The 144,179-nt window shown below is 31.4% G+C and overlaps 1 protein-coding gene across 1 annotated transcript; it reads left to right on the top strand.

Annotated features, from left to right (window-relative positions):
* Nucleotides 1–137,254: 137,254 nt before the first annotated feature.
* Nucleotides 137,255–140,178, top strand: LOC113402737 (5-hydroxytryptamine receptor 1-like). The gene is made up of 2 exons (XM_064218846.1): nt 137,255–138,680; nt 138,851–140,178. The coding sequence occupies exons 1-2, from the start codon at nt 137,712–137,714 to the stop codon at nt 139,595–139,597; spliced, it is 1,716 nt and encodes a 571-aa protein (XP_064074916.1). The 5' UTR covers nt 137,255–137,711; the 3' UTR covers nt 139,598–140,178.
* The last annotated feature ends 4,001 nt before the right edge of the window (nt 140,179–144,179 follow it).

The following is a 144,179-nucleotide window of genomic DNA, read 5'->3' as shown; positions in this document are numbered from 1 at the left end:
TGTAATGTTGTATGCCTTACATCACTAATACGCTATAATGAGTGCATGATACCTACCCAGGCGGGCTTGCATAAATCCCATAAATCCCACCAAAACAAAAATATTCTGTAACGTAGTACATATTTAAATGAGATATTTAAATGAAAGATAACACTTGGTCACAGTTAATATAAAATGGACTCAGGTGGACCAGTTTTATTACATTATCCATGATCCAATATATATTCTTGATAAAGATTATATAATATTTTTATCCAATGATTTTGTGTCATATGTGTTTGTAAGATTTTTACTACATTTTTATATCTGGATTAATTGACTTGACTTTAGTTTAACTTTGATCCAGTGTGTATAAACGTATTGAAAAAATGATTTAATTGACTTTTATTACCGGTTTGACTGACGCCACCCGTCCTGGGGAATGCTTTTATTGGTGGTTGCACTTTGCGACACTTACTGACACTTACGGCCGTACGAAAATCACTCCTCAATTTTATGCGATTTGAATAATATAAATTTTGGTTGCTATGTGTTGTACTATACATACATAGTATACATAGTAACACACATAGAAATAACAAAAGTAACAAAAGACTATTGTAAAAATTATCTTGTAACAAAAAATTAATGTTTTTAATTTTATTTTTTTCTGCTTTTTCTTAAATTTATCGCATATCGCCTTTATGATAAATTGTGATTCGATAGATATTGAACACAGCATACACCCTTTACGTATTTCCATACGGAGTGTGTATAAATGGTGTTCTATAATAGTACTAGTAAAACTTACATTGTTATATTATTTAACTTTATACAGTTTTGCCACTTTATACTTTTTGTTAATAAAAGAGCGAATTAAAATTTTGAATTGACTTTTACATAGACTTTTAGCTGTAATTATTGAATTTATTATAGAAAAAAGTAATAAGTGAAATTTATTTACTAATCGTAAGTGTTACTACTAGGTAATTACTTTTGTTTTATTTCTGTATTCCGAACCGCTAGACTGTTAAGGGTAATCTTGTAAAATGAAAATTCAGAAGTGTTTGGTTAAGCAACTTACATACAGTAAATTTTACTGCAAAAATCTTTTATTTACTCGTAACTAAAGTATAGGTATATATATACCTATACTCTAGTCTAATCGCTACGATGCCGTTTCTATAGAGAAGCTTATTTACCGTACCGTTCCTTAAATGCGGCTTCCAGAACCGATGTCGGTACGGTCAGAGCGGGTTATAAATTGAGCGTGAGCCGTCTGGGAATAAACGTACATCACTAGATTGCTGATACGAACTGCCGACGATGTGGAAAATAGCTGAGTTCAGACATGACGCTACAACCAAAATTTACCCAAGTGTATGTGACGTTTGAGGAAGTGTTACAACGAAAACATTAATCGAATTTAAATCATACTTTACGTAAACTGGTTCTACATTTTCAATTAAAAAAATAAATTAGTAATATATATACAAATTGATATACATTCAGATTAGACAATTTCTGCGTGTCAAATCATATATTGGCGTTGGCTTGATGTCTGATGATGTTCTGGATACCAATGACAGTTTTGTAAAGCCATGCACTTGCGAGAAATGTAGGCTGCTTGAGATTTCTCCAGAAGCTATAACTTCAGTAGGTAACAATCCTGGTATCTCCTCTGGGACCGGATATCTAGGATATCTTTCAGAGTTTTTCACCTGCATTAAAACAAGTCGATATCCAGTCTACTAAACTATTTTATCACACATCTATACAACCTTTTTTTCTGTTTTTTGTATTCACTTGTTTGGGTCTTAATTTTATTTTAGTGATTGTTGGCCCAATTTCTAAAGTTACGCAGAAATATATGTATAAAATTTACCTAAAATTCATAACAAAATATCATATAATTCAAATTCAAATTAAATTCAAGAAATTTGAAATTATCTTAAGCAAATATGGCCATATGAGCAAAGCAATAAGGGGCATATTGTCTTATTCTTCTGTTTTCAAAAATAAACGAATAACGCTGCGGACATTTTTACACGTGTGAGTGTAAATACACTTAACACGTCGGTATTATTTTCAACCACATTTCCATTTTTCATCTAATGGACGATCTATCAAATTATACTCCCAAAAATGTTGCTATATCCAGGGATGGACGAAAAACAGCATGGCAACTGATAACATAAATGAAAGCGATTTATTTTGCGAAACAAAGCGTGAATACAATATTTACGAAATACATTTTTAGTTTGAAATATTTCAACGTACAACATTTTAAGCTTTTATAATGGAATTAATATAAAAAGATGTCAAAACTGAATGAGGAATTTGAAACGTAACAATTTGACGAACGAAACATTGTGGAACTTAATTCATTATAAAACATCGCTCCGGTTTGAACTCAAAGTGCTTCAGTACTTTCTCTAAATATAGTCAAAGAAGTTTTGGAGAGAAGCAGAACAAGACACTTGCTTGAGTGCGGTTTGAACGGAACATTATAATCTTCCTATTTGACCTTCATTTACGTATGGATCTATTTTTAGTTTCGTCGGATGAAATGAGTTAGCGCCGCTATTGTTATATTTTTTTGTCAAGATACGCTAGGGAAAAACATTATAATGACGTGTAATGTATACATATGTGACAGAACTATAACCTTTTTGCGGATTTGGACTTTGAACTTTACCACCATTTCACTCAATGAAGTTTCAATGCAAAAAAAAATATATTTCGAAAGTGTGATCACGCCAACGAGTAAGCTATAAGTTAAAATGTCACGATGCTATTATACGATATTAAGCATAAAGCGCTTAAATTGAAGCTTTAGTCCAAAGCCTCGATTCAGTTTCTACTCAAACACATTGCGAATTATTTTTATTATATAGATATTATTGTTTTGGAACAAGTAAAGACGTTTTTCACCTTTATAAATATCACTAATGCTTTAATGTTTCTACGGTTGCCATATGTACTTCAGCGTTTAAACGAAAAAATGTAAACAGTTTTAATATAATATTCAGCTCTTGATAGATGTCTTACAATCATAATAATCTATTACTATAAAAATACATTAAATTATGAGCTCTATTACAATAAAATAAAGTTGACTTTAGAGTATTTTTTTATTGACATATATATATATAAAGACGAATCGTTTTTAACCCACATTGTTATCGTTTTGTAATGTGTTCTAATTTTAATTTTATCTATAATTATCACGCTGTATTTAGTGGGTAGATGACCTGGCTAAGTAGCAGCGAACCTCAGGTCCAAGGTTAAGCTTATCGCAGCTACTATTCCGATTCCTCTCTTTCTGTTATCAAGAATTAGACAATCTAAAGAAAAAGGCAAAGCAATGTGTGTAGCTATTTGAATTCATCGTTAATTCCAAGTATCTTTTCTTTATTTACATTCATTTTAAACTTCTATACTCTTTTGTTGACTTTATTTAACATACTGTGATGGAAGAGTCCTTCTGATACGTGTACTTATGTGTTACTGTAAAAGCTTGAACTAAGGTAAATCTTAAGATTTTCCAGTAAAACCTAAGATATACCGACATGAGTTGGTAAATGTAAGTATTTATTATAAAGGGACGACTTTTTCGGACTTTAACCATTCCAACCTAACCTAACCTAACATGTAAATCCTAAGATTTACCAAGTGAACGATGGTAAAAGTTCGAATCCTAAAGTTTTATGGACATTTACCATTCATAATCGGTAAATTTTAGGTTTTACTGGTAACATATGTATTATGCGCACTAGAGAGTTCTAACCTTAAATATGCTATGAAAACTGCTATGTAAATGACATGATTTAACAAAAAACAAAGCTCAGTGTAACGTGTGAGTGTCTTTGTTTCGTATGAAGACAATCACATAAAGGCATATGTCCTTCCGAAACTCTTTCCGGACGTGTCAGCCCAACAGATTATGAGTGAAGCGGAATAAAGTCCCGCGTGGCTGTCAGTTGTAATTGTCTCCCTTGAGAATAGTCTCCCGGCATCAGTCAAGAGGACATCATCATTATTACAAAAATAATCTATGGTTATTCGTGTCTTAAATTGGAATTTATCTTTAAGAAATATGTATGCGAAAACATCAACAGGGTTGCCTATAAAAAAATATTCAGACAACTGTGACGGAAATGATGTATACGTTTTTTTCTCATTTTTATTCTTTGACTGTATTTTTATTATTTAGAATAATAATCTTGTAATCACTTATATTATTTTCTGATCTTTATTGTTATATGATTCTTTAGAATATAACTTATTTCAGTTACCGGGCGCTCGTCCTAACTTCGAACAGGTATAATTCAAATAAACTTATCCATTCCCTCCCTTGTTACCGATACGTATGACCGCCTCGGTGGTTTTGTGCCGTCTGGATAGGTACCAACCACTTATCAGATAATCTACCGCAATACTTAGTATTGTTTGAATGGTGAGTAATTCAGTGTAACTACAGGCACGAGGGACATAACATCTTAGCTCTAAAAGTTGGTTGGCGCATTGGCGATAAAAGAAATGTTTAATATTTCTTACAGCGCGTCTGCTTACCAATACATAAAAACAAATTTATAAAATAATGGTGTGAAAACCTCCTCTGTGAGAGTTCCAAGCTCACTCGATCAGTTTTCTTCATAAACATGTTATTAGGAGAGCCGTCATAGACCCAGCAACCCTCACACAAACATTATGACGTCATTAGAAAAAAAAACAATTGACATTAGATTGCGACATGACGCAGTTACCATTAGGACACTGGGAGTCTTGTTTTATGTATCCTTATTATAAAGGCGGTTTCCTCACCACCGCGCACGAGATGAAAATTATAAATACGAATCACGCTTAGGACTCAGGTAATCTTTTCTTTTTATCAATCAAAAATTATGGCTAATATCTTGGGATATGAGATATCGTTTTTCGGGAAATTAAAGAAGTAATAACATACGTTCTACTCATATTCAACGTCTATATAAACAGAGATATCGGTAACTCGTACATGAAAATATGTTTATAATATTTTAAATGAAATTTTCAATTTCAAAAATAAAAGGCTCTATATTTGCCGCCTTATATATTTAGAAATAAACGACGTACATTTATGATGCTTTTATCAGGATAATTTATAAACCTTTGGAAATGGTATATAAAATATTACCTTTAGATAGTAGATTTTTTTGTATACAACAATAATATTCAGTACAGTTGTGGTCTAGGTTTAAAGGGTGAGTGAGCCAGTGTAATTACAGGCACGGTGACGTAACTTAAACGGCGATGTAAGGAAACTTTAACATTTCTTGCTTATATATGGTGGTAACTACTAAGAAGCAGGTGCCATTTGTGAGTCCGCATACAGAGCTTTCCTCCTATTATATATTATAATAATAATTGATTGATAAAATAAATGAAAATTTCGGTTCCGTTGTCTATATTTTGTTTGTGTTATTTTAAAAACTTATATCTCTTTTTTAATAACATTTCATTCTAATCATTCGTCCAACTAATAGAACCATAACTGCGTAACATTAAGTAACGGGTCACAGATTAAGGACACTAGATAAAGTATAGGAATGTTTATCTATTGTTAGTACATACACAGTCATGCGTAATTTACATTCGAGAACATAAAAAATGTTTGATAAAAGTAAAAGATAATTTGCCACGTCATTTTTATTGATAGCATTTTTTTATTTGTCACTTACTGTTTACAAGAAACGTCTTATTGTACACAGAAGGTTTCATGATAATTGTCATAAATGTTTTGATAACAATCGGGATCAAAGGATTAGCATGCAAACTAAATCTTTGTAGAACACTCTCTCTCTCATTAAATAAAAAAAAAATAGATAAAACATTTATTTTGATCGCAATATTAGGCCAAACTTTACATATTGATCATGAGGCACTCATTCTCCAGAATAAATATTTGAAAATAGAATTTTGGAATTCAAATTTCTAAAAAAAAAACATTCTATTTATTTATTTTGTTTTCTATAAAAGTTTGAAAAAGGAATACGAATTATTTTAGACGCTGAAATTTAATTTCGAATGACTTTATTATTTTAATCTGTTACAAATATGTAGTCGTTTGTTAAAGCCTAAATGATTGTTTTGTATGAGATAACGGTTCACTAATATTTATATCGCATGTTTTGTGACCACTTGACTGCCCTTTAATTAAGGGCTTTGGAAATTGGTTAAGTTCCATGAATTATTTTGTTTGTTTGGAACGAATTATTAACCTAAAGTTCCTTTTGATTTTGTTTACGTTAGGGTTAGGTTTGAATTAGGTTACGTTTGATTAAATAAATCATAAGAATTTTATTGGATCTTTTTATGTTCCTCGATATCGACTTTGATTCTATAAGCCTTGAGTGGAGGAATAATAAAGGACAATTAGGGAATCTTCACTGTATATAGATTACGCTAAATCTTAGTCGATTGTAAATTGATTTAAATTAATCTTTTTTTTTAAAGAAATGTTTCATTAGCTTGTACACGTGGAACTACTCCCATGATTGTGGGTTTAAACCCAGGTATTTGATTTTTCATGTAATTAATTTGTGTTTATAATTATTCATCTCTTGCTTCAGCGCTGAAAAACATCGTTAGAATTAACTTTCTTGAGTCGGATGAAAATCATCATGTGTATCCACCAACCCGCATTGGAGCAGCGTGGTAGAATAATAATAACCTCAAAATCTTCCCTTAAAAATGACAGATAGCCTTAACCCAGCAGTGGACATTTACAAGAACCAACCAAACAAACCACACATTGAATCCTTTTTTTAAGTATATTATAATATTAATAGGATACTCGACTTTACTCCTTGGACGGTGGTCATTTAAATTAAAAATAAGTTTACATAGCTTCATCGCTAACCGCAAGCAATTGAGTAGCGCCTACCTAACCTACTCGATTCATATTTCATATAAAATTTTATGACACTTATTTACCACTGGTGCAAAAGAAACTGTAATAAAAAAATGAGACTCGCTTACAAAAACATACCTTAGTATCAGGTAATCACACTTATGTTTATTAAAATAAACCTAAAGCAATGTTTAAATATTTACAATACCTAATTATTTACTTTTGTAATCGATGTTCATATCTAAACAAATCTGCCTTGCCTTTGGCTAAAATAGTATGTAAATATCTTTTTAAACACCGTGAGATATTTTTTTAATATAATCAATAAGTTATACTATAGTCAATATTTATACGTACCTTTAATGTATAAAATTTTGTAATGGAAAGTTTAAGTTTTAGACAAAAATACTTTGAAGAAAGATTTTTTTAACAAAGTTAAGTATATTATAATGTTAGTCTTATAAAGAAAAAAAACCCTTAAATTTTATTATGGTCAAACTTAAATATGAAAATTAATTCAAATTTAATCCGAACATTTTGTAATAAATATGTATAAATATTTTTAAGACATTCTTTTTTATCTTATCTGTTTCGAGCGCCATGTTATGTAGAAAAAGTTAGTAACAATAATTAGTGCTATGATTCGTAACAAGTAAATAATTAGTGATAACAGTGATACAGTTCTGTTAAAATCAGGTACCTATTTTTCTATATATTTTATTCAAAAAATAAATTAGATTATTTTAGAAATAAAAAAAAACCTAAATTGAATATAAAAAGCAAAACTTCTCAACCTAAATTGCGATGTGTATTAATTTAATTGAGAATCAAATGGTGACAAAATAAAAAAATAATTCGATTTTTAAAATAGCGATTTGAAAACTGAAGCCGAGCTACAGGTGCGCGCTGAGCGCTGACCTAGCGGCTAGCTACCGAACGGCGAACCGGCAGACGGCAGTTGGTACGCGAATTCCAAGTTCGATGGACGTCCGTGTCACTCCTATTAAATCAATCGCTATGCAAACGAAAATACGAAGATTTATAATGAAATGGCCGTTATAAATATATTGTACATAGTGAAGTGTTGTGGTGGTTAAAAAATTGTGACTTAAAAAATATTTCGAATTGTTTTTGAACTTGAATTTAACTTTGTAGAAAAAATAATTTAAACTTAGTTCAAATTTAGGAGATAATTGTGTAAATTGGATATTAAACTGTTTTAAAGACATCTGGACAAGAAAGTTTCGAAATAGCCGTCGCTACAGCATCATAAAAAAAAATCGTAAGTGTGGTTCTCAATTATTTAATTAGTATTATAAAAGTTTTCATCGTTTCATTTGATAATCAAACTACTACTGTAAACAGTAGTTACAGTAGTAGTTTGTTATAGGTTTATGTGACTATTTTTGTTAACTATTATAATTATTAACATGTAAAAATAAATTTAAATACAGTTATTAAAAAATGACGTAATAAATACAACTTAATATTAAAATCGATTATTTAAATTTTTGCTAAATAATAGTGATAAGTACACAATATAAAAAAAGAAATCATCCATTTTTTGTCCTAATAAGCTATTTGATAGCAATTAAAAAAAAAATCATCATAGGTATGACTTTATATATTTATAGTAATGGGTACCGTACCCACACCGAATTAACAAAGAAATACGTATATTACCAGTACATACATACATACATACATACATAGATACTTATCTAATATACATAAAGTAATTTATACTGCAAATATTGAACATCATACGTTGAATAAATGCTAACAAGTTTGCTCTGTGACCAACAATATATATGTGTTCGCAATATTCATTTTTTCTCAAACAACAATTGTTGTTGCATGATATTGATGTCTATTGGTATCTGCATCAAACAATATGAATTGCCAAAAAAACCTCTCATCTGCTAGCTTCAAACTATTGTTCTGGGACGTTGCATTGTACCGTTAAAAAGTCGTTAATTTTCATTTATTCTAGGTTAACCAAAGGTTATGTTATAATTTTAAACACACCTGGAATATTGTTTGGAATACAGAACAGCTCATGCTCCTAAACGGTACTTAATAAGGAAGTATGATATTTGTATTAAAAAAAATCTATCAATTGTTTTTCCAGAACTAATATTCATGTAATCATTTTCTATTACTCGGAAACAAGATAAAAATACTACCAAATTTTTCATGATAGTATATCATTATAATACCTATTATGTAAGACTTAAGAACAGATCAATTTTTTTTTAAGTTCTCATAAGTAGGTGATTGCTGTACATCATTTTGTTTTGAACTTTTTAATTATTACGCTTGACATAAGTCGCTGAATATGTAACTACAGCAAATCGTATCTTATCTAAAGTAATCAGAAAGAGTTCTCTCGATAAAGTTTCCGGGGATTCCATACTCAAGAAATGTTTTTAATTTTATCAAAGCGATGAAAAACATGTAACATAGCAAAGAAATAATGTTAGTTATTATGTTATTGTTAAAGCAAATGCCAAAAACATTTCGTATTTAATTTATCGATGCTATCAAAACAATTGATCACTTGTCACTTTAATTGCAAAAATATTTCTTATCTGTACAAAGTTCGGCATATAAATACGTTTTCATTTTGATAATCTATGATAAGACGTTATAATGTTTTAATGTCGGATAACATTAATTTCAATTCATTCATACATAACTTGTATTGTTATCTCTTGTACCTAAAAAATTATCATCAAAAAATCATTCCTGCTACTGAATTGGATTATCTTGAATGCTTATTAAGTACATATATTGTTTAATATATCTACCTAATGTTATGAGTTTATATATATTCTTACTTGTAATGCTATATATTTCGTCATGAAAGTATTATGCATTGGGAAATAAACTATCTTAACATGCATTAAACTTCTAGAATATTGGTCATTTAAATTAAACACGATTAAAAAACTTACAAAAGCAGTTGACAATTTGATGCTTTGACGTTTCAGACGTAAAATATCTTTCGACAATAAAAACTTAATGACATTGGCGAAATAATCTGTGCCCTCTCGGCACAAATAAAAGCCAAAATAAAAAAAAAAACTTGTAAAAAGAGAATATATGTGTTAAAGATACGTAAAACTATTTTTTAATTTAAAATGCTTTGTTTCACATTTATTATATATGATAATTATAAAATTACCAAAGAAATAGCTTTTTTTAAATTACATTAAAAATTGTTAATTAGTATTTATTTAGTGTTTTTATATTTTCCATGATTATAACGCGCCCTATTATGTTCTGTACTACTCACTACGTAGGTTGAAAATAAGTTATTTTCTTTTTAAATATTAAATAATGATACAATTGTTTTTGTCGTAACGAATACATATTTTGATACAAAACGATTTTAACGGATAATGCCGGATCATAAATATAAGTTAAATATTATATTTCTTATTTATATACATATAATCGGTATCGTGTTTATATAAAGTATATCAACGTTAGTATTATAATAGAGTAAAAATGATAAAAAAAATACATTCTGACACATGGGAAAGATTTACTATTTTGTATTTGTTATTTTTAGTGAAAATAAACATACAAAAAAAAATTCAGTACAGTAAAAAAATCTCGAGAAAACATTTATTTTCATCCAATGTCGTCAGTTTTAATTAGTCATTGCCAACGCTTCCTTACTCACCAACCGTTAGAATAATATATTTAACCAGCGTGGAAAAATTTGATTGTTGAATTTAATATAATTTTATCTGATTATAATACTGACCTAAATTAAAATATTACATAAATATAATATTTAATAATACATATTCTATTTAATATCTTAAGAAGCTCGTAAATAATAATTTAAAAAAAACCGCTGAGTATCTTTCGTCGGTTCTTATCAGATGTTAATTTCCGAACTGGTGGTAGATTTTTGACTTTCAATAAGTAATTGTAACACTTCTATATTGAATAAAGATTTTTGACTCTGTCTTTGACGTCAATCAAACGCCTCCACTGTCCTGTCTAAATATGTAAAAATAGATTTTAGTATATAATCTGTTTGAGATTAGACTAAGACACCGTTTAACGGACCACAATGAAAGTTTGAATGTATCTTTTTCACTTTGTAACTCGCCACTAGATGGCGTTGCAAATATCAACTATATCTTTACTATTCAACCGATCGGTAAGACAATTGATTGTATATGCAAATAAATTTATGTATTATATTATTAACGAGACACTGCACGGCATACCTATATTAATTAGTTAAATATATAAATAGTTACTTAAAATATTTTTGAAACATGTAAAATTGTATCCAAGTTTTCGCCTAATTCTAAATAGAATTCTGAAATCTTCTAAAAGAGAATTAGGCGATTTTATATACGTTTATATTTTTTAAATATATATATAATATACACTATAATAGCTATAAATTGAAAAAATGTTTTAATTACTTTTAATATCCCGTTACTCATTTATAATTACAACTTCGAAACAAAAGATAATTATGTTTCAGATGAAATTATTACATATATTTTATTATAATAATCACAATTACCGCATTCATAATAAAACGATCCTGACCGCTGTTTATCATTTGTCTACGTGTGTGCACATTAAAGTGGTCTGAAGTAGTTAATACGTTTTTAACAATTTATTTATGTAAATATTTCTAGAATTTTAAAAACAGTTCATATGTGTTAAAAGTTAATTTATTCACGATTCTATTTTAATACCATTAACAAAAACATTTTATATTGGTTATTTATATTTTGTCAAATAATATATTTTAATTAAGTAGGCTTTACCAGGCATTTTGATCGTCATTTTACAGGATTCTTTTTAACTAGCTGTGGCTCGCGGCTTCGCTTCGCTTCGCGTTTTAGGGATTGGTCGTGATTGGAGTTCAAACTTGCTTCATACATTCGGTTCAGTAGTTTGGCTGTGAAAGAGCACCAGGGAGACAGACAGTTACATTCGCAAGTATAATATTAGTAGGTGTAGATGTAAAGCTACCGATTCGAAAAGTGTTTCTGCCGAGAGGAAACGATAAGGAAATATACACATATACAAATAATGGTCATAAATAATTTAAACATCATGACGGCTCTTGATGAAATAGATACGTCGGCGCTCTTACTGTTACAGGAGTTAATGTTACAGGAGTTTATAAATTTTAATTAATTCCAACTGTCAGTTATAAATAATATGGTAAACTGTAACTACTTTTACATTTATTTTATGAATCTCTCTCGGTGGTAGCCTCGGCTATCTGGTGGGGTATAATACTGCCAAATAATATTCTGTGTTTTTGTGTACTGGTTTTAAGAGTGATTGAAGAGTCATTACAGGTATAATCATAGATGTCACGGTCGTCAGCGTACGTGTAATGTCTGGTTTACACTTTTGCGGTCCTTGCTTTACGATCTAAAATATATATCATGAGTTAACCCAGATTTTATATAATTTTATAATATAAGTAACCGATATACCTAAACGTACGTATTGTATAGCTGGACTTGGATGGCTGTCTAATACCGCTTTAGGTATATTTCAAAGGTTAAGTATTAAAATACACGCCGCATAAGTGTAAAGATAATATATGTATTTGAATAAGTAATTTATTTAACGAAGTAAAAATATAGTTTGTATACTAGTTACCAACAATGAAGTTTATTTAAAATTCACTTTTTTTTGTTGAAGTGACGTAAATATTTTTATCTTGTATTAAGGTAGAAACATATTATTAATTATTAGTTAATTGTATATAAATATTATGATATATTTTATAATTGTATTAAACTCTAAGTAAATCGTTGAAAAAGTGCGGAGTTTCTTGCCGACTTTTCTCAGAATCATTCCGAACCGGTGGTAGCTTTATATTTAATTCAAACTTTGTATTCTATGACAATGGAGTTTCAAAAACCTTCCCTTTATTCGAAGCGAAGGCTCGTGTTAGTTGAACAGTAATGACTAATCTCTGTATCAAATCAATACGCATCCGTGATCTTTCCCGGTACTTAAATTTTGTGAACATATTATGCTATGATATCATGGATAAATATTTTTCATGATATTGTGGAAATGCAATGGACGATTTCTTTGAAAACTATCGTTAATATCCTCCAGCAGCTTCAACGATATACTATAACTAAAAATGTAATTTTGTAAATAAATGTTGGTAGGTATATTTTAATAATTGTAAGAGTATCTATATTGCTTTTCAGTGTGCATATATTAAATCTCAATTTGGTTACTGATATATGTGATTCCACCTTAAGACGTTGTTTTGTACGGACGTATTGATTCGCATGACCTTTTACGTACATAGTATCACTATTGTATAAAAGAACGAAGCAGGAATGAATTACTTTTGAATCGGTTTTTAAGTTAAACCAGGCTTCATATTGTAGTAGAAATTTATTTTCAATATTCTAAAAATATATATTTATTTTTTTGTTATTTTAGACAATTATTATTTTCTTCTCTTCAATGACAGGCCGATTTTATAGTATTATTTAGATGTCATAGTGCACAGGTATGTGCATAAACAAGTGAAATATTTATTCGCTCACTTTCATCACTCGATGGTAAACCAAACACTGCCCGAAATAATCCATGTGCGTGACCAAGATATTTCCGTGATCCAGGAGAGTAAAGACTAGTCAAATTCCAGATTCCGAGCTGATTTTGTACGGAAAAACGCAATAACTTTATTTGCTCTGACCTGGGGTTTGAACACCAGGACTACAGGATATGCAGCGCTGTTAACTGGCCACTAAACTAACGTGACAATTTCTATAGAATAGTCAAATCCTCACAGACGAGTTGTCCGTGTCTTTGGTATATATTATTTTATGTCGAGTTACGTTATTTGACAATACAGATTTTAATTGGACTCTATTATTACCTTGTTACATATTGTTACAGAAGAAATAATAGCAGCACTAAAGTTTTATATTTATATATAAAAAGATTAACGAGTTCTTGTTGTTTAATGATGTATGATTGTTTATATAAAATAATAAATAAATCTATCAGATATCTTCATCATCAAGGTAATTTGATGTCGTTATAACATTAAGTGTCTATTTGTAATTTAGTCGTTATTATTCGTTTATTTTTATTTTTTTAGTACTTATAAATCGATTACTTGTAAAATTTTATTGATAAGTAACTATTCACTTTTTTAAACTAATTTTTAAACGGTATCCGTATGGTCTGAGTTATCTGGATGCAGTTTTAACTTATAGTAGTTATTGATAAAGCAGTTGCAAACAAAATATAAACATAAGCTTTAAATTAAGGCCTTGGTGTTAATTATTATTATATAACAAAACTCAGTAAAAAATGCCTCAAAAATACAGACATCAAGTCTGTAGAGATTATTTAAAATGATAAATAAGTTCAAAACAACAATTTCCTGTAAGACGATAGTTAAATACAGCATTGAAGTTTGCCATGAACTTATATTTGAATTGATTTCTACGCGTAATTATATTTGACAAAAAAAACATATCATAACGATAAGGAACACACAGCCGCACTTGACCGGTGTTTTAATATGAAGGCTACATTCACTAGTATGCATACTAAGAGATCTTTATGAATTCTTAAGGAGTTATATTGTGAGATCTAACGAGAACTCGTTGACCACGCGCTATGAATAACCTCTGAATATTTTCTTCTTAAAAAAAAATAGTGAAATGGTGAAAGAAAATGATAATTTTAGATGTGGCAGATTTGGTGGAAGTATTTTGTTTAAAAATAAAATCTTTTACAGATGAATTTCAAATGTTATCAACATTATTGTTAGGTATTCACTAAGTAGTTCGGTTATAATTACAGTTTTTTTTTGAAAAAGAGGAAATCGGGAATGTTTTGGTTCCGAAGTCGGTCGGAAACGTGTTGAATTAAAGTATATTTATTTTATAATCGAATTATTATACAGAAAAATACTTAAACCATGCAAGATTTATTTTGCTGACCGTAGTTCATGAGTACACAAAATATCTTTTAATGTTATTTGTCATTTCTATAGGAAGCCAAATTAGTCTTACGTCGTAATATTATAGTATTGCCAAATGAACGTTTCATAACTTCGGCTGTTATAGTTTTGGTACCTTATATACTTATATCATTATAGGAAAATAGTCAATGCCGCAATTTATCTGTGGGATTTGATTTGCCAGTTCTAACAGTTTCAACTTTTTTCAATAATATTTTGATATAATAATATAATATTTTGATGGATGTTGGTTTAAAAATGGGTGATTGAACTTTGAATTCGTGATTTGTTAATGTATACAGTTATAAAGGTAAACACTTAGAGAACAAAGTAACGGATCTATGGCTGGGTAGAGGCAATCTTAATTATAATAAAAAATGAAGTTTATACATCGTTACACGCTTCTCTAATTTGCTTAAGAAGATGCATGTGGCAGAATTGCATCTGATATATGCAAATGTTTTATTTGACGTTAGGGCTCAGTCAGTTTGGGTAGACACCGCCTACTCATCATATTATGTTCGACTGCCGAACAGCAGTACTCAGTTTTGTTGTATTCCGGCTTGAAGAGTAAGTGAGCCAGTGTAACTACAGGCACAATTGGCAATATGAGGAATATTGCCGTTGATTTACGTGAAATGGATTCATTGTTCTCTTTTTCTCGGTAGATATTATAAATATATATATTTCGTCTTCTTCGTCTTTTAACAATACAAAGACATAATTTGAAATTCAATATATACTATATATAATATCTATTCACTCATAAGATTGGCGTAAATTATGTATGGAAGATGAGTAACGGTAAAAAGTCTTGATATTTCCTGAGTTTATCTTGTTAAATGAAAATGTTCAGTGGTATAATAGATGTATTTATATTTATGAATACTACCAGAGTGTGAAGGATTATAAACCTCAAACATTATGCTTGAAATAGAACCCTTGTCGTGGGCTTTCAAGATATGACAACTCAACCGCATTGTCTAGTTTATCAGTTATGTCTCCCTTTGACATGTCTTCAGCTTATTATTATTAATTAAGAAAAATAAACTCCGTGCTATTTCAACGACAACCTACAAAGGTTACACCTTTTTATATTTATGGTCATTTGTTTGGATTAGTGAGTCGTGATGGCTGTGGCTGATGGCATTGGTTAGGAGACGTGAATCTTAGCCTATGATTCTGAATTTAAATTGTAAAATTTTCATGTGCTTAATTTGTGTTAATAATTAATTTCGGCGAAGGAAAACATATAAAGCCTAAAGATGGGGCGAATTACACCCACTCGTATGTATCCATTCGTATCGGAGCGTGGTGGAGTAAGTTTCAAATTTTGACCTCCAAAAGAAGAGAAGGCCTTAGCGGCTGATCATTTTCAGAGTGATACTATTATACTTTTAAAGGGCTTAATGCAAGCCCTGGAGTGATCATTGTTATCTTTAAAATTGAAAGGTGAGCGAGTCAGTATCATTATGGGCTCAAGCGACATAACATTTTAGTTCCCAAGATGTTTTGTGTTAACGTCGTGAGAAATCGTTTATATTTATTACGTCTGTGGTTACAACTTACTATTAGCTAGTCCGTTTTTCAGTCTCTACCTATTTTAAATAAATTAAAGCTGGCTGATACGTACGTGTTGACTACCAATGTAACTCTGTTCGACAAATCTTGATATTTTTGGCGTTTATTTAAGCTGCGCAAAGATACCAAATTAATGCCACATTTTGGTTTGACAACAAGTTATAGTATAATATTAATAGTCAAAGTTGCAGTGTGTTTGGTTAACGATCGTAATAAATGATACAATGAAAAGCTTATAACAGTCAATTCAAGATGCGTTATACGTGGTGACGATTTTGACAGATAATACATATTACCTCGAAGAAGACATTCGTATCAGATGGCTCATCTTATTTCGTATTTGCAAAGAGAACTTTAACGACTTCAATTCGCGCACCCGGCTCAACTTGATACTAGTAGCTCTTACTGGTGTAGAACAAAGGATTTAATATTATTTATTTTATATTTTGAACTACGAGATTGGACAACATTGCTTTATGTAGACAGAATACAAGCTTATCTAATGAAAAATATTTCAATGGAAGATATTTTTGGACTTAAATACTTATGATTAAACCGAATATATTTTGTTTACGTATAGAATAAAAATAGATAATACGATATTTAACTTTATTTTTTAGGGTTCCTTGTCCAAATAGTAAACATTAACTAAATGTTAACAATACTAATAAGGTGTATGATTAAAAGATGATGTCGATACTAAAAAAGTATAGAGTTAGTATTCGTTGATCGGGATTATTAATAGTTAGTTGTTATGTTTAATAATCTATCTAATGGATTGTCGGAAAATATCAACTGAGTTCCTTGCTGTTTTTCTCGGTACATTCTGAACCAGTATAATGTATCATCAATTAAATTTAATTATGGAAAATGACTTACTTGAATAAAGTATAGTTAGCTTTTTGACCAATTCTACAACGTCCTTTAATGGCGTATATAATTTTCAAAGAAATCATTTTTCATGAAAAACAATAATAAAAATAAAACTTAAAACCTTAGGATTGGTGTCATATAATATGTGCTTGGAACCTGGACAAACGTGTCACGTGATGCGTCAGAGGTTTCATAAACACTCTCGCACGAAACCTTCATATCGTGAGGCCGAGTCGTACCTGGCCTGTTTTATTTTAAATTTTTCCATGAGTTGCTATGATAATACCATATTTAGCTTTATAACTAGATCATTATATTCTCTTTTGTTTCCGCATTCTTCTTTTAGGTAATTTATACAAATTGCGTACTTAAAAATATTTAAATTTTCGTGTTAACTTTTGGTTGTCTTGTGTTTTTTTTCCACATACACTTTATAACCAGTGAAAGCCAATAGCTAATAGCGATACAGCTATCACAGGTTCGATACTGATCCCCTTGGGTTATTATTATATTCGCACAGCACAAGTTCATCCACACGTTCCAACCACTGGATTACCTCGACTCTCTGTTTATAATTCATCTCGTGCTCGGCGGTGAAGGAAAACATCGTGAGGAAACCTGCATATGACTAATTTCAAAGAAATTCTGCCACATGCGTATCCACCGACGCGCATTGGAGCAGAGTGGTGGAATAAGCTCAAAACCTTCTCCTCAAAGGGAGAGAAGGCCTTAGCTCAGCAGTGGGAAATTTACAGCCTGTTACTGTTCTGTTGCATCATGCGATGAACTTGTAACAGCAACTTATGTCTTCCTGATTGAATTCTGCCAGGACAGCCATTATTGAAGGACGACACAGTATATATTATGGTGGACGCACACTATTACACTCATAATTAAATGGGACGACAAATATCAAACACTCAACTCACTCACTCACTCACTCACTCAAGCACGCTTATACTTTAAACTTCTATACTCCGGGCGACACGTGAGAATTTGCAATTTCGACAAAAGTTTCAATCAGGCATTTAAACGGCTCGATCCTTGAACCTAGGGAATCGGGATCTGCCGCCATATAAACTCGTCACTAGTCTAATAAGCCAGTCTGTTATCGGTTATTTAGAGGTTAACGCGAAATTTAGTAGTTATATTATTTTTACACACACATATATATATAAAAAACAAACATCTAACGAATATAATATATTCTGTGCAAACGTCACACGTGCCCAAATACATTGATTTATAACTAGTGTTTTTCTGAGCTTATTTATAATTCACTTAACGTTCAAATTCTAAACGAGGATCATTTCAATTTAAAATTCAAATTCAAATGATTGTTTAATTTGAATAGAACTAAACATCACACATATTATAATGGATAGTATATGTTAAAACTTTAATTTATTTGAGATAATTTAAAAATATTTTGGTACATCGTCACCAACATTATTAATCTTACAAAGAAGTTAAACTTTTTTAAAAACCAGACCAGCCCTAGCTTCGCACAGGTGCAATGTTTTAATAAAGAAATCGATATGATATCAATATAATGACCCTACCCTATAGCACTCAGCAACAAAGAGGCTTTCTACCAGTGATTTTTTTAATTAGTTCATTATTACCTGATATCACCGTCTACATACAAACAAACGATTTTACCTCTTTATAATATTATACATTATCTAAAAAGAGAGTATTGTATTTAGCTATTATATTTTTTGTTGAACCTCTCACCTCTGACTCTTGACAAATGAACACAGTTATATACAACACAGAAACAAAAGCATTAAGGATAACGACCTGAAATATATATATTTTTTTAATATTTTTTTTATTATTAACATGTCTCGGGTTGAAATCCAAGCATTGCTCTCATCATAGCTCCATTAAATTTTCATGTGTTTAATTTATATTTACAATACATATTGTGCTCGACGGTTAAGGAAAACATCCTGAGGAAATAGCTGTTGTAGGATGAAATCCTGTCACATGTGTATCCGACAGCCGGCATTCGAGTAGCGTAGTTGAATAACCTTCAAACCTTCTCAAAGGTCCTGGCCTTACTCCAACATGGCATCCCTACAAGCTGTAACTTTACTTTCACTAATTATCGTTATGGTATGAAGTACATAGTTACATACAGATGATCAAATGCATGCAAATTTCTATCAAGAAATTCCTGAATATTTCATTTTAATTTTCCTTTCGCTTCATTGCAGAATTTTATTTCAATTAATTAAGAGATATGCGAATAGTTTAGGATTAATTTAATATATTAAAAAATATGTTCTTACTAATGAAAAACCTTTTGATAGTTTTATGTGAAACTTTGATTTATTTGTAATGACTCGAGCTAAAACTATTTATAATATTAGAAAAAGATATACATGTTTTATAATTAACTATTTAAAAAATAAAGTTACGATTTATTTGCATAAAAGACCCTTTGTTTAGTACTAAAGATTAAACGGATTAAGGCGCGTTCGCGCTATGCTTATTGAGTTTCATTTACGCACACAGATGCATGACATCATTCTAATGATGAAACAAATAACAACAAAAAATGTTCTTGTGGTGATTTCGTCCGGAATAAAAATTTCCATTCGATGTTTTTAGACTTAATACACACCTACTTTGTTTTGATGTAAAACATCTGTTTTAACGGTTTGGAGTGTCTGACTCGTATGCCGTCACGGCTGACGGCATGACACTCTTTAATACCATAAAGCCTCCTCTCCGCTGTCGTAGTCTTTTATGTGTGCGTGACCCACATATACACATCGTTGCTGAATATTATTTAAAAATAAGAAAATATATTTTTGCTTCACTAACGCAACTTTCAAACATTATTCGAACGTTCAAAATTCGAATGTATATTTAAAATTTACGAACATTCGAAAATCGAATGCATATTTAAAAATAAAAGAAGACGATAATTTAAGCAGGGCCGATATTTTAGAACTAGGGGGAACTTGTTATAAAATACAATATGAAGTTAAAGATTTATAAGATACTGAATTCGTTTTTGCTGATGTGTTTGGAACTGATATTAATATCAATTTTGTGACTATCCCTCGTTTTTATGGTAAGTGCTTGGATCTTCGAGATGATCTTGGAACGCTGCCAGCGTGCGATTTATTGTTTCAATGCCGCCATTCGGTATAATCTACCCTTATATTTGGACTATACCAATGATGGTGTATTCTCGATATCTGATAAAGACTTTGTCTTATCAAAACGTACAAAAACATATAATACTTATCTGTAAAATACATCTTCACCTTGACTTACCTTAACATTGAAAATTTATCCTGTTTTGCTAACAATACAGTTTGTAATCTTATATCAAAAATCCTAATATAATTTGTTCCAGAAGATTCTAATAACCATTTTTAGATCGTCCTGTTACATTTAAAATTTAAAACTACCACCGGCTTATAATGTACATTCTACATAGAAGAACTGGTAAGCTACTTATTCTTTTGCAATATAATTAACGATTTATTTGTTCTGCATAAAATGCAACGAACGCTAAGCCCTCGTTTATATTGTGTATAATAAAAATATTTTTTGAACATGATTTTTTTACTTAATAATTTTATCATCATAAATAGATACTATGAAAATAAAGCAGTATAATAACAGGCAAATGGATAGATGGACGGTTATTTGAAAGACGAACAAAGAACTAATTCCGTGTATTGTGGTAAATAATTTTGTTTCTTTTGAGTCTGAATAAATACACATCGCTTGTAAATGCGAGGTCATCGGAGTTCAGATATTTCTAAAAGACTTCGAGATCTTCGTGTCATTTTTATGGCAAACCATCGGGGATGTTTCTGACTCGTTAGTAAAATGATATAGACGAATATTTTTCGTATTTTGACGCTGGTTGGTTGAGAATCTCTACTACGTTCGATTTTTCTAAATATTATTTGGTAATGATACAGACATTGAATTTTTTGCATTGTAAACGTGTGTATGTATTTCAAATAGTAATCATAATTTCTAGTCATGTACACGATGGGATATCTCATCGGAAACATTAAAACAACTTGAAATAAGCGGTATCAACAGACTTGAACTCATAAGCAGAACCCTAAACATCGATTTTAATATTTCCTACATCGAAAATGGTGAACTTCCGCACAAAATTTCTTCACTTATTTTCCACCATCTTTGGTGGAATTTCAAAAACACTTATATATATATTTTTCTTATAAACATAAGCCTAAATACCGATTCTATATTTCTAACTTACAAAAATGTCGTTCATCCTAAATTTCATCCACTTAAATTATCTATTTTCAAAAAACTTTTGACGACTGCTTTTAGAACTTCAACACAAACCTAAATAGCGAGTTCCATATTTATAATCTTGGAAATAACGATTTTAAATACAAACTTTCATCCCCATTTAACCCATAAGAGATTAATTTTGTAAAAGTCTTCTCTGAGTGCTCGCCTACATCCCATAAGGAATTTCTGTGCGAAATTTAATTCTGATAGACCTACCTAGTTTAGACTATGAAGTACATCAGTCAGCCTTTTTGTTTTAAGTATACAGACAGAATTAAAGACAGTGACATTTTTCTTTATACTTTTCTTTTAACTTTTTAAATAAAAAAAAAAATCGAATGATAGCAATAAATAAATGTACGTAATGATACAGTTTTGTCATTATATTTAAAATAAACAGTTGAAACAACAAAATTGAACAGTTTTCTATATTATCTCGAGCAGGTTGCCTTGTTTTCGCTTAGAGAATCGAAATTTCGATTAAACAGAAGTGCTAACCAGCATTCTCACCACATTAGACGGAAATTATTTCTAAGATCAGCTATTCCGTAAGACAAACTCGAAACTCACCGCAGAAATGTCAGAAAGTGATATTCGACGTTGATTAGAATAATTATAACATTTAAGGGTACGGATGAAAATAGCCAATCACCGTATTTTCAACATGATATAAAACGTTAGTTATTACAGAATAGTACTGTTTGTACAGCAGTCATTATTTTAAATTATGATGAGTATATATTTGATTATTCCTTTTGTAATGTGGTATTAACATCTATTGTCATCGTGTTAGCGTTTATTTACGTGATCAGAGCCCGCATCGCTTTGTATATACATTTATATATATATAAAGCGATATATATATATACACATCCCGCTTCAAATGTAACTTCCTTTTACTTCAAATTATTGTGACGTCCATCACTTCTAGTTGCTTTAAGCGAGTTGTTTTAACGAATGCGATATGGTGAGGTGATATGCTTTTGGGAATTTAGGAGCACAACTTATTTTTTTAAAAAAATCATCTATTTTGATATACAAATATATGAATATCACCATGCACATCGCTTTCACTTTACACTCCCCGCCAGGTTCCTACTCATCAGACTTCCCGTGTATACTAATTAAATCACACTTACTTTTCACACCATTCTACTTCCTTTGAAATGCGACGTTGCCGGTCTTACTGAGAATAGGTAAAATAAAACATACTACATCGTATTATACTATATGTACGTACTTGTGTTCGCACAGGTGTATAACCTAGTATTATTCTTTAAATTGAGCCAACTATGAGACAGCTCCCAAAAATAAAAATGAAGCAGATTAACGAGATCAACAGTTATTTATTCAACATAATTATAGCATAATATTTGACACAAAACAGGTCATTAACTTTCTTAACAAAATCCATTTATGTGGAGGAATATCGAGACCCACACCAGTGGGTTTAAGCAAAAATAACATATCATAAATATGGATAGTTAGAACAAATTATATTTTCATAATATTATGATAAAAATGAAGTGTGTTTTTGCTTATTTGAGCTAGTAAGTTAATATTAATTGATATTAAACACCCGTACTTTCATAGAATATAGGGACTTATGATCTCTTACAATATGAATGGTTTATGTTCATTCGACGTCCTTAAATTAGTTTTATTAAACGGCAATCAAATCAAACCATTTTTATATTAGTGAGATTCATCTCAATTAATGTTATATATACGGACGTCCAATGTTGACCAATATGAATTTTATTTTGCTCAACTGACTACCGTATATAATGTTTATTTATTATTTTCTAATACAAAAATTAACCCTATTTAGAATAATAATTGTAAATATTAGTAATTTTTAGCGTAATGTTTCATTCATAGTTATTTTGTACTTAGTACTTGAAAAATTTATAAAATACGGACGCACAATTTTGTACAATGTGAATGGGAAATGTTAATTTGCCGTCCGTATATGTAGGTTTGTTCAATACTTATTTAATATGAAAATTAGAAATTGTTAACATGAGGATATACTTGGAAGTTTCAGTTTTTTCTTTGGATAACATCCCTTACGAGCGGATTGTTCCTATCACCTTTAGAAATCTATACGGACGCCAAATTTTATGCAATATAAATCGTTAATGTCAATTAAACGTCTATGCAGTTTTATAAAAATATTAATCATAGTTATTTAAGTGAGTAGTTTAATCCTTAAACTTCTACTTAAATAATATTTTTGGGAAGAATAACCAATCAACTACACATAAATAGTACGCTTTATAATGGATAATATGTACCAGAGATTTCGAGTAGCCTAAAATCTTTATAAAAAAATATATGTACGGACACCTGATTTTGTAGAAAATGATTCTACAATATTAGGCGTCCATATACTTACAGTACCTACGCGACACGGTTCGTGTAGGTATCACAAGAACAAAAGATCGCAGTTACCTATATATGTACATTAGTAGTACTTAAAATAGTCATAACAAACTCACCTGGGTTAGAACCTGCAATCATCGGTTAAGATGCACGTGTTAGATTTTTTATAGAGACTTAATACATTATGTCAGGATATTTTAAGATAATTTCTATTTCTTTATTATTTTATTATATTTTAAGGTTATAAGACAATAAAAGATTATATATGAAACACAAATATTTATTTAGCCATTATCAAAATATACTTTATTCAAGTAGGCTTTTACAAGCACTTTTGAATCGTCATTTAACAAACTATTTAAAGTAAAGTTACCACCGGTTCGGAATGTAGATTCTACCGAGAAGAATCGGCAAGAAACTCAGTAGTAACTCTTTTTCCATATCCAAAAATACAATCATGTAAGTTAAATACAATTATACTAACTTTGTATATATAATACTAACTTTGTATTTTGATAATTGCAAAGACACAATTCATATATTCATCAATAATTTAACAAGCAATAATATTTATATTATATCGTACCTTAAATGTTAGCAGCAACTTGCTGGTCTAGGATCAAAGTGAAAAGTAAAAGTAAAGTGTTCTGTACCGAGCTTCCATCACTTATATAAGCCTCACTATAAATCACGTGACTCACAATATTGAACAGAAAAGTCAAAGTACCCTCTTATTTAATATCAATGTTATCGACACAATTCAAAAAAAACTTAAATTAAATTATTATTATTACAGAATTGATTAAAACATACAATACATAGTGTAAGCCTTGTTTGTAATTGTCTAATTATTTATTTATTTCTTACTTAATCCGACACACGCGTTCTAGTCTCTGGGCCATCTCGGCCAATCTTTATTATTTAATATCTAATATTTATCTTTCCAAATGTTTATTGAAAGATAATACAATAATTACATAAAGGTAATAGGCGCAACGGACATAATAACTTAATCCCCAAGGTGGTGTATTAGAGATGTAAGGAATGATTAAAATTTCTTAATACGGGGCTTAATGTCTATGGGCGGTGATGACCACATACCATCAGGTGGGCCATTTGCCCGTCCACCTATTTGATAAAAATAAATAATAAAAAAATATACGTAATTAATGATTACGTGAATTACAATGTAATAGTGAACTCAGTTTGTATCTCACTTATAATATAACTCGAAGGTCAAGGTTTATAAATACATATATTAAAAAAAAAAGTGATTCATCATTATCCGAAGTTGAGTTTCTTTAGCATTTTTAGTTTACATTTATTACAATATAAAAATATGACCTATAATTATGTTAATTGTGACCTTTATTATTTGAATAATATAGAAATAATTATGTACTTAATTTGAATTCAAGTACGAAAGAATATTTTAGTGTTATCAAATTTTTATAAAACATCAATCGATCTTTTAACATTTTGTATACAGAATTGTAATTAAAGGGAAGTATCATTATGTATGGAAATATGTACATCCCTTTTCAAATTAACTTAGATGGAGAAGAAAAACATCTAAAAGAAGCTAAAGCAGTGATACTACTAGTATAATCTTGTCTGCCTCGTTGTAGTGACTAGCTTATATAGTCGCAGATCGAATCGCATGAGGCCCCGGGTTCAAACCCCGTGTCAAGAGCCGTTGGTTCTTTAGCTGATTCTTTCGAGTTTCGTTGCATTTGACGTTCCATTTTATATGAGAGAAAGGGAGTAAAGAGACCCCGTCAGTTTGTGCACGTAATTGCACTTTTACCCATACGAGTTCGGGACGGATAGCTAGTACAATTTAATAATGACAGATTGAAAGTTCACACCCGAGTTGCATCACGGAATCTTGATATGCTTAAATTATGTTTATAATTCATCTTGTGCTAGTCGGATGAAAAAAAACGTGTACGTATGTTACTTTAGTATAATTTTTTTACTTAAAGGGTATGATTAGTTTTGTATTATAAACAAAACGAATATTCAAATGTAATTGACGAGTTTAGAGTGTTTTTTATTGTGTATTCTTGTCATTGAAATAACCCTTTTTATTTTAAATTCATAAAAAGGATTTAATCAACGTCATCGCATATATGGCGATAAATAATGGAATTCGGGATTCACGCGCTATTTAATAATGAGTTCCTAATTTATGTCATTTAATTCGAAATCAGAACTCTGCCAGTTGCTATGTCAGCGCTGACAGATTTTTTGATTATTCAAATTGCGTACCGAATTAAAATAAACCTTGTTTGGTTATGTCTATAGTGCTTGTATTTTGTTCGAGTAATATTTAACTTGATAATATACCCAATATATTATTTCGTAATTAAGAAAGAGTGTGCATTGTTATCGCTTATTAAATAGGAATAATTTTACTGTAAAAGAGAACAGATTTAATCCTTGCCACTGACTCTATAGCATTACTTACTAGAATTAAAAAAAAAAAATTTAGCCCTGATGATTTTGCCTAACGGATTTCGGGAACGGCGGCAAGAGAGTATAGCCCACTACGCAGGACATATCATGTGACGCGAGTGTGTAAACACAGATGCACTCCTTTCCCTCGTTTTCATAATTCGATCGGCATATCCGACACGATTAGAAAGAGCCAAGCTCAGAATCAACGGCTTTCCTTGCTTTAATATACGGTAATGTACACATTTCCAACTTCCAGAATCCAGGTTGTTACTGAGATTGTTTCCATAGAAAAATCCAATATCTTTTTATAAGTTAGACTTGGGGTTTGAATCCCAGATCTCGGAATCTATGGCTTTATATCTAGCCACCAGAGCCACGATTTAGCCCTACAGAACATAAAACTTCATAAAATGACTTAATCCTTAATAGATCAACCGTAGAAGCAGCAGTACTATTCTGTATGAACATTCTTAGCAACTATCTCGTGATATATCTATAATCGATTATCGGCGATACACTTTTTATGTGCGAGTAGCCTTTAAATAATAATAATTGTATCCAATGTCGCATATAACTTTTTTGACATCATAACTTTGACAGTTTACAATGTTGATCTTTCAAATACCATATTTTTAAACGTATAAGAAGTATTAGATCACAGTTATAATTTTGTTATTTTAAATTCCTTGTTGTGTTTTAAAGTCTATAATCATAGCTAGCTCTAAGTCTTTTATTACCGTAGCACTATCTTGTTTCACGACCGCCTAAACAGAGGAAGTGTCAATTGATCTCTTAAGATGCGAGTGAATTGTAATGAGACGTCGACTACGTAAATGTTCACATCAATTCAAACGAACCCATTCGTTTCTATCATTAGTGTCTTCACGTCGCATGATATATGACTAACATCATATATCGCTAGTAATTTTCTTTAATTTTGCTAATTATGTTTGTTAACATAATAGATCATATATATTCCATTCTAACCATAAGAGGAGAAAAGCCAAATAAACAACATTTGACAGCAAATTGACGCGATATAATTGGTCGAGAGCTTGATTAGTCTATGATATTCACTTTGGTTTTGCGAAAAAATTGAGTTTTGAACATCGACGAAACTGTTATTGAAATTTTGGAAGTATAATTAAAGTGGATATAAGTATATAAAGATATATTAATGATAAACTCTTGGTAGTGCACAATATAGCTGAGTTATTAGGAAATCGCGTTAAGGACGTAAATTTAAGGATTATTTGTCTTTATCCCTACTACGATTGGAATAGGCTCTATATGTATATTGCTGGAGGAAGCCCTTTTATCTTTAGAAAAGGACTTGAAACTCCAGCACGCTCTTGGAGTGCGGTTTGACTACACAATGGCAGAATATAATGGAGGTTTTCCAACGATGTTTTCCTTCATCACCGAGCACGAGGTCAAATATAAACATATATGCCACATGAAAACCCCGTACTGCCTGCTCGGTGGAATACTTTGTTAAGATTAATATGTTCTATATTCTAGACCTTCTCCTCAAATTAATAGATCAATTTGATGGATACACTTCTCTTAACGTTTTTATCTTTTAGAAGAGTTTTACTGACTACTGGCAGTAAGCCAAATGCCAAACACCTTGTTACTACCGATCAATAACGTTGAAAAATATAAATAAATAATATTTTATTTATGAAAGGATTTTAGTCATATATTTATTTCAATAAAAAACGTTGTTATTATGGTATGTTAAATGCTTAAAACTTCAACTGGTCGGCGGTGAAGGAAAACATCGTTGGAAAATCTGAACGTTTCGGATAAAATTTTGCCACGTATGGTTCAAACAAATAGTCCACACTGTAGCGGCGTTGTGGATTCGTTTTGCGTTTAAAATAAAATAAAATCGAATATACTTTATTCGAGTAGGCATACAAGAACTTTTAAATTATTATTTTACAAGGTTAAATTAAATACAAGGATACTAGGAAAAAATCAGTACTCTTTTTCATCATTGACTAACCTCAAGCTCTAATCTATTATTGTATGTACTTGTACGGATAATTGTGGGACATTTGTGTGTAAATTTACCTATTTTATAAATCAAAATGATAAAATAATATTGATGATCTTTAAAGAAAACAACAAGAGAAAACATCTGATGCCGATGATGAAGACAAGATAAAAATCGAACATTTATCATATCAATCAATTGATCTTTCAAGGAAAAACCGATTTCGATTCGATAATCATGAATCGATAAAACTTACATTTACGTCATGAGGCTTAGTACATAAGAGTCGTGTCAATGAAACGATAGGCTACTGAAATCTCAATCTAACCATAAATAAGATAATTGTTATCTTCGAGTATAACTATTAGTTGTTATGTAAAATACAAGCGAGTAAAGTTACTTGGTGTTAAGGCTCTGTGCGAGACCGTCTGGGTAGGTATCTCGCTTATAAGATATCCTACCGTTAAACAGCAATACTTAGTTGTGTTGAGGTTTCAAGGTTGATTGAGCCAGTTTAAAGACAAAAGGCAACGTGTTAGTTCCCTTCGGTTGGTGGCTGGTGTTTAAGGTGTTTAATTAATTACAACAAAAAAAAAAACTATTCCAGTACAAGTACCTCCTCAGATTACTTATTTATCAACGACAGTTTTAGACGGGTAACTTGTTATAGCTAACAAAGCAAAGTATTTGTATTTATTTATTGTTCAATAATATTCGAAATATGACATGATTTTTAATCGAATATTTTGCCAACTAAAAGTGCTTATTGCTGTTATTCAAAATTTATAATTAGATATTGCGAACCACGTTCAACATTGTTGACTACATGACTTCTGGATAATACCATTCATTACTTGACAATAATATACGATATATTCTATGAGTCTATGTTCGAGTAGACAAAGGTATTGACGTAACGAAATTATCTTTTTGAATAAGGGAACATGGTTAAAAACATAACATGGTAAATAACAAATTTTACGAAACAAAAACAATTTGAAAAGTAAAACGAAAGTTATTATTAATTAAATAAATCAGATGATTTAAGTAAGTGAATAATGATAACTCTAACGATAAATCTTGTTTTTTAAGATATACGTTGTATATGATATAGTTTTTTTTTATCATCACTTCGACAGAAGTTGAGTTTTATCAGTTTAAGTCACGAATTGATTGAAACTAGAATAAAATATACTAAATAGTTAATATACATAGCGAAGTGTATAAGGCTCTTATTTATTTACGTGTGTCACGAGTCCGCACTCATCGTATCAATTTGTTGCCGATTTACTTGCACGAATGAACGTGTGCAAATAAATTCCTCGCATTATCCGTTTGCGCCATTATACTCGTATAAGTGTCAAATCTTAGAGCAAATGCGAGTGGAACTGGCTTATGCGTATTTTCGAATGCTTTAACTTTTCTTGATACATTAAATTTGAAATTTTAGTCGAATTGTTGGTGCCATTAGCTTCGTATATATACAATACGTTTTACAACCTTTGATAATAAACGATATTATGATACTTTTGATTAAATTAAGTTTCCAACACAAATACATTAGTTTCAGTTTTTTTTTTTCCATAATATGATGCCAAGGTTACACGGTGGCTTGTTCGTAATATCCACCTAACCTAACTCTATGTATTGCCGTGTTCCAGTTTTGTGGTTGAGTGAGTAAATTTATTGTGACAGACAACATACAACAAGGTTACACAATTTCCTCTCTAACTTCTTACTATAAAAACAGGATGTCAATTATAAACACCTTATTACAGTATTTTTTCTAAATAAAAATGTAAATTTTATGTTAAAAACTTAAATATAATAAATAGTACATGCCACTTCTATTGTCGTCTCTGGTCTATGTCAATTCAAATAAATAAACCTCCGTTAACAAAACCGAGAACACTAAGAGCTTCGTTTCAAATGAAGTACAATACAACCTTCTCGTTGTATTGAAATTTCAAATATAATAGGGCTGAGATCCGGCTTGAGTGATTTTGCTTGATTCATATGGCATCATTCACTAATATTTCAAGTAAGTAAATGTTGTTTGTTTGTGTTAGTGTGGATGTAAGCAAAAAACATCCATACATATCTAACATCTTGATCTATAGTTTTACTTGTGATGTATAATGTCTTAGTATTCGTTTTTTTTTCGCTAATGTTGGATTACGCCTGTTGTTCAGTTGAGAAGAAGACTAGTCGGCTCATAAGGGTTTGAATTTGCCATATTACAATATTAAACGTAAAGCTACAATCACTTGGTGGTTGGGTTTTGTGCAAGCCCGTCTGGGTAGGTATCACCCACTTACCATAAATTCTACCGCCAAGCAATACTTAGTATTTTTTGTGTCCGATTTAAAGAGTGAGTCAGCCAGTGTAACTACATAACATCTTAGTTCCCAAGGTTGGTGGCGCATTGGCGATGCGAGGAATGGTTAATAGGTCTTACAGCGCTTATGTCAATGGGGAATGTATGTCAGTAATTGCATTTATCCAGCAATATTAATTATACAATTAAAATTATTAATTATCTTGCATGAAAATCAGTTACGAAACTCAATGGTTTTTATCATCTATATACTAAGCTATGAAACTGTTTTAAAATATTTTATTGTTATTTGTTTAGAAAAGTTGAACGAGACTCAAATGTTTTTGAACAATAAACTTTAAATACATACTACAGATTTTAAGAATTCTATTAGAACAAACATTGAGCCATCTTTGAATAAACATAATAAAAACAATAAAGGCGAATATATATTTATTTCGCTTGAAGATTTGTAAAGACCAAGGCTGAACTAATTTTCACAAAATTAAAGAAACGTTTTGCTTACGAGTCGTAGAATTGTATATGAAGCCTAATTCAGAAGTTACCGTTGATACTACTGGTTGGCTACTTAAAGATCTGAAATATACAAATGTAGGATAATAGGGTAAATATTAAATACAAGTATTTTAGTAAGAAACGTAAGTAAAATGAAGGTAGATATTAAAGTTGAGAAATGCCTTCGATTCTAACTTTGTTACTCAAACCCGGTGGCAGCCGTTGTTTTTCCCATTAAACAAAATGACGGTAATTACATTTTTGTAGTTTAGTATTATTAGTATTGAGTCGAGTAATCGATTAGTATGAAGGTCTCGATCTTATGATGGTTCCAACCGCCCTCCATTTCAATTTCTTCTGACGTCATCAGTTTATAACAATGTCCAATGAAGGATCTAACGAGACTACGTTTGTTATTATCACACATACATAATTATTGTATTGTCTAACTGACTTAAAATTAAAAATATCCATCAATCAATATGTAAAGTACATATCATATTAATAATATGTTCTTAGGAAATTCATTTCAATATTTGATTCTAATAAAACCTAGCCAAATAAAAAAGTAACCACAACGATTTACAACATCTTGATACAGACTAACCTTCTTTTGAAGTTGGTTAATAACATAAATACTGGATAAAACAACGCTCTACCGTGATTTTTCCACATTCCAAACGTAATAATTAACACACTTAAAGGACAATTGACAGATGTAAAATGATTGTGTCAATGACCTTGTCTTTTCTACTGACTTGTTATGGCAGTGCAGTTCACGATGTTATTTGCATTTGAAGTACTCGCATTATCTTGTACTGCTTCCTCGATGCGTTTTACATGGAAATTGACTATAAATATGTTATTAAGTATTGTATCAGATGCTAGAAGTTTCATGATCTTGTAACTCTTCATTTTGTTAAGAATATCTAAGTAGTTTAGGTAAGTTTATCTTCGTGTTTTTAATCTTATTAATATTACGTTCTCCAAGCGCGTCTGAATTACTAAAAAATGTTCTACTTATAGTTAATGTTAATTATGAAAGTTGTGGTTCTTCTAAGAGTATAAAGCGCTAATTTCAGTTTTAATTTGATAATATGTAACATAATTGTGATTATTTAATAAGTATATCCTCATGACCAATTTTAAGTCAAGGCAGCTGACTCAAAGAGTAGCTATCTTCGCAAAACTCACACTCGTTAAACTATAATATATCTTGCACAAACACAGTTGCTATACCTTCCCTATCTATACAAGCGTCTTCGTATGCCACTGTCAAAAATAATAATATTCTAAGATACAATTACAAAAAATGTGACTATGAGGCGCTGAATACTGCCCTAGAAGCTATAGATTGGACAATCATATGGGATGGATGCTCGAATGTTAATGAAATGGTTGAAGTATTTTACTCTAAATGAATGTCAATTATACATGAATTCACTCCAGTTAGATTGCCCATGAATGAGAACTTCCCTGTTTGGTACACTTTATCTTTTATTAAAGCTCTCCGAGAAAAAGCGAAATACCATAAACGATACAAAACTTACAAAAATGAAATTGATAAACTTACATAATATTACAAGAACGATGTGACTTTTTGATAAAGGAGTGTTATACTAGTTATATAAATAACACATCTAATACTTTTCGTCAAAATCCGAGGTATTTTTGGAGCGCTTTTAAAAGTAAAATGAGTAACTGTACTTCAATTCCAAATGAAATGACACTAGGAATTGAAAAAGCAGTGGGTGGACAAGCCATAGCTAACCTTTTTTCCAAGCATTTTCAAAGTACATATAATTTAAGTCATGCATGTTCAGAATTGCCAACACTAGATTTTAGTAATCCATATGGCAACGTTACGTCGCTAAGTAAATTGTTCGTAGCAGAAATCGACGTTTTGAGATGTCTTCAGTCCTTAAATACGAATAAATCATCCGGTCCCGATGAATTACCTCCATTATTTTTAAAAAAATGTGCAAAAAATTTGTATAAGCCCTTAACAACTATTAATAATAAGTCGCTGGAGACGGGTATATTCCCATTCATATAGAAGAAAGCTCATATAATACCAATCCACAAAGGGGGTGATGTGGGTGATGTAACTGCTTATCGTCCTATTTCTTTACTTTCAAATTGTGGTAAGATATTTGAGTCCATTGTGCATTGGGAAATATTAGGCCACACGCGTAAATGTATAGATTGTAATCAGCACGGATTTTTGGCTGGTAGGTCAACAGTATCAAATTTAGTGTCTCATGTATCTGTAATTACCGATGCCTTAGATAAGAAAGATGAGGTTCATTCGATATACACAGATTTCTGGAAAGCGTTTGATATTGTGAACCACATGATATTATTGAAAAAAATTTAACATATAGGAATTCATGGTTCTTTATTGAGATGGATTGAGTCTTATCTAGAAAACCGTTCACAATTAGTTAATATTCGTGGTTTCAAGTCAGCAGAAAATGAGGTAGCTACAGGAGTACCTCAAGGATCACAATTAGGACCTTTACTTTTTTTAATTTTTGTAAATGATTTATGCTTTAATATAAAATCTAATTTTAATTTTTTTGCTGATGACTTAATAATTTATCGTGTAATAAAAAGTGATTTAGATAAGCTAATATTGCAAGCGGATATAAAGTCTATTTGTGATTGGTGCCACATAAATCAAATGCACATCAACCCTACAAAATATTTTTACATAAAATTTTCTAGCAATATTATTTCTGAGTCGGTGAGATATTATATTAATGGCAGTTCAACTATACAAGAAGTAAAGAGCAATGTCTTTATATACAAAGTTCACAGCTTTTTTATCATTAGACAAGACAACCTCCTTTGTCCCTGCGACTTAAATCTGTAATATCTTCGAAAGTATTCATTTCAATTACACATTATACAGGGCCATATTGATCTATATTAAATGCACAATGAATTTTTTAACTTCACCAATAACTTCATATTATTATTATTGAACAATTATAAATACCTAAGAAGTAAATTTGTATTTCCAATAAAATAAATGTGTTGCATGTTTGCATTTCAGTTTAATAAACTCATTTAAATACCTATTCATAGACTACTAATATGTATAATTATAGCAAATCATTTTATTAATAGTATTTGATATATATTGTTATTAATAAAATTAATACACTATTCTTAGTTGATACATTGATTTTATTTTAATATCCTGGAAATACTTTTCATTTCCATATAAATAAATCTTAATTTAACAAAAGTAGGCGAAAGGGGAAATGTGCCACATGATGGTAAGTGGTCACTGCCAAACAGATATTTCTTCACTTTATCGATGTACCACCAACCTTGGGAATGGGATATTATGTCCCTTGTGCCTGTAGTTATACTGGCTTATTAACCTTTCAATCCGGAACATAATAATACAAAATATTGCTATTTGGTTTAAAATGTTTGATGCATGGATGGTATTTAGTATTAGCTTTTATTCTGATAAATTAAATATCTATTGTTATATGTAACTTGTTTACACAGTATTTTGCTAGACTAGGTCATACCTAAGTACTTAGGTTTTTCTAACATTATGTAAATTATTTGTATAAATATAATTGTATTTAATTAATAAATGTAATTGGTTCATTAAAAATAATAGCTACTAATATTCTTGTTCCTTTCGCTACAGTCAGTTTCGGATTGTAATCCGAACCACTGCTGAATTTTAGATTTAATTCATCTTGTAAGATTTCTTTAATAAAGTATATTTTAAGATAATCTAAAACCGACGATAAAGGTTTTTTGTAAGTACCAAGTTACAATTATAATAAAGTAGTATTATGTTAAATTTATCTTTATATATAATACAATGTAATCTCATTTATATCGTATAGGAAAATAAATGAGCCAAGATAGTTCAGTAGAAATAATCTCCAGGCCTCCTCAAACGGCCAGGATTCCATATCCCAACAGTAAAATGGATTGTGACTTTGTTATGAAAATTAAATGTCATGCTTTCTTGAAAGGATATGAGCAAGTTGCCGGTACAAAAGCTGAGCAAAACATCGGAAATTTCTCGGACTTTCATTAAACCCAAACGACCTTAATAGGAAGCTGACAGTAATATTTTATTCGTTACAGCATCGCAGGTATAAAATTATTAACAACAGCGTACTTTACTTATATTATTCCGTGAAAATTGTAAACAGGCATGATTTTCCACTTATACCCTGGAAATTGTTTTAAAATTTCATTTTTACGCATAAGTAATTATGCTTTTCAGTACTCAAAGCAAGGGTTAGTATACCGACGTTGCAGAATATACGAATCGGTTTGCGCTATCTCTAAACTGAGATTTATGTTACAGTACTATGACAGCAATTTTAATTAAGTTCAAATGGCGTATCACGGTTAACGGATATTGTTCAATTATTATTATTATTTACGATGTAGGTAGACAGGTGGACGGGCAAATGGCTCACCTCATGGTAAGTGGTCACCACCGCTCATAGACATTAGCGCTACAAGAAATATTTACCATTGCTTACATCGCTAATGTGCCACCAACTTGGGAGCTAAGAGGTTATGTCCATTGTGCCTGTAGTTAAACTGACTCACTCACCCTTCAAACCGGAACACAACAATACGAAGTATTGTTGCTTGGCGATAGAAAATATGATACTACCCAGAAGGGCTAGCTCAAAACCAAAACATATAAAAATATATATTGGTGGTAGGTTGCGTAAGAGAGAACAGAGAGAGATATAAGTTTTATATAACGTTATCCTACTCATACCTATTTCAATTTTTAAATGTAGAGAATTTTGGACTAAAAAAGGTCGACTTTAAAGCCTACTAAATATTTTAATATTGCCACGAAATACAGCACAGACCACAAATCAATGTGAAGAGAATTATGTATATAATTATCTTGACCTTTTTACGCTTTAGGCTATTTTAAATTGTTTATAATTTAAAAAAGAACAAAGACTTCGTTTCTTATCAAGTAATTCATTGTAAACTAAGCCTCTGAATAGTTTGAAATTCTGTGAAAATTCCACTACAGCAGTACGGTTGATTGCAATCGAATGGGGGTATTGTTTCAAGATTTCCGTCAGGCCTTGCCCTGGACACATAGCTTAATTGGAAAATCATCTATAATTGCTGGTTTACATTATATTGCTCGGGGAAATTTATCGTCGCAACAAATTGGTACGATTGAATACCTTTTGGTATGTTTTAGTTGCATGAAACTATTAGTCACGACACTTTTCTCGGCGGTTTGTGCATGATTTTAATTTTGGTCGGTAGCTTTTCGGTCGCTATTCTTGGCTATACACGCAAGCGTAAGCAAGCCCCCTATTAGGTGGATTGACTACCTAGTAGGGGTCGCGGGAAGCCCTGACCGGCTTTTGTGTAAATCTTTGGGGGAGGTCTTTGTCTAGCAGTGAAGGTCTTCCGGCTGAAATGATGATAATCATGATGAGCTATTCTTTAATTCTACAAATTGACCGCAGAACTAGATCCTAGCAGCAAATTACAAAGTAGTAAACAGTATATAAAAAATATTTACAATTTAATATATAAAGCTTTAAAAAAATTTAACTTCTATTTATATATATAAAATTTATGTAAAATCATATAAATAAAATAGTTTTTAGCAAACTTATGGGTATATTCAAGCAAAAACAGTATTTATCCGCTTGAAAATAAATACGATATTATAAAGGCGTTTCCTTACCATACCATGCCACCTTTCTCCTCTTTATGTATGTGATATGTATTAATGTTTTCAAAAGCCTAAGGCTAATGATTGTATTGTTAATATAATCCGTTAACATGGCTTTTGTATGCCGAATATGCCGAAATTACGTATGAAATTGATGTTGTTAATAATGTGTACTATATATGTATATATATATATATATATATATATATATATATATATATATATGTACGTGTCTACTTTCTTAATTTTCTATAAGTGATAATTTTCTTTAGCATTAAGTCTTGTAACCATCTGCAAAGAAATGAAATACACTGTAGAGTCTGCAAAGGATACTCCGATATAATTTATCAAATCAAACTTGTCAGATTCATTTATCAGATGTACGCTATTTGAGCACAGTTTAAACTTTGTTCATTTCGATATAATTTATTTTGAGATAACATATACCTTCTCTTATTTTGCAATGGACCAGCTCTTAACATTAATGCAAATAACTGACTAACAGTAACAGTGCAAGAATCTAATACGTTTTTTAAAGTTATGTTTATCTATAATTGCATATATATCTTTTGTATTAAAAAATTATCTTGATTTACTTTCTTTTTGGAAATGTTAATATTATTTTTATACCTACATATCTGACGTAGATATGTTTATTAATGGTTATTTTGTCTAGTATATATCTTGACTATGAATTAAAATCTCAAATCAAAATTAATTTCATACACGTAATAGATTTTATGAACTTGATTTGCGTTGAATTAGATTGTGAATATTTCGATAGAAATTTACATTAAACTTATATAAGAGTCGCTAAGTGCATTTAAGGACAATGGAAGATCACATAATCTTTACATATGTGCAATCCTATGCGATCCTTTTTTACTCGTTACTGGGCTAGTCATCAGGCTAAAATCGAGTGGTACCATCCCCGTCATGATGAGATATCGCCTATGCATTCAAATGTAACGCCCCGATACATTATTGTGGCTCGCGTAAAACCATTTTACATATTAGCAAGTGCTAGCTAGGCACTTGCTATTAGCAAATGTAACGCGGAGATAAGATATGAGATCTACAGCCATTTAATTTCCTCCCTACCGTGAATCAGTGAGCTCATCTCTAATTTGCACTACAAATCATTTTTAACAACTGGCGTGTGAGCTACGAGCTCGTTTATTTAGGATATAGGTAATGTAAGTAGACGGAGTAAGTGGTCACCACCGCCTATTGACAATGGCGCTGTAAGAAATATTAAGCATTTCTTACCCACGCGCCACCAACTTTGGCAACCAAGATTTTATGTCTCTTTTGCCTGTAGTTACACTGCGTCACTCACCCTTCTAACCGGAACACAACCATACTAAGTGCAGCTATTTGGCGGTAGCATATCTGATGACCAAGCTCTACCACCAAGTAACACGTATGAAACCTTTTGAAGTAATATAACAAATGCCTATATGTGACTTCGGGATTGCAAATTTAATATTGATAGACAGATAATTTATATATATTGTATGTATGTGAAGTGAATACTTTATTGGAGATATTTGGTTACAAATCGAAGTCGTAGAGTTCTCTTATAGGATTATTTTTATGGGACGGTTGAGATTTTGGTCCCGAGAGAAAGTCCTTACTTATAAAGTATGAGCTTGTATGAGCTGATACGTTTTGAACGTACACTGGAATCAATTTTAAACCCTTCGAGCATAAAGATGATAGAAGATCTCGGAGTTAGTATAATTATATATTTATTTTAGTGTATAATTATTACGTTATGTACGGGATAGTAAAAACTATATTTTTTTGCTGGAATTGTCGTTTGTAAAATGTTGATTCAAAAGTGCTTGTATGAGCTATTTGAATAAAATATATATTCGAACCCCAGGTCGAGCGAGTCCCGTGTCTCGAAAAGCAAGTTAAGCCGTTGGTCCTTTGCTTGAACTATTTACGGCCGGGTCGGATTAGTTGTCCGGAATAGAGAATGTACCGATAATATTTTCTGCGTAGTTGGTTGGTCACCTTGAGATTGGTCTCCGTCGCCAAAATTGATTATTTGAGGACGGTATCCTCATCATCATATCTGTCTTCGTCTTCATCGATTCATATATATTCTATTCCAACCATAACAGGAAAAAGTCAAATAAACAAAATTTTATAGACAATTGACGCGATATCATTGGTTGATTAATCTATGATATTCACTATGGATTTGTGAAAAATGTCGTTTTGAACGTCGACGAAACTGTTATCGCAACTTTGGAAGTAAAATTAAAGTGGAAATAAGTGGTTAAGTGCAATAGTGTTGAATTATAAATAAATAAATATTAATCATAAACTCTTAGTAGTGCACAACATAGCTGAGTTATTAGCAAATGGGATGAAATACGTAAATCTAATGTTTGTTTATTTTTTTTCGTACTCCCACTGGAATATACCTAAGCTTGCAAAAACCAAGGAAAACCAAATGTGGTCGCGCGGTCTACATGATATGTATACTCCAGGGGTTTTATGGTTTTGCTGTGACACAATATGCGCGGTCGCGGTCGCTCTTCACAGAGTGCGTCTTTTAAATATTCATCTTAAAATCACGAAGGTAAACCGAATTTTGAGAATTTGTCGAATTTATGAGAGTGACTACAATATTATGTAGTCCACTTTAGTATAATTATACTATTTATATTAACATACTACATAACATTAACAGCCTGTAAATTTCCCACTGCTGGGATAAGGCCTCCTCTCCCCTTGAGGAGAAGGTTTGGAGCATATTCCACCACGCAGCTCTAATGCGGATTGGTGGAATACACATCTGGCAGAATTTCGTTGAAATTAGACGCATGCAGATTTGCTCAAGTTGTTTTCCTTCACCGCCTAGCACCAGATAAATTATAAACACAAATTACGCACATGAGAATTCGGTGGTGCTTGCCTGGGTTTGAACCCGCAATCATCGGTTAAGATGCACGTGTCTAACCACTGGGCCATCTCGGCTCATTATACTATTTCTTTTGTTTTATTTCGCTCTGTTCATTGCGAATTTAACTATAATACAATATATACACGAATTCATAAAATATAGGTATGTACATCTGCATTGTGTTAAATAAAATTTCATCAGATTCTATTTTAATATTAAAATTTTATTATAAATGCATTTTCGATTAATTATTATGCGGATTTGTAGTAACAGGTATGGATCCCGCAAGCGACATTAAATAAGCTGCTGACTAAAGGTTTATGTTTATTTGGAACCGTGTATAACTGATGTACAACTTTTATGTATATTTGGTAGTGTTATCGTACACGCCCTCGACAATGACATCTGTATTAGTTATACCGAGCAATTGCATCTGGCAATGCCAACTGTGGGTCTCAAGTCAATGACCCTTGTGTCTGACGTACTTCGAAGGAACAACTTATCTAGCGTTAATATTAGTCTTATATAAACAATATCTTAATTAAAGAAATAATAAAATGAGCATGAACATTATGTAATTAATTTTATTTATGATTTTATATACATTTTTATTACAATATCATTATTTTAACATTCTACATAGCTAAGATTCTGATGATATCAGTTTTAAAAAACAACAAAAGAAATATCGTAAACTAAACAATTTATTTGAATTTACATACGAAATATTCAATTAAAATATTTTTTTTTGCTACGGTTTTTAATAACAGTAGCAATTAATTCTATAAACATTTTATAATGCTCATAATATCTTAATTATGTTCATCAATTATAAAGAAATCTGTAGACTGATAAGAAGTTCAGTGACATTGAAAGATTATACGCTTCCTTATCATCACTCACCTGCGATACAATGTAATGCTAGTTTAATTTTTTTTATTTTTATTTTTTACACATATTTTATACACAAATTACGCTTCATTTTTGTATAATTATAGTAATTAAGTACCGCAAAAAACAAACAAAATCGTAGCTTTATTAAGACACATATTTCTTTTTAAAATATAACGCCTTTAAATTGTGTTCATAAATATATTTAAATATTTGTCATAATATTATTACGTTTCATAAAAGCTTGATATAATATTTGTTATTTCAATAAGTATAAGTAAAAACAAAATTATTAATAAAAGGTCTTATAACCCAGTCGCAACAGTCGCAAAAGGTCAGCCAGAGACCCTCTAAAGTACACACATAAAAAAACTTGTAAATCTTTATATATATATGGACTGACATATGAAAATATTTAGTCTGTTATAAATTTGTCAATAGCCTTTTGATGTCTTATATTTTGTTTCTTTATGTATCATCAGTGAAAACTTAGCTGAGGTGTGTATTATTGTATATTATTATGTCATAAGTGTCATTGTTGGTTTCCCTAATATGAGATTAAATAAAATTATAAATATAGATATGTTTCCTGAACTAAAACTTGATCAGCTGTAAGAAGCTACTCTCTTGGAAACTAAGCTTAATTTAAAATATCAATAAGATTTTAGTAAGTGAACCGTGTCTAAAAATTTTTAAGAATTCACCAGAAAACTATTTTCAATTTCGTTTAATCATATAATATGTAACTATAATGTTACGCTTATTATTTTAAACATATTTCAAACGTTATTTTTATTTCATAACACAGATTTTTATGATATATTATTTATTTATATTGAGTACATAAGTTATAAGCAAATCAAAGTTAAAAATATTTACTGTACGAATCATGATGGAATGTTGGCGAGAATGCTAGCAGCATTTTCCCATTAAATCGCAATTCCAATTCTCAAGTTGAAAAACGAACCCAGACACAAGGAATGTTATAAGAAGGTTTAATAAATTATACCTACGAGTAAAACAAATACTGTATTGCATATCCAATGTCGTAATCAGTCCCAAAATCGCAGACACAGGCAACCCTAATTAATAATTCGCACAAATTCCTGCAGCAGAATAGCGCAAAAGAGTCACTTAAAAATATATTTCCAATTGATACTTGACACTTGACATCATTCCTGAGAGAATAAATTATCTTTTGAGTGACTGGTTCTTTCTTAAGAGAAATATTTTCATAATAATTCAACTCGTTCAATGATAGAGTTCTGTGAAAGCCTATTTCATCGGGTACCATCAGATTATTTGTTAACAACAATATGGTATTTTCGGTTTAAGGGTGAGTTCTTGTAATATTCGATACAATTAAATCATGATAGATAACACTTTTAGAAGTGGTAATGGCCTATGGGCTTAAATAAGCGCTCAACATCAGCCAATTTGCTTGTCTGTCTGTCTACTTTACTAATGTACTTAAATGGATTACAAACATGTATTCAGTTCGTGCATTGATGTTATCAATTGTAATAAAATATCAAAGTAATTAATTATATAAACAGTAATTACTTCTAATCATAAGTAATAATAATTAATTGTTCATGTTCTGAGATACATAATTATAATCTATTAAAAACTATCGTTTAATTTTAATATTTATCTGTCACCATATTAAAATTAACAGCATTTACGTTCTAACCTCGAAACAAATGAAAGCTAATCTTATTTTAAACATTTAAAATCATAACACACCATAACATCCTGCTATAATATAAAAAAATCTTAAAAAAATACAAATTAATATATTCATTTTTTTTTAAAACATAATATCCAATGATATTGAACACGATGAATAAATAAAAAATAAATTATATAATATTACACCAGCTGCAAAATATCCGTATCAAGTTCGACTTTGGAATCGAATTAAAAATTTGGCTGCACGTCGCAATATGACAGACCGTCCTACAGACCGACGACCGACCGACGCGTTTTTACGCTCGCTAGATGTAAAGCATTAAAATTAAAGTATTGAAATAATTCATAATAAAAAAAAAACATTAATTAAAAAAATATATGTTTTTATTATTATTACATGTTGTAAATTTAAACTGATAAATACGTATAAGGAGACTGAGATTAGCAGTTTATTTTTATAACAAGAGGACATAACTAGTGCTATTTTAAATTTATCATTATCATTATAACAATACATATTATAGAATACGCGCCACGCACGTATAACGATGTGAGAGATTACCATGATGTTTGTCGTCAAGGTATACGAGTCGGTATTACCTTTAATAAATCGTGCCAATGATTTTTCACATATAAAATAAAATGTAAATAAATATTATAAAATACACTCTAATAAAAACTCGGATAGAGTTGTTTGATGAGAAAAGAGCATTCAAATATATTCCATATACGTATTTCACATTTCTTTCTCACCTATTTTGTTTCTGTTACAAATAGTAATTGTATGTGAATTATTTATATGAGAACTATCATGTGAACCGAAGTTAAATATTCAGTATTCAATCGATTTGGGGGTGAATTGTCTATGGATTCTCCTTCAAGATTTGCTAACTTGATTATAGGGAGTAGCTTGTCAACGTCTTAGTGCTTGGCAAAAGCCTACTTTTTATTGGTAGAAATAATTAAGAATTATCTACGTGATAGTGATTTTGATAAATTATTATTAAATATATTTATAAGCATCAAGTTTTATATCAATTGATTTCACGCTCACTAAGTCATGAACTCTTGAATTACGATTGTGAATCTGATCGGTCAAATGCTTGGAAATAATTATTGCAATTTATATTGCGTTAACGTTCAACGTATTAACGTTACGTTTCATTAACGTAGTATTTTTTTTTCTTTTTATTATAATTATTAACTTTAATGAGCCAGAATAACTTCTCGCTCGTATTTTAAAAGATTACCGGTTCAAACTGTTATATAATTCTATCGAAAGGAAATCTACGTATGTAGGAATTAGTCTAATACATGAGTGTCCACCAAACTGAATTGCAGCTATTCCTTGGACTGCCGGTCTCCATCAGTGGAATATTTATTTTCAGCCTTTTTAACTTCTTACACATACAAACACACACACTCACACACGTATATTGTAAATGAAAAACGAACACTCGAAAGGTTTTCTGACTTGTCTGGATTCCAAAACATGATTTATATTTTTGGCCTAGTAATAACGTTGAGAGGTAGAAGTTTGGCGTGAAAACTGATATTTCGCTTAAATCCTTGATAAATTAATAAACAAAATTCAGCGTTAGTCTAGTTTGGGCTAGGCTGGCTGGACCTGGTTTTTCTATAGTTTGTAGGACATTTTTTTCTTCTAATTAGAAAATGTGTCTTATGTAACGCATTTTAGGGATTAATGCCATTAACGTGATTAGCTAAGTATTGAAATATATTAGACTGTTCTGCGTTTTTCATCGTTCATAAATTTTAGTAAACAATACTGTCGAATTTTGAAAATTATTATTATATCTTTATTTACATAAGAATTATTAACATTGTGTCCACAAATATTTAAGGACTCATTGTTAAATATACAAATATGAAGTAAAAATAGTTACTGTATAAATCATGACCGCGTGGCATTAGTGGTCCAATAAAATAAATCAGTATTAAATAACTCATTTATCGAGGAAGGTTATACACCAATGGGAGTCCCGTTATGCACGTTTTTGAATGTATTTCCGTGATAATCTCTTAATCTACTGGTAGATTTATATACGAGTAAAGTACAGTTACATAATATGTGAATATTTTCATGGATTTGTCTGTAAAACCCCCTAATACCCTGTGTATCGTCCGCTGTTATATAAAAATAACGCATAAAGAACCGCAACTTTGATGGCCAGTGTTTAAACACACAAAAACTTATGTTGATTATTACGGGTTAAGTCAAACCACATTGCTGATTTTTCATGTGCTCAATTTGTGTTTATACATTCAACACCTTATTGAGTCAGATAAAGATCTGACACATGTGAATGAAACAAAATCCAACCCGCATCAAGAGGATAGGCGGCCTTAGCCCAGTTCTAGCCCAGAATATAAAGTGACTGTTAATTTTACTTTAAGCCTATCTAAGCCAGTACGGGATTGTACACTAAAAGATTGCGTCCAGATTATCGCTATAATTACAGCTTAGTGAAAATTAATTTTCTTGACACACCATTTCATCTTCAATTTCTTTAGATTAAAACCATTTAGAAATTCAAATCTGGCTTTTCCAGCTTAACTCCACGGTTATATAATAGTCAGTATAACTGTATTATATAAGTGCATAAATTAGAAATTTTGATCAAAGAAATTATGTTCAAATTTGTTGTCATTGTTTATTTTAAACAAAACCGAGCGAAATACTGATTTATTAAGAGGAAGATGACAAAGTTATTCTCCCTAGTTTACAATATAAGAAACGATACACCAATATGGGTACCGTGTCTTAGGCTTATTATTCCTACATGAACGCTTTTACAGCAAGCTACTTAATTTTCTTGTAATTATGGGACAGTTTTGTATAAAAATATTTAATTTATAAAGACTTTCATGGAATAAGTATTGTTTGTATCATTTACTATGAAAACATTATTTAAAAATAAATTATTATTGTGTTTAAATAACATCTCAAATGGATGTTTATTAACTTTAAAATCAATTAAGCGTAACCAAAAACTCTGCTTCTTTTCGCTGCCTGTGTCCCAATATTTTCTTTTCATTTACCTCTATTATTCATCATCTGTACTTTCACATCCATCTCTTTCATATACACTCCATCCATGTGCTTTCTCCCTCTACGTTCATGCTCATCACTCTTTTAGTAACATGTCTCCTCTCTGTGCTACACGTGCATACCAACTCAGACGGTTTCCTTTGACTTTTTCTGTTATTGGCGCTACTTGCAGGCTTTCTCTTATATACTCGTTTTAAATTCTTTCCATCCTCGTTACTCCTCACATCCATCCCAATATAATCATCTCTGGTACATCCAACTTATTTTCATCCTTCTTCTTGACGGCCCAGCATTCCGACCCATATATGACGACAGGTCTAATTACGGATTTGTAGATTTTGCTCTTCAATTTCAAAGTAAGTAAATGTAATAAAAAATTATTAATATTAGAATTTACTATAAAAGGTTTTTGTTGTTCACAAATGTAGACAATTTTGAACTTTATATTTTTTAAATTTCCGTTGTTCTATTCAAACCTTGGAGTTCGGGATATTCACCCTTATGATCTGAGACTGAGATATCAAAATTCGATGAAAATATTTTTATTGTTACGATCATTTACTTACAAGTTATTTCGTTATCACTTTTAATATTGCTTATTATTGATCCTTTAACCCAATATATTAAGATTCGTATTGAATTATGATAACATAAAATACTTAAGAACATCTTGTAACAGCGATATGAATTATTTATGTTAAGATTACTTTAGTGCGATTATGTAAGAATTCAGTTCATATCTCACTCGTGAAATGTAATTACATTGCATCTCAGAGATAATTTCATGAATTCTCATTTATTAAGCAACGTTTATTGGCAGGTATTATGTGCACTATATAAATATTTCAAATTGAAGAGTTTGTTTTAACACTTCAACTTTATATTGGTACCTTTATTATGATAGAACGAGAGATATGATAGAGTCATTGTGCCTTTTGATGGCAAGTTGGAAAATATGAGGAACGTATGGTACCTACCTACATGGGCTTGCACAAAGTCATTTATATTAATTTTAGCCAGCCAATATCAAAATAAAAGACCGAATATGCAGGATAGTCCAAGCCTGTGAGAGGAACTGTTTCTTTCTCCCTCACTCTCAGTCAGGTACTGCAACCCGACACAACCGGAGGCAGATAAGGCATAAGATTAAGGCTTTACCTGGTTTACGTGACATGGGCTTGAAACAATAGTCTTTCGGAGTTCAGATCCCGGATCCGGAAGCTCAGTTACTAGTTACTCTTTTTTAATAATATAAATTATAAATCATAATATCAAGTTATTTGTTAAGTTGTCTTAAAATTACTTGAAGTTAATGTTTTATTGATGTACTGTTTATGTAATTTTATTAGTATATATTAAATAATTACGGTAGTATATCTATTTAGTTTTCTTTTTGTACGTTATGCGTTGTGTCAAATATTTTAAGTAAATAATTTTGTATATTTTCACGACAACGTCAGAATAATAAATATTTAGATTCGAGTTTACTCTTTTAATATTCATACACATGTTAACCTGTCAAAACTTGCTAACGTCATTAAGTAATTTATTTACTACACATACAACGACCAATGTAGTCAATCATTCCTATTTAGTAATATATATATAAGTATATTAAACTATCCGGGTCACTTCTACTTGGAAGTTGGAGTCATATGCCTGACTCCACTCCACCTTCCAAGTGGAAGTGGAGTCCAAACGCGAAGACGACCAGTCCACTCAGCAAGAATGAGCAGCACTAGTCTCCCTCGCCATACCGGCCCGCAAGATGCCTCTTTACGCCTCGTCATTATTATTATTATATCGTATTATTTTATTGGAAAAATTCAGTGATTATATAAATAGGTCTAATAGAATAATCAATAGTAACGATATATGAATTTGATAGGATGAATTGCGCGTTTTAATTGGTCGAATTTTTGACAGTAGCCAAATCATCATTTCATTGACTCCGAGGCAAGCTTTTAAGACTACTGATTGTAAGGTCCTTGGTTAAGTCACTGGGTCGGGGTAATTAAAAGCTACTTATTGGCCTTTACTTTTAAGGAATTCTGAGTAGTTACATTGATAAGTAGGTAAAACGATTGGTTCTGTGATTGCACACTCTCCAGTTGTGTTGGATATGCTGACCTATCGGAGTTTATGATTGTACAAAAAAGTGGTTTATTTGTGCTTACTAATGCAAAGCGAGAGTGTGCCTATGCCATATCTTCCTAGAAAATTAATTTATTATGTATTCGTAATATTTAAATATTAAAAAAAAATAATAAAGTTCTTTATACCACATCCTTAATCCGACAGCTTTCTTTTTACGTGAATAATAAAGGTCTCCAGTTAAAATAGTACTTGACGCACAAAAAGTAATGACTATTATATTTCCTACTAAGTTAAAATACGAACTGGGTCAAAGGGACATTTGCGGAAGAAATTAACTTTTGTGTTGACCGTTTCAAGTGCTATCATATCTGTGTTCAATCCGTCCCTTTCTTGCATATTGATATACGTATAGATTTTCTCTTTCATACTTATATACAAAGATAAATAAAACGTACCAGGTTTGAAAAGTATGAAAGATATTTATTTAGTTGATGTTCTTCAAGCTCTTAATATTTTTCTTTAAATTTTATTTATTTTATAACATCTTAGGCATACATTCGTGATACGGACAAATATAAATAAAATCGTCTGAGTTATTATGAGTTGGAAGTTCAGAAAGTTAGAATACGAACATCAACACAAAACAATTATTTGTTTGTTAGTATAAAAGCGAAATACTTTTATTACAACATTCTATACAATTAAAAAAAAGTGATGTTGGTGTAATTCAATACTCTGACGTAATTGAATAATATTTTTCCTTTTCACAGGAACAACTAATCGCAGTATCTACTTTCGTATCTATGGAAATTATTCCGGTAAGTTAATTTGGTATTTATTATTAAATATAATTTCTACTTACTTTTAGTTTGTGATTTTTGGGGTTAAGTTTAGATAACACAAAAAAAATAACTTTGTATTGGAAGATCATGAATCAAATGAACAATTAATTTCTACACTAGTGGAGTTTAATTTGGCGAAAGGGCGAATGGGAATCATGACAATTGGCCGCATTCTCCCAAAGAGGTAGACATACTTCTTACACCGTAAATTCCCTAACATAAGGATCTAAGACTGATCTAAGATCACGGCTACAATCACACTCAGCGACCACTCAATAGTGTTCACTAAAAATTGTAAGAAAACAAATATAAAACAAAAGCAAGAAAAACGAGAAAATAAAAATTAACTCATCGAAAGTTTTAAGCCCGTTTGATTGATCGTATTTCGGCTTTTAATAAGACTTATATTTGCTATTATTTTATTTTTCAAACCGTGGTACTGCAATGTTGGCTCGTGAATTTCAGCTGAAGATCTCGAGCTCAGATTGGGACAAACGCTACTCATTTTAAATCTTGGTATCAATGTACGAAAACATCGCAAGAAATCCTTATATGTCAGATGAAAATTTAACACAGCTGTCACCAAGACGCATTGGCTCATTGTGGTTGATTAAGCTCCAAACGTTTGCCTCACGGATAGAGATGGTCCTAGCAGAGTCACCTTATTTTATTTAAATTTCGAACAGTTGTATATTTTAAATTTAGAACCGTTTCAACCAGTAAAGTAGCGAGTTTCTCCCAAACCTTAATCTATTCTAAATCTATAGAATGTCAAGAAATTAAAAATGTTGGCATTTCGCCCATTCTTGTATTGTGCATTCAATTATTTTTTCCAATCTCGAAATCGGTTTTAATCTGTTAGATTTATGAAATGAAAAGGAAATTGATTAAATTTCGCTTCATGAAGAATGCAAATTCAATGATAACGGTTGGAAAAGCTTATATTTCTCATTTATTCAAAACTAATATTTAGATATAATTTCATAGCGTTATTGTTATCTTTTGTAGATAACTTATCGGAGCAAAAATGAGGACAGTTATGTATTTAGTTGATTAAATTTTCTCTTATAATTTATTAGAAATTTTCGTTAAGCGCATCCATCATTTGAACACGTAAGCGCTTTTTTTGTTTCGTAAAGTGGAGACATTCAGATGCATCCCAATTATGTTAAAAATTACGCAAGCAACGAGAGATCTCTGCCAATGTTAGTTGCTAGGTTAGAGCGTTGCGACCCACAATCTGTCAGGGCACACGATCACACTGCGCTCATAGCATGAACTTAGTAGCCGCTTTGCTGTCCGTTGGACTTACTAAAGCGGTCTTGCCTCTTAGCACAACATCTTAAACCTCAAGTTCCCTAATCTTAGCAACGGTATTATATATTTTATTCATTTATCGTTATACTTTAATTTATTACAGTTGCATTTGTATGGGTTTATATTAACTAAACCTGCCGCCGTGTGTGAATTTGCCCGGGTTAAAGAGTACTGCTCCGTTTATATTCTGTATAATATAAAGACAAAAAAATTAATCTTAGGATCCACTTTATAATATTACTTTAGATAAGGTTTAAGAAAATCATTTATTCGTAATTATCTTGTATGTTTTATATCTTATATTATGTTAAATTTAAAACTATTTTGGATATATTTTCACACGACTGCCCAAAAAATAAGTTAAGGAGTAATGTTTTCATGTATGTCTGTAAGTTTCTTTAATCCCCCTTATTTAAAATACCTAACAGATTTGGATGTATCTTTAAAAAAATTACATCACCCTTACTGAAACTGGCTATAATTTAATTAATTCGGGGCAATCGTGTTTTATATATTTTAAAGTTAAATATGTTGATTATTCTATTTATCCCTTAGCAAATAAATATTGGAAACAATAAATAACTGTTTGCAAGACTTGTACACACATATATGTATACTGAGAATGTGTCATTATCTGCTTATGTAGTTATAGTATATTCTACTTGTTGTCGCTACAGATGCATCAGCAAGCTCTAGGTAATCGAATACTATATAATATTCTGTACCTGTTATAATCTCACTCACACTTAGACGCGAGAGTATGTAGCTATTAATTTGCCGTATCAATCTATTTGATTGTTATAATCCAACGTAATCGTCACATAATTTGATTTCGAATTGACATAGATTGTGGGTAAGCTATACGGTATTTGCTCTTATGATTGTGTATCACGATGGTTTCTAAAATTTAGCTTTTCATCATTTATTCTTAGTGTAGATTGATTATTTAACGCGTGTCAATAAAATAAAGCCTGTTGACTTTTATTCAACCGTTCAATCTAAACCAACCCGAGATACCTTTAACACATTCAACGTTTAGCAGGAAATGGGTAATATACAAACGAATTATTAAACAATATATAATATAACAGACATTCTACCGCCAAACAGCAGTATTCAGTATTGTTGTGTTCCGGTTTGAAGGGTGAGTTATACAGTGTAACTACAGGCCTGTACCTGTGTACCTGTGTCTATTACACGGACGATGGAAGCGACGCTATCGGCAGATTGTTTCAGAAAAGACCATTTTCGGATAAAAAAAAAACAGTATTAATTAAAAATGCGATTAAGGTTTATTTATAGCGTCTAAGGTTGCAAATTTCTACTGTTAAGTCTTAAACTTTATCTTTATTATCTCAATTAACTCGATCTGTGGATCGATCACGAACCAATGAAGTAGATTCGAGGCACGTCTTTAAAAGTTTGACTATCTAAAGAATTAACGATTATAGCCGGAAAAGGTGAAGAATTTTGATGATCGTAGAGGTTTAGCTTTCGAAAAATTACACTTTAAATTTAAACTAACCTCTGCAGTTCATTTGATATCAACAATTTAGGAAGAATTTTGGGAAATTGAGCCGATGGTTAGTGGACTGGTCAACCTTAACCGATGCTTGAATAAGGACATCATGACGATATCTGCATTTGACTGATGAAAAATTGCCCGATTTTTATTTATCAGCCCGCATTGGTGGATTGGTGTGGAGGAAGCTCCAAACATTTTCCTTAATAGGAGAAGAGAAGACCTATAATCAGCAGAGGACATAGCAATAATACTAATAGTAACAAAACACAAGCTGTTACTTTTTTTAAGTCGTAAAAGTATCGTATAATTGTTTGGTGGAAGTATCGTATTACACACAAATGATAGCGTTGACTACAGATTGTTGAAATCATTTAATATGTTGTGAACTCTGACTGAAAGACAATTTTTATAGAGCAAATGACTGAATTGTCTGAAATGCACTAGATTCCTTAATTTTCTAAGCTTTACAAGTCGGAACGTCTGCAGAACTACTTCACAGTTCTTAAAAGTTTACTTATCCAAGAAGTCTTAACAAGTTTGTAGATATTTTAATGAATAATTTGCTGTACAATATTTCTTACGTCAGATTAATTTTCATATACCTAACAAAACTACTTTAGAATTGGTTGTTTCTGTTTTATAGATTCTTTAGGCGGACTTGCAGATGGGCCACCTGATGGTGAGTGGTCACCACTGCCCATAGACATTGGCACCGATATCGAAATTTTAATAATTTATCATAACAATTTCATCTACAACAACAAGTATTATCTTCTTTTACAATATTTTGTGAAAATACAGGATGTTTGGTGGAGGGTCCGAGAAATCAAGTGAGCGTGTTTGGGGACCCATTTGGAGAATACAAGTTGGCCAAAAAAAATCCCTAACCATCAATTTTGTTTTTTAGTATTTTTTTGTTCATTTTTTGATTTTCACCGAAATTCTACCTACTTACCTCCATAACATTTTTAAAATCCGTTTTAGACTGGATGTTTCTGTCTGACTTCAGGTTTACTTTTGATCGTAGTGCCACTTACTGGGTACAATCTAAACCAACTCACCCAAAAACACATAAAAAAAAATCATCGAAATTGGTCCAATCGTTTAGCAGGAGTTCAGTTCGTTCGCTTTACCAAATTATTACTTTATTAAAAAAAAATAGTATTTTTTCATTTATTCATTCACTCACATTGGCGCATATTTTAAACCGCTGTCTAACACCATGGTAAATTTCTAGAAATACTGTTCATTCCATCTGCATGTCCATGTGCATATATGTTTAAAACTTTGTATCACTTTTTAATCTAAAAATGATATCTGTTAAAAATACATATAAAATGAAATGAAACATTCATAGTTTACGTACTTGCTACCAATGACAACAATCATCATGTCAAACTTAACGCATTTTATGACATTTCTTTGTTTTTATTGCAATAATATCAAGTATTATCCAGTTGAGCCTTTTATTTAGTATCTAACGAATCAACGTAATTCAATTTTTATTAACAACGAATTACGGTCGAATTTTGACCAATGAGCGACCACTAATTATTGAAAAGGTCTGTAATGCCAGGGTTCTAATAAATTATTATTATACATTTTGTTAATTTGATAAATAATATTCATGTTCTCTATAGTTTTTATACATACCTATAACTAGAGTCGAGGATAGGATTAATTGGTACTTCCTTCGGATGTAGTCTTCAAATTGATCAGACTCGTCGGTATTACGTTTTGCTGCAGAGATTACTAGTTCTCGGATTCATACGATTACTGTGCTAGAGCTTGGAACTATATATTGACACAAAATAGTTTTATCACTAAACTGTTTATGTAGAATACTTTTTACTTCGATTATTTATTATTCTAGATACAACTACTACTACTACAAAATAACCTTAACAAACGTGCTAATTTTACTGTCCTAGTGTGCGTAACAACTACGATTGACACTCGCCAAACGTCATATGACATTACTAGTGTGCGATTTCTGTTCTTCAATGGATAGCTCTTGGCCTTTTTTCTCTACGTTTTATCAGCTTCGACAGTCATATAGACAATATTAGATTTCTCAGATATGTTAGGAGTAGGTGATGATGTTGACTCCTAACAACAACCTTGTTATAATTTTATTAAGTTTTTAGCTTTACTTTTTCTCGAATAGAATGAAGAAGAAAAAATATCACATTCTCAATAGGTTACATTAGTTTCTATCCCTATACCAATTTGATAATAAATATACCTACTTATTATATATATACTTATATAATAAATAATAAACTTGCTTTCTAAATTTCGATACGCGTTTTATTTATGAAACTATATTTACTACTACTATATTATTAGTATTAACTAATGAAGTTAAAAAATGTTATATACATTTCATTTAAGTCACTGAAAATTTGAAGTTCATACACTTTTTTTTGCTAACAGTGTCAAAATATATTTTTGCGTCTGTTGCATCAAGCGAGTATTGATTGATGGAATCCATTAAATATTTTTGTTTGTTTTCGCTCCCTTTGTTTAGTTAGTAATTTGTAGTTGTGTGTACTGTCTGTGTATTTAAAAAAAGACAAATATAAACTATACAACCTTTTTGTTTGTGAACAATCTAGTTCTGTACGGAGTTATCCCTGCACCATAGCAAGATTTTTTATTGAATTCATATGAAGACTCCAAAAAAAAAAATTTCAGTTAAAGAAACTGACCGTCATACTTCTGCTCCTTTTTAAATCATTTTCGCTGAGTTTGGTAAAAAGGTGAAAAGGTGTGATTGTATTTTTAACGTTCTAGGATTGATCTCGTGTCTGAATTATTTTAAATAAAAAAGTTAAGATGGTATGGCGATCGAATTATCTACTATATTTACTTTTAAAATGCGAGAGTTTAAGTGGATTGGTCTGTTTGGATAATGGATACTTGTGATGTAGATTTTGGACAGGAGACTGACTTAAGTACGATTTTTTTTTAATTTTTACAGATAATTTTTAATATGGTGACAACACAAATTTTGTGATTATATTTTAACAGTATTTTCCTAACTAAAGTTAAACTAAAGTCTTGATTTAATTTAATGTTTTTAATCTACCGCACATTTATAGTTCGAGTGAGTTCTACTTATATGAAAATTTCAACAAAACTTTCATTGAGATTCGTAACATAAGTCGCATCTCGGGTATTTTAACTAAGATGCTCTAACAATTAAAGTACCTCTCATCAGATTTTCTATTGCAAATTCTACATGTAATTAGGAGTTAAGGTTATAAAATTACTGACGTAATAAATTACATCGGTAACATATTATTAAGCAATCTTGATAATTATTTAAATTTAAAAATAAAGTCAGACAGATGAAAATAATCACAATTCTTAAACAGTGGAGACATTTATAATTTTATTACGTTCTTTTATAGTTAGTAGTTATTAGTTTTCCCCTAAAGCTTCTCCTGTGTGTATGGGGGAGGGGTGTACCCTACGTCCTTAACTCCCCCTGCTGATATGTAACCCAAATTTTATGATGGTCGATTGAGTAGTACTAATTGTCTAATACATAGTTTTACTTGAAATTGTCACATATATATGTACGTTTCGAGCGACCAAATGACTACGTATAAAATTTCACATATCTTTCTTCAAAGCTTTTAATGCATTCTCTATGTCACATATCACAAAGCCTTAAGACAACACTTAGCAAGCAACCTTTTAGACCGTAGAGGCATTTTTATCTAACATAACCCCCAGAGGGTTATTTTATTCAACAAGTGGGCACTTCTTGTTGAAACCCATGTTGAATATTTAACTTGTTTCAACCCTAAGGGTGGACGATGCTAAGAATTTTCAAGTAGTGCTCAACTGTTCAACAAGCCGTGTTATTAATGCAGCAATATAATATTATCTTACGTTATATCCTAGAGAAATTACTCTATGACCCTTTGCTGCAATAAACTCTACGACGAAATACTAAATAAATTGTTATACTTGGTAATTTTTACTATACAGCTCCACTTTGAATGATTATATTTGGTCTTAGTTTTTATTAAATGTTTGCTGAATTTATAATTACAAAACAAAACGGTAATTATAACGCACCGTGTAATATATCGGTTATTATTCCAATTATTTTATTGTACTTTAGAATAAGTAACAATTTGATTTAAATTTCGTTATGTTAAGGGATATTGATAAAATACACGCTTTATAAAACACCGATACTGTTAGGATACTTATTTATAATTAAGTGATAATATATCATAATTGGTATAGGCTTTTATGTGCGTATAATTGGGTTACTGTATTTTACACATAGTTTAATATATCCTCGTATAAACTGTTTCATAATTTTTTGTAATTTAAATTTCGTAGTTTATTTTAATTTAACACTATTCCTAGTCATTCTTTTATCACACATCATCCCCTAAGAGTGTCTCTGAGAGATCGTTTCTAATGTTATAATGTATAAACGAGCAAGTTTGAGCTGGACTCGCGCGCTGAAGGTTCCGTACCACCACACAATACTGAAATACGTGTTCATGAGCAAAAAAGTAATGGACGGACTCCTCTTTTCCTTTAGAGGTATGGAACCCTAAAATCTCACACTAGTGTAAAATTGATGTGTACCGATTAATATTTCAAAATATTATTGGTATAGATGTTGGTCTTATCTAATAATTAGAAAGCTGGTGAGTATAATTTCTAAATAATTTACTCGCATGGCAGATATAATTAGTAGGCATAATTATTTCGTACCATAGGTTCGTATCTCGCATAAGACGTATGCTTTGTCATACAAGTTATTCTAGTTAAATTTTAGTATTTTAATAATTATATTGCTTACAAGTTTACTATGCAGTATCGTTTTTGTAAATGGTGAAATTTTTAAAAACTACTTTCCTCATCGGCATTAAAAATTATTGTAAATGTCTTATATTTCAGTATTCATACTGAAAATATATACAATTTAATTGACATATTTAATTGAGATCAATAAATATGTTGTTAACATTAAAAATATTTTACATGTAAAAAAAAAACACATGTTTACTTTTTTTTTTGAAACAACATGTTATATTGAAAATAAAAAGCAAGCATAATTTCAAATGTCAACTTTAAATCAAAACTGAAGTACAACTTAACATACATTTATCTATTTTACTGCAATACTTAACCCCCATGATCTGTGTATGATAGCAGTTATCAGAGTGCAATTTTTATAAATAAATTGTTAATTATACTTTATTCGAGAATTGTTTTTTGAGATATCAAAATCAAAATATACTTTATTCGAGTAGGCTTTTACAAGCACTTTTAAATCGTCATTTAACAAACTATTTAAAGTAAAGCTACCACCGGTTCGGAGTGTAGGTTCTACCGAGAAGAACCGGCAAGAAACTCAGTATTTACTCTTTTTCAATATCTAAAAATACAGTCATGTTAGTTAAATACAATTATATATGTATGTTATGTCTCCTGCCTGGAAGTCAACAAGCATTAACTCCACGCTTTTTTATCATCTATATAATCTTGTACCGAATAATATGCCTTCCGGATATCTGAGTCTTATAGGGTATATAAAATATATTTATGTATTGTATAAGTTTTTAAAGCCGGTACTGGTCGTCGGTTAATAAATAAACTTAAACTAATCAACATACAAGGGCCATTCGTTTTGGAATACCAATACAAGTAAATATGGCATATTTCGCTTTTGTTATAAACTTATAAGCATTTACCAAAAAATCTCCTAAGCCCTTATTTTCCTTCCGACATTAGACATAATAAAATTTATATCGTTCGTCCATATTGAAGAAAAGCTATCATAATAAAAGTACAGTCTCAGTCCGCAATCTGGAAAAACAAATCATCAATCCTTCTTAGTAAGATATTAGGTTGATTGAACGTTGAAATTAATGAATTTTATATTTATTTTCTATGCTAAGCTACAAATCATAATTTACGTTACTCCAAATGAGGATATTAGAAAGTGAGGAATTGTTTTGACGATATTATTTTTGATGGAAATAAATATTTTAATGAATTGCAGTCCAGGTTGTAGAAGTTCTTGTGATTATCTATCCGCTAATAAAGCTGAGGTTTTTTCGCCGATTTTTCTCAGGTCCAAGGTATTAATTTACGAACCGGTGGTAGATTTTTGACTTTCAATAAGCAAGTAACACTTGTATATTGATTAAGATTTTTGACCTTGACTATACTAAAAATTGTGCAGGCTCAGTGGTTAGAACGCGTGCATCTTAACCGATAATTTCGGGCTCAAGCCCAGGCAGGCACCACTGAATTTTCATGTGCTTAATTTGTGTTTATAATTCATCTCGTGCTCGGCGGTGAAGGAAAACATCGTGAGGAAACCTGCATGTGTCTAATTTCAACGAAATTCTGCCACATGTGTATCCACCAACCCGCATTTGAGCAGCTTGGTGGAATATTCTCCAAACATTCTTCTCAAAGGGAGAGGAGGCCTTAGCCCAGCAGTGGGAAATTTACTTTAAATTTTTTTAGAAAAAAAATTACTCATGCGCCATTCCAAGATGTGGAGTGTCCTTACGGCTTTTGTAGCGCACAAGTGGAACTCATCTTAGACTACTTAAGTTATAATAGGAATGTTTTGGGTCGACCGTAAACTTACTAAAAAATATATTTACATCAACTTGTTCTCATTTATACATACGTTCCGTTTCACGCTCAACATAATTAAATATTAATTTACAATTAATCTCTCTATCATGTATCTCTATTTCTTTGTCTGGTGACAGACTGTAGATGACTGTAACAAAGAAATAACCTTATATAGATTGAAATCAATAAAACTTAAAACAATTTTCATAACGTTGTACTAGAATAGAAACTGTTATTACCGTATTAATAATTCTAATGTAATTCTAGTACTGCTCCAAGAGTTCCGTACGTTATATAGGACTGCCCATATTAGCTATGAGAATTAATTGTCATGTGCTAGACTTTATTGTATACCTATAGTAAATTGTTTGAAACTTGTACAAACTTCACGTAGAAGCCAAGTTCCGACCCTAATTTGATATACAACTTCGGCTTCAATCTATAAGTTCAATAGATAATTTCGTTTGATTTCCAAGGTTTGATATTGAAAACAATATATTAAATTTAACATCCGTATTTATGCTGTCTTTAAATTAACCAATAAAATTATCTATGATCAGCATTATCAACCAATCAAGTGCAATCTTGGAACTATCCAATTGCTTTGTTTGTCAAATTGAAAGCAGTGTAACGTGTACTTGATATCTGTTATTCAATCAAAAACTTTTTTTTATTAAAATCCGACAGAACTACGAAGTACATTTTCTTTTTTCATTTGTTTATTCGATGCAGGATTGTTTTTCTTATTTCATGATGACGTCAAAACAAAATACACACAGTCGTTAATTACAAATTGAAAAATGCGACACTTCTGTGAAAATCTATTTTTGTTCTCGAGCGTATGCAAATATACAGATAGGATAAACACGTTACCTACCTCGGCTAAGCTATAGTGCAACAGTGAGATGCATTTACAATTAGAAAATAAAACGACCAATGGTCATTTTTTCTAATAAGATTTTAAATTTAAAAGACCTATCAATTTATCGCCCGCGGTTTCGCTCGCGTTTTAAGGGTTGTTCGTCACGTGCTAGGCATAAAAAGTAAAGCCAATATCCTCTCTTGGAATTCAAGTTGGCTTCTTACCCAATTTCATCAAATTCGGCTCAGTGGTTTGACCGTGAAAGAATAACAGACTGACAGACAGAGTTGCTTTCGAATTTATAATATTAGTATAGATGTCAGTTCTACAAAAAGAACAATAGTCTGTAAATGCTCGAAAAATCTTATCTAATATTTGAAGACTTGGAGCTTATTCAGACAACCTCCGATCCGGGTTGGTGGTGTCGCATGTGTGCGGTATGAAATGAATTATAGAAACAATTAACAAATTAACATTAAACCCTTCCAGCTACGTGTAGGTAGCATTTATTAATTAAGGATATTCCGTTAAGTTTCACATGTTATGTCCACTGGACAACTTCACCTGTAACAAGAAAAACGTCCTTAATGTTCTAAATTTATGCCCATTTAATGTGTTCAATAAATAATCTATTTTGTCAAAGTATAGGGGAAAATATCTACAGAAGCTACGATTGGCTCCCAACTTACCGATCAGTAGGCTACCAATAACGGATCGTAGGTAATCGTTAATTACAGTCGTTTCATGAATATCACCAGGGCTTGTTTTTTTTTTTTAAATAGAGAACAAATACAATATAACTAACTATGTTTCTAAGTTATAAATAATACGACAAAGCTTCGGCATTCCGACAAAATGCTAAGATGAATGTACGTTTGGGTATTAAGTAACTTAACAGATCAACAACAGTATTTAAATGTTATAGCCTGTTGGGCTTTGGCTCCTCACTATTTGAGATCTTGGAAAGTTGCTCCAATGGGAGTTAATTGGGGTACTTAAGATATTTGTAGAATATTACTATTTAACATTCATGACATAATATTATATATATAATATTATATTATATATATAACATTTCTTTAATTTTCTCTGTGCTTTAAACACGTGAAATCTATTGAACTCTATGAGATTATGACCAATCTTCGCGGTATCATCCGTAGATAGGCCGTTAATTATTTGAATTCCGTCTATCCATCCTTTCAGGTTTATTTAATGTTCAGCGAAGCGGGCAGGTAACGGCAAGTATGAAATATTTTTAAAATTGAAAATATATTTTCATTTTACATTTTCCTTTACTCTATGAGTGTAAAGTTTTCTATACATATATGTTTGAACTTACTTTTACTTAATAAAACTTTGCTTTCCCAACCTCATGTTAAATAAAGTTCATGATTTAAATTATGCAAATGTAATTAACTTTAGTGTAGGTATTTTAAATGCTCAATATTGTTTTAAGGATGTTTAATAACTACCAGTAGCGAACCATATTCTTAAACTATTCAAAGTAAATTTCTTTATAACTTTACAACTAGCGTGTAGACGTTATTCTAGTTCTCAACTTGATTCTTAGAACTCATAACATTTGACTTTTATATATGACTTTCACGTTTACATTATTTTACTACTTTTAAGAAGGTTGTCAGTTACAAATAAAAGTTAAAGAATCGAAATTCATTGGTCGTATGTTAACTTGGATGTCATAAAAAAAAAAATATAAAATAAATTAATAGTAAAATACATTTTTAAAAACAATAATTTATTTGGATTAATTTGTCTGTGCTATTGGCGGTTGAATTGTTCCTTTGTCTGGCGTCAATCCTGAGATAAGAATCAGGTCAAACATATAAAAATTCACTGTCATTGGAATTGAAAGAAAATGTTAAATTACAACGTGGCTTAAAAAGTTGTTCTTATTTAGCTTGCAAGAATTGAACTAAACAATCAAAAATTGCAAGTTTAATAAAACTATAACAAAAAAGACATTTAATGTGAAAGAATGGAAAAGATTGAGTAATAGAATCGAATTTCGAACGAATTAGAACGAATTTAGAATTTCTTTCCCGGTTTCACTTCATATAACCTCCATTTCTAATCTGTTGATTTATTTAAATAATATTAAAGTGATGTATTCAAAATACTTCAAGTTGTAATTGATTTTAATTTTTACTTATTACAACTTCAATTATATAATATGTTATAATTCTATACTATCTAATACATATTTATTGAAATGCTAAACTGAGTCACCAGAAGACGGAGTGTTCCGGGGAAGGTTTTCATCCTCTTCAAATTTAGACTATTGATATAATAACAAGCATGAATTTATTGTATTATATAGTTAAAATTTCATTGTATGCCTTTCGAAATCAAAGTTGCCTTGTTAAGTAGGCTAATACAAGCACTTTTGAACCGGTTCAAAATGTAGATTGTACCGAGAAGAACCGGCAGAAAGCTCAGTAGTTTTTTCTTTTTTCAAACTTTTGAGATACATATCGTGAGTTAAATAGAACTATATTATAATATAATATAATTATTTCGTATCAGTATTTATAGTTTTATGTTGCGATTCTGAAGAATGACTTATAACTTCTCTTTTTGTTATTTTGCACTAAATTTCTCAAACGTTGGCAACCCTACTGTTATTCCAGCGATTACTTTTATTATTATATAAGTTTGATAGATCCTACAAAAAGATTTTATATATGAGGCCTTTTTACAGCTTTTTACCCTTTCAATTTTGGTAGAAGCGTATCGTTATAAATATAATGCTAAAACATTACTTGGCGTTTTTTCGACTGACTTTCTTTAACGAGGCTCAATTTTTTGATTTGCCTCATTTGTGTTAAAAGTTCATTTGAAGTTTGATGATGATAAAAAAAATAAAGTGAGGAAACCTGCTTCATTCGTGTGAAATATTCACGTGTCTCTATCAACCTTCAGAGGCGCAGCAGGATGCAATAATGATCAAACCTTCTCAAATGGAGTTTTGCCCAGCAGTGAGGTAATATAGTTTTGTAACCTGGTGCTACGTTCTAAAGCCTCCAAAGTTAAATTTTGTTTCTAAGTGTGTATGTGTGTCTTTCCTTAAAATGTATAGGGATAGACATGTATCCTATGTATATGTATCCTATGTATAGTAGTGTGAATTGAAATACTTCGTCTGTTGAGTGGCTGGATGTATGCTTTTAGATGTGAAAACAATATGTAGTTTTACAACCTTTCCGGAAAGCATATATAGGACTGCTGTTAGAACTGACAATGAAAATGAGGAAAATTAAAATGAATTTATGTCTGTGCACACACTTATAAATTAAAACATTTTCTATGCAGTTGACTAGCTGTATTCAAATCGGAAGGATATTCTGTGTATCTATGTTTATTTAACATTATCTAGCAAAAGTATGACTTTATATAGTCTCTCTCTCTTTATATAGTAATGTGTTAATAATAATAAAACTTTTACTTCTATAGGATTATTTCGTGTAAAATTTCATGTAAAAAACAAACACCAACCGTAGGAAAACATTTTTTTGTTTAATTATATAAATGAAGCTAAGAATAACATAGTAAATTAAAAATGTGATCAGAAACTTTATACGTTATCAATCAAAAAGGTAACCTTGTTCAGTGTTTGACAGTCAGTTTTTAAACACTGAAAATATTGTCAGTATTTAAAATTATTCGTGAAACTTTATCAATATTTTTATTATTTTATTACATTTCAATCTCTTCACAGCCGTTTGACAGCAACATATTAAGTCACCAAAACTATAATTTGTGAAGCTCAAAGAGCTCCAACGCAGAATATTACACTCTTCATGACGAGACCTTCACAGATTTATACATTATTCAACGTTGGCTTTCTCCCAAGATGAGTTATCATTTTCACTCCAAGCGGTGCCAATATCGGAGTAGCCATGAGTCTAAAATTGTGGAAAACTAAAGGTTATTAACAGACCGGTTTTACTTTGACAGGTGATCCGGAATGATGCTTGATGAGACGCGTTCGGTTGGAAACAAAACTTTTTCAAATTTCCAAAGGACAAACGAATTTTAAACGAAGTAACAACGAAGAACTTATTTCACAAATGATACATTAATAATTGACTGATGGTGTCATATAAAATAGCCAAGCGAAGCCTGTTGATGCACCTTGGACCGCACCACTCTCATATTTTGTACTGCCTCACTCATTCTAGTTCTTCCATATTATATTATAATTTTTCTACACGTGATATGAACAATTGTATTACATATACATTTTAGATTTTTATAATAAGATTTCTACATCGTTATGACTTACTTATTTGTATGATCAATATGTTTATTTGATTATTCCATTATAATTCTCCAACAGTTATTTTTGTTATATTTCTCACCTTAACAAAATTTGGCGCCCAATGTGGGTTCTTTACATAGAAAAATTAAAATGATGAATCGAGCTGAATAGGTATTAAAATATTTAAAAAGTTTATTTATATCGTCTACTACCTAGTCATTGTTTTACAGTTTTCACCAGTAGAGCTCGATAGAGCTTTTTACTTTTCTAAGAAAGGTTTTAATATTTCTACGTCTAATAAAGTTTTAATGTGATACGAAATTTAATTGCTTGCTTATCTTATTAATTTAAAAAAAATGTAGTTACGATTTGATACTTTTTTTATATATTATTAATCGATCCTGTGTCATCGTGTCATAATTGTTATATATAGAAACGTCTTAAAATAATAACTAAAAATAATGTAATTTAAACAATACATTACTATGTAAGAGTTAAAAATTAAACGCTTTATTAGAAAAGTTATAAGCCCGGTACTCGTGAAAACTCTAAAATGAAAACTTTTTATTTTACTTCTAAATGTTGCCCACGTTGTATACTATAAAAAAGTACAAGTTTAAATACGTAAGAGTATAATACACAAGATATTAAATCATTGTTTATTTTTTGTATAAAATAATTATTACAGAATAATTATTACTTTGCAAATTTAACATTTGTTTTGCTTGAAAATATATAATGATTTGTGTAAAAATAAGATGTTGATTATCTCATTCGTTTCCTAAATTAAGTTTATTGAAATTAATTTAATTTACGTAATCATTGAAGATTTTTTTTTCAACTATTGGATAGAGAAATTACTTGCTTAGAGTTTTATTATAAAGGTTCACTGTCGTTCTGTAGTGAGATAAAAAGCTTGTCCTACAAATTGATTCGACAGGCAAAGGGCGTGGGCGGTACCAGCCTATCGTGGGCTATTAATCATGTTTGACTCAATTAATCGTGACGGTAATAAAGGATTCCAAATATGTGGGAGTGCTTAGGGCACGGTTATTGGGTTTATATAAAAAAAAATTACATACATGTATTCTTTTTATTTGGACAAAAAAGTTGAAGTATGCTTGGAAGGTCAGATGGTTTGTGGAATTCCGATTGTTTGAAAACACAAGTGACAACCCATGAATAGGCCATTATTGGTATTGAGGTGTTGATTCCACCTGTATAATGATGATTGTGGTAAAAAACTTTTTCATAGAATTTTACATCTCCTATAAACTTCTTCACACCAAGTAATCATAAATAGATTGTGTGGCATTCCTAGTTTCCTGGCAATATTTCCATTTAACATTTTTGTTAAGTGTATCTATCGATGGAGCACCAAATTCCACAATCAACATAAACAAAATTACTACCACTAACAAATCAATACAAATTATATTATAAATATTTTGACTTGATTGTTAAAAAAATATCTATTTTATAAATAATACGACACCATCAATTTACCATTCCTATTTCAAAACTTACTTGAATAGATCACAGTATCGTGTTCTTAATATTGTCAATATTATTACTAATTTTTCCTGGACGGTACACACTTGCGAGGATTGCGAGAAATAGCTTCTCAGGCGAGCTCCACCGAATAACAAGTGGAGCAATGACACCACGAGGATGGCCATCACAGAGATTTTAATGAATAGAAATTGCTAGTTTACTTATACAGCTGCAATTGCACTACCAGTCTTGGCTTCAAATTGCCTAGGGGCTTAAGTTTTCAAGTTGGCCATGAAATTCTTTTTCATATCGTTGATCCCGCATCTGAACGCTCTCCGATAACATTGAACGTCCCATCGGATTATAAGATTCAGGGAATAGATCGTCACCAATGTTCACGCACACATTTGCGCACTATTATGTCCTACGCAGTTAGCTCGTCTGTTAAAATTGGCTGGCGTACCGAAATCGGTCAGAACGACATCATTATAATTATGACAAACGATTTTATAATAACAGTTAACAACAATACGCGACTCGCTTAAGCTGCTATTTAAGCTTGTAAAAAAAGGTAATTATTAGAAATTGCTAAGAAAAATAAGCATTCATTTGTATTTGTTTTTTTTATCTGCGAAATAAAAAGGCGAAATTAAACGATTATGTTCGTAAGTTGAAGAATTTGTTACATATAAAATAAAAACTTTTGTAAATAAATTATACATCAATACATTTAAAGTTGGTTTCATAATCATAACTAATATTTATATCTCATCGGAAATCAATTATAATATAGTAAAGTGTTGTGACCTACTTACAGCGTATGAATATCAAGTGGTTTAGTTGATTGAGAAATTATTCCAATATTTCAACGGCGTCTGACCGTTTAATCAATGGTGATGATAAAAAATATTTCATTAACAACCAAGGTTGTTATTAAAGCATATCAATTTCCTTTTATAAAATTAATAATACTGCTTTTATTATTAAATAAAGTCGTCCTATCCTCTTTGGAATAATAAAATTTATTTACATTTATTATTATATACAAGAACACTACTAGTGTTAAAATTTTAAATTTTTTAACGGGTTCGTTTTTTTTAAATTTATTGATAGATGTGTCGAGATCGTTGTACTAGAACACAATACAATTTCGTTAGTGTGAATACTACTCAGTCACATTCAAATAAAATACAGACAATGTTAGATCCAAGGAATTATTGGTATTTTATTCAAATTGCAATATTTTTTAGTCGCAAAAACTTTAAAGCAAAATAAAATAGTCAATTTGTTATAATATAAAATATTTTAATAAAATTAAACAAGAATATGAAATTTACGATTGTCACGAGTTAAGTTTGGATGAGAAAAAGTCTTTTTAAAAACTTAATTATTTATTTCACAAAAATATTAATTCGTGTGTTAAAAAGCAGATCTAAGACAAAAGTGATTTCTTAGTATATAAAAATTATACAGAACAAAAATCCTGCCTTAGTATTTCTATTGTATGATAAATCTATGACTAAGCTACTTCAGGGCGCTGCGGTCCTGGTAACGCACGCCAATAGTCTAAATTTAATGTGGATGAAATTTCTAAGCAAAGCTACTTACATAAGTGTATAGTAAAACTGTCTCCGAAATGCATTGCTTCTTTTGGTATAAAATTTTACATATATTACTTGAGTAGCTATTTTCAGTTATGTATTTAATAAAAGAGCCGAGATGGCCTAGTGGTTAAAACGCGTGCATCTTAACCAATGACTGCAGATTCAAACCCAGCCAAGCACCACTGAATTTTCATCTGCTCAATTTGTGTTATAATTCAACTCGTGCTCGGCGGTGAAGGAAAAAATCGCGAGGAAACCCGCATGTGTCTAACTTCAAATTCTGCCACATGTGTATCCACTAACCCGTATTGGAGCAGCGTGGTGGAACAAGCTCCAAACATTATCCTTATTTCATAAAAAAAATCACTTGTATACAAGAGTAGTCGGTATATACATATATATATATAATATTGTATACGAATCATAATGGACTTCACCACCAACAGTTCGAATATCCAATGCAATGTCAATTAGGAATTCGTTTTTAAATGAACCAATCGTAAAAGTTTTGAAGTCGAAAGACACCACTTTTGATTGATTGAGTGTGTATGTGTAATGGATACTTTCCTAGAAAGATGTTTACGCGTAAACATATTTGTCTAGACGATGCGGGATGTAGGTATATCAATTTCATACCACTTGTTCATAAGTTCTACGTAAAATTAAATGCTTTAAGATTTTGTAGTTAGGATTTTTAAAGATACAATTCCTCCATCGGCTTTATGTCACTGGGCTTGTTCTTAGAACGTATCTAGCCAATTGTTTTTAGGGTTCCGTATGCAAAGAGTAAAAAGTGTTTTTTTGTCGCTTTTTGCCCGATATTAAAATCAGCACCAGGTAAACGCTTGAAATATTCACAAAATATTTAGTTTTATTTAATAATTAAATATTTTACAGAAAATTTACGTATATGTTTAGTGTGTCGCGTTATGCAGTTTTTAGGATTCCGTATCCAATATGAAATTTGTGTATCGACTGTTGTTAACCTAGTCAATGGTACGGAACTCTTCGTGCGCGAATCTGCCTCGCACTTGGCCGACTTTTTTTTCAATTGAACTAGTGTAAATCTAGCTGATGTGATAAGCCAAATCTTTTCGATTTGTTTTTATATTTCATCCAGTATGCCTATTCGCCTACTAGTATGTTTATAAATTATGCAACTGTATTTTAAACAGTAGAACTGGTTTCACAATTGGTTGCTAAAAAAACTAATGGAGCTGAATTGTTGCACACTTTTGATGCTAGTAAATTTTAATCTATTTTTTTTTGTTTATAATAGGTAGGTGGACTGACAAATGGGCCACCTGAGTCGTCACCACCGCATAGACATTGACTCTGTAAGAAATAATGAGCATTCCTCACGTCAAACCAATGTGCCACTAGCCTTGGAAGCTAAATTGTTCTATCTTGTGCCTGTAGTTACTCTGGTTCACTCAGCCTTCAAAGCGGAATACAACAATACAATATTGTTGGTATAATTTGTTTATTTCTAAATTATAGTATCTGTGTGTATATAATTTAATGTTTACTTTAGTATATATACATAACAATAACAATAAATAGTTAATCTATGGGCTAAACAAGTATAATTTAAAGATCAAATTTGAGTGTATTTTGTAAGTAACATTGTCATGAACTTCCTATCTCACAATGATTCCTATACACTTCTGTATCGAGTACCGAATTACTATTTTAGTTAATCATATATTTATTTATGATCATATATAAGCTACACGAATAACGGTTTAGACTCACCATAAAAAAAATAAATTAATTAAAAGTTGTAAAGTGATCCATATTATATCTGTAGAAAGTCGATGTCGTTCGTATTTTTTCTTCAGTTCTCTTATCTAATACATTTTTATGTCATAAGAAGCGCAAATAAAACACCTTTAATTGCCACTTTGGAACATAAACGATGAAAAAGTGGTCAGATTTATCTCCATTAACATATCATCGGGGTAATAATGAGAGTTTGCATAATTCCTTTTTTAAATAATCAATAGGCTTATATTTTTTTTGGAATTATAATTTAACTTTTTTTTTTATCTGGAACGTGTCACAAACCAAACACTATAGTGTGTTGGGGTAAGATCGCACCGATCGAATTTCCTAATGACTCGAGCACCTTTTTATTGATTTCGTTCTCCAGACAATAAAAGGTAGTAAAACTGCTTCTATTTGAGAATAACAAAAGAGGTCGAATCAGCTGAAATTTATAATATAATAATATGCTTATATAAGTGGTAACAGTTCATCTGCGGTCATTGACCATAGACACTGACATTGTAAGAAATACACACATCCTACGCTATTAATACGTCACCAACCACCCACCTGTATCACATGTGGGTAAAAATTACTGAAATATTGAAGTAGTATACTGATAATGTAACATTAGACATTAAGCTCCAGTTACAGATAAACTAATCAAAGTCCAATTAACTAATTTGCCTTTAATCTGGTATCGTGATTGGTCGGTACCAGCGTATGACGCAATATCCAACCAATGATCGTTCAGATTACAACGAAATAAGTAAATCTGATTTTAAAAACCGTTTCAAAATCTGTTCGTTTTCTATTTTGTTTAAATTTCATGGAAATTATGTCACTTCAGACTACATAAATATATAAAAAAAATCAATTAAAATACACATATTATACAAAAATATTTCAAGTTAAGAACTTGCTGCTACAGCAAAATGAATTTAAGTCTAACCCAAGTTCAGCCATTGAGTAGAGTTATATAATACGGAGAGATTTTTCACGTGACAATTGACAGTTTAGTTTACGCACCGTTAGTAACGTTTAATATAATATTTAAATATAGAACAGTGAGTTTCGTTAACGGTATTGCGTGTTACGTATTAGGCTATTAAAATACACAACTTTCGAGAATTGTAATACATTAAGTGAGTGCTTGAGTTTGTTTCAAAAGGAACACGAACTGTTAATGTGATCATGTAGATTAGATATTGAGATTTGATTGCTTAGTTGGTTTTGTGGTAAACTTATAACGCTGTAGTCTTCGAAGTATTTTGTACGAATGTGTTTATTATGGTAATTTGCAAATATCTACCTAATAAAAGCGTTACTTCGTAATCATAGACCGATTTACCCTCCAAATTTATTTATTTTTAAATATTAATTTATTTATAGAAATTGTACAAAATAACCGTTACTTGTACTTTATGATATCATAATCTTAATATGCGTATGATATGAGAACGGAATAAATAAAATGTAAACAAAAACATCAAACACAGAATTAAATTTATAATAATAGGATTAGAACTGGGTTCTTTAAATATATACGTAATTTCCCTAACTATATCCTTGATAAGAACTTGATATTTGCAAAGTACATTAATTCATAAGCTAATAAGTTTTTATGAAATCACAAATTAAAAGCGTTTGATCGATGTTAGCCAGTTACACAAAAACACCACCCGCTCTTTTAGTAGGCTTTTGTATTTAAAAGGTCGGGGTATCTGACATGAATATATTTTCTTTTGTGCTACGAAATATTATACTTAACGTCGTGAAATAGCTGACTAAGCGCCTACATATAGGTACATTGTGTATATAAACTATTAGAGGAAATATTACATAGCACTTGCTACACAAATATTAAAATTGGTATTTGGTTTTATAAATACATACCTCGACAGACTGGCAGATGGGCCACTTCGACAAACTGAGTGGTCACCACTCCCTAGACATCGCCAATGCGCCACAATATCTGGGACTAGTGCCTGTAGTTACACTGGCATACTTTTTTAAACCGGAACATAGCAAAACTAAGCGTTGCTGCTTATTCATAGTTCAGTCATTATAGTGTTAATCGTAAGACCCTTTCCATTAAACTGTTCATCCATTTGATACGCCTATAAATACAGCATGAAATTAATATTAAATATTAACCTAAATACAAATGCGGCTTTGATGGAGGTTCCATGGTAAATATATAAATAATAATAATAAAATTGGACAACATCACATACATTACTCTGATCCCAATGTAAATAGCTAAAGCACTTGTGTTATGGAAAATCCGAAGTAACGACGGTACCACAAACACTTAGACCCAAGCCAACATAGAAAACTAATGAACTTTTTCTACATCGACTCGGCCGGGAATCGAACCCGGGACGTCGGAGTAGCGTAACCATGAAAACCGGTGTACACAATAAATAAAAATATATCCATTTAATGAATTAAACACGAAAACTATTCCTTGTATAACTAATTTGCCGCTAACTTTGGTAACTGAGATGTTATGTCCCTTGTGCCTATAGTCACGCTGGCTCACTCAGCCTTGAAATAGTAGCAATTCTAAGTATTACTGCTTGGCGGTAGAATATATGTTATGTGAGTGGTACTTAACGACGGGTTTGCACAAACCTCAACCATTAAATAACATTATATGTTTATAATATCCCAATATTTTATTGGAAAATTAAATCTTATGATAATTTGTAATAATTCTTCTATTATTCTAATCTTCTTTCAATATATTTTTAAAATATCGATATTATCGCTATATATTATGGAGATTATTTACTCTGCATTAATATTAAAAATAATAAAGTTACGTAAATTCATTATTACGAAATAATTTTAATCTTCAATCTCAATCAATGTCATCCATTTTCCATGTTTTTAATTCCCTAATGTTGATTTAATCTGGAATGCTTATGTTTTATTCGAATCTCAAATGTGATCGTTTCATACGATAATTTTTAAAAGGAGTTTCTAATATAAGCTACGATACAGCAAAAGTCAGAACCAACCCTATTTTTACTAGCACAGTCATCCACAATCAATAACCTTCTACAATAGACAATTTACATAAATCTTGTACTACTAACGACTTTCGAGTATGTTCTATGTATGTTGTATGGCCAGAAACAAAATATACGCAGAAAACTCTAAAGAGAATTAAAATCTATAAATATTATAAAACAATGTCGCTTTCAAACTGAAATGTTTGGATATATTATCTGTACTATGTATACTAATATAATACGTCCGTTTATTTGTTATACTTTAACAGAAAATGAACGGAATTTGATGAAGCGTCCTTCCTTGGGGTTTAAGGCATTTTTATATCTAACACCTAGGGAGTGACGCCGCGGGCTACAACTAGTATTCAACATTGTGTACACAATGAATGATCTGTGACGGTGTTTTTATCTAAATTACTGTTTTACACGCTTAAATGCCAAACCGTAGGAGATTCATAAAAAAAATCGTAGGGTTTCAGAAATCCGATTGAAATTATTTGTTCATTTTAACCTATAGAATGGTTTGCGAAATCATTTCTTCCAATGCTGTATTAATCTTAATTTAGATAAAATTAATAACCTGTTGAATTTAATACAGATTAAAACTTTATTTTACGCTATGAACTCACGAACATTCGAAGGAATTCTTTAGAAGATATTATTATAGTTTCTAAAGTAAGTACAACGTTGAAAAGCGAAGCAAAGACCGGTGGCTAGTAAAATATTTCAATTATGAGTTAAGAAATAGAATCACAAAGTCATTAGTTTTGGGACTGTTTGATATAAAGACATACCTACTCGTAATAACGTACCCTACAAGGTCTGCAGTGGATCGGCAGTTCACGTCACCACCAGTTACCATCGATCAATCAAACGTTTAACTAGTAATTGATTTGCAGTAAGGGTTTTTAATACTCTACTACGTAAAAAGAAAAGCCCGATAAAAATATCTGCTGTGCTTATAAGAACTCATTTCGTATCTCACTTGTGATGTATTTTGAAAATCGATTTACGGTGATACTCTATTTTGATCCGTGTATCCTTTATGTCTTATGACAGATTACAGTCAATGTAAGCAACATTGACTGTTCATCTCACATTCTGATAATTTACTATCCTGCGTAGGTTTTCGTTTGATCTCGTTGAATAGTTCTTTTGCTTTACTATAGTAATAGTTAAAATAAAGATGAGAAAGTCCAAATTATATCTTATTTTTTATTTATTTTGATGATATAGGTAGACGGACAAATGGGCTATATGATGGTAAGAGGTCACCACCGCCCATAGAAAATAACACAGTAAAAAATATTAACCATTCTTTACATCGCCAATGCGCCTGCAATCTTGGGAACTAAGCTAACTAAGCACAATCAACAGCGCGATTTTTAAGACATTTTCTGCCTCAACCACTCTGTGGAACCAGCTTTCGCCGACGGTTTTTCCGAACCGATACGACTTGGGAACCTTCAAGAAAAGAGCGTACTCTTTTCTGAAAGGCCGGCAACGCACCTGCAAGCCCCCCGGTGTTGCAGATGTCCATGGGCGGTGGTAGTCACTTTCCATCAGGTGAGCCTCCTGCTCGTTTGCCACCTATGACATAAAAAAAAAAACACCCTTCAAACCGTAACTCAACAATATTGATTACTGCTGTTTGTAGGTAGAATACCTGACGTGTGGGTGGTACGTACGTACCAGTCGGGCTTGCACAAAGCCCTAATATATATTTAATTGGAATTTGTATGAGGGCGAAATTAGCAATATGTATATTGTAGTGAAACAATCTTATATCGTATTTGTTTTTGACGCCATCTTTAATTTTTAAGAAAGCGTTTTGGGAAATATTTTTGTACCTCATAAGCGTTTAATTGTACGAAAACTTGGACTTAAAAGTAGTTTTTATTCAGTGACCACACCTTGTTACTATCTTAATCGGACTATTCAACAAGCAATATAATACTCTTAAATAGCTTAATATATTCTATTAATGTTCTTAAATTTAAATTGATTATAATTTTAATCAAGTAGGTAATTAACGGTGCTAAGGGTTCTTTGCTCAGTTTAATTAAAGCAAGTGTCATAATAAAGCAGTTTTAATTTTGATTAGGCGCTTTTATTAATATTGGTAGAGTAATGCTTGTAACTGCTTGGAGTTATTACGTGCCTCGCAAAATTATTTTACGAATGAAATATTGTATCAGACTTTATTATTTTAGGCCTACAATTTGAATGTATCGCTTATGTTTTTTAAATCCATTGCGGAATTTATTAGATCCATAATTTAATATTAGTGTATTGTGATTCAATGTATTTTGTATGGTTTTTTTTTCTTACCTTTAATTTATTTACTTATATATTGTTATAATGTAAGCATACTCTGATTTCACTCTTGCCTTGCTATTTGAATTCTGACACCAGAAAACGATCATTCGTGGTTTCTCTTGTGATTGTCAGCGCTATGTAAAACATACTAATATTCAGGCAATATTTGCTCTGTTAGAAATGACTATGAAAATATATATATGGCAAGTTCTTTTTTTTTTAATATGTGGTACACTTCTTTTTAAGTGTTTACGTTATTAAATAAGAAATAATTATTGTATTTATTTTTAATGAGTAGTATATTATATATTTAGTTATGATAAAGTTTAATGAACCGAGATGGCTCAGTGGTCACGTGAATCTTAATCATATCAATAACGAATTCTGATGTGCTTATTTTTTTTTAATAGTTATGTTTATCAAAACATCGCCTGGAAACCGGCATGTATCAAAACAAAAGAAAGTTACTAATATGTGTATAGACCAACCCGCATTGGAAAATTGTGATGAATTATGCTCCAAGCCTTCGTCTCGAAAGGAGAAGAGAACTCAGCCCAGCAGTGGCACATTTACAGACAGTTACTCTTTATGAACAAGCTTAAAACGTCTTATGTTTCAGCGAACTTCCTGTAATTTATTCAAGGGGTAAAAGGCATAAACTTTATAGCTTTAGAGACATGAAGCGTCAATTTATTTTTAGCTTTGAGTAAGGATCGTATAATATATACATTTGTTACCATGTGATTTCCTCATATTGCGCTGTTAAATGTATCTATTGTCACTCTATTTTCCCGTTTAATATTGTGAAAAAAAAAACAGTAAAATTATAGTTTTACGATAGAATAGTCTACGGTGCAATTGAGGCGCTTACAATGAATTTCTACTCATGGAATTGAAGGCTTTGAATGACAGAAAGGGTAGGTAGGGTAATGAATCGATCGTCTCCAGGCCGTTTCAAAGGTAATGTATAAATGTGCCGTCAATAATAATTGTTGAAATAAAAAAATTAGTCTCTATCGCCGATTGTTATTCTCGTGTTTGAAGCGTTTCTTTTCGAACAGGTAATAGTTTTTTTTTACATAAGCTTCTATATTGAATAAAGATTTTGTCTTATTTTACGGACGGATTTTTTTTTATGTACGGATAATATTCATATCACCTTCAGGTGATAGAAGTTTTTTCATAAATAAATTATAATAGTAAAATAAATCGTTCTGATATCCGTAAGCAAAATGAATGGTTTTTTGAACCGGGCTTAAGACATCGTCGACGACGTCAAATGAAATAAATTTTATCCCAAGTGTCAATCTGACTTAACTTTGAAACGCGCGATATTCTGAATAAAATGTAACAATGTATAATGTAATAAATACGAGCCTATGTCTAGGCCAAGATTGCAACTCTAGTAAGACGACGTGTACCAATATCTCTACATAGTATAAAACAGTTGCATCGCGCGGTGTGTTCGCTTCGATCTTTTTAAAATTCCCAACGGATTCGAATGCGGTTTTTATAAATAAACAGAGTGATTTAAAAATAATATTAAATGCATAACACATGCATATTATAGTAGAGAAAGGCCGAGTATTTCAACTTCCCTAGCCGATAAAAACAGGTATTCTACTCTTTTTGTTTGAAATCAACAATCTAAATGTTGTTCAACAATCTAAATCAAAATGTGGCCCATAGCTGGGCTTAGGCCTCCTCTCCCTTAGAGGAGAAGGTTAGGAGTATATTCCACCACTCTACTCCAATACGGTTTGGTAGATACACGTGTGGCAGAATTTCACCATCAAGCACGAATTGAATTACAAATACAAATTAAGCACATGAAAATTCAGTGGTGCTTACCTGTATAGTAACAAATGTAGGATACAGGCATCAAAATAGCTTCAGTCAATTTTAAATATTTCACGAGTAAGATACGAAGTGAGTTCTTATATTCGTACTATTGGAAACGTCATGAAAAATATTTTTATAACACATCTTTAGCGAATATTATTTAAAAATATATATTATTATCATTCACTAATATACGCAGTAGCATTAACTTCGCCTTTTAGTTTCATAATATCTCTTCGATCTTTGATTTTATAATTTATCAATAATATTCGTGTATTTTTCAATTACTAAAATTAACCGCTCAATTTTAGAAGACCACGCTAAATTTATGTGGGTAAAAATGTTGTTAGGCTGAAATGGGTTTGTTCCGGATGTCCGGAGCTTGCGGTGTGCGGGTAAATGAGGGTAAAACGTTGTTCTCATTCAGCCAAATACATAATTTAAATTGCAAACAAATTAAATTAGAATTTTCATAGATATGGCCGGTCTACACATACAATTAATTTTTTGCGGCTTGAAACTCAAGATATATTAATGTACTCTTTTTATAGTTTATCTTATATTGAGAGACTTTGGTTCATTCAAAAGACTGTATGCAAACAGGTGCATTATCTTTATCCACTGTCATAGTACGGTTCGGTCAACTGTAGAGGTATCATACGCAGAACAAACGCCTTTATATGAGTAACACTATCAATTTGCTAACTCCCAAGAAAATCCTATAAAAATAACTTTTTTCAGCTCAATTCGGAATTTGAACAAGATCGTGGATTATGCAGCCTTTGCTCCTACCGCGCTACTTGACTTATGAGGCAATTTCTTATAGAGCTGAGTCGTATTTATTTTATCTGCCTGTTTTCGCAAATAGCTGGTTGGGTAGAATGATTTTATCATTGCCATAATTTTATTGCACACTCTACAATATATTTATATATTGCTGTTTACAATACAGGATTTTATTAAAATAAAGGTACTTAGGACTTGATTGTTTTTGTATTATAAAATTAAAACTAGAAAGAGACTAGATAAAAATTGTTTAGTTTTTATACTGTTCTTATGATATTTGAAACAAAGCAACGATTTATGAATATGTAGCTACATATATAAATCATATACAAGTTGTGAGACAATTTCAAGATTTAAGAAGCTTAAAACGTTTAGTAGTTTTTGAATTTAGGCTTTTTTACATTTACAGTAATTTAGGTAGAAAAATTGAGGTCTGTATGAGGTTTCATTTGAGCGTTTAAAACATTTATTAGTTATTTAACGCTAAATGTTAATCTATATTCTGTATTACAGTATACTGATTATATAGACGAGTGCTCAATAATGCTCAAAGTTTAATTACAAGCGACTAGATGCCTCTATGATGACTAATCTACGATTAACATTTTTCATTTTCCAGGAACAATGTCAACTTGCTATCCTGGGTGTTGTTTCGAGTCTTGAAATTGTGTGATTAAAATTTTACTTCCCACAAAAATATTTTTGTAGACTTTTATATTCTTGAACGACATTACCTCTTGAGGGTACTTTCGACATTCAATTTCTAAGTTTAATATCTTACATATTATGTTTGTTCTTTGACAAGAAAACGAGATATTATTCAAACAATGGATATTTTAATATTTCTTCAATAGGTTAATTTTTCTTTTCATTTGTTCGTGTGATGTCGACTCTTTGAAGTTTTTTTAGGGTAATTTTTTATTTTATCGTGGATTTATTTGCGCTAAAATTTATCGTTTATTATTTAGTTTAATTTTTTGGGTAGCATTTGACAATTTATGTATTTTTTTCAAACCACAAAATGAACTTCCAGCTTATTTTGTTTTTTGGACATTTTATTTTATTATTTATTAAAAAAGTTTTTGAAGTTGTTGAATTATAACAAGAACGAACTAAATTTAGAGGTTAACAATTATGTTAAATTATTAACGTTAAGGTAAAATTTTACATACTTACATTATAAAAAAACAATTAGCGGTTTTTAGAGAAGCTTGAATTCATCACATTATTAAATATATTTTTCGAAACTTTTAGAGATATATTCTTAATTATTCTACAAGAAGTAGGTATGAAAATGCTTAGCAAAATAATCCGCCAGAATAGCATGCAAATTTAATTCCTTAAGCTTAACCATAAAAACATGTTTATTTAATTAAGTGAGCCACACAAAACAGAAATATATAATTAGAAAAAAAAAACTCCTTACATCATTTACATCCAGTGTAAATACATACGCAAGGGTATCACACCATAGTTCAAAAGAAAAATAACAATTTAATTCAAACAATACAATTTAACTTCGTGCTTTTTAAAACTTATCGTCATTTAAAATTAAGCAGCCAGCGTTTCAACTCTAACAAGGTCGAACTCTCTAATGGCTATACCACATCCTTCAAGTTCTCAAATGGCCAGTGGTTCTTGGCTCTAATGGAGTTTGGCGAACTAAATGTATTTAAGGGTTAGCAAAAAAAATCAAAAATATACAGCTAATTGATTTTATAACACTCTGTACCGAATGTTTAAAAAAGAATATGTGTGTATGGTTTTTGTTTTTACTTTTAAAAAATTATAGTGACATCATTTTAACAAAATCTGGAAGAGAAACTCAGTACGTTTTCAGTGACGTTTCACTCAAACTTTAGATGAAGAAACGTACACTCAAACGTTAAAAGTACTTGCACTAAAATCTAATTTGAAATTGAACTGTATTGGCACCTATAAAAGGTTCACTTTATGAAAATGAAAGTAGCTTACTTGCTTTCAATTAAATCTATTTTTAAGATACCTATAAATATGAATATTGCGAGTATTGATATGATGAATTTTCTTGCTGATTGGGCTTTGTGCAAACCGCCTGGGTAGATATTACCCACTCATCATGTATATATATAATATCTCTCACCAGATGGATGGATTTTTAAGTAGTAGTGCCACGCTGCATACCTTCGGGTTGCAGCCGTATGAGCCGGCACGCCCGGGGAAGTACCACTCTCTCACTTAAAACCGGCGTAAAGTGGTAGCTATGCTACCGCGTTTCGTCTGGCATGTGAGAGTCCCGGAGGCCCGATCCCCCCCCCCCCAACATGATGGTTGTGCAGAATTTGGTTACATTACCTCAGAAGGGTACCATCAGCGACTGCGGTGGAGAATCCCTCTCTGGGCATCCATGCTCAGAATGTACACCACGTGAGCAGGGATGCCTAGGCTGCCTTCCGAATTCTGGGGGGGTGTAATTTTGCGTTCGCCACTGTTTGGGGCAAGCGGAGCAGGCATCATAAGGCAACCCCTACCACCCTCACTGTGGACTTCTGCAACATAAGAGGACTCAACTCCGACTTGAACGCCGTTCACTTTCACCTTGAGACGGCGAAGCTCTTTCTTACTGAGACCCAGATATCCTCTCCTACCGATACGACTTTTCTTTCCTACCCCGGGTATAAATTGGAACATTCCTTTATACCACGAGCTGGGTTGTGCGTTTACGTCAGAGATGATATCTGTTCTCGACGCCTCGACAGCCTTGAAGAGTAGGACCTATCGATTATCTGGCTGCGTGCAGATTGCGACGACCATCTGCGAATCTACGCGTGCCTTTATAGGTCCCATAGAGGTAATGCCGAAACCGACCGACTGGTCGAGCACGTCCAAATGACTACAGATTCCTTGCTGCAGCAGATCCCATCCGCAGAGATCGTAATTCTTGGCGATTTTAATGCCCACCATTCGGCAGAATGGCTTGGATCACGCACTACCGATCATGCGGGTAGATCTGTTCTCGACTTCGCTTTAGCATATGATTTGACACAACTGGTCACCTCGCCAACGCGAATACCAGACGTGGAGGATCATACACCTTCCCTGTTGGATCTTCTGCTGACTTCCCATCCGGATAGTTATCAGATTATCGTCGATCCCCCTTTGGGCTCGTCGGACCACTGTCTCGTTCGGAGTATAGTGCCGGTTGCGCGGTACTCACGACCTCGTTTCGTGGGCTGCCGCCGCGTGTGGCACTACAAGTCAGCAGATTGGGATGGGATACGGTCCTTCTTTGCATCCTACCCATGGGGGCAGGTTTGTTTCTCGCCGGATGATCCGAGCGTTATTGCTGACTCTGTTGCCGATGTGGTGCTTCAGGGTATGGAACTGTTCATTCCATATTCTGCTGTGCCCATCGGTGGCAAGTCCCAGCCCTGGTTTGGTCGTTTCTGCAAAACGGCCTCACGCCGAAAATGGGAACGTTACCATGACTGGGCTAACGCATCGGCGTCTCGTGATGTAAAGACCAGCGCATTCAGAAAGGAATATAACTCTGCCTCTAGGTCCTTCAAAAACGTGATTGCTAAGGCGAGGACGGAACGGCAGAATTGGCGTGAGACTGGTGCGTCTCCCTTCAGGAACACGTGCGTTCTGGTCTCTCGCTAAAGCTGTCTTAGGGAATTTCTGTCAGCCTTCCTTTCTATCTCTGCACAAAGACGGTGAGTCATTGGCCCCTACGGCGAAGGAGAAAGCTGATCTTTTAGGCTCTCTCTTTGCGGCGAATTCGACTCTGGATGACCGAGGAAAGTCACCACCAACAATCCCGCGGTGTGATACCACAATGCCGGAGGTTAAATTCCGGCAAAGTGCAATTCGTAAAGCACTTCTTTCCTTGGATATTAATAAGTCGAGTGGACCCGATGGCATCCCTCCAATCGTGCTACGGTGGTGCATCCCATCCCTAAAAAGGGCAACCACTCAGACCCGTCCAACTAAATGCCTATAGCCATCACCTCCTTGTCCTCCAAGGTAATGGAGTCCATTATAAACTGCCACCTTCTGCGGTACCTACAGGAGTACCAGCAGATTAGCGACCGCCAGTACGGTTTCCGTCGGGGTCGCTCAGCCGGTGATCTTCTAGTTTACCTTACTCATAGATAGGAAGCAGTTGAGAGCAAGGGGGAAGCATTAGCAGCCAGTTTGGACATAGCGAAGGCCTTTGATCGAAGCTTCCTTCCTATGGGCTTCCCGGGAAATTATGTAATTGGATTACCAGCTTCTTGGCAGATCGGAGCATCAAGGTCGTTGTCGACGGTGCATGCTCCGACTTAAAATTCGTCAATGCTGGTGTTTCACAAGGCTGCGTTCTATCACCCACTCTTTTTCTTCTGCATATCAATGACTTGTTGCAAATCAGTAACATTCACTGCTATGCAGATCACAATACCGTAGACACCTCATACACCGGCTGTGCTAATATTTCTCGGGAAAACGTTGAAGAAAACCGGAACAAACTTATGTCTGAAATCGAGTCTTCGTTAAACAAAGTCTCGAACTGGGGCCGGCTAAACCTAGTCGACCTCCAAAAAGACGCAAGTTTGCGCGTTAACCGACAAAAAAATACTATTCGTCGTATCTCCACGATTTGAGAACATTCCGATAGCCGCCACAAGGCGCAAGGCACTATACAAGGCGCAAATTAGGTCTCTCATGGAATACTGCTCTCACCTCTGGGCGGGTGTTCCCAGTACCAGCTCCTTCCATTTGACCGTATCCATCGTAGAGCAGGTCGAATTATCGACGATCAAGCCCTTTCTGATTTGCTCGATCCTTTTGCTCTGCGTAGAGATGTTGGATCAATCTGCATCTTCTACCGAATCTTCCACGGGGAATGTTCCGAGGAATTGTTTGGATTAATCCCGGCAGCTGAATTTCACCTTCGGACATCTCGTCAAAATTCTAAATTTCACCCGTAACACCTAGATGCCCGAAAATCCACAACAGCGCGATTTTGAAGACATTTTCTGCCTCGCACAACCACTCTGTGGAATCCGCTTTCGCCGGCGGTTTTTCCGAACCGATACGACTTGGGAACCTTCAAAAAAAGAGCGTACTTTCCATCAGGTGAGCCTCCTGCTCGTTTGCCCCCTATAACATAAAAAAAAATATGGAATGGAATCAGGTGGAATAGTCAAATGACTTCCCGATTTCTATTTTAAAAAATCTACCTCCATGCAGCAATATTTAATAAGGTTGGTTGCGCATTGGCGGTGTAAAGAATAGTTAAAATTTCTTACGAACTCAATATCAATGGACAGTATTGTGGTGGTACCACTTATAAGATAACCTATTTCCCGTCTGCCTACAAATATAATAGAATAATAATAATGAAAACTACACCGCTTGTATTCTTAATACAAATATAATATATTGATTAATTTTATTTGTTTCATTAACAAATGCAATCTTCGTAAACAAGAATTGTACAATAGTTCATTAAAATATTTTTGTTTCAGGTGTAACAACAGAATTACGTGGACAAATGAAATGGTAAGTAAATGAATTTTTTTTATATGAAATTTGGAATGAAAAACAATTATGATAAAATTAGACTAAAATTTATGAGTTTAAAATATTTTATTGATATTATTTAATAAGAAATAATTTGAGCACAATATATTGTATGTAACTTTTCTAACACAACACGGACACATCCCCTTGGTCTAGTCGCAATATTATTTATTAGAAATTATAAAAAGTAAGGTGATATTTTTTTTATGATATACTTAGGCGTTCACCACTTCCCATTGATAATGACACTGTAAAAAATAGTAACCAACCTTGGGAACTAAGATGTGCCTGTGTGGGTCACTCACCCATCAAACCGGGACACAGCAATTCTGAGTACTGCGGTTTTGTAGATTATCTAATGAGTGATGAGCAGTGGTGGACTAACAGGGCGGAAGGGGCGGTCCGCCCCGGGCCTCCAGTCTTGGGTCCAGTCCAGTCCCCCAAATGCATCCGCGTTCCCCTGATCAAGACTTTAAAAATGAGCTCAGTACCTACATTATTTCTTCAAGATCAAAACGCTACACTCCACTGCCATCTAGACTTTTTACACATAAATATTATTATATTATTTATATATATATGTGTATATTAAACACATAATATAATAAATAAACATAAGCACTTATTTATACACACAAATGTAAACTGAATAAAAAAAAAATTCTGAATAAAAAGGCTCATTCAGCTTTGCCGCCTCGGGCCTCTGGCGGGCTTAGTCCGCCTCTGATGATGAGTAAACCCAAACGGCCTTGTATAAAGTCCTACCACTAAGTAAAATGTTATGTTATTACTTCATGCATAAATTACATATGAAGACACAAATTAAACAAAGTCGTTCGTTTTTTACTCAGATATGAAGTATTAAAGCCGAGAATATTACTAATTTTTCAATTGGAAATATCTACATAAAGTTGGTAGTTAAGGAGACAAACTTTCGTAGCTTCATTCAATCCGGACTTTTAAACTGAAAACTCAAATAGGATCGTTAAACAAATTCAGAAATGGCGAAGCTAAAAATTTCCATGTTATGATTTTTCCTACGGTTAGTGTCATTTTATTCAGTCCAAATAAAACTTAATATAGTAATTATGAGTTACTGCATTTTAAATGTATTATTGAGTTAAAAACTGAAACATCATTTATAGCTTTTATCTGTTTAGTAAAGAAAAATATTCCTAAATCCTTTCTCAAGGCGTCTCCACCCTAGGCTGATAGATTTTTTTTTGATTTTGATTTCGTTTTTTTTTTAATTACTTCCATCGAGAACTAAGGTTTAAAATATACTTTATTAAATATTATACATTATACGTATAATATTTAAACTATTAGGGTTGACATTCATCAAAGACAAAATAATCGATATATTACATAATTTTTTACATTATTTTCTACGCTTTTTTTATCAAAAATATATTTTTTTATCGAATAACCTTCTAATATTCAAATAGCACTAATATATTTTTCGTATGGAATTATGTGGAAACTCATGAATGTATTTGAATAAAATTTGTCAGTAATTACGACTTATATCGATCTACTGTGAAAATATTTTACGCCGAGGAATAAAAGTACTGAACTATAATTCAACATAATATCCAACGTCAAAACAAGCCGCTGGCATATCGGCTTATATATAATACTATTCAGTGTGTGACCTTATTAAAACATATTTAAACCCCGCTAATTGCTATTGGTCAATAAATTTTATAACAATCGTTTGATTGGTGAATTATGTTCTGATATTATTGGACTTCACACAACTCAACTCAAAATTATATAGATGATAAAAAGCTAGTACTTATTGATTTTCAGACAGACTATATTATTCTATAAACTGGGTTCTTGTAAATTGAAATAACTTTGTATTTGAAATTGGAATAGAGTACCTACTGATTTTCTGGCCAGTTCTTCTAGTAGAGTTTACGTTCCAAACCGGCGGTACCTTTGCAATTTATAAAATACTGTGGAATAACGACGCAAAAGTGCTTACTAAATCCTATTTAAACAAAATATATTATAATTTTGATTCTATTTTTGAAATAAATTGACGCCATTTAAATATTAGCTATCCCCTTTAACACTGGATTTGAGAAAGAGATAGAGGTATGCGCTGATGCCTGAGAAGTTTATTCAGAGATTAGTTCGTTTGCAATTATTTTATCTCTATCGCAAATATAATTCAAAATGCAACACGTCACCCGAAGCTTAAGAAATGATAACACAGATTAAATGATTACCTGATTTTTCATATCCCAACTAATATTATAAATGCGACAGAGCTGTTTATTCGTTTGTTACGCTTTTACATCTTAACTATTCAACCGATCGTCATTCAATTTTAGTCCCCCCCCCCCCCCGACACGCGGGAATTAGACAATAATAAATATGGTGGATCTATTGAATGAAATCAAAGTTGTATAATTATATTTTGATATAACGTTCAAATATGTATGTTATCGAAAAAAATCGAAGCAATACAATATGTTACGTAGATAAGACTAATCCATCTACAAAACGCGTTGCGTGTTTTATCAATCATCAAACGGACGCTAAATTTAGTTGTTCAAGAATCCATCGACCACAGATTATTTACGTCCAGAGTTATGAACCAACGGGTGAAAGACAGTGGCATTGAATGATGGACAGCGGAATAATATTTCGAAACATTTCTAAATGATTGAATTAATGCAGTTTATCTCGAAAAAGTATGAATACGATTTAGTTTGCTATTGACAATGTTATCAACATCCTAAGGGAGACCGTGCTCAGTACAATTTATTTTTGGATGAGTCGGTTATTAGAAAACCATTCAGACTTGGTATCATACATTTTTCTTAAAATATCTCAGCGACTATTTAACATGTATATTCATGTGTATGTATGTATGTGTGTGTATGGACACGAGTATTATACACAGACTAAGCTTTTGGAATTTCAAGTTTATGTATGAAATTTAAATTCGACATCGAAATTTTATGTGCGATGGCGAGACGTTGATAAAATTGTCTGATTATAATATATTACACTTAGTTAACAAGAAACAAGCAGATCTTTATTAAATAGGTTTATTCTACAATAAGCATACAGCAAGAGGGTTAAGCCATTTATAATTTTACAGCACTTTAAATTTTTTAGAAATATTAAATCACATGTATATTATATCTTGAGTTTTGGTTCAATATTTTATATGTGTGATATAATAAAATGTATATCAATAAGGATTATAAATTATGATCACATAACCTTTTTCTAATAAATACATAAATACATATTGGACAACATCACATACATTACTCTGATCCCAATTTAAGTAGCTAAAGCACTTGTGTTATGGAAATCAGAAGTAACGACGGTACCACAAACACCCAGACACAAGGCAACATAGAAAACTAATGAACTTTTTTCTACATCGACTCGGCCGGGAATCGAACCCGGGACCTCGGAGTGGCGTACCCATGAAAACCGGTGTACACACTACTCGACCATGGAGGTCGTAGTAGTTTTTCGATAGTAATAAAGTAACTTATGTGTACCTTGAAGCCGTATCATCAATTAAAACACTGGTTGTCCGAAAATCGTAAAAATCGCAAAGTTATATATTAAAAAAAAAAACACCAATGCTACTGTGTTTCAATTATTTTAGTAGAAACATTAATGTTATTTTAACTTCAAACTCCACGGTATTCCAAATAATGTAAAAATTTGTTCGCTATTTTCTTACTTGAATATTTCAGTTAAATTTTAATAATAACAGAATAACATCGTTTCCTGGCAACCCAATCTGAGTTACATCCATTTTAATTAATTTGTAAGCGCAGATAACCGCCCCACTGAGCCTCGTCATACTGCGTCAATGCTAATCTGAGGCGTCACTGTTATGACGTCATATACGCAATATAAGCCCCTGTAAGTATTTATTTTAGATAAGATATTTATTTAAAGACAGATTTAAAATATTTCAAGCATTCATGCTCTAAGATGATGAAAATATTTCAAATTTCGGAGAGAAGTAATAATAATTTAAACAAAATAGTCCTTTCATTTTATTTAAGGCAAACTGTCGTATATATGTACCTACAATACTATACATGAGCAACGTGAGAACTACTGTGATGTACTGTAATTATATAGTTAACTAGCTACTCGCCCTGACTTCGCACGGGTGCAACGCTGATACTAAATATACTACAGAATGACTTACAACGTTAACAGTTTTTCAGTTATAAGACAATACAAAACGCGTTTACAATGTAAGCGCAAAAAAGGGTTTATTTACGCCATTACTTCAGAAATCTCTAAAATTATTAGGGTTTCTCTACTATATTGTGCATGTATTATACATATTAGCCTTCCTCTTAAATCAATCTATCTATTACAAAAAATTGCATCAACATCCGTTGTATACTAAAGATCTAAGCATACAAAGGAAAAGACAGGGTTTCTCTACTATATTGTGCATGTATTATACATATTAACCTTCCTCTTAAATCAATCTATTATACAAAAAATCGCATCAACATCCGTTGTGTACTTTTAAAGATCTAAGCATACATAGGTAAGCGACTTTGTTTTTTACTATGTAATGATACGCCGTATACTTTGTGACCGTATGTTATGCTTTGCGTTTTTTGTAGTTGTGCCCATTAACATTGGCGTTGTAAGAAATATTAACGTGAATGTGTTCGGAACGAAGCCGAAAGATTAGAATTTTTGCATAAGTTTAATTTTGCATATGAAGTAGGTTATTACAATAGTGTCCTTGCAGCTTCGATTCGAGCGCAGCTAAAGTAATTTGTTAGATGTACCTACATAATTATATATTATAATATTTGGTTTATTTATTTTAATTTTCTAAAAAATTTGTTAAACAAAAGCGAAGCTGTAGAACTATGAGGATGATATTTTCTAGTTAGAATAAACCCTCTTTAATAATAAAGGAAAAACTAAAATTTGGTTTACAATATAATTTCCACACAAAGTGGACCTGACAAAACCTTCAGGATTAACAGATATAAATCAACAATGCTTACTCACTCTTTGTTTGATAATTTTAAACATAGTACAAGCTAAGTCGTATATTTTCTTGAATACTACCTTGATATACAAAAATTGATATACTTATATTTAATCAATACATCGTAATTATTTAAATTTACGGCACCAAATATATACATTGGCAATGATCCAGTTCATAATGTACTTACCGTTTACCGAATATAAAGCGTTAGCGACGATGTCTCAGTGAATAGAAAACGTGGATCGTAACCGAAGGTCACGGGTTTAATTCCGACTAGTGCCACTGAGTTTGATATGCTTTTGTTTTTATAATAATTGTTTGTAACACATATATAAAGCTTAGAAGTAATAGAAATAAATAAGCAAAGTATCTTATGTTTACGTTGTTCGCTTTTTTCTCCTAAACTATCTATGACAATATTTTTTTATTGACATCGGCTTATTGAATAATGCAACACCAAGGGAACCATCGGCTTACTTTTACAATATATTTTTCATAATATTTTAAAATGACTTTTTTAAGTGTGTGCTGAGGAGTACACGGGTTGAACTACTCCTCGGTCGCGTATTAAATGAGTGACGGGAGAATGTGAGAAATTTTAATTAGTGTGTATTAAAAATTAACGTTGCACAAGCAGACTCTTTTAATATAAAACAACTCCGAACATTTTAGTAGCATGTGTACCTTGTAAAGTAAAACTACTACCCGTCTCTAAGGCACGTTTTATTCAAGCTCTTAAATATCGAACACGATCTGAATGATGGCCGCTTATCTTATATTTTACTGCCAAATATTAATAAAAACATACTTTATTTCTAACAATACTACTAATAATAGTAAATAAATGTAACCTTTTTTTATAATATACTATACACTCGGCTTAATTGTTTTAACACGTGGACCACACTCTAAGAAATCTGTATCGCGGGCTCTTGAGATCGATTTTTAAAATTTTCAATGTTAACATGTAAGCAGGCCAAGATTATATTGAATAACAGTCTTGTATGTTGCATGCATTACTAATAAAATAAATTAAGTGCTTATATTAATTTAAATAAATAAAAATTGTGTCCGTCACGGGACGTCAGACAAATATGGAACATTGAAATTGCTGGTTGTTGGTAAAATTCATAGTTAAAGAAAACCTATAAATTATTTTAAAGTAAAAAAAGTTAAAATATAAAAAAATAATACTTTTTATTGCTGTATTTCGGTTTAAATAAGCGAATTTAATTACACAAACAAGCCAATGACGTATTTTTTTTGAGCCCAAAGGATGTAATATATTCTTGGTTCTCGCATTGGTTATGGAAGGTATGGTAAATTGTTTTTAGTGTCAATTTTCATGGGTAATAATGACCACTTACCATCAGGCTTCTTATGAGCCAGTCTGTCTATTTTAAATAAATTTGGGTTTTGGGTTGGATTGGGTTTGGCAGTGTCAGTCTCATATACCATCTTTTGGCCCAATAGTTCGTCAAAAATACTTAAATAAATTTAAAAAATCATTGATATATTTTCAAAATTGCCACAAAAAAAATGTGACGATTTATTTACGTATACGAGAAAACGTAATCAATATGAAAATACAATCGAATTTTTAAAAATCATTTGAATATTTCATGAGCTCCATACGAAATATAATACTTGAAGTATATACATAAAACATGTATTGTCTGTTCGTTCACTTGGATATTTTCATAATATTTCAAACACATTCTTTGTTTTTATTTATATTTTATCTTAACAGAACATAAACAGCGGATGTGCTTTATCAAAACATTCAAACAATTTTAATATAGACCGATATCGGTGATGTAGCCACTAAAATGGTACGGATTCGGTAATAAGATAATATTTTAAATATAGACTCAATAATGTACTCTCATTGTAATGAAGGTATTTTTCAATTGATTGTATCTCAAAGAGACAAAATATTAAACGTTACTCGTATATATATTGTAGCTTTGAAATATTATACGAATAAATAAAATGTAACATTGCATTTAATACCATGTCATAATATATAATAGTCTTAATATTTTATAAGAATTCAGAAACTACAAATACTTTGCTCATACATTATATGCTCCGTGCTTTAGTCAAAAATAATTTCAATATTTTTATAAATTCATAGGAAATATAATTATTAAAATAATTTATAAAAAAATCTCTTTAATTAATGTCTTCCCACAGTACCTATACTGTGAACAAAACAGCTGCTGATCATCTTATATATTAATAGCGTAAATCAATTTTTGTCCCAGTGATTATGGGACGATAGCTGCACATAAAAAATTAGTTATATCATTTTGAAGAACTTCAGCCGTTGACGTGCAGAAAAATAAAGAGTAAATAAAGTAAATTGTTATGATTTAACAAAGAATTAATTTTAGAGCGCGTAGAAAAGTTACTAGCCACGTAGAGAGCGGCACTATGGCTGTATAAAAAAAAACAAATGTAAATTGTGCGAACAGACGTCGTCAGTTCACATGATATTAAATTAAAAAAAAACCTGTCATAGAATTCGAAATTTGTAAACCCTTTTGTGTAAACGAGGAGTTTCGCTTGCGACCCACAAGTTTTTATTATTTATCAAAACATACAGTTACCCTAAAGTTTGTGCAATATCTTAGTTTATAGATGTTTCTGAAACTTATTTTTAAGTCAAGATTTTTAGCGGCATCATCATTCGAAAGTTCCATATCAATTGGCTTTGTAATATTTGAAATAATTGATTTACATCTTTATAATATCAGTTTGATTAAAATAAATCATTGATAAATTAAGATGTAACATTGAGATGAAAGAAACATTTTTTTCATTCATGAAATTCCAAAAAGTTAAGAACTGTATACTGAACGTAAGGTGTAATCAATTAATAGTATTTTTCACGCTGCAAACATTAGATTTTATTAATTGCACGTACTTTATAACCTTTCAACATGCTTTACTGATTATAGGATATTTCAGTCAACGTTTTATTTTTAAACGTAATGGAATCTCTTTGGATAGCTTAATAAAACTTAAATTTTCTTCGTTTTATTTTGGTTAGAAGTTTAATGTTTTATTACATTATATAATACTAGCAAAACCTGGTGGTTGGTTGAATGGTATAGAAGTGCTGCAATTTTTTAAAAAGATTACAACGTGGATAAAAACATTCGAACGAACTACCCTTAATAGTGATCATCGGTTATCAATGTGTGCGTATGTGTGCACGTACGAGTGTGTGTACGTCAATGAGTGTCTTATATTTGTTGATTTGTAAATTATGAAAACGAATATCGACTCCAATTAATTTCACCCAACACGTAATAGCAGAACGAACATTTTTATTCATTTTAATATTCATTCAGTCTTTAGTTGTTGAAATATATTAAATAGGATGAAGTACCTGGTAGTATTGCATCCTATTTAAAATATACAACGAACTAAAGCGATTGTTTTCTTTTGCAATCTTTTCGTAGCTTTGCTTTGCTGTGTTCATTGTGGCTTTGACCGCGTTGGGTTATATTTTACAAAGGCTAAAAGCAGTTTTAAGATTAGAGGTATTTACATAGAAAACAAACGGCATTGATATACGAGCTGCTTTGAGGATAAATGATTATTATTTCAAATATTTGAAGAAACTAATCACAGTTCCAAATTTAAATAAATATCTGACGAAATATCTTTTGATATCATTATACGCGAGGAGAAGGATCGGTTCAATACTTGAAAAGAAAACTCAATTTACACTCAAGATTTCGTACTAACACGATGAAAGAGTCAAGTTAATCGAAACTCAGCTGAATTGAGGAATGAATTATTAATGTGCTAGAATATGCACGGCTGAAAACCAGAGTACGATCTTCTTTATTAAAATACAAGAAGAAGTCTAGCTATAGTCTAACCACAGGACCAAATAAACAACATTTGAAAGCAAATTGACGCGATATTGGCCCAGACCTTGATTATTCTATGACATTCATTGTGGATTTGCGAAGAAATGTGATTTTGAACGTCGTGAATCGGAACTTTGCAAGTAAAATTATAATGGATAGAAGTAGTTAAGTATAATAAATAGTTTTGTATAATAAATAAACATATATCAATCAAGAAGCTCTTAGGTTTACACAATATAGAAGAGCTATTAGCAAATCGCATGAAAAACGAAAATCTAAGGTTGGTTTTTCTTTAATCCTCCTACGATTGGAATAGGCTGTATGAGAAACACAGGACATCACAATTATAATTACTATTATTTACAAACACATATAAAACAACTAAGTATCTCAGTCAACTATTGCCCACGTATAGTTTGCCACAATCGTATTATGGCTATGAGGCAAGTAAGGGAGGATATAAGAGACGAAGACAAAACCGTATGTACAAACTAATATTGAATCATTTTAATGCCATTATTTTCATCGGCTTTTGAGTGGGCCATTATATACAGGCAAACCATGTTCTTCGTGAGTGTTGGCTGAACGTTAACATTTACAGTTCTGGTCTATATGACCTGGCTGTATTACCAAGTGACCAATTTTCTCTTCTGCCTTCAAATAAGGAGTATCTGGCTTAAGCCAAGCAACAATTTAAAACATTCGTATATAAGTATGCCCAGAGGAACACTAAACATAAGAATGAATATTTAATTCGAACGTATTTTTTTACATAAAACATGCATTAGACTGGAAAAAAAAGCGAAGCGTACGAACATTCGAGAATAAATTTCATAAATTATGTAAAATAGGAAGCTATGCGAGAGCATTGGATCCGAAGATGGAGCGGACTCAGTGTAGTCGGCATCGCTTTTGTTAAAACGTGCAATGAATAATGAAATTCATAATGTAAAGATATTATTGTCACATACTGTTGCAATTAAATGAATACGCCATTAAAATTATTTATCCGCTGATAGTTATCACATATGAATATTCATATAAATAATAGGTAGTCGTTATCCATTCCAACGCATACGTCACGATTTTTTTGAAGCCAATACTTTAAATTGGTTTGGTCTCATAATCTTACTACAAGAACCGTCTTTTTTTATTTATTTCTTTTCAAATATCCAAGTGTACAGTTTTGGAAAATATTATTTACGTTTAATAGGATTCAAAAGTGCTAAAGTATTTTTTAATCTGTAATTTTAATTGCAAGATAGCAAAATTTTGTAGTGGTAATCTTAAATGAGCAGGGTTAATTATTGTATTATAATTCCTTATAGAACGTAAATGGGCACTAAAAAATATTTTTTTCAAAATTTATCAATATCCTTTTATTAATTTACTATTTTTATATTATAAAATTATTCGTGTCCCCAAGCAAACTTTTTCTTATTCTTCTTCTTAAATATCATTCTGACAAATGGGGGATTTGAAGTTTGGAAATCGGTGTTAAGGAATAATTTATGAGTTAAATTTTTTTTTTTTTAATTCATTCCTTACGTGTAATTTTGTGATAAAAGATTGTGGATGAATTTTGGCAGTTTGACATTTTTTGATGTTAGAAAAATGATGTATTCCATTGGGTACACGGCTTTTTAGTAAATGTTCGGCAAAACCGCAATAGGTAGTGTTAAGGTTTGAACGAGTATATTATGATTTTCGAAGCGCAATTAATCAAACAACAATAGAGTTCCACGGATTTTATTAATTCCAACTTATCAACATACTTAAGATTAAACGGCATAACACAGAACTCGACATAGTATCAGTTAATTGTCGTAGATAATATTCAATTGATACTGACATGAGACATGATACTCGGTCGTGATATTTATTCGCGCCCATACTATATTGTGTTAATAATTATTTACTTGATGGTAGGGCATCGTGCAGACCTGCCTACTAAGGTACAAAACTCTTTAGATATTCTACCAATAAATTGTAAGGGAATTACGTTTAAACGCCACTGCAGCAAAACATAAATCTGCGAATGTACCAATATCGGTTAAGCTAGGTTAGACTAGAGGTTTTTTTACACTAAAATTAATAAATAAAACATTCACAGATTTTTTTTTGCTGTGGTAGCGTTAATAAGTAAGTACCAATAGTAATAGTTGTGTTCCGGTTTGAAGGGTGAGTGAGTCAGTGTAAATACAGGCACAAGGGACATAACATCTTAGTTCCTAAGGTTAGTGACGCATTGGCGTTGTAAGGAACTCTGCCCAAAGACATTGGCACCGTAATAAATATTAACCATTATTTACATCGCCAATGTGCCCTACAAGTAATCATTGTCATAACAGTTTTGTAAGCCTAAAAGTTAAACACGGGTCGTTGACCTCTTTTGTTATTATTACTTGATTCCACCACGCGACGAACGGGGATACAAGATACAACATTATTAACACAACGAATTCGTACACGCGATTTCTGGTTCAGAACCACGTTTTCTAATCAACTGAGCTATCTCCGCTTTTCGTGTCAAGATATTACTCATATATTTATATGAGTAATAATACTACAACACCCACAACATACATATGGTATATAAAATGTAATACTTCAATACCTACTTTTAAAGTTTCTATCGTTTTCATTTATAATCATAAAAAGTATATTTTATGATATAAAATAACGTAGATATTTCATTTTTTTCTGTTGAGTTATGTTGTTAATAAGTCTACGAAAACTAGATCTCAACGCTAATTAAATTAAATTAAAAAAAAAAAGAATGATAATATAGTTTGTTTTGTTCATGATAATATCACCATACACATTTCAAGCAGTCAAGCGCTATTGAGTAACAAACGTCCAAACACATCCACTCGCCTGTACCGTATCAATAACTAGATACTACTTATATTAAATTGTTTAATCTTTATGCGGTAACAAATAAACAGACTGAGTTACTATCGCATTCATAATATTAAACTGATATCATAAATACATAGATACAGCGTTGATATTTGTTCCGTGAATAAGCTTTTCCTTCAAGACGTAGTCGAATGTATTACACGATAGTTCTTAATCGACTGTTCGATGAAACGCGCGCGTTTATAAAACGATAACAAAACGTTAACGTTACAGATATGTTAAAATGTGAGATAGTTGAAAATTGTCTTTGATTAAATAACAAGTTTGTGCATATTTTAAATTTGTGACTGTACGTGTTAGCGTGTATACGCGTTAAAAGAGTATGTGTGAGTTCGTCTTTAAAAATCGAATATTGTGCACAGTTTATAAATGTTTTAAAACGGTAAATATTGAGCAATATGTTGTAAACGTAGAAGAGGTACATTCGTAGTACATGTACTATTTATTCTTTTTCTTCGAAAACTGATAAATAAATTTTGTAAGTTTTTTTTGTAATCATACTAAATTATTTGAAAAGTTATTTTTTAATTCTGATGCTAAACTTTTTTCTGTAGCCATTTATTAAGCAGTCTTAAATGAAATCTCGGGATAATTTATAACGGTTACGTTTTAAAAGTAAAACGCAAAAAAATTGAATTTTTAAGTCTGGCAAGTACAATACTTGTTAAGAATACGAAGTGCTTGAAAAAAGTGCGTCATTGAAATATATAATTTTTTAAATTTCAAATTCACATTTTTTGTATGATACGCTTTTAATATTATCTTAATTAAAACTATATTGTGTTAAATATACACCGTTAGATTCTAAATGTATTGCGTGATAATAATCATGAATATCAATACACCAAGCTTGCTATTACGAATTGAATAAAATATTTTGTTTGCGTAATTAAATTTGGAAAATGGAAATTTTCACGTATTGTTATAATGCTTGTAGTAAAACATCGTTTAATGAATTTAGCTAAAATTTTATTTTTATTACTGGTAATCATTTATTCGTTGAACAAATATAGCGAAATATTTGGTTTAAAAATTTATAAAATATATTATTACTGGGAAGTGGGAAATATCTGACGTGTTGCAATGTCTTTCTAATTTTTTTCTAAAGTATTTTCCATGATCACAATTCATATGGATTTTTATCGATTGTAGAGTACATAATTTTTAAATGCTTCTTCTTATCTAATCTTGTGGGCAAGTTACAATAAACTGTATAATATAAAATCCTTGTCCACGGAAAAAAAAGAGACGATGAATGAAACAAACTAAAGACCTGGGAAACTATTCTTATTTTGAATGAATTTGTACTTAACATTACAACTTAAGACAATTATAGCGCGATTTAAAGAACTATTAACGCCATCTATTAACAACAAAATAAATTAACAGTTTTATTAACATAAATATGAACAAACTTGGTGCCAACTGTCACCGTGTTCGAATTTTAATTATCACAAACCAATACATCTACTTTAATGTGGAAGATGGATACAGCATTAGTTGTGGTTACACGAAGCACAGCTTGTATAGAACGAAATGTATAATTTACTAATACGTAAATAATTCGCTGAGTCATTCAAAATTTTATCAATATGCTAATTTAATAATTATAAACATAAACACATTTACACTAACCATGTGTGAATGAACAACACGTAGGTATCCTTGTCCTTATATACATATACACTACGACTCTGAAATATCTATACATGTATTTATTCAATGGTCGAAATATAAAGGCATGATATACAAACAATTAAATACACTTAGTTATTTTTTTATCGGACTTTGTTCAACATTGTCAGGGTAGGTACCACCTACTTATCATATATTCTACCGCCAAAGGGTGAGTGAGCCAGAGTAGTAGTGTTCCCAACGTTGATGGTGCTTTGGTTATATAAGAAACGTTTATTATACGTACCTACTTATACGTTATTGCCTATATAAGGAATGTTTTTGGGCAATGGTATACGCATATATAATAATATACCGGAAAATATAATCAATTTACCATTTAACGAATTTAAAAAGTTCATTGAGACTAATCAAATCAAATCAAAATACTCTTTATTGTGGTGTACAATAAAGAGTATTTTGATTTGATTTGATAAACATAAAGTTGAATCACATTTAAGAAAGATGCACAAGAGGCGGCCTTATTGCTAAACAGCGATCTCTTCCAGGCAACCTTAGGGTAGAGGAAAGAAACAGATATAGAAAGAGGTAGGGGTGTACATAGCAGAGATAAGTCTAATATATAAATACATTACAGTGAAATAATAATATATTTAAAATAAAATAATGTACAGTACCTGGTAGCTAACAAGCATACATATATGTATGTATCTCATTAGATATAAATTATATATAAAATTAAAGTCTCTTTTATTTTCTAAAATCAAATCATATATCAATATTATATATATATATATATATACATATATCAATATATATATCATATCAATAAATCTTGTTATTTATTAAAATAATACTTTTTACAAAAAATGTCTGGATATAGGCTCGTGTTCCATTACAAGACTGATTGAACTTTAATTGTAAATAACAACATTGTAAATCCGTTTATTTGAAAAGTGTACTACGCGAGTTTCTTGCCGTTTCTTCTCGCTGGAGGCTGATTTCCGAAACAGTGATTGAGTGTAAGCATTGACGACTCAAAAACGCTTAATTGTGAGGTTTACTGGAAAAAATACATTTGATTTGATTTATAACTGTTTGTTCACGAAGGACTAGTAGTGCGCGTGAGATGGCTAACGTACGAAAAAAGATAAGAAAAATAAAATACAAATTAGATTATATACGTTAAATTATAGGGGTGCCCCCTATAATTTAACGTGGGAGAGTGCGTCCTCATATAATACTGTATGATAAGTAAATTGAACGAAAATTAACATTAATTTCTTCCTATTTTTTTAAACGTAGAAGTTACTTATTAAAGTCAAAAAGTCAAAAATCTTTATTCAATATAGAAGTGTTTACACTTGCTTATTAATAGTCAAAAATGTACCCCCGGTTCGGAATTTAACACCTCGGACCTGAGAAGAACCGGCGAAAGAAAATCAGCGGGATATTTTTTTTTTTTAATTTTGCCTGTCCAATAATAATTATATTTTAGCTATTTTAAAATAATAAATAAGAATAAGATTATGTTTTAAATTTTTTCTATAAAAAGTATATGCTTATTGTTCATTATATAACTATTATAGATAGTTTTGGTAACATTTACTTATTAATAATAAAGTAAAGTCAAAATAAAGTTTATTAATAAAAAAGTCGTGAAAGTATAGAAAAAAAAAAAATTCTACCAACCCGCATTGGAGCAGCGTGTTGGAATATGCTCCAAATCTTCTCCTCAAAGGGAGAGGAGGCCTTAGCCCAGCAGTCGGAAATTTACAGGCTGCTAATGTCATTTATTTTTATCATAAGAAAACAGTCCACCAAATGCTTGGAACTAATAATGTTTATTTAAAGGCGTATCATCATGTTAATCAAACTGAGTTTTTTAGTAAGTAACTGCATCGTTAATTTGCTGGCTAAATTATGTAATCGTTGGCCTTTAAATCTTGGGTTCAACCCTATTTACTTACTAGCTGTCCGAAAATTTAGGAGCGCATACATTTCCGAAAGCAGATAAATTCGATGTTCCTGAAACTTCCTCCGGTTATGCCGGATTACCGTCCCATCAGATAAAGAGGGAGCAACTTTTTTATGATATAGGTAGGCGGACGAGTGAATGGGCTACCTGATGTAAGAAATATTAACTATTACTTACATCGCCAATGCACAACCAATCTTGGGAACGAAGATGTTATGTCCCTCGTGTGTATAGTTACCTTAGTTAGTGTAGTAGTTTAGTGGGTGGTACTACCCAGGGCTTGCACGTAGCCCTACTACTAAGTGGCTGTGTTTGTTCAGATACTTATGTACCTACTATATATATATATATACGCAATTGGCTCTTGTGAGAATGGAAGACTGACCTCATAAGGAGGACATAATCATCATCACTTATATCTTGTAACCAATAAAAACATATACTATTTTTGTTACTATTTTTTATAAATCAAAATAAAAAATCAAAATCAAAATATACTTTATTCAAGTAGGTTTTTACAAGCACTTTTGAAACGCCATTTAACAAACTATAGTAAGTGAAGCTACCTCCAGTTTTGAACGCAGTTTCTACTAAGAGGAACCGGCAAGAAAAAGAAGTTACTTTTTATCAACATTTAGAAATACAAAGTCATGTTAGTTAAATACAATAATAAAGTAATCTTATCAAACAGTATTTAACTATCTTCAAGCTAACAACGCACTCGAAAAGTAAGTACGTGGCGACGCGCCGGTGACGCATGCTTTTTACGTACTCAGTAAGTAGTTAGTAAGCAAATGACAGAAGCAATTTAGTTTATTACAGAAACATTAACAATCTGCGAAGTTTTAAAGTGTTTTGAAACAGTCATAACCGTTTATGTTAGCGAAAGTTTAAAAATTAATCGTCTTCTCTGCTAAGTTATGAACCGAGGAAGGGGTTTTACTTCTAAATATGGTATAATTGTTATTAATATTAGTTCAGAATAAATAGAGGCAAAAAGTAAAGCAAATCAAAATTATACTCTGTATATAAACAAGCATTACTGAATCGTGATTTTACAAGTTAAATATGAAGCTATCACCCGTTTGGAATATAGATCTTATCGAGACGAACCGGATACAAAATCAGTACTCTTTTCTATCAATCGTCTAATAAAATAATCATACTTAGCTCTATTTATATATCATAAGATATCGGAAGTGGTAAGAATTTTCTTATTTTTATAACATAATTTAGTTTAACAGCAATTTATTTTATTAAATGAGAGCAATCAACGCAAAACGAAAACGTTCATCGCCTTTGAGCGCTACCCACAGAGTGCCAGTCTACTTCATCGCTCGTATTTATAGGCTACCCGCCTTCATCGTTGTCTGTGCTGAAGGTATTCGATAAAAATATATTATACTAGTTTCCGCCCGCGGTTTCGCTCGCGTTTTATTGATCGATTTTCAGATATTTTTAATATATTTATTAATTGCCTATGTGTTATTATGATGTATAAACTATATTATTGTAAAGTTTCATTAACATCCATTCAGTAACTTTTGCGTGAAAGAGTAACAAACATCCATACGCACAATCTTTCGCCTTTATAATATATAATAATCAAAAGAGTAACTCCAAGTTCTTGAATCAATCGTAATTTAATAACTAGCATTAAAGTACTACATATATAAAGGAGATATATGTTATGTACTAAAAAAATAACAATATAAATTAAAATGTCTTAAATTTCCGGCCGCTGCTCGGCTTTGTACTAAATACAATATCATTTAAGATCAAAGTTCTTTGTCGTTGGTCTTTCAAGAAAACAATTATTATTTTTTTATCTTTTATGATAAATATTTCAAATTTCAAATTATGCTCTTATTTTAAACTCAGTTAGATGTTATATTTTAAATGATAGTAATATGTTGAAAGAATCGATTTCAACTTCACTGTTCCACTGTTGGTCAAAAACATCTCAAAGAAGTCTTGGCTTCCAACAAGCTGCAATGCGGGTTAGCGGATGCATATGCTACAGATTGTTCCTCATAGGTTTACTTTCGCCAGCGAGCTCAAGATAAATTGTAAACACAAATTAAAAATATAAAAACTCATGCTTGTCTATGATTGGAACCGCAAATTTTGCTTAAAATTTATTCAAACCACTGGGCCATCTCCAAAACACATTATTATGATATTCGTTTTCTCTTATGTTTTTTTTATCGACAAAAGCGTTATCGAGCTAAAGTAAAACAATAATACATTAACGCACTCGTTAAAATATTTAATATTCCTTTTAACTTATATACAATTGAAAATATACCGCCTTCATCGCTGCCTTATATTAAAATTCTCCGAAATTGAAGGCAATAAAGTCAGAAGTGTGGCGTGTGCATTGGTTATTACGTCAATCGTTAAGGAAGGGCTTTAATTACGCACGAAAAAACTGCCTACACTATAAATTAATCATATTTTTTGTTTTAATATAAAACGGTTAAACAAAAAATTTAAAAAATACTTCGAATTAACAAAGAATTATTATTACGTTTTCGGTGAATTAAAATCATTCGTTTTAAATTAAACAATACATTTGTCTCGTATTTTTTGTTCCTATAAGTCCGCCAAGTTTGAATTAATGTAACAACATGACTATGATAAAATATATAATATTTGACATAAATCTCATCAATGATTGGTCGATGCCGCCGACGCCGCGATGTTTGACCAATAAGCGTACACTAGATTAGTAAATCTTACTTGAATTAGCGTTTCAAAAACCGTAGGTTATATTCAAGTCTCCTTGAGTTTTATGCGAGTCATCGCGCTTGTGATGATCGTTGATTCATTTGAGTTCAATTGCTCGGAACTGTTCTAATGACAACTGCGTAGGGAAGTCGTTATCTTACAAACGTTTTATTTCTGGACGTTATCTTAAGCAGGCAAAAATAAATCAGTTAAGTATATTTTTCTTTTCTGTTTGTCAACAAACTTCATTTTTTTTTTGGTAGCTATTGACAAGCTTCAGTGTTGTCAATAAATTGAAAATTCGAGTGTAAAAAAATCGAATCATGCAATTTTTTATTACTGAATACTTTCCTCAAATTTTCGATAATGATGTGTCAATTCACACACTGGGTGGACTCTATTAATAGTTTATTATTATTATCAATTAGTTATCAATAATGCAAGGCGAAATATCCACTCAAAATATGTTTGAATGAAATAAACATTATTATTTGTGATGAGAATAACCAAATCGCTATAATACTAGCAGATATTCTATAATTGTACATTTATTTATTTCCACTCATACATACATATAATATAAATTATATTATAAGCTGATCTCGTTCATAAATATAATACGTTTATACATATGTTATGATGAAGTTAATGGCGAGATCAATTCACACTATTAAACATAGATGCTGTAACAATACATAATATATTACTGATACATCTTTGGGAGCACTTTAGAATAAAATTATTATTATAAAGTGCTCGCAAGATACTTCTTTGTTCAAGTATATTTTTATTTTATCTCTTGCGATTCTGTTTTCGGTAATTCCAGTTTACGTCTTAGTTTTTATCATGATAATAGTAGAGAGTGGCCCATTTCGCGAAAGGAGTAACTATGCTAAATTACAAGACAGTCTGACCTTGAGTTGTTGTTTAGTTATTATTATTAAATACACTTTATTTGTACACCACAAACATAATACAGAGAAATCTTAGGTATAAAAAATGATTTATGTGTAGTACAACGGGCTTATGGCTAGCTAGGTTTAGGTTATAATTTTTAACATATTTTTTAAATAAAGAAATTGACCTTATGTTTTCTGGAAGGGCATTCCATAACCTTACTGCCTTCGCATTGGTGTGAGTGTGTGAAGGAGTTAGTATAATAAGGGTAAAAAGAGATGAAGAATATAGAACCAGTAGTAGTAGTAACAATAGTAAAAGTATTTTCCTAGTTTATATCGTTAAGCTGAGCTCACTGAGAGTACAGGAGTGAAATGACATTGTTGTGTGCATCAATGTTTACGAAAAATATATGAAATTAAAATGTGATTGGTTTTGATTCTGAATACCAATATCCAGATATTGGACAATGAAAAAGGTTATATTATTATACGCGATGAGTATGAGGTTATCTTTTGTGCGAATTCCTAGAAGTTTGATATAAAAGTAAAATTAAAAATATAAAAGTAAATTCAATATAAAGCAAATCGCCCTATTCTATGAACGAAAGATGTATGGGTTGAATGTAATTCAAGCCGCCGCCGTTGGTAGAACAGCACCGTTAAGAAAAATATCTAAGCTTTAAAAGACTAATTAATCTAGTTGCGACGTATGTATTATTTCTTAGTGATAAATATTTATGTATTTACATTAACAGCCTGTAAATTTTCCACCGCTGGGCTAAGGCCTCCTCTTCCTTTGAGGAGAAGGTTTAGAGGATATCCCACCACGCTGCACCAATGCGGGTTGGTAGATACGCATGTGGCAGAATTTCGTTGAAATTAGATACATGCAGGTTTCCTCGCGATGTTTTCCTTCACCGCTGAGCACGAGATGAATTATAAACACAAATAAGCACATGAAAATTCAGTGGTGTTTGCCTGGATTTGAACGCGCAATCATCGGTTAAGGTGCACGCGTTCTAACCACTGGGCCATCTAGGCTCACATTCGGTTCAAATTTATGTATATCTAAGCCGAAGTCACGACGAAGTGGTTAACCAAAGATGTCAGTTCAAATAAAGGTAAGTTCTACTGTTTTTTGAAGTGATACATCTAATTCGGCGGGATAGACCGTCCTTTGCCATCGTCACGGTATATGATAGTATTAAACATCTTAAACTGTGTGGGGACGTGTCTTTTTGCGCTACTGATTGTGCGATTCTCTAATAATTTCGATATTTTACATTCACCAGGCGTCTTTCAACAGCTCATTTAACGCTTGCACACGTAGTATGAAGTTCTGAAAAATCCACAGTGTTTTTGTATTGAAATGTTAAACAGTATTTATTGTTATTATATTGAAATGTTCAAATATCGTAAATTTCCTTAATTACCGATAAATTTCAATTTTTGAATAATTTCGACTTTCATTTTGTTAGTGAGTAAACCTATCGATCGATGTTTTCCGCTCTAATATTCTGTAGTTTCATTGTGAACATATCCATCTTTATTTAGCCTTAAAAAAAACAGCTGGTTGCTCGTTGGTTCTGCTTCGTCATGCTTCGTCAGAGGAGCAATTCGGCTACACACTGGCAATTAATAATAGGGTTTCTGACGTTGGATTGACGTAAAAAGACTTTGTTTATAAATAATATGTGATTAACAATTCATCTCACCCTGAACCTGCATGATGAAAATCTGCCAAATATATAACCCACTAAACACACTGATGCAGTATGAAAGGATTAGCTCCAAACATTCTTCTCAAATAGGATGGACGTCTTAGCCCAGCTGTGGGATATTTAAGCTGTCGTATTTCACTTTTATTTTGCTAAGGGACCTAACCTTTTTGCGGACTCTACATTCGCCTTGTAAACGCTCTTCAAGCCGCGTGAAAGCGAATCGATTATTTTGAACATATTCAAAGGTTTTAACTGTTTCGAGCCTGTATTACCTACATAACATTTCTATAGAAAGAAAATAGTAAAGTAGGGTTTAATTTCTATTTTATGTACATAGGTATAGTTATAGTGATAACCAATAACGTAAGGACTATAGTATAAAATAAAGTTCTGTGTAGGTACAAGCTTCATGTGCGCGTGAACTAAAATAAAATAAAGCTGTTAACGATTGCTAGTGAGAGACGTGTTTTTCACGCGGACTTGACTTGTTGACTTTGTGGTAAAATCGTGGCGTGAATTGACAGCGTGATTCACGCAAACGTCTGGCGCCCGTTTTATACGTAAAGAAGGTAATTGTATTTCTTTTGCCCCTTTTTTCAGAACAGCTGATGACATCGACTTGAAACTAATTACATCTGACGTATTATCGCTTAAGAACTGCATCACTAGATCTTATAAAACAAAGTCACCCCTCACCGTGTCTGCCTGTCTGCCTTAACGCGATAAACTTAAAAACTAGCGATTAGATTTTAATACAGCTTTAAACAATAGACGCAATGACTTATGAGGAAGATTGGGTTAGGCTAAAAAAATACTCTCCAATCCGTGGTTTTAGTGGGTAGGAATCCCATATAGTCCCTCCCTTTGGGATTCGGGTATCTTTCTGAAGGTAAAAATGACGACGATTGTTGAAGATGTCGAAAATAAACATACATAACTGCGTGCTGCATAAACCAACAGAGTAATTTATATAATGATTTAAAGGTTTATTTAAATCCTTATTCAAATGGCCGAAGCAGAGCTGGATAGCTTTAAGTTTATTAATGTTTTATTCAAGTTTCCATGTATTGTTTTACATGAATTGATCTTATTTTCGTCTAACTCTATTACATTTCTACTGTCTTCATTTCTACTATAAAGATACAAACACACTTCAGTAACACAATCAAACCGCGGGAACATTGCCCAAAGCGCTTAAATTTCATGCATTTTATGTAGAGGTTCAACGTTGTGACAAATTAATATCACGTGACTGAAACTTTAATTTGGTTTTAATTACATCACCTTCACAATTTTTTTTTACTTAAATCGTTTCTTTCAACTTTTAATTTGAGCTGAATAGTGAGTTAACAATTAACGATTTCATTCTACTAGCAACAAACATGATATTTATATTATAAATATATTATTTTTAGTTAATCTCTATTGACTATTGCCAAAAGTATCTCAGTTTTGTTTTATCCGTGTTAAATTTGGATTATAGTGGATACAGAATTTAGTATATTTTATAATAAAAACCTCTTATAAATATATGCTTGTATTCAGTAAAAAGCACGCACATAACAAAATACCTGTTAGGTATTTATTTTATACCAATACAGTTGAATACATAGTTAGTTATGGTCATTGCTCATGCTCATGATCATATGTATAAAAAAATATTCTTAATTTTTTACAGTAGGTAGGTATTACTTATACAAAAAGTTTATCATTTTTAAATTAATTACAGGTTCCTGTGATGAGAACATTAAATTCCTATTTATATTTCCATATTACTAAGTTTTGATGCGTTAGAATATGAAAAAATGTTACATAAAATATTTTTGACAAAACGGACAAAACTAGAATTTATTAACGTTAGTTGCTAGTCGCTGGCTGCCAGAAAATCAGTCATCCGCAAAATGCAGAGTCACTTAAAACTTAGGGTTGACGTGCACTTGTAAAACTCGTAAAATATTTGAATATTTAACAAAATAATATAGTCAATAAACAAAAAAACAGTAACACTATTTCATTAAATAAATAAATAAAACAAAAAATACTCAAAATATAAATAGAATTATCTGAACTGAATTATATATAGTGAAAATATGTTTATGTGTGTGTGAAGTCAGAGTTCGTATTCTGACTTCTAGTATAGTTATCTACGCTCGGCCTATACTTTAGGTCTAAATCTCTTCCAATAACATACATAACAACTAATTCGCTTATTTAATTCTAAATGTAAGATTTAGAATGAAATGTAAAAATTTATGGACAATTGTTCAAATTAAAAAAAAATTAAAGCTTAGAGATTTAGCACAGACCGTTGATATCACCAATAGGCAACATAGATTAGATTTTGATGTCTTCAAATTGAAAATTACCTTCATTTATTTATTATTTTTTTAAAAATGTGCCACATCGAGGCTGCATGGAGAACGATCCGCCGTCCACCGACAGTTCTATTGTCTTGGACTGACAAAAAACGAATCTCTTTTCCCTATTCGTCATGAACTACGCTGAGTTGAAGAAAACGACGTTGTTTTTTTATCTATTCATTAGAAAAGCCTAAAAGTCCAATGAAAAATTCTCTATTCTTAATAAGAATTGCTGACTTCGAGCGAGATTGGAAATGACCTTGATGTTGATAAGACGTATACTCGTTTTGTTTCTAAGGCAGACGAGCATATCCACCTGATGTTAAGTGGTCACCACCATCCCATGTGCCTGTACTTACGCTGGTTCACCCTTCAAACCGGAACACAACAATACTAAATATTGCTGATAGGCTAGGAGAGTAACTGATGATAGATGGTACCTACCCAGACGTGCTTGCACATAGCCTTACTAATAACTAAATACTCTTTAACATGCAGTCTCCTAACTTAATAATTCTTAATTTTATTAAATACAAATTAAATAATTCTCGTAGCTTAAATTGGAAAATGATAAAGTATGGATACCAAAGACCTTAAAAAATGTATATACGTTTCTGATGCATGTTTTATAACAAAAAAAATCTCATCGGATCGGACTTGGAGTCGATGCTATCATTTATTTTCCCGATAAACGAGACGTACGAAAAAATGAAGGTCACACGAGTACGTCCATAAATACACACACACACATATATCCTGCTAAACAATACATATCGCATTCCGTACCCGAACTTTACTTTTGTTTAAAATAAATTTTATGTTTAATTTTTATTGTCAGCCCTGCACGTTGCATCAATAATGACACCTCCACAGCTACGAATAAACGACAGTTTAATTACGTTGACACATCGTTGACGACGCACGCAATGAAATATTTAATTTTAATTGTAAAGACATCAAATAAATAGTTTACAACCACTTGAATAGGACTGCCGTAACATCGGATGAATTTAATGTCTCGATGTCTGACTTACGTTTAACTATAGTTTTATTACAACGCTAAAGAGTTTGTATTAACAGTCCGGTTTGAATTAAACTATTTGAAACATATATCAAGGAGGTTATAGAATATAACTCTACAATACCTAAGATTTGGGATTTTAAAATTCAACGAATATGAAAAAAGACTAAATATTTGAAATTTAGTACCATTGCCTTTATTGAAAGTGACACACAGCTAACCTATCACTAAACTTTATTAACTAAGGTGTATTATTATGATTAAAATTAATTCGTCTGAGTATTTGAAAATATCCTCGCGACATAGTTTATAATGCAAATTAGAAATCAAAATCATTAAAAATTTGTATCCGCTATAAAATAGAAAATATTTATTAAATATTCTTACAATTTCACAATACCATAACATTTATTCCAAGAAAATAAAGTAAGGCTTCAATGTCCTGCTGATCAAAAGCCTCTTCTTCTCTTGAGGAGCTTTATTCATTATGGAGACACATATTATTTCATTCTTGCCACCATTCCACGCAGTCAAAATTTATACAGTAACTATTTTTAATTCATATTTGTATATATATTTAAGCACTAATGTTTACTATAAATTAGAATAATTATTTCATGAAGTAATATAATATATCATATATTATATCTTTTTTTAGACATATTCAGGTATAATGGAATAAAAACAGATTTTAATTTTGTGAGACATCAAAATGTAATAGAACAAAAATTGAGGTAACAAGAAAAATAACTTGTAATTAAACGTAATTAACCTTTTTTCTCAATTTGTAAAAAAAAATACATTGCCTTAAATAACATTGAAATAAGTAATTTCAAGATCTTTTTACTTCAAAGTGTTTTTTTTTTATGTTTTATAGATCATATTAAATATATTAATTATTTTAAAACTATACATTTTAATACTTTAGATGCATTTCATTGTATCAAAATCTATCGTTAAACCTTTCAAAACTTTTATTTAATTCATTAAACGGGATCGCAAGTAAATATGATTTTGATTTTATTAAATTTCCGACTAACAATTATATTATTCAATACTTTTTATACTTCATCAAGTGGGCTTTACATTTTCTAACAAACAAAGTACGTTATAATTTATCCTGCGTACTGATGTATGTTCATGTTACAACGGAGTGGTGTGGTGGAATAGGCTTAAGGAGTGAAAGACCCACGGCTTAAGGAGTGTAATTTTCCACTGCTGGCAAAGGAGGAGGGCTTTTGAGGAGACTTTACCCAGCCCAGTCTACCAGTCTGCTCCAATACGGGTCGGTGGATACACGTGACAAATTCTCATCCACCACGTGCTTCACACGGTTTTTCTGTAGCGCCGATCACGAGATGAATTAAAAGTACATTAATTCAGTAGTGCTTGCCCCAGGTGTGAACTCAGAATCATCGATTAAGATTATCGTCTTGTAATCACTGGGCAGCCAAGGATTTTACTTGAAACAAAATATTTTAACTGCTGTTTCCTCATATATATCTGCTAAAGTTGAAGAGGTCACTTCACACAGAGAATTGGTACGGTGTTAAGTTTATGTCTTGGAAAGAAAGAATGGTAGCTGCTTCGTTACTTGTCGGTAATTTTAGGTGAAATCCACTTTTTGAAACGATGGTAGATTAAGGAGGACTAATTTTAAACTGTCATTTCAAAAGCCTTTGTCTTTTCCAAAGGAAATTTAAATATAAGACTTCTAGACTGTTGAATTTTTGTTTAAAGTTGTTGTGCTGATTGGGAAAATATTTAGTCAGGCAAGTGTAGAGTTTCATACGAAAATTATTAGAGAGATTTGTTTCACCTAATAAATAAATTCAATTAAAGTATCAAAGGAAAAGTCTAACGCTATAATTTCGAATAGTTTCCCACTCGAAAATTTGAAGACGAGTAACAATTGAATATAAATTAAATTACTGATTTAGAAAATAACCAAAAGGCCTGGTAAAGCTGAAGAAAGTATGACTTGAAATTCAAAACATCGTTATTGTAATCAATGGATTTCGTTCAGTGAGTAATGTGTTGTACATCATCAAAGTTTTAAGTTTGTATGTAAACCGAGGGCTGTAAAGTTTTTTTCATCAAGGAAGATCTCAGTCCCGAAGTTTGGTAGAGTACACGTTCCTGTGCCTCGGAAAGCTTTGCGTTCGTGTCGGGTTTGCCATCCATATGCCATCGGATTAATAGAGTACCTGAGCAGGCACAAAACAACAACAATAATATCTAGCGCAGATGGCTATTTTATTTATTAAACTTTTTATTATCTTGGTGTACTCATGTGACAGTTAGCCATCGAGTTTACTAAGATGTTTACTAAGATATTTACTAAGATGTTTACTAAGATGTTTATTGCATTTTACATTAATCTTACTGATACCGATGAATCTTACTTCGTCTCGTCTCACATTTGTTTGTGTGTATGTGTGCATGTTTGAGTACAAAGTGAATGAAGTTTTGAATACAAATCCTATACAATAACTATTGTTAAGCAGAACGGTCATCGCATATAAATAAAAAATTACCACATTCAGCGTAGCTTCCGTACTAATCTGCCTCTCTAGTATAATAAAAAACGAGAAGGACTCGACACGTTTCACTCTCGTTTTTTTTTTAATAGTTAAATGATTTATTTTTTCAATGTTAATCCTTGTCCATTGTAAAATATAAACATAATAAAATATTTTAAAGATTTTTTTTTTTAAAAACACCATTTAATCCTTGTCACTTGTAAATTATAAAAAGGTTTTTTATTCATGTAACGTGTGCGTGCGTGTTGCGTGTTAGTTAACACATATGAACCTTATTATAAATATTTAAAATGGTCCTTAACACAGTTATAATCGTATGAAAATATATATGTAATGTACTTTGACATTGGTGCTCATATAATGTACCAAGCCACGCTTATTTTATAATACGCAGTGGCGACCTGAATAATCTAAATAGCAAGAGAGCGCTTCAAACATTTTAACTCGGGTAAAAAAGGTTGAGTACCACTGAAAATTTGACCGACGTTGTATAATTCACAAATGTTTAATATTTGAAGCGTAAAAATTTACATTATTGTTTTAATATTGTTAGAAATTTGAAATATTATTCAATCGTATAATAATTTTATTGTTGATTGGATTATTGTTACTCAATTTTAATACTAAATTATGGAATTCGATTACTTCGTTTTAGGTGTAGAAGAAACTAATAGTAGTGGTTTAATGTATAATATAACAATTATCATATTCTATCTGGTTCGTCGTACTAAACAAGTTTTACTTTGAAAACAAAGTCAAACATTGGTAAACCCGTGGAAAATTCTCAAAATTTGCACCAATCAAATCAACTCATATCTGTCAGAGTACACTAACCTCCAATCCAAAAACTAAACATACGATTTGGCTCTATTTCAGAAATGTGTATTAACATATAGTATATTAAAAACAAACATGCTTCCTTTGTTATTTTGCCAATTTTTACATGAAAAATTAGATTTAAACAATACTAGTCTCTATTTCGATATAATCATTATTATCATATTGGCGTAATCTCTTTCGCCACGAGCTGACGTGTTCTCTCTGTGCTAACCGATACGAGCTGTCAACGGCCTTCGTAAAATTTTCTTGATATTATTTCATGATTACATAATCTTTGTGATGTAGCTCTAGTCAACTTTAAAAATGTTTTACTTAGAAAAATTCTGTTAATCAAATAATTGTTATTAGTATAACATAACTTGTAAAATAGGTTTACAATTTGCAAGATTTCTTTGTTTTTTTTCAATTCTCCTTACATTGGGATCAGAGTAATGTATGTGATGTTGTCCAATATTTATTTATTTATATTTATGTGTCGGTCAGGGCACGCATATCAAAAATATTTATTTATAAAATGTAATCTTGTAAAATGACGATTAAAAAGAGCTCGTCCTACAACTTAAATAAAGTCAATTTCGATGTTGAAGTTAAATTAAATGTGCATTTTAATAAACAATTAAACATATGTAAACGTAAAATACAAAACAATTACATGTTAAACAATGTTTTCTGCATTTAATGGAACGGAAAAAAGCATATAACATAAGATCCTTTTTGCTGAAATTCTAGCGAAAATTGGGTTCAGTTTTTCTTCAGCTCTTCAGCGATTCGGTAAATGAGACGTCAGAAAAAATAGTGCCTGCAGTTGTTAATAGAGTTATTTTGCACTACATTTCTAGTTACGTTTGTAAAAATACAATAAAATATTCTTATATACAAGAAACAATTTATTTGCAACTATAATTTACTCGAAAACAATTTGATAATATCACCTTTAATTATTCATATGTCTAATTAGACTATCAAAGCTGAGAATGCGAAAAAAATAGTGGCCAATACTTAGCCACTATGTTTACACACGTGCACACTAGTAAAAGTAATATAACTTTTGGCGAATGTCAGAATAACTGTTACTCACACAAATATATGTGTGCTCGTTTATTTTAGTTCTTTTGTAGTGCGATGCTCTATCTAGTTAGTATATAAATAAATTTTAGGATGTAACTTTGTTACGAATCCTAAAGTTTTTAGGAATAAAAATGTTTTGATTGTAAGATTAGTTGCGAATTAGATTGACACGATTGAACGCGCTTTCTCTTTTTTGCGTTTATTTGCATGAGGTTTGCGTAGGTAACTAGAGACGATATTTACGGTACGAAATTGATTTGCGAGAGTTTACTAAAACGTGGATAATAATTGCATTAAGTTTCTTTTAATAAAATATTTATTATATTATTAAGATTTATCGATTATTGTTATTTTAGAATTAATTATTAAATTTTATCAATGAAATTATTAATTATATAGCTTTGCCAAATGTACATGTACAGCTCACCATTTTATTTTGTCCGCCATTTTGAATTATCTGTGATTTCATAATGTTAAAAATATTAGCTATTCCAATAAACTTTTCAAACGTGTCACTTAGCACTTTGTTTACACTACTACACTTTAATAGTGCATGACAAAGAAAAAATATTTTACTAAAAAAAACTTTACGTTGTACGTAAAGATTTTTTTTAAACATATATTTTATCGTATAATATTTTTTTTAACTTTGCTAGTGATTGCATTCGGTACTGTGTTGCTGTAATGTATTGAGATTATAGCATCAGCCTGTATATGTCCACTGCTGCCCAAATGCCTTACGTGACGAAGAATATTTTGAGCTCATCTCGCTACGCCACACTATTTGGAGATATAGGGTGTTTACGCGACTGAATTGTTTCGGACACTTTTATTTTCTTTAAGTCACGCGAGTTCCTTAACTTCTATACGGGGCATTATGAGCAAGTTTGAATCGTTAACCGAAGCGATCGGTTAAAATCAACGTACGATCCAGTAGCCAGTTTCGGTTATCTATCTTTCTCTCTTTCTCCTTCATGTTTCTTTGAAATGACAATTATTTAAATAGCAATGTCACTCTATAAACCGACTTTCATTAAAATTAAAGCAATTTTGGGGAAACCAAAATATTTAATTAATATCATTCGAATTACTCGCTGGTATAGATTAGTAGATCACAGAGTTTCAACCTCAAATATCAAAAGTAAGATAATTTAAATAATACATTCCTACAATATTTGTATAACGTAAACACTCGACGCTCGAGAACCCTCAAAAATAATTACAGCCGTCTAATGAATTGAATAGCTGCCAAAGAAAATATAGTATATTTATTTTAACAAAAAAATGTTAATAAGATGACAAGATTCACTTCAGGTAATTGGATATTCGACGGTTATTTTAACCTTCATGAACTTGGGACATCGAATTCGATGCCATTGTTTCCAATCCCCTATGAATATATATATATATATGCAAATTTTATATGTATGCAAATTGTGCTACTTTGTCCGACAATTACGTAAGAAGGATATTAGGGTTCTTATGTCATGCTGATTAACGCTAAGCACAGCATGCGGATAGAAGTAAATTTATTTTAACAAATACTGATAAAAAAATAGATAACATTAGTGCTTAAATATATATACAAATATGAATTAAAAATAGTTACTGTATAAATCTTGACCGCGTGGAATGGTGGCGAGAATGCTAGCAGCATTTCCCCGTTGAATCGCAATTCCGATCCTCTGGGCTAAAAACGAACCAGCCCTTCTGTCGCCAGTGGAGGCAATAAGGCGAGGTGTTATACTTTTGATGAAGCTTTTTGCACCATTACTCCAAGGGCCAAGTGTTTCGACAGCAAATGGGACAAAAAAGTAATTTGACAATTTATTAAATTAATTTGATAGAAGTTAGTATATATAAAAAAATATATGCTACTAGTTTTCGCCCGCGACATCGCTCGCGTTTCGATATGAGTAGACGCAAATTAGCCACCAGATGGTAAGTGGTCACCACCGTCTAAAGACAATGCCGCTGTTAAACATATTAACCATTTATACAATGTTGAAGATAATATGACCAAGAAATGAATCTTGTTAATAAAATATAAGAAAAAAAAAATATGAACAATGTGTAAGTTGTTGCTAAAAATGAAACAATTTCTTTGTATTAATTTTATGTTTTTATGTTGTTTTAATATCATAAAAAGGTTTTTTTTTATCACGTATCATACAGTGTTGTTTGGAACGTGAGTTTCATTCAAAGCAAACATTAATTCAGTTACAAAGGCCAAAATTATATACCAAGAGAAGTCTCAAATATTTCCACAACTTTAATCAATGATGAAGGGTGTATTTATGTACGTATAGTCGTTTAACATTACTATGATGTTTATTTATCAGCTACTAAAGTGAAAGAACTATTTTTTGATTAAATAGGATAGCATTCAATAAAACCTCTTCGAAACCATACTAGTCTACCTACGTTAGGAGGTATAGTTTTTTATAAGCGAAAGATGCTATGAAAAAAATGTTATATTTACATTTTCATTAATACTACTGCGTGAGAAATTGATTGAAATAAAACTACTGTTTAATTTTTTCATGTTTTAATTATTAAGACTAAACGTCAAAATATATTATGCATACAATGCAGATACGCTTGTAGGCTTACTAATGTGTGTGCAATACATATGGAAAATTCAATGTTCCTCCATGTCAATGAGAACGATGGTTGAAGTGAGTAAATTTTTCTGAGAATTAATTCATCAACCATCATTACTGGTTTTTACAGTCATCAAAAATATGATCCATATAAATTAATTTGACTCAAATGAAGAAGCGATTTTTGATACTGAGTTAGAGGAGCGTTGAAATGAGTTTCCTCTTGAAGGAGTAAACTGATGATAAAAGACAAATTTCTAAAAAAAATTATAGTAATTCGTAGCATACACCTACTGGTTGATGTACTATAATTATGTTGCAAACTTTTCTTAATATATCTCACAATAATTTCTCGTATGTATAATATATAAAAATTCATATCAATCCGATTGTAATTTTGGCGATTCCGGATAACTAAAATCTCTATAAGTATTATTCGTACGATAACATTAATCAGTTTTACGAATCATAAGTTTATCAATAAGTTAATACGAACACCGATAAAATATTACAACAAAAAACAATCTAATACTTACAAAATTTAAAAAGTACCCAATAAAGTTTTCTCTATCGAAAAACCCCCTCGCCTATCTCCATCAATCAGGCGTGTAATAGAAACCTTTCTAATAAGCCCCGCCTCAGTGTCAGTCTGCTTTATTGGAGAAAGCGTATAGATAGCCCATTACTTCGTTACCGAATCACCTGTCCGAAGCGCTGTTGGGAAGACAGTTTGATGTTTCTTCACTGTTTCGGTGGTAATTGCCTATTTTGCTATGTAAGGCGAACCTTCATTAGGTAATTAGACTGATTGGACGTTTCCCGTCGCTATTCGATCTTCATTTATAACGGTTGATACTGATCGGAAGTTTATTTCTGGTTGAGGTATTCTCTGGTATGTTAGACAGTTGTTGAAAAATTTATGATGCGTTTTATTATTTGCCTAAAATATATATATTTATTGGTTTAACATACTATCAAGCTATATCAAGATTGGGGATAACCTTTACTATGTTACCTGTTACCAGTAGTTCTACTGGTGCTTGCGTCAATAGACCTCTTTTTTCATTTTACATGCATTAGCAGCCTGTAAATTTCCCACTGCTGTGTCAAGGCCTCCTCTCCCTTGAGGAGAAGGTTTGGAGCGTATTTCACCACGCTGCTCCAATGCGGGTTGGTGGAATACACATGTGGCAGAATTTCGTTGAAATTAGACACATGCAGGTTTCCTCACGATGTTTTCCTTCACCGACGAGCACGAGATGAATTATTATAAACAGAAATTAAGCACATGAAAATTCAGTGGTGCCTGCCTGGGTTTGAACCCGAAATCATCGATTAAGATGCACGCGTTCTAACCACGGGGCCATCTTCATCTTTCTTTCATACAACACTTCGAACACTTATTTTACTAAGATATATCTTAGCATTATCAAACAATGATGTTAAGGAATGCTTATAAAGTGTGTGAACGTTCAAAAGTTTTTGCACTTGTTTTGTTATTTAATTTAATCTTTCTATTGACAAGGCAAAAGAAATGTCAGCAATATTATATTTTAAATATGAGCCGTTGAAACCATAAAATGCAATGTGAACAAGTTCAGCGTATTGCTAAAAACAAATAAAACATATGCGTGGGTTTAGTTGGAAATATAACGTAGTTTTACCAATAGATGAAGCTCCTGGTATAAAATGCTCGACTTGATCTATATCGAGGGGAATATTGCACTCATTGAAGAAATTCCGAGACGTGACCTCACCGAACGTGAAGCGTGAGATTAAATACTTTCACGATTATGTTGTCTTTTCCATCAAGCACTTAGATATTTGAAATGAAAAAGTTACCGGTCAGAAAGTAAAACAAAGTTACTGTTTGCTATTAAACTCTTTGAAAATTCTATCTATGTTAATTCAAAAGAATGTTTATCCTCTATAATAGGTTATGATGAAACTTCGATGAGTTCTTCGTGCGACTGAGGCTCTGGAACAAAACCACCTAGAGATTTTTCTTTACTTTATACTTCATTGTACACCACACAGAGAAAACAAATAAATACAACATAGATCCAGCCTAAATAAAAGAGGCGTACAATTTTGGCGACCTTATCGCTACATAGCCATCTCTTCCAGGCATTTCCTATATAAGTTTGTTCTTCATTATAAACGTTTTATTGGCATTTATTCTATCCGTGTAAGCAGGAACAGGTTAGCTATCTGTATCTAATAATAAACATCACTTTATTTCATTCAAGGTGTTGTAGTACAATTCAATGAACACTCACAGTAAACTTGTTTTCACCGCCCGTCTGTTAGGTAAAATTTTCTTCATACCAAATTTCATGAAATAGTTTTAAAATCGTAACAGACAGATAGAGATTTATTTTGCATGAATAGTAATAATTAAGATAAACAATTGCACTTCCTGCACTACTTCGACTGGAAACACACCGTCATCTTAGATATTTTATCTACAAATTTGTACTCATAAATAGGCCGGTTTCCTTTGGGGTGGAATAAAACTGTGTATTAATGTGAGGTTACAAGAACAATGATGTTTTAATAAAAAACACTAAAGGTAAATATATTTACGTGTGTAAGAATGAGCGTATATTTTATAATGGAGACGCGGTAAGGTGTTAATCTGCGACGCGAGATCCTCGACTGATAATACAACTACGCAAATGAATCAAAATACACTAAGTAAAGATAAACATAACATTACATTATGTTTTATAACACTTTATGTAGATGAAGACAATTAATTAATTATTAATTTATGTATTAGTTGAGCGGAATAAAACAATCTAATTACCAACTACTATTTTTATTTACTTAGTGCTTTGTGCAAGCCCGTCTGGGTAGGTACCACCCAATTCATCCGATATAATGCTATATCTGTTGTATTTCGCTTTGAAGGATGTGTGATCCAGTGTAACTACAGACACATAGGACATAACACCTTAGTTACTAAGGTTGGTGACGCATAGGGGATGTATGGAATAGTTATTTCTTACAGCATTTTTGTCTATGAGCGGTGGTGACCACTTACCATTATGTGAAGATAATCGAAAATCACAGGCATAAGGCATATAGGCAAAACGCCTCAGCGATTGCATTGTTGATGTAAAATATGGTTAATATTTCTTACGATGCCAATGTCCATAGATGGTGACCAGCACGTGGCATTTATCAGACTAACTGTCCATTTTAAAAACATATTTTGAAAATTAAAAGCAACATATTCATCAAATACGAATCCAGTGATTTCCACACGATACGAAAACGCAGCAGACGATAATTTGATAAACCGTGTTGTTAGCCTCTTTATTGCTTAATTAATTAGCGCGCGATGGTTAATCTATTTAAAAATATGTTATCAACAATCACGGCCTTATTAAAGATTTATTATGCGGGTAAAAGTTGATTCACGGGCTCTATAAATAAAGTTTACATTATAACGAAATACATAATATGTTAATAACGTGAGCTATAAAGTCTGTATAACTCGATACTTAGAGTATTTTAGGAATGCAGATAATCAAACCAGCCATCCGATGGATCCAATCATCCAATCTTCACCACTAACACTAAAACTGAAAGAAGTATATACTAAACCTTACATCATTCATACGATGTCAATCATAAGATCAATGAATTTATATTAAGCCTCCTTGTAATTACACTGTCTTCTAACTTATCTTTTAAACCGATACAGAGCAGAGTGTTAATGTTTGATGGTAAGATAGATGAGTGGGTTGTGTGCACAGAGATTTAACTCTGCGTTAAAGTAATTTAAATATCGAGACGTCCCAGTGAATAGAACACGTGTATTCAAGGTCGCCTGTTCAAATCTTATAAAACACGACTGTATACAATCAATGTGTCAGGTATACGATCTGAGGTTATACGTGTGGCACTTAAACTCAGACCGATCACTGCAATCCGTATTGATGTTTGATAGAAGAATAATAAACCATTATAAAATGGACTGTACTCACCCAGACGGGCATGCACAAAGTCACCGAGTAAACAATACTATGAATATCTTCAGAATACCATTACCCTTATATATGTTAATGTCGGTACTTCAATAATGAACTACGCAAATAGTATTGCGTCGTTATAATAATCTCAATACCTAATAACTTATTTGCACATCACAATTACTACGTTCAAAACTAAACATTAAGAACTATACAGTTAAAATATTTGGGAATGTTAATAGCAGTTATACTGCTGAAAAATACGTTGTAGGGCTACAATACGCAAAAGGATTTATACAAGTACGCGCTTCAGCGCATAATTGGTTAGCAACAGGTTCGTGTAGCCAAATTCTAAAATTTCAGGGAAACTTTTTAATTGGTCTAAAGTGCGTTTCAGCGTATGTTCTGGTTTAAGAGACAAAGTTTTCATTTTATATATTCTTAAATATTCATGAAAATTATATTTTAACTTGGCTATATATCAATATAACGAATATAAAAGCGTCAATAGCGCAATGGCTTAAGGGCCACATAGCAATGTAAATATTCGCAGGTTCGTTCCTGATGCAGGTTTTTTCCTTACCCCTAGGGCTATTCTCGTCCCCACTTCTAACAAAAGTTTCAAGTCTAAATGGAGGGGTAAATAGGAATATTGGTAATACATAAAGCTACTAGATTTTACAGAATAAAATTCCGAGTGTGAATATTTTTTCTTTCATGGCATTTCTAAACTTTTCCTAGAGATTTTCCTTAGATTTAATAAAAAGTTTAATTTAGGTAGTGTTGATAGTTACCTAATTACTGATATACCATCAATGAATGGATGTGTGAATGAATAATTATCAGAAAATTGTTTACGTAATTAATTAAAGATTGCAACAAAAACGGGGCATTCAGCTAGTTAAAAAAAATATATAAAAAATATTACTAGAACAAAAATTCGGTATTCTAAACCGAAATTTTATTTTAAAATCTATGTATAACAAAAACTGCATAAACGATAAAAGTAGCTTGAGGAAATATTGAATGTAATGACATAACAATTGAACCAAAAATACTAAGAATTTCATTTGCTTAAACAAAAGTCAAAGAAAACTAAAGTGCCACGCAGACCGCTTTTATTTCACTTCTATCAATAGAAGTTTTAGAATAAAATGAAAGTCTGAAGATCCGAGCACGTATAGCTTGACATCTGCTCCATTTAAATATATGAATCTCCAAAGAACGAGTAATGAAATTGCAGATATTATAAAATATTTTGTTTATTTATCAATATTTTTTTATATTGTTACCTCTATCACCGAAGTTCTGTCTGCGATTTATTGTTGATAGATTGAAGAAAATAACTTATTTTCTATCATAGTGGACTTCGTGAGTCTGCAAACAATAAGTTAAATTTTATACCATCCTTTCTTAGTTTGAGGCAGACAAAGCAATTCTTTCAATTTTATCCATTTTGTTCTCAGGCTATTTTCGTATGTTCTTTTTATTCTTGCAACCTCTAAAACATTTACTAGCGGCCTTCTAGCGATGACTATGTTCAAGGAGCGTCTGACACTTGTAGAAATTAATTAACTGGTACCGTCATTTCTTGAAGTTACTTGGAAATTGTTAAACCTTAAAAGAGTACTCTTTTATAAATACAGCAAATTATGTTTAATTAAGAAAATGGCGATTTTATAAAATTAAAGTTATGTTAATGGAAAAAATAGATTTTTGTTATTTTGATTCTAATTATATCAACTCTATGTAATATATTGTAAGTATTAAGATTTATTTATATTAAATAAATGTATTGGGATCAGCTCGGTTATGTATCTTTGGAATTATGATTATAAACCTTACTGATGGACCCGTTGCTATCCATAATATTATTATATATTTTCCGGTTTCCGAGCTAATTTAGAATCGCTATGACGTAGTGAAAGTGGAACAGGATTGGTTAACAATAACTTATTATTTCTACATATTATAATATAACGTACTCCAACGCCTGTCTGTCTGTCTACCAAACTCAAAACCACCCGAGCGGATTTTCATACAGTTTTCATAAAGGTGTTGGAGGAATGTTGAGGTATTTAATTGATTAGGGTTTTTATGATTGTTGAAGAAGTCGGAAAAAAGTTATACCGCACACACACACAGAAAAAACCAATAGCTTTTGCAATAGCCTACACTTTCTAGAAATAATAATTACCTTTCATCATTCATCGTTACAGTTTGTCCAAATTCAGAGTGTGTTTCACTAAACTTTTAACCTAATACTAATATAATAAAAAAACAAAATGTTTTATTAATAAGCTTATTCTTAATTTTAAGTTTCTAATTTGTATTTGTATTTTCATTGCTTTGTATTATATTTTCACTTTTTATCTTAATTATATTAAAAATATTTTTTGCTTCATAGTGCATGCTGTTGTATACAGTTGAAGGAGCACACAACTTGTGACCCTTACATTGTTTTATTTTAAGAATATCTATTTAGTGTGTATCTTTTGTTAGAGATTCATAAATTAAAGAAACAAATAAAAACCTGTATTTATTACTATATAAACGTTTTATGAGGACACTTCTACCCATGCAAAGCCGGGATAACCACCTAGTAATATTTCAATAGCGCTTCAAAAAAAAAAACAATTTTATCTTGCAGCTCCACGACCTACCAGGATGAACTATCCAATATCTGTTATGTTATTGTACCTATATAAGTTTCCTGACGTGGTGTAACTTTTGACATTACGCTACTGTTCGCTCGTAATATAAACTACGAGTACACGGTGTATGCTATTTCATGTAGTCAGGAGCTCTAAAACAGCTGTTCGTGAAAGGAAATTTTTCACAAAGCTTGTCATCGATTTCATGATAACGGCTTTGAAGTTTTAACGAAACGTAAAAAAAACGAAACGAAACGAAAAATTTGTAGTTCAGTTTTATTTTTACAGTCAGCCAAATGTTATAACCTTGGGAAACTTTATATATATAAACTTGTTGGAATAAAGTATCGGAAAACTATTGTACAAATATAATATGAACGCTGTACAGGATGGTAGTTATGTCCTTTTATTTTAAAACTTCCTATAATCGAAGCAAGCGAGTTCAATCATGAAGTCATACTTTAATTACGTCTAAAGAAATTTAACTTAAATAAATAAATAAACAATCAAATAATAAATAAATGAATCTCAATTTTGAATAGTATAAAAAATGTATTAACACAAACACAATAATTAATAATGCACAATGCAGGAAATTCGTTTTGGAAATATTAAAAACGAACAAAAACTTTAATTTCGTACGTCAAAAGCCGAAAGCGTAATTAAAAAAAAAACAATAAGAGAGACACAAATTAAAACGAACGGTTGCTACTGTTTCAAAAAAAAAAAAACTTGAAATATTTTTTGATAAATAATATACACTGTACAGATGCATATCGGTGTTGATACAGGTGCCCTTATTTAGCTTTAGGTGTGTAGGAATTCTTTATAAGTCACTAGCGACCCGCCCCGATTTCGCACGGGTGCAATGCTGATACTAAATATACTACAGTATGTCTTTATAAGTATACAATGTTCACAGTTTTTCAGTCTTTAGACAATACAAACTGACTACATGTCCTTGCGTTTTAAATCTGTAATATCTTCGAAAATGTTCATTTAAATTACATGTTGTATAAGGCCATATTGATCTATATTAAATGCACAATGTATTTAAGGTACTTGATTGGATAAGGATAAGCTGTTTTGTTTAAAATCGCTTAGAAAATAAGTCATTATTTCTCGTAAAAAAATGAAGGATAAAGAATTAACCATTGTGGGCTATCCCTAAGAGATAGATAGATATATATTATCGCGGACTTTTTTATAGAACATTATTTTGATCTATCTCGTAGGGTTGAGCCAGCATTTGTAATTTAAGTGCAAAAAATGTGTTTATTTACGACAACACTTTGGAAACCTCTAAAATTATCAGTGTTACTCTACTATATTGCGCATGTGCATGTATTATACATATAAACCTTCCACTTGAATCATTATATCTGTTAAAAAACCGCAATTTAAGCACACACAGGGACATACAGATAGACAGCGGTAAGTGACTTTATTGTATACTATGTAATAACGAAGTTCCAATAACACGGATTTATTTTTAAAAAGTTAGAAGGTTTATGTTTTGAATTATAGATTAAATTTTAATCAATACAAATATGCGCAAATAGAATAAAGGAAATCCTAAACTTGGTTTCCTTATTTGCAAATAATATAATTCACAATTCACAAAAATATTTCATAACGTAATTGTATTTTATATTCAAATGTTAAAAGATTACAACCTATTGTGACCAAATATTCAAACGCAAGGCCCATATGAAGTTCCTAAGCAGTCCTTTATGAGATTACACGTAATTTTTTTATTCATTTGCTTATGAAATGAAACCTTTTTAGCTGTATCATATGAATACGGTTATCTAAATCTGTAAAGGTTTTGTGAAACAGTTCTCATATAATCATATTTATCGTTTATGTTATAAAATATTTCTTGTAAATCTTTCTGTTTCCCTACCTGCTTCATTTGGTCGTAGGGTTTTGGCGCCCGTCTAGTCTAGCTAGGTATCATTACATAACATTTTTTACGGTCAAATAGCAATACTTAGTAATTGTTATGATACTGTTTGAAGGGTGGGTAAGCCAGTGTCAAAGACACAAGAGACTTAACTTCTTAGTTCCAAAGGTCAGTGGTGCATTGGGAAAGTAATGGACGTTTAATACTTCTAAATGCGCCAATTTCCTTGGACGGTAGTACCACTTAACATCAGGTGGCACATTTGCCAGGCTCCTCATAAATGCCCTACTTTTAAGTAAATAATTCCGAAACGAGCATCAAGGCCATTGACAAAAATCAGTCAGAATGTAATAGGCATTGATAATCATAATAAGGCAACAATTGAAAAAAATCCTACTGGTCTTTATTCGCTTAAGACTTTCTATCCAGTAGTAGAGATATTACTTAATTCGATCAAGTATGCAACAGGAAAAATAAGAAAGGACTTAACTTGCGCCAAACCTACCTTACCTTTCTAAGATTTATGAAAATATTTTAATAGCTTTTGAAATTCTTATGAAAACAAACGGAGTATAATTGTAATTGCATTGCGATGTTTCCAATGGAAATGGTCTTACTGTTTTCTTTGCTAAAGACTTTATTTCCTTTAAAAGTAACAGACTTAGCTTCACTATTGAATCGATTATTGTGTGGAGATTTAAAGAAAGTATTCTAAGCTCTATTTGAGGCGAGTATCTTAAGACTATTGAAAATATTTTGATAAAAGACATAAGCGATGCTTTAAAAATTGTTTCCTTACTTTTTTCTGCTTAAGGCTTTCTTTCCTCTAATAGAGAAAGAGTTAGGGCTTAATTTAACCAATTATTGCAGGATGAATTAAATCAGGCATTTTTTTTGCGTCAAGTTTACTAAGACTACTTAGTAGTTTACAAGTTTATTTCTTCTTTTATTCTTTTTTACATTGTTTTAACCTTCTAAGCAGTGTTACGTTAAAACATATCGTTTGTTGGTGTCGATTGAGAAAATGTATGCGACTGCCACTTCATAACTTTTTATTTCATATTACCAAAAAAATTATCCGAAGGTCTAAAAAAAAAAATAAACGCGCAAGCCGCAAAAATTAATAAAAAGGCAATATGTCACTGCAAATAAATATTTTGTTATGTGTCCATATCGTTTTATTAGAAAATCCATTAAAGACAAGCCGCGATGACGTAACGCTGTGACGTCATGCAATATTGATACCGTATCATTTGTGTCACCTACATTTAATACCACGATCACCGTTCCGAGAAGGGAAACCATTTCCTTTCGATGCAAAATGTCGCATTAGCGCAGTTCACATACAATTTCCCAATAAAAAAAATTCAACGAAAATATATTCTCGCTCACTTTTATTTAAAGTCTCAGTTAAATTACCGTTTAGGTGTAAAGTACTTTTATCTCTGCTAGTAAATTAAATCTAAAGCTTAAACGAAGTGATGGGCTGACGGACGTGGCCTACTAAACACAATCTTCGAGCAACGTTCGCTTTTAAAGTTAACGGCTTTAATACCTATAACTGAACTACGTGATGCTATTCGAAGCATAAACATAACATAATCGGCCTGTAAATTTCCCACTGCTGGGCTAAGGCCTCCTCTCCCGTTGAGGAGAAGGTATGGAGCATATTCCACCACGCTGCTCCAATGCGGGTTGGTGGAATACACATGTGGCAGAATTTCGTTGAAATTAGATACATGCAGGTTTCCTCACGATGTTTTCCTACACCGCCGAGCACGAGATGAATTATAAACACAAATTAAGCACATGAAAATTCAGTGGTGCCTACCTGGGTTTGAACCCGAAATCATCGGTTAAGATGCACGCGTTCTAACCACTGGGCCATCTCGGCTCGATTCGAAGCATATTACTGACAAATTCCATTTTTATGATATATGATTTACATATTTATGAAATATTATTAAAAATATTATCATTTCCTTATATTGAATATTTTGGACGCGGGCGATCCAATGTGCTATCTGATAGCAACTTACGCCCATTGGCAATTCAAGATACATATATAAACCACTTGTTACTCTGACAAAGCGTGTCTGTAGTCACGATAAGGATAGGAATGTATATCCCAACTTGGTAGATTGTGAATTTGACAATCCCAAATTATAAGAAATAACCGCTGGTTGGGTTCAAGAATAGTGGAATCCAACGTAATAATATTTTTTTAAATTCTCAATACAAATAAGTTAAGTTCGATTGTCATACTACCATTTAGAGTTAAGTGTGGAATGGTTCTATATAAAATCACATATCGAATGCTACTAAGATTAAAGAACCGAACCTGAATTATTCCACAGAATTTTTACAGATCAGCCGTAATGGCAATCAATTTGAATATCATATTTAATGAGTTCGAAACAGTGCTATAATATTAATAATATATTAAGATAAAACTTTTTCTTGATAATGTTGTTATTGTTAATAAATGTTGCGTTACTTTTGATCTTGGTAACATTATAACGTCAGATTTATAAAGTGAAGTGGTGAGACAGGACGATCTTAGTTTCGCGTTCACACAAGCAGACGCTGTCTTGACGGATTATACCGGTATTGAAATTTATGCCGGCGTAAATTTTAATAGGATTTAGAGCTCAAACACCGTGGTAACTGTGCAGGGAGATCCCGGAAATATTCATAAGGGATTACGTATTGTCGTCAAACTGTTGAAACATTATGAAGGCTATTTGGCAATAGATAGGGGTTTTATGGTAGGGACCTTTATGGTGGACCTGAAGAGATTGTCTGAAGTTTTTATTTAACATCTACCATAGATTACTTTAATTAGCTTAAATTTTGCTCTCATACTAAAATAAAATAAAAAAACAGAAAACGCTTCTGTCTGCTAGTAGAACCAAAAAACGAAATCTTGAAATACCTAAAGTATTTGATTTGATAAATGATATATTAATCACTATTAGTATGTTGTTGTATAGCTTGCTAGATGTGCACGTAGATGGTTTAGTCAACTGTACTGAAGTCAAAATCAACCGTCAAACAGGTCACATTTTTTATTCATTCTAGGAAAACCGACGTGCAGACGACAAAAAGTAATTTCTTGTCGGTTTTTCTCGGTAGAATCTACATTCTGTACAAAAATACTTTAATAAAATAATTTTTCATTTTTATCTTCAAATAGATGCTTATTTAGTCACTATTTTATCTATATTTTTTCACAGATATAAATACATGTAATAATAAGGTGAGATTCAATATAATATGGTACATTTTAGACGTTTGGTGGATTTTGTATACATCTTAATTTATGTTCCGGTTTTAACCAACCTTTTTATTTATACTGCAATAATGGAAGTAGACAAAGAAAATTCGTGCAGTGTTCTCAGAAACGTTGGGCAAAATAATAAAAACAGATATGATCGCCCGAAAACCCCACGTATAATGTATGAAATTTTAAACCAGTCTTTAAAATTCTCAAGCCACAACTTTTCTTATGTGATGTGATTTTTAATAATAATATGTATGTATATGTTATACTCAGAAATGTAAAAATACATTTGATTGGCAATACAGATATAACTAATTTATACCTATAATATAAATCAGGTTAGGTTAGTTTTATTTCGGACAGTTTATCATTTATGATATGGCCCAGTGGTTAGAACGCGTGCATCTTAACCGATGATTTCGGACTCAAACCCAGGCAGGCGCCACTGAATTTTCATGTGCTTAATTTGTGTTTATAATTCATCTCGTGCTCGTCGGTGAAGGAAAACATCGTGAGGAAACCTGCATGTGTCTAATTTCAACGAAATTCTGCCACATGTGTATTCCGCCGACCCGTATTGGAGCAGCGTGGTGGAATATGCTCCAAACCTTCTCCTCAAAGGGAGAGGAGGCCTTTAGCCCAGCAGTGGGAAATTTAAAGGCTGCTAATGCTAATGCAATTAGAAGACTGGGTAGTTAGTGTTACGATACATGCCGTCAGATTTGTAAAACAATTTAGTTTTTATATAAATTAAATCATTATAGACAGATTTTAATAGATCAATATTGTTTTCAAATAGTTACTTAAAATCTCTTTAGTGCTGAACAAAATACAATTGGATATTTAAAGGTTTTATATGCTTAAATTGTTTGGATATATTTTGCTGTATTTTATAGGAGGATTGGCAAGGAGCGTGACAGAAATGGAAATTAATTGGTTTGAAAATTGCAAGTTCCTCAACACTAAGCTATGTTCGACGCGTAGTTTCGTAGGTTAATTTGCATAGTATGTCCGCATACTTGGTGTACGATATTCGAGAGGTTGAAATGTTTCCTCGTCATCTTGCACAATTCTCATCGATAAAAACATTTAAATTAAGGTAATTTATAAAGTCATATTTCACTATTTATACGAACGGGTATATTGAATGCAATACTGAGCTAATTTTATGTACTTGAAGTGGAATTTTAAAATTGCAAATACTGCAATAAGTACAAAAACTGCAACGGTTCAGCGTATTTATTTAATACTGATATGTTAACTTTATAACCCGACCAGATTTAGATGGCTCCAAGTTACTCGACATATTCAAAGTATAGGGTTCATCGTAGTCTTAGAGAAAATTGTCTAGCGTTCTTCGATAAATACCGTAAGGGTAACGGGTAAGATAAAACACTTACACTTACACTTAATAATTTGAGACTAAAATAATTTCTTTATAAACATACTAGCCGTGTAGCGGAAGGCATATATCCAATTCGATGCATTATTTAGAAATCCAGTGTATTTATTATAAAAGCAATAAGATTAATCCAAGGAAATGCATCAAGTATACTTCAATATAAATACGCTCGCTGTTGAATCTTTATATTAGCAATTGAAATCGAACTTCCGAACCGATTTAAGGGATAGAAACTTTTTAACCGGAACCAGCTCACACCGAAGTGAGCTTAGAGAATAATCGGATGTATTATTATATAAAAAAATGTCATATATCTATACATATAATAAAATTGAAGTGTCTGTCTGTAAATAACCGATTTTTTACTAAATGCATATATGTATACAAGATACATATACCAAAATAACATTTTTTTTTTTCAATTTTTGTTTGTCTGTCTGTTTGTTCCGGCTTATCTCTGGAACGGCTGAACCGATTTTGATGGAACTTTCACTAGCAGATAGCTGATGTAATAAGGATTAACTTAGCATACAACAATAACTTAAGGCACAGGCACATATTATATTTATGTCACAATGGTAAATAATTATAGATTATCTAACACCAAACACCAAAACATTGTATTGTTGTGTTCCGGTTTGAAAGATGAGTGAGCCAGTGTAACTGCAGTCTAGCTTAGCTTAGCATCTAAGGTTGAGGTTCATTGGTATGATATAAGGAATGGATATTATTTACAGCGTCATTATCTACGGGTCGGCATAAAAAAAAATATGTTATTTTATAATGTTAGGTTGACATATACGAATAAATCCTGGTATATAATGTTAAAACGTCACCCAGTAATGTAGTCGCAGTTACTATTCCGACCTTGGGTATTGGTAATAACTTAATTACGGATGAAAAAGTTATATCAGTGATTAATTCAAAATGATAATTATCTAAAAAATGGGGATTTCTTAATATTGGATCATGATATGCAGTTATCAGTACAATGAATAATGTTCAATAAATTTTTAAAAGTGTGTGCTGTAGTTCAGCGTCCGGCACATGCACCTCTCTCCAAGATGTTTCCCTTCAACGCCGAACACAAAATGATTTATTAAACACAATTTATTGGAATATGGAACACACATGGACTATCAGTGTCAATAAATAAAGTGCTATAAATATTTTAATTTTTAATGTTTCACTGGGGGTCACCTGATGGTAAGTGGTACCCCCAGTGGTGGTCCATTAAACGATTCTATTATATTCTATTAAAGATTCGTGTTCGCACAAAAGCGAGATGTAAGTTCAACCAAGATTCATTACGGTGTTAACTCGTCTTTAAATCACACAAAGAATAAAAGCAATCTTCGTTTCAATTCCAAGATATTTTCCGTTCGTTCTAACAAAAGATTCCCCAGACCACCTGGAATAGTGAAAAGTAAATTAAATATTCTTACATTTCAACAATGCCTCGCTACTGAACAATGGGGTTCGCTGTTATTGGTTATTTTCCTTGGAACAACTTCGTTTTAAATAACAAGCTTTCGGTTAAAATGCAATCATATTGGTTATGAATAATTATTTAAAGATTCAACGTTATATTTTTTTTATTAAAAAGACTCTCATAAAGAGGATAATTAAATATTGTTTTAATAAATTAAAAGAAAGTCAATTATTATTTTTTGTAACTTTAGTTTACGTCACCATCCATTTAGACTGCTAAAGGCCATCCTATATTGTTCCTGCTGGAAAGAATAGTTAAACAAGAAGTAAATAGTTTAAAAAGTAGAGTTTCCCTTAATTTATCGGCTCTTTTATATGCTCCCCATAACTAGACAAAACCCCCGACTCCTCTTGGTCCTCTCGGAATCTAACAGTTCCACTACTTCCTCTCTAACAAATCCACTTTTCCTTACATAAACTAATTCACCTAACTACTGGACCATAACAATCCTCCAACAAACATACAAAACATAAAAAAAAACATCAATTGTTAATACCTGTCTCAAAGTTACAAAAGAAAACCTTGAAAGAAATTGTATTGAAAGAAAATAATGTTATGGGGATATCTCGTCAAGTATGTAACTGTATTAATCCTTCCATTAGTGACGTAACTGAAGATATAAAGGTCAACCTTGACATAAGATTAGCTTGTTTGCTTTTGACTTTGAGGATTAGGATCTCCGTATACGAAGGCTTGCTTTAAATAAATAAGCAATTGGTTGATTTAATAATGACGTTTAAGTAAGTAAGAAGATCGATTCATATTATTTATTTTTGATTGAATAAGTTACGAATGTTGCAGCCGCAGATGCCAAAAATTTACATATAATACTTTTATAAACTAAAATTGCAATAAGAATACGAATTAACATTACATAACTAAATAAAGGTGATTCCCTATTGAAGTGAAGTAAGAGAATTGTTTCCATGGTCGGGGTCGACGCTGTGGTGGTCGCTGTGATGATGAAATCTTGTACCGTGTACGGTACTGAGAAATAAGGCTGGGCACACTTGGGTTTCCAACATTAAAATATATTAAGTTTCTTATCTTCGTATAAAGTAAAGTTGGAGGCACACCGATACCCGTAGTGTTAGGCTATTGGAACAAATATGTAATTTTTTTTGTAAATAATTAACAATAAAATATATTTTGGTAGAGTGGTAAGGAAAATGTGACGTCTCTTCCTCTTTCTTTTGTATATTGTTTATATATATTTTAATTATCGTTTGTTGATACGAGATTTTACGAGTTGACCGGATTAGTAAGCTGAAGTGCCAGTGGGCTGGCCATATTTGTCGTAGAACCGATAACCGTTGGGGAAAACGTGTTCTAGAGTGGATACCGCGTCTCGGCAAACGTAGTGTAGGACGTCCTCAGACACGGTGGGGTGACGATTTGCGCAAGACGGCTGGCAGGAGCTGGATGCGAGTTGCCGAAGAAAGACCACAGTGGCGTGCATTTGGAGAGGCCTATGTCCAGCAGTGGACGAATGCGGGCTGATGTGTGATACGAGATTTTAATAACAATTTTATTATTCACAAACGTTGTCAATTTATTTTGTTGTGTTTCTTATTTCGTTTCCACCGGGTGTCCAACTAAACCTCTCGTTTTTGAACAGGAGGCAGTAAATGAATCACTTGGTGATAAGTGGTCACCACCCCCCTAATCATAACCACTGTATGGAATATTAACCATCGCTCATTCGATTGGGTGGTAACTGCCCAGCCTTGCACTAAGTCCTACTACTAAGTGACTTCAGTAATGTATTTTAAAATATTAAATATAGTTAAAGAAGCCTTTAAAGATTTTCGAAAGATTAGTTAGAAAAATATGATGCTGTATTTTAATTAATATTAAACAAACGTATAATATCAAATTCCAATTAATATTAAACACAGCATGAAAAGGTTTTTTCTTTGCATCGAAAGTAATTCGAGAAACGTTCTATTGAAATATATAATTAGTAATCCAGCTCTATTAATTAATTAATTAAAAAAATAGTTCCTTATAATGTTAGCGATAGTACAAAACTTTTATAATCCTTTTCATAAGACTCATAAATCACTCAAATGTCGATGTAAAATCAAAGGTGGTTAAAAATAGTATGTTTTCAATATAAACAATTTCAAAGTATACATCGCGATAAGTAAATTATTTCGACAGTAAATTGAAGTGAGGAAAATAAATTTACATTACGTTTTCTAACTTCAAAGGAAACTGTTATTTACTGTTAATATGAATAGGATCATAGTAGTGTCTACAAAGATTTCTTTCCAGTAAAATTATTGTTCGATTCGGAATTGAATTGTTGAAATTAAAGTGTAAATTTACACAAAGACATATTCTATTATTTTTTTGCCAAGTGGATCGGAAATGCGATTCAGCAGGAAAATGTTGCTAGCATTCTGCCACCATTCCACGCGGTCATGATTTGTACAGTAACTATATATATATATATATTTTCGATTTTAATGTAAATAAATGATTTATCACGATACAATCTTAATTCCAGATTAAATAGGTTTTTTAAAAAAATTGACAGACGCACAAAAGTAATTCAAGTTAAGGTCAAATTAATTATTGTCAGTCTAGATGGCTCGGCAGTTACAATGCGTGCAAATTCAGTGAATTGTCATGTACTTAATTTATGTTTATAATTCATCTCATGCTCAGCGGCGAAGGAAAACATCGTGAGGAAACTTGCATGTGTCGAACTCAACGAAATTCTGTCACATGTTTCACCAATCCGCATTGGAGCAGCGTGAATAACCCAACCATCTCTTAAAGGGATGTTACACCTTAAAAGGGAGAGAAGGCCTTAGCCCGGCAGTGGGAAATTTACAGGTTATGGCTATATTAAAAAAAAAACAAGACTAAAGACAGGATTAAAACAAGGACCTCAAACCAGTCAATCGTAAAGTATTATATAAATAATATGAACGTATTATATCATTGATATTACATATTTTATTAAACCAAAAACCATCATTACCTTAAAAGCTAGTAACTAAATCAACGAGACATTTACTGAAATATATTGAAAAAAAACTAGCATTCATATTAAATTCAAACCCACGACGCTTCTTTAAACTGAATCCTAGCGGTGTTGTACAATTGAACAATAAATTCTTAGGTACCTTTTAAAATTGCAACAGGAAATTGTATAAAATACAGAAATTGTATTTCTTCGGAGTAGGTAATCATAATTTATATTTCTTTATTAGATTTCTCCTTGCAGTGCGCGTATAGTTGATTATCGGATAACCTATATTAAATATTGCCTATTTTCACTGAGAATTTCATACGTATTCGTTTTTTGTTTTTTTTTTTTCGTGCACCGTTTAGTAAACCGCAGTGCTTATACAGCATTGCGGCTTGTTAAATGGAATGTCAATTTAATTTTGAAATGTAATTTTTATTTTTAATCATTCAACTCATGCGCAAACAACTACATAAATAGTGTCTATAGTTTTTTTTTTTTTTTTTTAATTTATAGTATGAAGATTTCACAAAGGTATGCGTTATTAAATCACTAAGATATTACTTATTAAGTAGTATTTTAGTCATTTAATTACGTAGAGTGCTTCGCGCAAGTAAGATTTACCCGCCTATAATATAATTGCTCCGTCGGCGTGTGTCAAAGCGTGATGTTTTTTTCCAATAAATCGATAGAAGAAATGGTCAATATATCTCTAATAGCAACTTGAAATTTTTGTGGTGACAGTTCATAAGGTGGCATTTGCCAGCCCTATTATAAGTTAATTAAAAAAAAAAACATAATTTGATACATTTCCAATAAGATACCAGATAACTTCACGTAACATGTAAATTTTTGTTTAATTTTTTTTTCCTATGCTAACATATCGCATTCTATGGCTTAGAATAAATCTCCCTGATTTTGTATTTACATTTCACGATCCAATTCATCGACGTGTTCCGAATTTGTACTTACAGAATAACGCTATAGATACCGAATCGTAAATAATCGTAGGCGTAGGGTTGCCATGATAAGCAATCGCTATTATCGGAATCGACAATTTATTATCAATCGAGTTTAATTAATTGCTCGAGTGCTTTGTTGGGGAGATGACCTCGCTAAAACCTATTATTAATATATTTTTTGTGAGTTATATAATTACGTCACCGGTGAACTTTGAGCACTAAGGTATCGTACTAATTTATTATTGTTACGATGTGCTTCTGAATGTATTCTTTGCAAAAATAAATCTGAACAAAATTTTATCTTAGGGAAAATTCTATGATATATATTTTTGATATTCGTGTAAATTCGATGGAATCGCAACTGGATCGTATAAGTTGAACAAAAAAACCGCTAAACGTCGATTTCGATTTCGTTAAATTGACTATTTTTTAGTAGAATTAACCCTATTTTCGTTTACAATAAATCTGGCGAGACTGTAAATTGACTATACATTGTGAAAGGAGCTTGACAATGAAATGATTAAAGATTCGATAGTTTATAATCTATTAGCTTTACTCAGTTACGAAATAAGCTACTGACTCTGTATGACATTAAGACAATTGGCAAAGTTCGAACGCTTGTAAAATTATAATTAAAATATCACAAACATTACTAACAAACAACACATCAACTCAAATTATAAAAAGTAACACGTCCTACTATATATTCAGAACTTAAAGGTCTTTATAAAATTAAATTGAAAAAAAAAACAAACGGTAGACCTGTACTAGTTGGAACAGTGAGTACAATACTAACGATTCTTTAATAATATAAACTATAAATTCCAAATTGCTTCACTGTTGAGAATCATTATCATAAAAAAATGAACATTATTTTACTTGAAAGGCATTACAAATAATGACACTTTGATCGTGAAAAAAATGAAGGCTTGTACTTAATGTAAGTAACTTACAGAAACCATAAGCAAAATGGGAAGATAAAATTCAAGTTACTGAAAATTGATGTGGAAACAACCCGTATTAACGTTAGTTTGATGTCGGACGTACGAAGTATTAAATTGTACTTCAATATAAATTGTGTATAAACCGAAATGACGATAGATCATAATACCTTCATACAAATATATTAAAAGTCTATTTATATCCATATTCATTTGATATTACTAATATTTTAAGTGAAAAAGTTTGTTACCTAGCTTTATTAACAGACGTGTGTATGGCCACACGTCTGTTAACAAAGCTAGGACAGGTTTTGGATTTTAGGCAAAATATAAATCTATTCATTCACAAAGACGACCCTTCACTAAATCATCGGCTAACATAACTTTATCGATAAAAGTGAGAACGAAGAGCGGGAAAAAAATTATTTAATTTAATTAGTGGTCAATTATTGACCACTGTTCTGATCGCTCTTAGCTTTAATAGGCTATTTGACTGGTTTTTAAAATCCATTTTATATTATTTAGTAGAGGTTAAGGAACCCTAGTAAAAGTTGTTTTTTTTTTTAATTCTAGTATATATTTGCTGTAAAATATCAAATTAAAAATTTCATACTTATATAGCGCGCGAATACACTACTTTGACAACATGGCGCTGCAATGGGGTCGGTGACGTCACTTGCCTGTATTGAGGTTAACAAGTAAGTGACGTTGTCATAAACCCGACCAATCAGGAGCGTTTTGTGACACGTGACAAACGTTTAAAAAAATGCATTTTTATTTATGGATTTTTGAATAAATTAATTATCATTTTCAACTTTCGTTAATAAATAACCATTTTTAAACTCATAATACATATATACTGATTACAATAATTGACACTTTATTGTTCGCATTGTCAAATAACCTATAGTCTATCTAGACATGTAAATAATCAGAGGGATTTTTATTTAATGTAGTATTATGAATATAATATAAGGCGAGGGTATAAGAAAGTTCTTATAGTGACTAATTAGCCATTCATCCCAAACTTCATCTGAGAATGATTTATAGGGTAGGTGATTAATCTTCCATACAAATATCTAAAATAAACATCACTAATAGGTACTGAAAAATTAAAATTAATTTAATGGTATTTTATGTCAGATACTTGGTTATATTCTAAAAATGTAAGACTGATGTCTAAAATAGAGGAAAGTTAAGTCAAAAATATTTAAACACAAAACCCTTTCCAAAGATTGTTAATTTTTGGTGTTGTAAATATTTTAATTTTCGGAAAACACTTTGAACCAGAGGTGTTATGGTCCAGTGGTTAAAAACGCGAATCTTAACCTATGATCCTAAGTTCAAACCCAGGCAAGTACCATTGAATTTGCATGTGCTTATTTTGTGTTTATAATTCATCTCGTGCTCGACATTGAAGGAGAACATCGTAAGCAAACCTGTTTTTGTGTTATATGGTATTCTGCCACGTGTATACAACCAGCTTTGCGGGAGCGTTGTGGAGTAGGCAAACCTCCACAAAAAGACAAGAAGGTCTTAGCCTGGTAGTAGGACATTTACAGGACTTACTTTACTATAATTTTTACTTCACGTTTAACTTTCAAACTTCAAATACATCCTAATTGAACCTACATGTAATTAAAACTTTCCTACATTATTTGTATATACTTGTATTATGAGTTTGGTTTATAACGATCTGAACCGTTCATTAAAAGTTTGAAAAGGCATTAATTAGATAACAATAACGTTATTGTTTTAAGCCAGTAATAAATAGTACAAAACCTTTTTTTGTCTAATTGGTCAAAACTTGTCTATCACACAACAGTCCAGTTTTTCGTTTGTTTGTCAATCGATTTTGTTTGGAATTTGCGACATTTAATGTTATAAGCAGTAGAAAAAATAATGTTCGAAAATTCAAAATTAAAATAATGATTAAATAAAATTTTAAACTGCGGTAATAATACCTGTAGGTATTCTGTAGGAAGGAGCTCGAAACCCACCGCAGAGCATGAGCGTGAAATGACAGAATGTGAGTTGCGATAAAATTTATAGAATACACCTATCAAAATGGCGTATCGCCATAACTCAGTTGTTAACATATCATGAGTGAGATACGAAGTGAATTCGAAAACTACTAGTAACAAATTCCTGCTCGCTGCTTTCCTTCAATTAAAGATAATCAGGTAAAACTTATATAATCACGTCATACTTTTTATATTTTCAGGTTTCTAAACAGACGATGTAAACACCGTCTGTTTAAAAGCTAAAGCTAAAGCTTTTAAACATTTTTTTTAACTCCTATACATTACTAGCGACCCGCCCCGGCTTTGCACGGGTGCAATGCTGATACTAAATATACAGTTTAGGGTCATATTGATGTATATTGCACAATGTATTTAAGTTACTTAATTGGATAAGGATGTAAGCCATTATTTCTCTTGAAAAGTAAATAATAAAAAAATGTTATTGTGGGTTATCCTTAAGAGAAAGATATGTACGATCCTGGACATTTTGTAGACCTTTTTAACCTTTTTAAGGCGTACAGTACTGTAGTTCATTATTTTGATATATCTCGCAGGGTTCAGCCATAGATGCAATCTAAGCTAAAAAAAATGTGTTTATTTACGACATCCTACTAGAAACTTCTAAAATTATCAGTATTTCTCTACTATATTATGTATGTTTTATACATATAAACCTCATTCTTGAATCACTCTATGTACTAAAGAAACCGCATCAAAATCCGTCGCATAGTTTTAAGCATCGAAGCACACTATGCTTAGATCAGACAGACAGCGAAAAATATATTATTTTTAATTTATTAGTTTTCATTCAATTACAGATGACATCAAAAATATACAATTATTAAAAATGTTATACATCAGAATTATATTACAATTTGATTCCTTAATCATCTAATTTCACGTTCAAGCCGTCCACTAGGATTAGTTTAATCTAGGCGAGGGTTTCATTATTCATAGATATTGTACCAGTAGTAATGAAATACCCAAAACACCACCTGTCAGGACGGATATTAATTAAATATATCTTTTTCTTATATATTTTTTTAACATAGTCTTAAATAGCCAAGCAAGGAGAGCCGAGATGGCCTAGTGGTTAGAACGCGTGCATCTTAAGCGATGATTTCGGGTTCAAACCCAGGCAGGCACCACTGAAATTTCATCAAAATTCCTTCTCGGCGATGAATCGTGAGGAAACATCGTGAGGAAACCTTCTGTCCGTCTAATTTCAACGAAATTCTGCCACATGTGTATTCCACCAACCCGCATTGGAGCAGCGTGGTGGAATATGCTCCAAACCTTCTCCTCAAAGGGAGAGGAGGCCTTAGCCCAGCAGTGGGAAATTTACAGGCTGTTAATGCTAAAAAAAAATAATAGTCTTAAATTGTTTAACGATATTTCATTGTATATTAATGACATACTCTGTAATTAAATTGGTGGAGAAGAGTAACTACTGAGTTTCTTGCCGGTTCTTCTGAGTAGAATCTAAATTCCGAGCCGGTGGTAACTTTACATTTTATTCGACACCGTAACATGATTCAAAAGTGATTTTATGAGCCTCCTTGAATAAAAAATATTTTGATTTTGATTTAACAGCTTCACCGCCAAATAATAATAAGTAGTCTTACAAACGTATAATAAAAGATGACAGAAAAAAAATAATCGGTGATTACTAAACCCCTATAAAACAACATGAATAAGTCCATTAATAAATAATAACGATAAGGGTAAAATACTTCATAAAATCACAACATAAAAACGATATACGTATTTAAATAAAATTAAAACGGTTGAATGTGGTGCGTTGGTCGTAAATAACGTACAATGTTTTTGACACCACCCCCATCATGACTGTAGGGTTGACTTACTGGTATTTAGGGTATTAACTAACGACGACGTCACTGCTAATCCTTTTTACCTTTGAATTTATTAAAATTATATGCAGAGTACCTCAGGGTAATATTCTCGGGCTATTATATTCCTTTTGCTATGCTAATGAATATGTATACGAAGTAGTTCAAAGATTAGGAAAACAAACTTCATTGTATGTTTAAATATATAAAACTTCTGTACGTGTGTATGTAACTGAATTCCTTCTAAGCGGTTGGGGCGATTTTGATGATATTTTCTATGTATATTTAGCTGGGTTCCTGAATGGTTTCGATTGCACCCAATTGGTGGCGCTGCGATCTGGAAGTAACCAAAATTATTATTTCATTAAGACGAAGTCGGGACGGTTTGATAGTTTATATATATTTAAACAAATAATAAAATGCTATTCAAATCATCTTGTTTGTTTGGATAGTTGTTTTTTTTTTCATCTATGTAATGTTTGCTAATAAGTTTTATTCACGTCGGTGTTTTTTTTATTTCATTTTAAAAATAGATTCTCTTTTAAGAACAATAACAAATTTGGTATGACCAACGTCAAAATACGCTTAAGGTATACCAGCTCTTTAAGAATCGTTAGTAATGTACGATAGTTATCATTCAGGTTAATAGCCACGTATCCATATATGTTATCAAATGGGTAGTTAGTGTTTTAAGACATCGTTATTGTACGTGAATGGACGTACGTCCGCGCTTCATAATTGTTTTATAGTCTGTCTCTATAAAACACATCAGCTTGTTAATTTAATTGTTATTTTTAATTATAATAAAGCATTATAGGCGAGGTATTTAAAAAAAAAAAATTACGTACTATAAAATATAACAATTTTATATCATTAGAGATGAAGGCTACATGTCCTTTTTTTTAAATGTGTTCATTATTTCTTAAATTCACATATTACTTATTTACTCATTTATTAATTTAAAAATAGAACATTTTCTTTACAAACGTCAATAGCTTTTTTCTTTTCTTTTCAGATTGGAGATTTTTTCACCCAGCGCTGACACTAATGAAGCAATCCGCAGATGGGATATTGAACCAGTAGCTACTCCAACCGCTTTTCCAGTGCAATAAAACAACAAGAACCAACCAAAGACAAGAACGACCGAAACCAAACCCTATTCACCAATAGAAAAGAACCATTTTTGTTAAATTAAAACATACTATCCAATGGCTCAGCTCGGAATTGGAAGGGCAATCCTGGCGATATGTCAATTAAAGCCCATTCTATATTGTAATCAATTGCGCCATTCCAAAACGAAACAACTTCATGACAAAGTCGTTTTTCAAACTTGATTTGTAAATATCAGTTGGGTTTTAATTTGAACGTAAAGCCAAATAAATTAGAGGAAAATATAAAGAATATTATAATAAACCCGATGCATGGTAAGGATAAAGAAACGATTTTAATCGTCACCCAAGCCAGGGACTCGTATGGCGGCTCAAAATCATAATTTCCACTGTTCACGGCCTAGCTTCGTTACTTTACCTTCGTGTCTTCTCATACTCGTATCTGTATTATTGCAAGCTGATTTTGCATTTTCTATAGATTACAACGATTCGAACCTCTCGGCGTACGATAGTACGACTCCAAATACAACAATAAATTGGACGCTTTACGACACTAATACAACACTATTAAAGAATTCACATATAAAACATACTAAATACTCCACGCTTGTAACTGTTCTTCTGACGGCTGTATTTATGATAGTTATCTTTGGAACAATAGTAGGTAATATTTTAGTTTGCGTCGCCGTTTGCTTAGTACGAAAATTGAGAAGGCCTAGCAACTATTTAATTGTATCGCTAGCTGTAAGCGATCTTTGTGTCGCGACCATGGTGATGCCAGTAGCTATGGTTTATGATTTAATGGGATCGTGGCCGTTTGGACCTGTGGTTTGTGATTTCTGGGTATCCAGTGATGTCTTGTCTTGTGCGGCGAGTATATTGAATTTGTGTATGATATCTGTTGATCGATATTACGCAATCACAAAGCCACTGGAATACGGTGTGAAGAGAACGCCAAAACGTATGCTCTTTTGCGTTTTTATAGTATGGATGAGTGCTGCTTTTATATCGTTGCCGCCTGTTTTAATTTTGGGCAATGAGAAAACCGAAACCTCGTGTTCGGTGTCTCAAAACCAAGGATATCAAATATATGCCACGTTTGGTTCCTTTTATTTACCGTTAACAGTGATGGTAGTTGTGTACTACAAAATATTTAGCGCAGCTCGAAAAATAGTAAAGGATGAAAGACGCGCGCAGTCGCACCTGGAAACGCATTGTTATTTGGAAATAAATGTAAAGAATGGTGGTGCAGCTGAAGCGAAGCTGTTGGGGAGCCAGCCTGCCCAGCCGCCTCCTCCGACGCGAGGTTCAACTGCAAGTACGAACACAACGGTGAGATTTAATTTAAGTACTTATTTTCTAAAAAAAATAAAAAATAATCCTTTCTTTTACGCATAAAATTAATTTAAATTTTAGAAGTATACTACGTAGTAGTAAATAGTATACTTCTTAAATTTAAATATTTTTCAGAGAGCTAATAGAATTTTCATAACTTGTTACAGTGTAGTATAGACAAAACTGAAAGTTCAATAGGAAGATACTTCACAGGACAACGAAAATCAAACGAGTCGCAATGTCCAATGCTTCAACCAAAGACACCTACTAAACCTATACACACAATAAATCGACCAAACTCGCAAATGGGTCCCGTGCCGGAAATTAAACACCCACCCAAAGAAAATAGACGAAGGCAATCTTCAGAGAGTAGTAACAAATTAAATACGAGTCGAATTCGATCATCATTATCTAGTTTCGCTCAAAAAAGTCACTTTGCGAAGGATCTCTTACAACCGACCCATTCTCCGCACCAGAAAAAGCTACGTTTTCAGCTAGCTAAGGAACGTAAAGCGTCGACTACACTGGGTATAATTATGTCAGCGTTTATTATTTGCTGGCTGCCGTTCTTTGTGCTCGCTCTGATAAGACCGTTTGTTAACGAGGACACGATTCCCGATGCCGTAAGTGCGCTATTCCTATGGTTAGGCTACATTAACAGCCTCCTCAACCCGATAATATACGCAACCCTGAACAGGGATTTCAGAAAGCCATTCCAGGAAATACTTTTCTTTAGATGTTCAAATTTGAACCACATGATGCGAGAGGAATTCTATCACAGCCAATACGGAGGGCCTGATCAGCATTACTGTGTAAATAACTCGTCTAGTAAACTCGCAAACTATGAAGAGGGCGTAGAAATAGTTTCCGCTGTGGATAGGGAGGAAACAAGAGCGTCGGAAAGTTTTCTATGATTGTCAATGCAAAAGGTCGAATGTAGAGACCTGGATACTGTGATTTAATAAAGACTTATAAACCAGTGTGTTATAGTGCTAACATGAATTATACTTTTAGTATATAATAACTGCAAATATATAACAAACTAGTCGTGAACATATTTAATAAAATTCGCTTCCTTTCACATAATCTGTCCGAAGAACTTTTCGTGTAAATATAGAAGATTAATTTTATTATTAATTTGTAGCAAAGTGTAGATAATTATGTCTATAGTATTCTATCAGTTACCTAATCAAAGATATTTATGTAATAAATTAATTAGGATAATTTATATTTTGGAATGACCAAAGAGTCCTTAGTCGTATGTAGTTGAGAATTTATAAAAAAAAAAAGAAATAAACTGTTGTGAATTTATTAATCTTGGTATTATTTTGTATTATAATGTTATGGATGTACTGACAAATAATTATAGGAGCCAGTATTACATGTGATAGTAGAAATAGTCACTTCGTTTTGTTTATTGTATGTAGTGAAATGTTTGCGTTAGTTTGTATAACTTTTGCCCATTTAGTATACGATTAAAATTATTTCAATTTTTTTTTGAATATTATTATTGTAAATGTATTTATCACAATATTAGTATGAACAATGGCACTGCCAGCTAAAGTAATAATATAATAATTAAAACAAATAAATTTAAGTAATTTCCCAAAAAAACAATTCACATTTTTTATTGATGTTCTAGTTTAAAGTAAAATAAATTGTTGATTTGTAAATACAGTGCCGTCGAAAATAAAATGCATTATTTAAATATTCTACATTGGTACAGTTAGTATAAATATTAAATAATAATAAAGCACTTTACCTCTATTCACAAAATTAGATCAATATTAATTAAGTATAAAAAATAACAATTTATTGTTGATACTGACTGTACCAAGAGTATGTAAATATACTAAATAATTTATTATGAAAGTTTTGGTTGTACACATGTAAACATTCTTTTTTAATTTGGAATGGTATTTTTTAATAGTAATTATATACTTTAATATTTTACGATGACTTTGTCGAGGTTAATATTTTATTTCAGTTTTTGGCATTTATGAGTTGACTACATTATTTATAAAAAATATATAATATTCATAAGTAGAACAAAAATGAAGTATTGTAAATATCATTAATATTAAAACAAATAATATAAAATGTAAATAAAATTTTATGTGTAATTAAAGGTGAACATAAACCGAATACCGTGTGGGGAAACTACGCTTGGAAAAAAAAAATTATTTGAATTTACAATTCGATGTTGTATTGAAGATGTAAAATTTCTTTGATGTAGTTTCTTTCAATAGAATATTGTAATCATGTGTTTTCCACGAATAGATAGATTAACTTCTGTTGCCACAAAGTGGAAAATAATACCTATGTTCATGTGATGAATGTATCATTGAATGAAAATGATTTTACCGCCGATCTTTACTGTAATATAACTTGTTCAACGAAAATCATATATAATAGATATTTTATCATTATTTTAAAATCATTAAAAATCATTAGCATAAAATCTTTGAATAAGTAAATAATAAAAAGCTAATTTTGTATTTGTATTGAAATTACCTACATTATAAATACGCATTAATAATTTTCGACTTCACAATTTCAACGCTGTAATTAATTAAACATTTCAATTATACCGTAATATACAAAACATTCGTTTCTTTTTATTTAATCAGATCGGTGGAACTGTGTCTTGTTATTTTATGTTAAACCTCTTAGCTGGTATTGTTAAAAAAAAAACTGACGTAACTTCTATATGAGTAAATTGTCCTTAATATTCTAAAACAGGCAATTTGCTCCAACGTCTAGTCAGATATATGCATATATTATAAAAAAAAAAATCATCAAAGTCGGTTGTACATAAACCAAAGATCCGTGTATGTTCTAACACTATCGAAATTATCTTCAGAACAATATTAATGTTATATTTCGTCTTTGCGCCTGCAAAAGTCGCTATGGGTTTTTTTTTTATTTTTATGCCGTTTTAATCATTATTTCAATTTATGTAGCTTTCGATGTATGAACGTCACATAGCTACATTTTAAAACTTTCAATTTATTGAAGTTATCAAAAAACTGTTTTTACAGTACGTGCGTATTGAAATAACGATTAAAACGGCGTAACAATCTAAAAATAAAAAAAAAAACACAGCGACTTTTGCAGGCGCAACGACGATTTGCATGTATATGCAATCGTGTGACTTAAAAAAATTCATTACTTTTCAAATGATATCATTAAACTTAAATTTGTATATTAATTAAAATACTAAGCAAATCGCTTAGAATATATTTAATGAAGTGCAATATTTCTTTATATAATGTAAGAGGACTATCATTTATCATAAAAGGGAATTATAATAATATCGTAGCAGTAAATATCATTATTATTAATAAAACGATACAAGCGATTTCGCTTATGTTATATTTTCATTTATATAAAAGGTGATAATATGAAGTATTGTTTGTATTGCCATATCAATAAAAAAACCTGCTACTTGTTAACGTTACTTATATAACGTTATTTTTATACTTGTATATAACAACTCTATATATATATAGTCTTTGTCTTCAAAATTAAATACGATTTTTTAACTTATGTATAATAAACTACAAAATGTATAAAATTTTAAACGATAAAGAATGTAAATAAAAATACAAACAAAAATGTACTCCTGCAAATTTAAATATTTTCAAATCACCGAAAAATCTATTTTCTAGGTTGTCCCTTTGACTAGCTTGTACTGTTTATAATATGCCTTAGTAGATACCGTTTTGAGGTGTAAATTTCTATCATAGTTAATATTTATTAAGTCACGTATATAATAATTACAGTTATAATAATTTTTTAATAATACTAAATATTATTAAAATAATATAACATACGCGGAATGGCTTAAAATAATAAAATATAAATACATGGAGGAGCTCTTATAGTACAAATATTTTTTTATTTAAACAATATGATCGGTTTATGTTAAAAATAATAACTTCATATTAAACTAATGTTAATGTACTGTAATATATTTGTAAAATAATTAAATTGTAAAGTAGCGAAAATAATAATTAACCATTTGGCGTTATTGTGTTTTTCTTATGTAGAACCCAAAAGTGATGAATAAAGATAGATTTGTGGAACAATGATTTTTATTAACGTTCAGTTACCTTCAAACATAACCCACTGATAAACAATTAATACGTCATATTTTCTTAATGATTGGAGCTTAATGCAGATTTCTTCAGGATTTTTCTTTTTGTCGCCGAGCATTGTCCACACACATCAAGAACATGAAAATTCCATTGTTTATTTTCCCGAACATGAACTTGCATTAAGATTCAATTGGTTAAACCTCTGACCGACCTCTGATATATAGTTAACAAACACACTAACAGTAAAAAAACTGGAACATTTTCTCATTCGTACGACTTATATAATATATTATGAGTTTAAAATAATTTGAATCTTTGTACAATTCGTAATAAGTCAGTATAAGTATCTACCATCCATTTATATATTATAATATCTGTGTTCAAGGATAAAACATATAATTACAAACACAAGAAACCTTTTAGAGTATATGATTTGTAACGCAAATGAATTAAATTAAAACATATTTTATTGAACTAGACAAGTTCCAAACAGTTATAAATTATTATTCAGAAGATTAAAATTAATTTAAAGCTACCATTGGTTCGGAACATCAATTCTACTGAGTATGACCGGCAAAAAACTCAGTGATTACTCCTTTTTGACAGTTTATAAATCTATTACAGTTCTAGTTATTAAAAAAATAACTATTGCCTATTCATTGTCTAATAATTGTCTAGCTTATTATTATCAATTGACATTAACACTTTAATATCGTGCATTCAAGCAATGTCATTCAACTGAAAGCCACACAGTCATTGCAGTGCATCTAAATTTGAGCTAGAATAATAAACATTGTATCCAAAGTTACTTTAAAATAAATTAATAATTGAAAAATTAAAACATCTTATTATAGCTCAATTTGCAAGCTGTATTTCGTACATACCCCAACGATCACTGATATACTATGACCAATATAAGATGACTCTCAAAAAATCATCCAAACCGTAAACTTGTACACCATTGTGGGCGGTGAATGACAATATCGCGAGGATAGGCACTTGTTAAAACGGAATCTGCACTTTATATATAAAAATATATATTTGAATCGTATATGTAGTGTCGATTCGAATTATTAGACCAGTATACTAGATTCAGCTCCGTATCACGTTTCTCATAGAAGAGGTCTGGGTTCATAAATGGAACATTTAGTAAATATTTCATCAATCAATAACGATCTGTAATTTTTCATCATCAAGGCACAAATTCCCTTACGTCATTTAATTTCATAATTCAATTTCATTTTCCACTGTTAAAAGGAAGCTACGCACCATTAGATGCAATCAATCATTTCTAGTAAGCCGCATTTGCTGAATTGAATTCCTATTGATTTAAGTATACTCTTTAAGATATTAAATCTTTACGAAATAATGATTGATTTTTTCGGTATTTAACTTG

Source organism: Vanessa tameamea, chromosome 24 (genome assembly GCF_037043105.1).
Source record: "Vanessa tameamea isolate UH-Manoa-2023 chromosome 24, ilVanTame1 primary haplotype, whole genome shotgun sequence".
NCBI lineage: Eukaryota > Metazoa > Arthropoda > Insecta > Lepidoptera > Nymphalidae > Vanessa > Vanessa tameamea.
This window is presented reverse-complemented; position numbering and strand designations above follow the sequence as displayed.

Coding starts and splice junctions, on each gene's coding strand:
- LOC113402737 (XM_064218846.1), top strand. CDS start 137,712: ATGGCGGCTCAAAATCATAATTTCCACTGTTCACGGCCTAGCTTCGTT. Junction 138,681..138,850: donor CTGCAAGTACGAACACAACG/GTGAGATTTAAT, acceptor AACTTGTTACAG/TGTAGTATAGACAAAACTGA.